This window comes from Oryctolagus cuniculus, chromosome 4 (genome assembly GCF_051225735.1).
Source record: "Oryctolagus cuniculus isolate XC-2025 breed Fujian yellow rabbit chromosome 4, ASM5122573v1, whole genome shotgun sequence".
NCBI lineage: Eukaryota > Metazoa > Chordata > Mammalia > Lagomorpha > Leporidae > Oryctolagus > Oryctolagus cuniculus.
The window spans coordinates 10,593,455-10,734,535 of NC_142870.1; the positions used below are offsets into that span (position 1 = coordinate 10,593,455).

At 52.2% G+C, this 141,081-nt stretch overlaps 4 protein-coding genes and 2 long non-coding RNA genes across 13 annotated transcripts; 3 read left to right on the plus strand and 3 right to left on the minus strand.

The window, feature by feature from the left end:
• The first annotated feature begins 9,121 nt into the window (after positions 1-9,121).
• Positions 9,122-20,295, plus strand: KCNE1 (potassium voltage-gated channel subfamily E regulatory subunit 1). Of its 4 annotated transcripts, none has more exons than XM_008274922.5 (3): positions 9,122-9,258; positions 10,009-10,055; positions 18,343-20,295. In XM_008274922.5, exon 3 carries the CDS (start codon positions 18,391-18,393, stop codon positions 18,781-18,783), a length of 393 nt encoding a protein of 130 aa, XP_008273144.4. In that variant the 5' UTR covers positions 9,122-9,258; positions 10,009-10,055; positions 18,343-18,390; the 3' UTR covers positions 18,784-20,295.
• Positions 20,296-24,324: 4,029 nt separating this feature from the next.
• Positions 24,325-36,144, minus strand: LOC149126901 (uncharacterized). The gene is made up of 3 exons (XR_016232278.1): positions 35,635-36,144; positions 24,713-24,819; positions 24,325-24,557 (listed from the first exon to the last, which is right to left on the minus strand). It is a non-coding gene; the product is annotated as an uncharacterized LOC149126901 (long non-coding RNA).
• A 10,774-nt stretch (positions 36,145-46,918) lies between these two features.
• C4H21orf140 (chromosome 4 C21orf140 homolog) lies at positions 46,919-62,274 on the plus strand. The gene has a single exon (XM_089330583.1). It carries the CDS (start codon positions 50,778-50,780, stop codon positions 51,537-51,539), a length of 762 nt encoding a protein of 253 aa, XP_089186709.1. The 5' UTR covers positions 46,919-50,777; the 3' UTR covers positions 51,540-62,274.
• SMIM11 (small integral membrane protein 11) lies at positions 61,154-72,642 on the minus strand. Of its 3 annotated transcripts, none has more exons than XM_008274943.5 (5): positions 72,580-72,642; positions 69,001-69,066; positions 68,307-68,386; positions 63,827-64,021; positions 61,154-61,328 (listed from the first exon to the last, which is right to left on the minus strand). In XM_008274943.5, exons 3-4 carry the CDS (start codon positions 68,316-68,318, stop codon positions 63,857-63,859), a joined length of 177 nt encoding a protein of 58 aa, XP_008273165.1. In that variant the 5' UTR covers positions 68,319-68,386; positions 69,001-69,066; positions 72,580-72,642; the 3' UTR covers positions 61,154-61,328; positions 63,827-63,856. The 3 variants fall into 3 exon arrangements, with proteins under 3 accessions (XP_008273165.1, XP_089186710.1, XP_002721334.1); XM_089330584.1 differs by having other exon boundaries at positions 61,154-63,635; XM_002721288.6 differs by lacking the exon at positions 69,001-69,066.
• Positions 72,643-76,542: 3,900 nt separating this feature from the next.
• KCNE2 (potassium voltage-gated channel subfamily E regulatory subunit 2) lies at positions 76,543-83,643 on the minus strand. The gene is given in 2 exon segments (NM_001198937.3): positions 76,543-77,755; positions 83,361-83,643. A coding segment is annotated over 1 exon segment (372 nt). The 5' UTR covers positions 77,744-77,755; positions 83,361-83,643; the 3' UTR covers positions 76,543-77,371.
• On the plus strand, positions 81,611-86,661 carry LOC149126902 (uncharacterized). 3 transcript variants are annotated; one of them, XR_016232281.1, is made up of 3 exons: positions 81,611-81,828; positions 85,585-85,803; positions 86,460-86,661. It is a non-coding gene; the product is annotated as an uncharacterized LOC149126902 (long non-coding RNA). The 3 variants fall into 3 exon arrangements; XR_016232279.1 differs by lacking the exon at positions 81,611-81,828 and adding an exon at positions 82,242-82,401; XR_016232280.1 differs by lacking the exon at positions 81,611-81,828 and adding an exon at positions 83,448-83,584.
• Positions 86,662-141,081: the final 54,420 nt, after the last annotated feature.

Sequence of the window (141,081 nt, forward strand, 5' to 3'; positions counted from 1 at the left end):
GGCCAAACACCTACTGCGTGGGGTTCTGTTAGAACAGCTGGATTTCGTTTGCCAACATTTTATCTAAGTTTTTTGCATCTGTGTCCAGGAAGGTGGTTTTTCCTTTTTGGTCTTCTCTCTGTGAGGTTTGGTGCTAGGGCAGGCTTACTTCAAAAACGGACACATCAGCCAGCCTTAATGTTGAATGTCTTCACTTGTTATAGAGTTTTTGTTTGCGGACTCATTTCAAGTCAATTATTTTGTTTCTTATCATTATTTCTTCCCAACTTTCTCCTGCCCCAGCCAGCCAGCCAGCCTCACCCTGACCGGCACGTGGCCATAGCTTCCACCTGGATTCTGGAATTCCACCCTGGACCAGATTTTGAAGTCTGGAGTTTCTGCCCCATGATGATCCTGGGGACATCCGTCCCAGCATGAGGCTAATGCGTGAGTCATTTCAGTTCTTGGTGGGGATTGGCTCCAGCCCCTCTTTTCTAGACCCTCATTCTTCTAAAATCTTGGGCCCTGTCTGATGTTGGGAGGAAAACCTGGGGTTTTCCCAGCAGGGTCCAAAACCTCCCTCCTGGTTTTAGACAAAAGAGCCCAGTGGGTTAGAGGCTGCAGGCAGTTTCTCCTGTGTTTCTGTTGAGCCCGACGTCCCTTTTTAGCATTCTATTTTTATACCTTATCTGTCACAGCCTTGTGTTCAGAGCAGGGAGATGGATCAAAGCATTTAGTCACCGAGCTGTCTGGTCCAACTACTCTTTCCTATCTTTCTTATTTGCAGTTCACTGCCTCGCTGCACAGGGATTTAAAGGAGCAATTTTCACTCCATCATACAGTGTCTTTTTGGTGTGCAGGTCAAACAGAGCAGGTAGCCTTATCACCCCAAGTGACAAGTGACCAAAACAAGATACAGCAAGTTCAAGAGCTTCCTCTCAGGGCTGGTACACAGTTAGCTATCTTCAGAGCCTCGGATCTGCACCAGGCTCCAGACCCCTTCTCACTTTGGTCTCTGGGTCACCCCTGCCATCAAGAGAAACAGAACAATGAGCAACAGTGGCATTTGTTAAAGACAACTCGCTTGCCCAGTTGCTCAACACTTATGATCCTTGGGCTTTCTGTGTTTTCCAGGAGAACAACAGCAGAGGAGACAGGACTGATCGGCTGTCATGGGAACGGATTTTAATTTAGATGCTGTAATTCACATCTATTCCTCCTACTGACCTTTCTAGTCCAAATTTCCATGCTCCAACATCCCATGGAATTCGACTCAGATGTTCGCTGAGGCTCTGTTTTGTTCAGGCACCACCAGTAGGTACCACGTGGTCCATGATTGGTACAGGTAAGAGTATCCCCCAAATCATGGATAGATCGGTTAACAGTCATCCTGTTGAGAAGTAATTGTGAGGTTCTTCCTACGTGCAGGCAGGGCACTGAAGACAAACCAGTGGGTGGAATGTATGCTTCAGGGGCTTACAGCTTAGGCAGAGAGCTGGTGTGGTGATCAATGACTGATTACGGATGGCTGAAGTTTACCCTTCATCACTCTCCCGGCGAAGGGGAATCCTCACTACCTTTGCATTTCTGCACATCTCGTCAGTTTGCCTATCTCATCAGCTTGCCTTACCTCTTTCCTCTCAAAGACAGAGAGGGCCAGGAGATTAGCCTGAAGACTTGTCAGATTCCTGGCCACAGCTGTTTTAGGCTGACCTTGGATGGCAGCTTCAGCAATGGAAAGAGAAAAATAGGGGCAGGCATTTGATGCACTGGTTACAATGCCTCTTGGGACACGCACATCCCCACAATGGGAGCACCTGGATTTCCTTCTCAGCTCCAGCTCCCAGTTCCTGTCTGCTGACAATGTAGACCCTGGGTGGCAGCAGGAGATGGCTCAAGTAGTTGGTCCTTATCACCCTCGTGGGAGACCTGGCTTGAGTCCCTGGCTCCTCACTTCACCCTAGCCTAACCCTAACTATTGCAGGCATTTGATGAGTGAAGCAGTGGATGGAGGCTCTTTCTCTCTGTCTCTCTCTCTCTTTGTATGCCTCTTCCTCCTAAGTAGATGGGGTGGTGGGGGGAGAATAGCTTTGAGGGCCCTGGGGGACAGAGGTGGCTGTCAAAGGGTGTACTACCATGGGGTAGTACCTGCTCCTAGCAGGGTGAGAAGCTCACTTCTGCCAGTCTGTGTGGGTGTTGGTGAGGGGAAGAGGGTGAGCATTTTAGCTCCACCCTGCAAGCTGGGCAAATCTGGACATGAATTTGATTTGGTACCCTGTTCCCTAACCTTGTAAAGACACAGCCAATACTGAACCGAACTGATTGCTCCTCAAAGGAGATCTATTGATTGAGAAAACTGTTAACACGTCAGGCATTGTGTCACAGCAAGCTAAACCACCACTTGAGATCCTGGCATCCCAGATCTCCACGAGTACCGGTTCGAATCCCGGCTGCTCCATTTCTGATCCAGCTCCCTGCTAATGCTCCTGGAAAGGGTGCAGAAGATGGCCCAATATGGAAAGCCAAGACACTGTGGTAAAAAAATGTCCTACATGAAGGATCTCTGTGAGTGAGACCCCAGTGGAAAGAAATGGCCATCAAAGAAGGATGTACTAGCTGGCGCCGCGGCTCACTAGGCTAATCCTCCGCCTTGCGGTGCCGGCACACCGGATTCTAGTCCCGGTCAGGGCACCGGATTCTGTCCCAGTTGCCCCTCTTCCAGGCCAGCTCTCTGCTGTGGCCAGGGAGTGCAGTGGAGGATGGCCCAAGTGCTTGGGCCCTGCACCCCATGGGAGACCAGGAAAAGCACCTGGCTCCTGGCTCCTGCCATCGGATCAGCGTGGTGCACCGGCCGCAGCGCGCCAGCCACGGCGGCCATTGGAGGGTGAACCAACAGCAAAGGAAGACCTTTCTCTCTGTCTCTCTCTCTCACTGTCCACTCTGCCTGTCCAAAAAAAAAAAAAAAAGGATGTACTTTTCTCTGAAGGGAGGAGAGAACTTGCACTTTGCTTATAGCCCTGTCTAAATACTGATGGAGTTTGTGGACTCAGAAGGCTTCCATAGCTGTGTCAGCTCATGTCAAAGCCTCGGGTGATCACTGACATCATACATAAGAGTGTCAATTGTTAAATTAACAATAGGAGTCACTGTGCACTTATTCGCATGCAGGACTTCTGTCCTCAATGAGCTGTATTATGAGAATTAACTGTAAAACTTGTTCTCAGTTTGTGTGTGTGTGTGTGTGTGTATGCAAATTGTTGAACTCTTTACTTAGTATAGAGTTGGTCTTCTGTGTATAAAGTTAACTGAAAATGAATCTTAATGGAGGATGGGACTGGGAATAGGAGAGGGAGGAAGAGGTGGGTTGGGATTGGGGGTGGAAGGACGGGTGTGGTGGGATGAATCACTATATTCCTAAAGTTGTACTTATGAAATTTGTACCCATTAAATAAAAGATTTCTTTGGGGAGAAAAAAAGAAGATGGCCCAAGTGCCTGGACCCCTGCCACCCACTTGGAGATTTGGGGTCCTGGCTTTGGCTTGGCACAGCCCTAAGTATTGTAGCCATTTGGGGAGTGAACCAGCGTATGAAAAAGCGCTCTCTATCTATCTCCTTCTGTTTCTCCCTCTCTCTTTTGTTCTGCCTTCCAAATAAATACACATAGCTTTAAAAAAAAAAAAGAAAGAAAACCAACAAAGAAAATGTTCTCAGTTCAGAGTTAGTTATTCTTAGTATAAGGATCTAGCTTGAAGATCATGGTCATGATCAGAATCCTTTCATTGCTTACAGATTTTAATTTTAAGTTTCTTTTAAAATTTGTTTTTCCAGAGATTTTATTTGAGAATTTTTCTACTAGTCCCCTTTGAGTCATGCCAGGTATCACCTCAGTCTTGCTCACGTATTCATTCCACACCCACCCACATCCATACAGATCGCTTTCCATGCTGTCGGTCTTGGCTGAATAGCCCGGAAACCATACTGTGGCTGTGGACAGTCCCTCATCTAAAAAGTCACCCTCACACACATTGCCAGAAGGCCTCTCTGCCCTTGTTTTCAATTCAGGGTTGCCAATGTCCTTGTCTTCCGGAACCTCGGCTGCAACAGTGCTTCAGTGTTATCAGGAACTGGAGGGACACCAAAATCGCATCACACACACAAGGAGCTGCCAAGATGCTAATCTCGTTCCCACCTCTCCTTGTTCTGTGCCTGGGGAAAACATCCATCATGCCGTCACCCGTGCGGTTTAAGATCCACAGCCTTTAAAAGGAATGTACGTATGGTTTCGTGAACTGGGCGGATCGAGGGTTTGAAAGACAACATAAAGGCAATGTTTGTACTCAAATGTCAAACATTGTGTGAGCAGATTTAGTGTTCTTTCCCTCCCATGAATAACATTCCACGCTGTAACAAATTTATCCATGTTCCTATCAGCACTGCCTTATTCTGGGACAAAACGGGGATGGGCAGACGCAGAGGGGGTAGGAACGTGAGTATTTATTTTGGAAAATCACTCTTAATGGGATTTGTGTTCTTTTCATAACACGATGAAGGCTGTGGTTATTTGTCAAATACAAGGGCAGCAGTGATGCCTGAATCAAAGGCCTGCAGCCAGCTCCCTCGTCTTCCTTGGGTGACTTAAAGGGACAATAACTTGGTGCAGATACCCCCAAGCCCTGGGCAGGGGCAGCTTAAATGCCAGTTATAATGGACAGCCTTGGTGGACAGCTGTCCACCAACAGGCAGCTTTCAGCGGCACTTGCTGACACAGTGCACAGTGGCGACCCATAGAATCAACACTACACCATTGAGTTTGTGCGATGGAAAAGATGACCCTTGCCCTAAATCAATAGGTTCTAACGTGGCCGCCATGAATCACCCAGCATCTCAGGTGTCAATACATCTCTTATATTATGCGTAAAATTTTGTACCCGCTTTGTGCATTCTGAGAAAGGGGAAGGAGAGCCATGGTTTCTCTGAGATTTTCAAGAGGAACCTGAAAAGATTAATAACCATCGCTCTAAAATGATAAGCAGAGCATGCGTATCCAACACAGCCAAAAACAGCTGCAACACAGCAAGTGAGCAAGGTCAAAGCACGCTGGTGAGGAAGCGAACCATTAGACGTGCAAAGGGAAGGAAGAGCCAGGCAGGGGGCTGCACAGAGCCCTGGAGGGGAAGGGCCTAGAACAGAGGGGCAGACGAGTCCCTGCAGAACCAGGATGCTGGGCGGTGAAGTCGGCTAAGGACCCTTGTTGGGGCAAACCTGGCTGGTGGTGTCACTTAAGCTCTCTGGTTTACATTCTTGTTGCTCTGTGATTCCGGATCCTTCGAGTTTTATGATAAAAAAAAAAAAAAAAAAAACAGAAATCTACATTCTTAATTGACAGCTCTTAACTTTTTACTCTTAAAAGTGAACTCAAAATTAAATGAAGCAGCGCCAGATGTTGTGGCATGGTGGATTAAAACACCAGTTGCAATGCCAGCATCCCATACGAGCACCAGTCTGAGTCCTGGCTGCTCCACTTCAGCTCCAGCTCCCTGCTAATGCGGCTGGGAGAGCAGTGGAAGACGGCCCAAGTCCTTAGGCTCCTGCCACACATGGGAGACTCAGATGGAGTTCCTGGCTCCCGGCTTCCACCTGGCCCAGCCCCAGCTGTTGTAGCGACTTGGGGAGTAAGTGAGCCACTAGATGGAAGATCTGTCTCTCTCCTTCTATCTCTCCCTCTCTCTCTGTAATGCTGCCTTTCAAATCAATAAAGAGCTTTTTAAAGCAAAAACAAAGAGAACAAGTTAAGTAAACAGATCCTGTGCCTAGAGGCTCAGTGCTAGCCAGCAGCCCCCAGTCTCAGGCTTTGCTGGAGAGCTGAGGTCTGGAAGAGTCCAGAGGCCAGTTTGGAGGAGCGGCAGCAGGCTGTGGTTTGTAATCCTGGAAGCAAGGTGGCCCCCACAGAGAAAGGGTCTACAGAGGGGCCAGGTGGGCAATGCAGAGAATGCAGGAACCTCCTGTGTGGGCTGAGAAGCTGTGCTTGGGATGCACCTCGTGAGGTTCAGGAGCTCAGCCAGCTGGCAGGGCCCTGAGCAGGTGGGAGGTGGGGACCCCCCTTCTAGGGGGTCTTGGGATCATGCCAGGGAGCTATGGTGTTTGAGAAAGATGCCTCCTATATGTAGGATTCCAGGGGAGGGAGGAGTCCTGGGAAGAAACTGAGGCAGGCCCCTTGCGACTGAGTTGGACGGGAAGATCTCCGCCCAGGAAGGGGAACAGAAGGGACACGAGCGTGCCAGTGGCCACTGGAGAGGACACAGGGTGTGCCAAGCCACCCAGCGGGGATGGTGGTGGTCGGCCTGGCCCCCGGTGGCAGGATGGGTGCTCAGACCCTCGCTGCTCTGTGCCTCTCCTGAGGAGGAAGCCCCATGACTGCAGGTGCCTTTGGCGCCGCACGCAGAAAGGCTAAGCCGCAGTGTCCCATTGAAGATCCAGGAGCCCCAGGGCGACGGAGCTGCTTTGGGGAACAGGAGACCAAAGCAATAAGGGAGAGGCTTGACGCAGAGGCGTCTGGACCCCTGCTGTGGGCATCCAGGAGGAAGTGCCAGGAATGGACTGGCAGCAACAGGAGTGTGAACAAGATACCCAAGCCGCAGTGCAATTTGAGTTTCTCCTAAGAATGAAGGAGAAGTGGCTGAGCTGCGCCTTTGGCTGTCACGTGCACGAGGCTGACGCTCCCAGAAATGAAGCTAAAACCATGGAAAGGTGGGGGGAGGGGGCGGGACGAGGGGCCGGTGATGTGGCCCAGGGGGTTAAGCCACAGCCTGTGTCGCCAGCATCCCATATGGAAGCACTAGTTCGAGTCCCAGCTGCTCCACTTCCCATCCAGCTCCCTGCTACTGGCCTGGGAAGGTAGCAGAAGATGGTCCAGGTACTTGGGCCCCTGCCACCCACTTAGGAGACCAGATGGAGTTCTGCCGCCTGGCTCCAGCCTGGCCCAGCCCTGGCTGTTGTGGCCACTGGGGAGTGAACCAGAGGATGCAAGGTCTCTCCCCACCTCCCCCACCACTCTGCCTTAAATCTTTAAGAGAAGAAGCAGAAGAAGGGGTCACAGTGCCACATTTCTAGTCAAAGGACCACAAAGAGTGGAGGGGGTGGTGGGAGAGAGAGAGAGAGAGAGAGAGAGAGAACCCAAGGGCTTTGTGGGCTGTGCAGATTCTGTTAGTTTGATCATTTTAAGGTCAGCCCTACCTGAAAGATGGGAAGAGTCGAGAATCAAAGTGCAAAAGAGGAAAAGAAAAGAAGGCACCAGCTCAGGTTCCCCGAGAGGACCACGTGCACCTGCTGCCATCTGGAATCACCTCTCATCTTCCCGCAGACAGGCCAGAGGCTCGGGACACAAAGACAACCGCTCACGCGTGGGATAGAGAGGCAGTGTCACGGGTCACGGTGTGTGGGGGGCGGGGGGGGCAGTGGCCAGAGCCAGTCTCGTGGGTTCTTTTCCTCAGCTTAGTATAGACATAAAAAGCCAGGAAATGACTTAAAAAGAAGCCAAAACTTTTATTTGAGTGGCAAGCCACAGAGAAAGAGTCTGGTGCGAGAGGAGAGCAGGCGGAGTGTCCGAGCGGGGTGCTGGTTCTGAGGAAGGGTCCTGGGTTTCTAAGGCTGCTGCTTTGTTTCATTGGATCATCCTATTGGGGGTGCCCACTGGACAGGAGGGTTCACATACAGTACCTTGATTGGCTTAGGGCTCATGGAGACAGCGGGGGGTCCCCTCCTCTGCCAGCTCTGGGTGAAAGGTTGCACCCACCCTGGAGGTGCGATTTAAAGCCTCAGGGTCACACAGGCAGCACAAGAAACTACTCGTGGGGGCGAGGCCGTCGGTCTGGAGACAGCTTTCCAGCCACAGCCGGCAGCCTGCTTGTAAAGGACGTTCTGCCTACGTCCGAGGGGCCCACAGACCCCCAGCCCCGCTGGGCGGCCTCAAATCCCCCCTTCTTTAATCCACACCCTACAGCTGTAGGGACCTGGGGCGTCAGTGTCGCTCTGGCTACTTCCTGCTGATGGGGGGGGGGGCTGGTCCTAGGGGTCCTCAGGGTGTGGGAGGTGGGGGTGGGGGTGCTCGCGTCCAGGTTGCTGTGGTAGAATGCAATCTCCATGTGGGGTTCCAGCTGAAGGACCACCTGCACCTTGATGGGGTCTAACTTTTGAGAGACAGATTTGACAGGGCCGTTAGAGATACACCAGCTGGGGGGCCGGCCCTGTGGCGCAGCGGGTTAAAAACCCAGCCTGCAGTGTCAGCATCCCGTGTGGACACCAGTTCGAATCCTAGCTGCTCCACTTCCAATCCAGCTCCCTGCTGTGGCCTGGGAAAGCAGTGGAAGATGGCCCAAGTGCTTGGGCCCCTGCACCCGCATGGGAGACCAGGAAGAAGCTCCTGGCTTCAGATCGGCTCAGCTCTGGCCATTGCGGCCATCTGGGTAGTGAACCAGTGGATGGAAGACCTCTCTCTTTCTCTGCCTCTCCTCTCTCTTTGTAACTCTGATTTTGAAATAAATAAATAAATCTCTAAAAAAAATGCATGGGCCAAACATTAGAGTAAGAAGGTGCATACAGAATGGGCCCAGCAGAGAAAGTATCTGAGCCCTGCGTGGTAACCCGGATTTATTGGTTCCCGAAGCTGACCTGTCAGGTGGGTTTTAAGCGACAGGCTTTTTAACCACACTGCCCTTTGTGGGCTATGAGCTGTGTTTGCGTCTGCAGCTCCTGCGGCGTTGGTAGGGACGCAACAAGAGGTGTTTTTTCTGCACATAAGTGTTCAATAACCGGCTGCAGAACCGGTGCCCGGCCAGAGCTGGGGGTCCGGGGGAAGCTAGAGGGAGTCCAGAGGGTCTCGGAGGAGGGCGCGACTCCCTAGATCCTTCTCTTGCTACCAGGGCGCCTTCCCCACCAACCCCAAAGTCCTATATGGAGGTGCCCGAATGTCTGTCGGTGGTCGATGGCGGCGGGGGGTGTCTCAGATTCTAGCGCAGATTTTCTGCTAGTCCCGAGTCCACCCGGCCTGACCCGAAGCGCAGGGTGCGGAGGCGCGCCGGGGTCGCCCCGGGGACCCTGGGCTGGCCCCGGGCTCGCGGGCGGAGCGGGGCGGGACGCCCGCCGGCTCCTGCAGGCCCCGCCCGCCCGGCGCGGCGCCGGCCGGCAGTCGGTGCCGCCTCCGGGCTCGTCTGTCCGCGTCCCCAGCGCTCGGCCGGCGCGGACTCCGCTCCACACCTGGTTCTCTCTGCGGCCCAGACCCGGGTAAGTCACAGCTGCTGCCGCCGGGGCCCTGAGCTCTGCGCCCTGCGAGGACGCCCTAGTCCTGGAAGCCGATCTCAGTCTCCGGGGGCGCAGCGGGCGCGTCCCGGGCGGGAATCGCGGCACGCGATTCACCTGTCGCCTACTTCTCCCGGCTCCTCCTTCAAGCCCTCACCTCACAAAGGCATGGGAGAACCTCTCACCCCCATGGAACGATGAAAACACTTTGCCAATTCTTTATGAGTTATGGGCATTCTCCTGGAAAATTTGGAAAATTCCAAAAAGCATCAAAAGAAAGTTAAGACCATCTCATCCCTTCCCCACTTTTTTTTTTTTTTTCAGACCAGGTGCAATACAGGAATAGGCAGAGGGAGCCTTTGGAGTGGAGGTGGGGGGTGAACCAGGAACGTTCTGGGGCCTTGGCATGGCTCAGTGGAAAGAGCATGGGACACGAAGGGGACTGATGAGATCTGATCTTGATGGTGGCAGTGGGAAAATGGGGACCTTTAGGAAGCCGAGTCTATTGCCCAAAGCATGGCCCCTTTGGAGTGCTGCTGGTGGCCAGGTGGATGTCTCCCATGAGTCCACGTGTAGATTAGGAAGTCCCAGCTCCCTTGAGGGGGGCCCTTGGCCCTAACCAGAGATAGCGGAGCCATTGCTGGTCTGGTGGTTCCTTTAATTCATTTGCAACAAGTGACCTTCCAGGCTTCCCAAGGGGCTGCGGTAAACCTTCTGCCTTCACGCTACCACCAGGTGAGCTGAGGACACTGCCCAGGCACAGAGAGGCGTGAGGACACCAGGTAGGTCATGCCTGGGGCAAGGTACTGGGGAGCAAGTGGGCTGGGAGAAAAGACACACGCAAGAGCATCCAGGGGCTCACTGGTGTCCTCGCCGGCTCCGAGGGCGAGAGGGTTCCCAGGTTGGTTTCGGGTCTGCCCTTCCGGCGGGCGGGTGGAACACTTACTCATGCATTCATGCATGCATTCATGCATTCCATGAATGTTCCCTGTGCTCCCACCAGATGCCCAATGCCTCTCTGGTCTCTTGGGAACAACAGTCGCGGGGACCCCGTCCCCCAGAGCTCGCATGTTGGCGCTAAGCGAGGAGCACAGCAAGTAAGGAAAGTGTACAGGTGATGAGTACAATGGGAAAGAGAGAAAGGGGCGAGTTTCTGGGAGTGAAGGGGAGGGATGGAAATTCTGGTCTCCTCCTAACCGTGGCTGGCTGCCTCCTGGCCTTCCAGGAATGAGGTAGGGTGCAGGTGCACCCACCGCTCTAGGAAACATAAACTTCAATATATAAAGAAAATAATATGGTTTTAATATATGAAAACAAAGTATGTTGCCAGAGGCTTTCATTTGATTACCCAACAATCTTTCCACAATGTAATATATTTTCTCAATTATTTACTCTCATTGCTCCATGGATATGATGTTGAGCAATCACTTATTGAAATATTGGACAGTCTCTGAAATATTCTGGTGCTGGAGGAGAGGCAAAACCAGAGAGTTGGTAACCTTTGGAAGCTTCTAGAAGGAGATGGGCAGACCTGTGCAAGTTACTATAATACAAGTGATAGGAGAGCTAGACACAGCCCTACGAGGGACCAGTATGGCTTCTGAAGAACCAACATGATTTTTCTGAAGATTGGTTGATTTGCTTATTTGAAAGGCAGAGTTACAGAGAGGGGGAAGGAAAGAAAGAGAGAGATGCTCCATCTGCTGGTTTATCCCCCAGATGGCTGCAACAGCCAGGGCTGGGCCAGACTGAAGCCAGGATCTAGGAGCTTCTTCTGGGTCTCCCATGTGGGTGCAGGGGCCCCAGGATTTCTGCTGCCTTCCCAGGCAGGGAGCTGCATGGGAGCAAATGGCTGGGCCATGAACCAGAACCCATATGGGAAGCCGTAGTCATAGGCAGAGGCTTTACCTGCTACACCACAATGCCGATCCCCAGCATAATTGCTTTTTTTTTTTTTTTTTTTTTTTGACTGGCAGAGTGGACAGTGAGAGAGAGAGACAGAGAGAAAGGTCTTCCTTTTTGCCATTGGTTCACCCTCCAATGGCCGCCACGGCCGGCGCACCATGCTGATCCGATGCCAGGAGCCAGGTGCTTCTTCTGGTCTCCCATGCAGGTGCAGGGCCCAAGGACTTGGGCCATCCTCCACTGCACTCCCTGGCCACAGCAGAGAGCTGGCCTGGAAGAGGGGCAACCGGGACAGAATCTGGCGCCCCGACTGGGACTAGAACCCAGTGTGCCGGCGCCGCAAGGTGGAGGATTAGCCTAGTGAGCCATTGTGCCGGACACTTTTTTTTTTTTTTTTAATTCTAGGGGGCAGTGCTGTGGCATAGTGGGTAAAGCCATCACCTGCAGCACCAGCAACAGATCAGCCCAGCTCCAGCCATTGCAGCTATTTGAGGAGTGAGCTAGTGGATGCAAAGTCTCTCTGCCTCTGCCTCTCTGTAACTCTACCTTTCAAATAAATAAATCTTTTTAAAAATTTTCAAAATTTGTTTGAGAGGTAGAGAAACAAAGAGAATTTGCATCCACTGGTTCACCCCCCAAATTGCTCAATGGCTGAAGTTGGTCCAGGCTGAAGCCAGGAGCTGGGAACTTCATCCGGGTCTCCCAGGTGGGTGGCAGGAGCCCAAGTACTTGAGGCATCACTACTGCCTCTCAGGGTGTACATTAGCAGGAAGCTGGGGTCAGGAGTTGGAGCCAGAGATTGAACCTGGCATGCTGGTACTTGACCAACAGCCTCAATGCCTGTTCCCAAGGAGCAGCAGAGTTTTGGCAAACAGGTGTGGCAGGTGCCTCTCTTACAGAAAGCAGCAAAAACCGAAGACGCAGGAAAGTGGGGGGCTTACTGCATGCCACATAGACCCTGTGGTTAGCCATCAGGGGGACCCCGTTTGCCCCAGTTTTCAGAGAAGGAACAAGGTGCCCTGGATGTGTGTCCTGTGCTGACGGTAAGATTCTTCTGCCCTCTTTGTATGTGGCTTCAGCTGTCATCCATTCTCCCTTCCAAAATGCTTGCCCCTCTGGCCACACGGACCGGGTCCCTCTTTCCAGCACACTGGCTCGATTCCCTGAGCACTGAGTATTTAAATTTCCACTCTTCACACCCTAAGCTCCCCATCCGTCCCTAAGTGACAGGAGTGAGAAGCCCCGGGTAAGAGTGTCAGAGTCAAGGGCCCTACCCAGCATGCACTAGCAGCTAACAGAAGTCTTCTTCCCATCTGGGGGGAGTACCTGGCTCTGCACAGGTACATCCTGGTTCCCTGGAAGACCCTGGCCCTGCTCAGGGCACTGATGACTCCAAGGAGAGGGGAAGGATAGGAGACCAAGACAAAGCCGGTTCATTGCCCGGGGGATCTGTGATGCCTCCTGGGCTTCCTTTCTGTTCTGTGTCTAAGATTTGGCTATAGAGTTGCAATAAACATGAAAATAATGTATGATTGCTTCCTGGGAAAACTGACTCAGAATTCACAACTCCGTAAGATCATGTTTCCCCAAATCAGCCTTATCCATAGTTGCTTTCACCCTAATTCTGCTTCTTAAAGGAGATAGGACCAATAACTATTTCTCTTCTTTCTTTCTCTCATTCTCTCTCTCTCTCTCTTCCTTCCTTCCTCCCTCCCTCCCTTCCTTCCTCCCTCCCTGCCTCCCTTCTTTCCTTCCTTCCTTCCTTCCTTCCTTCCAAAGGTAGCATTATAGACAGAAGAGAGAAAGAGACAGAATGATATCTTCCACACACTGGTTCACTCCCCAAATAGCTGAAATGACTGGGGGCTGGGCCAGACTAAACCCAAGAGCCTAGAACTCCATTCGTGTCTCCCACATGGGTTGGAAGGGCCCAGGTTCTGCTGCTTTCCCAGGTATACTAGCAGGGAGCTGGGTCAGAAGTGGAGCAGCCAGGACTGGAACCAGCACTCATTATGGGATGCCGGTGTCCCAGGTGGTGGTTTATGTATCACCATCCTGGCCCCCGAAGTGACTCTTTCAAGCCTGGATCTTTTGCATCTTGGTGAAAGAAAGCTCTTTGGAAGAAATACTGCAGGAATGCTGTAAATAATGATGATTGTTAGTCCCGTTCCACCTGAGCTAAGGCCCGGGAGGCTGTGAGATTTACTTGGGACTGATTAAGGGCTGCAGGTTAGATCCCTGAGCCCTGACGCAGGCATCCTGCAGAGTCCAGCCCCCTCAGAAGGAAGCCAGCAGCCAGCCACAAAGCTGCGAAATCGTGTTTTATACTCTTGTAAAAATTGTAGGGGTAGAGGGGTAGAGGTAGGGGTAGGGGTAGACATAGGAGTAGGAGTAGGGGTAGAGGTGGAGGTGAGAGAGATAGATAGAAGTAGAGATGGAGACAGGTAAGGGGATAGAAATACATGAGAGAGAGACAGGTAGAGAGACAGAGAGATGATAGATGACGGATAGATAATACGTAGATGCCAAACATCTTTTGATGAGGCACTCACTCTCAAGGTTACGACTCTAATTCAATCATGAGGGCGGCTCCCTCATCCCGTGATCACTCCTTGAAGCCCCACTCCGGACACCATCGCACTGAGGATTAAGTTTCTTTTTTTTTTTTTTTTTTTTTTTTGACAGGCAGAGTGGACAGTGAGAGAGAGAGACAGAGAGAAAGGTCTTCCTTTGCCGTTGGTTCACCCTCCAATGGCCGCCGCGGCCGGCGCGCTGCGGCCGGCGCGCTGCGGCCGGCGCACCGCGCTGATCCGATGGCAGGAGCCAGGAGCCAGGTGCTTTTCCTGGTCTCCCATGGGGTGCAGGGCCCAAGCACCTGGGCCATCCTCCACTGCACTCCCTGGCCACAGCAGAGGGCTGGCCTGGAAGAGGGGCAACCGGGACAGAATCCGGCGCCCCGACCGGGACTAGAACCCGGTGTGCCGGCGCCGCAAGGCGGAGGATTAGCCTAGTGAGCCGCGGCGCCGGCAGGATTAAGTTTCTAACGCATGAACACTGGGAGGCACATTCAAACCACAGCAGGAGGCTTCTTAGAAGTGCCAGTGCCAGGCCGCAGCCCAAGTCTCTGCAGGAATGGGGCCAGGGTGGAGGTTCAGCAGGTTAAGGCTCCACTTGGGAGACCAGCATCCCCTATCTAAGCACAGGCTGGAGTTTGGGCTGCTCCCCTTCCGACCCGCCTCCCTGATAATGCCCCTGGGAAAGCAGCAGCAGATGGCCCGAATGCCTGGGCCTCTGCCACCCACGTGGGAGACCCAGATGGATCCTGGCTTCGGCCTCGGCCAGCCTCAGCTGTTGCAGCCATTTGGAGAGTGAGCCAGTCTATGGAATTAACCTCTCTCCCTCCCTCTTTCTCTCCCTCTCCCACATACACTGTCTCTCCCTCTCTCTGTGTCACTGTGCTCTTCAGAGAAATCAAATATTAAAAAAAAAAACAAAACTCTGAAGGCAGGATCCAGCCACTGTACATCAACATCAGTAGCACCACGAAGGTGTCAGAACTGTCAATCTTTAGGCCCCACCCCAGACCTGTTGAGTCAGAATCTGTGGCGATGGAGCCCAACCACCCTCATTTTATTTTATGAGTCTCCCACGTGGGTGCAGGGGCCCAAGCACTTGGGCCATCCTCTACTGCTTTCCCAGGTCAAAGCAGAGAGCTGGATAGGAAGTGGAGCAGCCGGGACTCAAACCGGCGGCCACATGGGATGCCAGCACTGCAGGCGGCAGCTTTATCCGCTACACCACAGCACCAGCCCCAGGCCACCCTCATTTTAACCAAGTGACTCTAAGCCCACTGGAGCATGGGTCCCACTGCCTTATGACAAGGCCTGGGAGGTTTCAAAGCAGATGTTCGAGGGAGTGGCTTCCTCTATCCATAGTCCAGTCCATCGGGTTTTAAGTGACAGTGAACCAACCAGCGTGAACTAATTGCAAAAGTGACTTTTTATGGAGTTACTGTTTCTAAACCAATTACCGTTTGGAACTCCAGAGGTTGCCTGCCATCATTTTAGTCTCACGTGGTTATTACACTGTGAGAACTCCTCCCAGTTGTGGGATTATTTGCCAATTGTGGTCACTCTGGGTTTTGGGAAATAAAATTATATTATCAGTTCAAGCCTTACCTGTTTTCCCAGGCAGGGTTCTATGCACTCATGAGTGGTTTCAAGTCAGTTTTAAAAAATTGTTGTGGCCGGCGCCGTGCCTCACCAGGCTAATCTTCCGCCTTGCGGCGCCGGCACACCAGGTTCTAGTCCTGGTCGGGGCACCGGATTCTGTCCCAGTTGCCCCTCTTCCAGGCCAGCTCTCTGCTGTAGCCAGGGAGTGCAGTGGAGGATGGCCCAAGTGCTTGGGCCCTGTACCCCATGGGAGACCAGGAGAAGCACCTGGCTCCTGCCTTTGGATCAGCGAGGTGCACCAGCCACAGCGCGCCAGCCATGGCAGCCATTGGAGGGTGAACCAATGGCAAAAGGAAGACCTTTCTCTCTGTCTCTCTCTCTCTCTCACTATCCACTCTGCCTGTTAAAAAAAAAAAAAATTGTTGCGCATCAAGTTTGGAACTGTTACCAAAGGATTCCTGCCTACCCCCGTGGTTAAAATTGGGCTGTGTGTTGGTTTTATCTAAGGATCAGTATCTGGGAATCTCTTGAACCCGTGCCACGTAACCCCTAACTAGTCTTCTCTGCACAGACCCAAATGCCTGTGAATCAGGAAAACCCGCACACAAATGTGCTTCTCATCCCTGACAGATCCCTCCACACAGTAAAGCAGAGAGCCCTGGAAGTCAGCCAGGGGGAGCCAGACCTAAAACCCCAGAGCCCCAGAGCCACAGGCTGCCATTTCCTAACAAGGCGGAAGACCCAGTAAACTCCCACCTGGAACCCCTAATGACCCCCTGCCCGCTGTGTCGGCCACCCTGTGCACTGAGTGGGGAGGTAGCTCCCCGTTTGACAAAGAGGAAAAAGACACAATGGAGCAGGGCTAAGCAACCTCTCTCTCCAGGATCCCGTGGCAGGAGGTAGCAGGGCCAGAGTGCAGAACTGGGGGTGCAGGCAGCCTTTTGAATTCCAAACTCTTTTTTTTTTATTATTTGACAATTAGAGATAGACAGTGAGAGAGAGAGAGACTTAGAGAAGGTCTTCCTTCCGTTGGTTCACCCTCCAAATGGCCGCTACGGCCGTCACTGAGCCAATCCAAAGCCAGGAGCCAGGCGCTTCCTCCTGGTCTCCCATGCGGGTGCAGGCACCCAAGCACTTGGGCCATCCTCCACTGCCTTCCCGGGCCACAGCAGAGAGCTGGACTGGAAGAGGGGCAACCGGGACTAGAACCTGGTGCCTATATGGGATGCCGGCGCCACAGGCGGAGGATTAACCAAGTGAGCCATGGCGCCGGCCCTTGAATTCCAAACTCTTTCTGCTTCTTCGTCATGCTGAGGCCAGCGTTGTGCCCAGACCATGAAAAAGGGATGAAACCCATTTTAGTTTGCCAGTGACGTCAAGGCCACCGGGATGGGGTTTTCAGGGCACCTGAGACCCCGACAGGATTCCCCAGCTACCTGGAGGCAGCTTTATTATCCTCAGACCTATCATGGGTATTCACCAGTAGTGACATCGAGGTGAGGGTGGTGGGGAAAATTCGACTTTCCACATGGCCACGCTTGCTGTTGAATGGGGCAGAGGACTGAGAGGGACAAACGCACAAGCCGAGATACGAAGTCGGCCTCGGGACAGGCTGGTTCTCTCCATTCAAACGAACACAGAGCCACTCGAGAGCTAGTCCACGGTGAAACACATGGAGCGTGGCCGTCGTCTGGTTTCTGTCGCCCGTCTGGTTACCTTTCAAGAGCAGGGATTTGTTCGGCAGATGATTCCATGGTTCCTGGGAAGACCATGACCGTGGGACTGGCCTCCACCCCGCTTCTGGTGAGAGCCCTTCTTGCTGGAACACAATACAGCAGAGGGCGTCCCTGAGAGACAGGGCAAGCGTGCCACAGAGAGCTGCTGGGATAAGAAAGCCCCTCCCAAGCCGGCGCCGTGGCTCAATAGGCTAATCCTCCACCTTGCGGCGCTGGCACACCGGGTTCTAGTCCTGGTCGGGGCGCCGGATTCTGTCCCGGTTGCCCCTCTTCCAGGCCAGCTCTCTGCTGTGGCCAGGGAGTGCAGTGGAGGATGGCCCAAGTCCTTGGGCCCTGCACCCCATGGGAGACCAGGAGAAACACATGGCTCCTGGGTTCGGATCAGCGCGGTGCGCCTGCTGCAGCGCGCCGGCCATTGGAGGGTGAACCAACGGCAAAAAGGAAGACCTTTCTCTCTGTCTCTCTCTCTCACTGTCCACTCTGCCTGTCAAAAAAAAAAAAAAAAAAAAAAAAGCAAGCCCCTCCCGGGACAGCTCACTAGTCCATTCACCGGGGCAGGGCCGTCTTCCCAAGGCCCCACCTTTTTAACACTGCTGCCCTGGGGACCAAGTTTCCACCACGTGGACGCTGGAGGATGCATTCAACCCCCTCGCACAGGCCCTCCAGGGACACACAGACAGCGCCCCCTTCTGACTCGTCGTGGAAACCAGCAGGAACTAGCTGGAGGAAGTGTATGATTTTTGTCATGCCCGTAGGACGGTACTGGTGAGGATGTGTGTCTTCTATTGTTGGTGGAGTTAGTGGCCACAGCAAGGTCTGTGTCTGGGGGAGTGGCCAGGTGCTAGCCCTGGGTCCCACACCACAGTGCAAAGTGAGGGAGCACTCATGAGCAGACCACACATGGACCATTGAAGCCCAGAGGTGAGCAGGAAAGAGACTGAGTGTGATGCGAGACCTGAAACCATTGGCGACGACTGAAATTCACACGCGCACCACAGTAGGCTACACCTCCCACTCGAGGAAGGTGTTCCTGTGGTCCTTGGAGGGTGGAGGTGAAAGCAGGGAGTGGAAAGAAGGGGAATCAGTTTATCAGCTGAGCAGGGAAGAGGAGGGCTGTGCACATGCTGTGGCCTGGGGACCACGGAGGCCCACTCTTGCCCCCCGAGGTTTCCAGACACTCTGTGGGTGTGTGCTCACTCTCATGGGTGTGGACCAATGCACCCTTTGCAGTGTCAGCTTGCATTTCTTTCTTTCAGCCCGCTTGGGACGTTCACTCTCCAGCAGTGGAACCCCAAAAGCTCAGGATGATCCCGCCCAATGCCACGGCCGTGATGCCCTTTCTGACCACGCTGGGGGAGGAGACGGCCCACCCACAGGGCAGCAGTGCGACCAGCCTGGCCCGCAGGGGCCCCCTCGGCGACGACGGGCAGATGGAAGCGCTCTACATCCTCATGGTGCTCGGCTTCTTCGGCTTCTTCACCCTGGGCATCATGCTGAGCTACATCCGCTCCCAGAAACTGGAGCACTCGCATGACCCCTTCAACGTGTACATTGAGGCCAACGACTGGCAGGAGAAAGACAGGGCGTACTTCCAGGCCCGGGTTCTGGAGAGCTGCAGAGGGTGCTACGTCCTTGAAAACCAGCTGGCCGTGGAGCACCCCGACACTCACCTCCCCGAGCTGAAGCCTTCACTGTGAACCCCACGGAGCCCGGCTGCACCCGGGCAAGCCCCACGCAACCGTCGGATCTTTTTAATCAGCACCTCTCGTATCGGATTCCTCCTGCTGCTTTAAGGGACTGGGGTGAACTCACGACACCACTTTCCTAAAACCCCATCCCTGCTGTTGGACGCTTTCTCCAGTATCCGTCCCTTCCTGGTTCCGTGGAGCAGAGCGCCTGAGAGTGTGGGCTGCGGGAACACGAGTTGCGTTTGCCACAGTCTGTGACGGTGACAGCCAGCGAGGCCGAGGGACAAGGTTCCCACAGGCAGAAGTAGAAGTGATGAAGGCGATGCCCCAGTCCCCTCCACTTCCCCTGTCCCCCTTCCCAGCCACTGGGACTTGCGAGCAGCTCTGACTCGGGAAAAGACCCCTGTGCCCCCAGATGGCCAGAGTCTAGGGCCGGTGTCATTGCTGTGGCCACGACAGAGAAATTAACTCCCCGCTGCCTGAAGCCCCTGTTACTTTTGCCTGTATTAAAGGAGCAGAATCACCCTCATAGACCTGTCTCGTAGGACTTGGCCCAAAGGCGGGCTATTGGCGTGTTTCTAACAAGCACAGTAGCACTTCTGCCCTTGTCACCGCTATGCGCACTACTGTGGCCCTGCCCGCCGCACCTCCCCTCCCCCCAACCCCGACACACAAACACAGCCACGTCCCACTCACGCAGCTCAGTCTGGAAGAGCCTGCTTCCTGCAGGGCCGGGCTGGAGGAGCAAACTATCCCTTTCAGAATAAACCAGGGAGCAGGTGCTCATCACCGTGGGAGGAGGGGGAGGGGCCCTCAGTGCCTCAACATCCCGGGGTTGGGGGAAGTGGGTGTGGGAATTGGCACAATGTGGCACTAACACGGCTGACCTCTTGGGTGAGGGGTCTGTTTTGGGGGTTTCAGTTGGGCTCCCCCCAAAATATGTTGGCACCCTAACTCCCGAAACCTGGGCCTGTGACCCATTATGGCTGCTGGTGTCTCACAGGCCTGCTGTGGCCTTTTAGACACTTGTGGTACAACTGGGAAGAAGGGCAGGTTAGGGAGGGTCTCCGAGTGCATGGTGTCTGGGATGTGACCCTTGGTCTCACATTGAACTTGAAGTTCTAGACATGCAGAGGGCTCTCATCACCAGGCCCCGCTCCCCCGACCCACACGGCCGTGCCTCTGAGATCCCGGGAGCTGCAGGCCTTCCTGTCCTTGCGGGGCAGGCCTGGGGCCAGCCGCAGTCCTCGCCTCTCCTCCTCCCTCCCCACTGGCTCTAGAAGGGGCTGAGGGAAAGTGGGGGGCAGGGGGATTGAGCCGCAGACTTTCAGCCACTGCGGCCATCTTTGAAAATCTGATCTCCCGTAGGTGGAGTGCGTGCCATGTGCCAGGCACTATTCTGAGCGGCTTAAAAATAGAAATGCAATTACTATTTTGCCTGCAGTATTTGATGTGCTCACTTGATAGGCCAGCAATGCTTTCTGCAGCGTTAATAAGATTTTTTAAATTAAATCTCTTCATCATGATCTATCGTGTGTGTCTGTTAATATCATCGTAACACATTAGTTCTCTTAATTTCTAAAAATTGTTTTATCTGGGGTCAGTGTTGTAGCATAGTGGGTGAAGCCACCACCCATGATGTCGGCATCCCATAGGGGCACCTGGTCATGTCCCGGCTGCTCTACTTCCAATCCAGATCCCTGCTAATGTGCCTGGGAAAGCAGCGGGAGATGTCTCAAGTGCCTAGGACCCTACCACCCCCATGGGAGACCTGGGAGAAGCTCCTGACTCCTAGCACTGGCCTGGCCCAGCCCTGGCAGTTGCAACCATCTGGAGAATGAACCAGCAGATGGAATATCTCTCTCTCTGTGTCTCTCCTTCTCTCTGTAACTCTGCCTTTCAAATAAATAAATAAATCTTTAAGAAATCATTTATCTGAGAAACAGAGACAGAGAGCCTCCCTGTGCTAATTCTCTCCCCAATGCCTGTGAGTCCAGGCTGGAGCCAGGATCCAGGAACTCCTTGCGGGTCTCCCACGTGGGTGACAGGAACCCAACTACTCAAGTCATCACCACTGCCTTCCAGGGTCTGCATTAGCAGGAGCCGGGCCTCAAATGCAGGTGCTGTGGCATGGAACACAGGCATCTTAACCACTAGACTAAACACACGACCCACTAGACACTTAGAAGACTGATATCAGTGCTGGGGGAGGGGTTCTCATGAGGCAGCCCCAGAGAGAGAGAGAAAGATCTTCCACTCCCCCAAGTGGTCCCAAGGGCCAGGGCCGTGCCAGGCTGAAGCCAGGAGCCAGGAGCTTCTTCCGGGTCTCCCATGTGCGTACAGGGGCACAAGCTTTTAGGCCATCTCCCACGGCTTTCCCAGGAGCGTTAGCAGAGAGCTGGGTTGGAAGTGGAGCATCCGGGACTCAAACCAGCACCCATATTGGATGCCGGCACTGCTTAACCCACTGCGCCACCGCACCTGCCCCAGACCCTTCTGTTTTTGAGACCAGCTACTGAGAGTCTGCCCTGGGACAGAGGTTCCACCCTGCAATGGGCAACTTAGGCTTTGGAGCCTCCCACAGCTGTGGGGCGTCCCAGCGACTCAGTGAAGTTCAAGGTCACACCCAAGGTTGTTTGAAAGGGAAGCCCGTAGGCTGCCAGCTCCCTTCAGTTGCAGCCCTCACCCCCCTCCTGCTGCCTCATCGTGCTAAGGGCTCCAGGAGGTGGGGATGGATGGACGGCATAGCACTTGGAAAGGCCAGACGAGCACAGACTTGGTGAACACTGGGGGAGGTGGAGACCATGGCCTTGATGATTGTATTTTATTTTTGTGTACACTAGCTCAAGTCCGTAATTTTTTTTTTTTTTTTGACAGGCAGAGTGGAAAGTGAGAGAGAGAGACAGAGAGAAAGGTCTTCCTTTGCCATTGGTTCACCCTCCAATGGCCGCCGCGGCCGGCACGCTGTGGCCAGTGCATCACGCTGATCCGAAGCCAGGAGCCAGGTGCTTCTCCTGGTCTCCCATGGGGTGCAGGGCCCAAGCACTTGGGCCATCCTCCACTGCACTCCCTGGCCACAGCAGAGAGCTGGCCTGGAAGAGGGGCAACTGGGACAGAATCCGGCGCCCCGACCGGGACTAGAACCAGGTGTGCCGGCGCCGCAAGGCGGAGGATTAGCCTAGTGAGCCGTGGCGCCAGCCTCAAGTCCGTAATTTTTAAAAATGAGGAACCATTTAGGAATACCAGAAAACTTAGAGTTAAAAATGATCCTAAAATCATCTACCCGGGACATCCAGATGTTCGCTTAAAGAGACTTAGAGTCCAACATATGAACCAAGCCGTTACCAAACCAAGTAGATTGAGGCAAGGCAGAAAGCAGCTACACTGCAAGGGGTGACAGAACAGTGCCCGTCCTCGCACCTGCCGGCGCATGTGGACTCCCCTCGGGACGGGCCCTCACCCTGTAGAAGCCACACAAGGGACAGAAATCAGCTGGCAGGCTGAGAGGAAGCCACGGGCCGCACAGTCTCCAAACCCAAAGTGAGGCTGTGAGTGCGGAACAATGCACGTGGCTGTCTCCAGACCGTGCCCTGTCTTAAATCCACATCCGGAGCGACTTCCCTATGGGCAGAGGAGAGACATACACGTGAAATCAGGCAAAGGGAGACCAGCAAGGGCCGTGAAGGCTGGAGGACCAAAGAAATGTGCACGGAGCTGTGAGTGGACGGAGCAAGAATGGTAAATGCTTTAAGTATGTAATCACTGAACACACACACACACACACACACACACAATCTCATTCCCCACCAAAAACATCAGCGGATGTAGATCCAGGGGCCCCTCCAGTGCACTGGTCCATCTGTCTACCCGAGGTTAGCCAGGCAGTAGCCAAGGATCACAGATATTTCCAGAATTATGCCCCCTCTGTACCTGTGTCGGGGAAAGAACTCTGGGTGCTGCTGCCCCCTGGTGGTTCTCAATGCCCAGGATCCCCGAGCCTGTGTGGCCGGGCAGGATGACAGCCTGGGGCTGAGGCCGGTGGGGTGTATTCAAGTAGCTAAAAATTCCCTTGGGAGGCTGAAAGTCTATTCAGCTGTCAAGTTCAAGGACAGAGGACCACAGGCACTGCTGTGGAGTGAGAGGATGAACGCTTAGAGAGAGGAAGCCATCGGCAGGTGCACTGTGCAGCACCGGCTCTGAGCCGTAGTTCAGAATCCTTGCAGAGTCTGAAGGAGCTGCTGGCCTCCCTCCCCTGTTCCAGGAATAACTCTCCATCCCCCTTCCTGCCCTTGGGGAAGAGTCCCTCACTCAGATCTGATCTCTACAGTCGGTGGGTGGCCCAAAGTGTGGCACCCGACACTGGACAGGTAAGAGGCATAGCCCAGGAGAGGGGACCATGCACACGGTGCAAGGTCACACACGGGGTGCACCGAGGAGCGTGGTGGGCGAGGGGGGCTGTGGGAGCAGTCTTTGTGGGGGGTATACGAGGGAAGATGTTGGAATAATGCCACCTGGACTGGCAGGAAACTGCGGGCCACTGTGCAGCCCCGGGAGTGGGGAGAGCAGCTTTGCCGAGGGACCTGGTCTGCAGGAGGGAGGGGATGTGCTGTGAGGCCACAGGAGACCCCCCTCCCCCACCCCGAGCTGCACCAGATGTCAAGGTGTGAGGTGTCAAGTGGGTCGTGCCTTGGGTCCAGCCTCAGGGTGTGGGGAAGCAAATCCAGAGTCCGTCCCCTGGCCCAGCCCTCAGTCCCCTGGGCCTGCAGTGGGGCTGGGTGGCCCAGCAGAAGGGGTGCTTCTCTCCAGGTTGCACTAAGACCCCTGCTGGGCTTGCAGGCCGCAGCCCTGGCACCCACCTGCCCCTGGTGTGGAGTAAGGCTGCTGCCCACACAACAGACAGCCCTGCAAGGAGCATGGTTGCCACTAGGGGTCCCCAGAGCACAAGAGGCGCCATGATAGGTGACAAGGGGGAGCCGTGCACAGGTGGGAGCAGGTCTTGACAGCTTTGCTATTCCCGGACATCATGTCCTCGGAATCACATAGACTGTAGCCTTTGCTGGGTGCGCTCCCTTCACGTAGTGAGATGAGTTTACTGCTTCTCTCTGTCTATTCGAGGCTTGATGCATCTGCTCCTTTTTCACTGCTGAATAATCTGATGTCCGTGTGTACTGTTGTTTGTGTATCAGCTCACCTTCTTGGAAGAACATCTTGATTGCTTCCACGTTTTGGCAACTATGCATAAAGCCTTCATCAATACACATGTGCAGGTTTTCACAGGGACATAACATGTTCAAGGCCTTTGGATGAAGGCCGAGGAACATGACTGCAAATATTACTATAAGACTAGGTTGAGTTTCATAAGAGACTGTAAATCTGCCATGCCATGTGGTTGCAGTGTTGTGCATTTCCACCCCAATGAATGACACCCTTGCCCGTCAACATTCTGGGTTCTGGCCATCCTAATAAGTGCCTGGTCTGCTACATGTTTTTGTTTTATTGGCCCACTGATGCACTCATTCATTTACATCCTGTGTTCATGCTAGAGGCACATTTGAGTTCTTTAAATTTATTTATTTATTTATTTATTTATTTGAAAGCGAGCGAGAGAGAGAGAGAGAGAGAGAGGGAGATCTTCCATCCACTGGTCCACTCCCCAGATATCTGTAATGGTCAGAGCTGGGCCAGGCTGAAGCTGGGAGTTTCATCCAAGTCTTCTACATGGGTACAGGGGTGCAAGCATTTGGGCCATCTTCTGTTGCATTCCCAGGCGCATTAGCAGGTGGCTGGATTGGAAGTGGAGCAGCTGGGACTTGAACCGGCGCCCATATGGAATGTTGGTGTCACTGGCAGCAGCTTTACCCACCATGCTATGATGCCAGCCCCCACATTTGTGTTCTTAAGACGAGACCCTATGGACCACAAATCCAAAAATACTTACTATCTGGCCTTTTGCAGGATGAAAAGTGAGAACTTCTCTTCTAGAACCATTCTGATTTTCTGACGTTGTGTCCAGACTTTGCAATGTTGACTCTGTGGAAACACAACCTGGAACATGAAACCACAGAAGCCCAGGTGAGACAGGACCTGGCTAAATATACCCCAAGTTCTTTGCAGGAATTTTGTCCCTTTCATATAGAATACCAGGATTCAGGATTTAAAAAAAAAAAAAAGGATAATAACTACAATAAGTCCACAAGTATGCACCTTAAGTGTTTTTGATTGCTTTTGTATTTGCTTCTGTACAAATCCACATCTTAGCATCTTCAGCTAGAAAAACACGGCAGCTCCCACAGGGCTGTTTCATCAGCGCCCTCTATTGAAAATTCTTGGGCACAACACCCAGGGAACACCACTGGGGTAGCTCCACAGAGGGGGCCTGGTTGTTATATCAGCCTCTTGCCACAGGGGGCGCACGAGAATTCCGTGGGTCCTGACACAGCCTAGTGGTGCTAGCACCCAGCAGTCCATACCAGTACCAGCCGTGCTGAATCAGAGAGAGAATGAATTCCTGGACTTTGGGATAAGGGCAACCTGCACGTGCAGTTTGCTTTGCTGTGTTGCTTCTGTCTCTCGTGAGGCAGGGGATGTCTCCTGCACAGGGGAGCGCTCCTACACTGTGTGCAGAGATGGAAGCTTGGGAATAGGATTTAAGTCAGACTCAAGTGACATAGAAGCAGCTGGTTTCCTGCAAAGAATGAGCGTTTTCACTGTAAATTCCTGACTCTTGAGAAAGGGCATTTACCCTTCCATGGGGAATAGACACTTGACCCAAATAAGCAAATAAACCACTGACGAGGCTACAGCCAGAGTGATGAGGGGATTCCTGTGTCTCTGATCAGATACTCAATGCTTATTCAAGAACGCCCAGCTCTTCACACAAGCAGTGCTACAGCACAGGGGTCTGCTCCGTGCGTATCTTTCCCTCTACTGAGCAGCATGCTGAAGGCTGTTCTTCATCAGCCTACGGACCTCTGCCTCTTTCTCTTGATGCCTGTCTGGGAGCCCATTGTGTGCGCTTCCATACTGCCTGCGACCAGCACTTTCTTTGTTCAGAATTGTTTATGGACATGCTTACCTGAGAGGCAGAGACACAGACAGAGGGCTCCATTCCCGGGCTCACTCCCCTAACGCCCACCATGGCTAGGACTGGGCCAGGCCCAAGTAGGGAGCTGAGAACTCCATACAGGTCTCCCATGTGGGTGGCAGGAACCCAATTATTTGAGCCACCACCGCTGTCTTCTGGGGTCTGCATTAGCAAAAAGCTAGAGTTAGGAGCCAGAGCTGGGTATTGAACCCAGGGACTTTGATAGGGGAAGCAGGTGTCTTAATCCCCAGGCTAAATGCCCTCTGCTAAGCAGTCCTTCCTAGGTACACATGTATGTGGCTCCCAATCTTTTGCCTTACAAGCATTGGCAATGACTAACTCCGTACCCACGTCTTGTACACACACTCACAACTAAGTCCCATATTCCTAGAAGATGAATAACTGGTCAGGAGGTATGGGTGCTATAAATCCCAATACTGCAATTATCCTTACTAAGGATAATGATAGTAACTGGGTTCCACGAGTGGTGACCATGTGATCTGACCACTGTTTGGACACTGTTCTGAGTGCTTTGGACCTGTTAACTGAGCCATGGGGAAGGTCCAGTGAATGGACCCATTTGACAGACTCTCCCTACTTGTCTGTTAGGGACACGCTGAAATCTCTCTCCTTCTAATCTTCATTTGTTTTCCTTTTCTGTGACTCCTTGTTCAGTGCTTTGACTGTCTTTCCTTCGAGTTGTTGATCTATTTTCATTGCTTAAGAAGTTTTTCTGCTTAAGACACCCACAGCCCCGAGCAGAGTGCCTGGGTTCAAGGCCCACCTCCGAATCCCGACCCCAGCTTCCTGCCAATGCAGACCCTGGGAGGTGGCGTTGGTGATGCAAGTCACTGGGTCCCTGCCCCTGTGTGTGGGAGACCGGGATCAGCCCATCCCAGCCCTGGCCTCTGTGGGCATTAGGGCGACAAACTAGCAGATGTCGCAGCCTCTCTCTCTCTCTCTCTCCCCTTTCCTTCTCTTGCTCTCAAATTTTTTTTTTAAAAGAAATTTTGAGTTTATCATTGGAAAGGCAAACAGAAGAGCAAGATCATTCAGTTTAGTTCTGGAAATCAAAACAAGAATGAACAAAAAGCAAATAAACCCTCTGTTGGTGTTTTCATTGAAATTATACTAAATTTGTAGATTAATTCAGGGAGGAACGTAAATGGCTCTTTCTATCCAAGATGAAGAAATGTATGTTCACTGATTCAAGTCTTTCTTTGTGCCCTTGGGTTTTCTAAATTTTCTTCGTATGGATTTTGTGTTTATTATAGTCTTGGGTGTCTCATCTTTTTGAGTTCCACTGTAAATAGAATCTTTCCCTGGGTCAGACTTACGGGGTTGCTGTATCCATGCTGTTCTTGGAGGTTGACTTTTCAATGATTTTTGTGCCCACTCAGCACCGTGAATCGTCCCACTGTTGCCCACAGCTTTGCAATCATCTTCGGTGATGATGTTTCCGGTTTTGCAGTCGGCCTCCATGCCTGTGCAGTCGCACAGCTCATTCCTCGGTGTGATACTAAACAGCAGGGGTGGTAATGGGTGAGTGTGTCTTACTCCACATCATATGGAGAGACGCTGAATGTTTCTCCAATGAACACAGGGTCTGGTTTCTAATTTAGCACCTTACAGAAGTGCTTCTCTTCATGTTGTCCAAATTTCAAAAATCAGAATGGAATTGTATTTTCACCAGTAGCTGTCTATCGTCTATGAAGATGAACTATTTCTGTAATAATGAACTTCCTAATGTTGCAGAACTCTTCCTTTTTTTAAACAACTTCATTTTTTTAAACTCTGGCCCAGCTCTTGTTAATTTCTTTTTCCTTTCATTTTAACTTTTAATTAGTTTTTAACAGATACAATGTGATTTGTGGATACAATCATATTTTTTAAGATTTATTTGTTTCAAGGGCAGAGTTACAGACAGGCAGAGGCAGAGAGAAAGAGAGGTCTTCCATCCACTGGTTCACTCCCCAGATGGCCACAATGGTCGGAGCTGTGCCGACCTGAAGCCAGGAGCCAGGAGCTTCTTCCGTGTCTCCCATGTGGATGGAGGGGCCCAAGGACTTGGGGCATCTTCTACTGCTTTCCCAGGCCACAGCAGAGAGCTGGATCGGAAGTGGAGGAGCCACGACTTGAACCGGCGCCCATAAGGGATGCCAGCACTGCAGGCCGTGGCTTTACCTGCTATGCCACAGTGCTGGCCCCTGTGGTTTGCAGGTATTATGTGTCGGGGTGGTGATCACTGAGCTACTAACACCAGCAGACTAACCTGAAGGTTCTCTTCTTTCTCTAGAGCAGTTGGCACACAGTAGCTCTCTTCTCCAGCCGACAGAGGTTTACCAGTAGGATCCACTTGTGAAACCACTGGGATTGGATGTCTCTGGCTGAATGATGTTTTACCAAGTTTTTCACCGTTTTCCATGGTAACCGAAAGTCTCTGATCTTTGAGTCTCTCGTGGGCCCAGTCCTGCTCATTTCTGTTTTCCTAGAAAGTCATCCACCGGGTCGTGGTTTCCAAATCCATTTGCCCAGCACAGAGCAGAGAAATGGAGGCACGCTTACTCGAGTTCCCCCACATCTCGGGTTATTGTGTCCACAGTTCTTGTGTCAGACATTTATTCTGTCCCCTTATTTCTTTATCAGGGCAACTGATGGTTTGTCCAGTTTCTTCTCTTTCCCCAGGAACCAGATCTTGGGTGGATTGTTACTGTATTACTTTTCTGTTTCTGAATTCTGCCCTTACCCTTACCCATTTGTTTGTTTCTTTCCTTAGGATTAGTTTGTTCTTTTCCTAAACCTGTGGAATTAGGTGTTTAATTTTTAAAAATTTTAAAGCGGCTCTATTGAGATATACTTTACGTCTGATAAAATCCATACATTCTGGGGGTATAGCAGATGATTTTTAATAAATTTATACAATTGTGAGCCACGGCCACAATTCAGTTTTAGGAACTTTCCGGAGCCTCCCACAGTTCCCTTGGGCCTCCTTTGTGTCCCTGGTCAGGCTCCCAGCTCCTGGAAACCCCTGCTGGAAATGCAGTCACACCACCCGGGGCCTCTTGTGCCTGGGCTCTTTTGCTCGGCGTAATATTTTCTTTTTTAACTGTGTTAGTAGGGATATAGGCAAGAGTGATATTTGCTATACTCAGGCAGGTTTACTACTGAAGCGTATTCCTTATAACAGGTATTCCACGTGCTACCCGCTGCGCCACTGGGCTGGCTAGTATCCCTTTGCAAGGATACACCACAGTTTGGTTTGCCTTGATAGTTGATAGACATTTAGATGATTTCTGATTTGGGGCTGTTATGGAGAGTATTTACATGAACACTATGTACCAGCCTTTGTGTGGACATCTATTTTCATTTTTCTTGCATAGATTCCTAGCAGTGAATTGCTGGTTCTCACGGTAAGAGTATGTTGGACTTCCTAAGAAGTCGCCTGTTTTCCTGAGTAGCTATTACCATTTAGCGTTCCACCAGCAATGAATGGATAGAGTTCCTGTGTTCTCCACATCCTGGCCACCGCGCACTGGTGTCATTTTCCACACGATCGCTGTGTGAGTGAGTAGGCAGAGATGTGTCGCTGCGATTTCGATTTCTATTCCCTTAATGACTCATGACATTGAGCCACTTTTCAAGTGCTTATTAGCCACTTGGTGGGGCATCGATTTGAATCCTTTTCCTACCTCTCCTCGGGCTGTTTGTCCTCTTACTATTGAGTCGTAAGGCTGTTTCATACATTCTGGATGTAAGCCCTTAATCAGCCATACATGACTTGCAAACGTTGTCACCCAGTCTGTGCAAAGTGTCTTCAATTTCTTGACAACACACAATTCAGCAGCATTCAGGGGATCTGCAACGCTGTGCAACCGTCATCTCTCTCCAGTTTCAAAACATTTTTGTCCCAACAAAAGGAAACTCCACACCTATAAAGCAGTTACATCCTAGTCCTCCTTCCCCTAGCCCCTGGCAACCACTCATTTGCTTTCTGTCTCTGTGGACTCGCTTATTCTGGGTATTTCTATAAATGGAATCATGTAACACACCACCTTCCGGATCTGGCTTATTTCACTTAGTGTACCGTTTCCAGCGTTCATCCATCTCCTAGCCCTTCTCGGCACTTAGCAGTCTATGGGATGAATGCCTCTTGTTTTGTTTATCCATTCATCCACGGATGGACATTTCCGTTGTTTGCATCTCCGGGCTGTGGCTAAGAACAGCCACGTACAAGAATTTGTTTCCCCTGGACACACACCGAGGTGTGAGCTGGTGGACAGTAGGGTGGCTCCGTGATGAACTTTTCTGAGAAATTACCAGACTCTTTCCGTAGCAGGCGCACCATTCTGTGGGCCAGTGGTAGGTGAGGGTTCCAGTTGCCCCACACCTGCTGGTCTCCTTTTCCGCTTGCTCGTTTGTTACATGGTATCTAACTGTGGTTGGATTAGTTTCTCATCCATTACTAACCACGTGCTTGTCCCTGTTGGTTGGAGAGGTTGTCTCCAATGGCAGCTTTGCATGGTGCAGTTGGTTCCCTGCGTCTCAGACACTGTGTACAGACTACCTTATGGTGAGGATGACATCAGAGCAACGCTAACTCTCTGCCTCCCCTGATCACCCTTCCTGAGGACGGATTCTCAAGAGGCGTCTCCTCTCCTGCTCCCATGTCCCCTGTGTTACCATCTTACTTCTTTCCTTTAGGATGCAAACCCAAGTTCTTTGACTTTTAATTGTTCGCTTACTTGAGTTTTGTCTCCTCCTTTGGACGTGAGTCCCACAAGGGCAGGGAATCTGTCTTGCTCTCATTTGTGTCCCCTGCACTGTCCCAGTGCAGTGTCTATAGGCTTATAGCAGACACTTAATAGTTTATGAGCAACTATTTGAGTGAATAAACTAAAATTAGTGGGGCTGGTCTTGTGTCATAGTAGGTTAAGCCTCCACCTGTGGCACCAGCATCCCATACGGGTGCTGATTCCTGTCCTGGCTGCCCGACCCAGCTCTCTGCTGTGGCCTGGGAAAGCAGCAGAGGATGGCCCAAGTCCTTGGGCCCCTGCACCCATGCGGGAGACCTGGAGAAAGCTCCTGGCTCCAGGCTTCAGATCAGCTCATCTCCAGAAGTTGTAGCCATTTGGGGAGTGAACCAATGGAGGGAAGACCTTTTTCTGTGTCTCTCCCTCTCTGTCTATAACTCTGCCTCTCAAATAAATAAATAAATCTAAAAAAAAAAAAAAACCTAAGTCTAATTTTACTCAAAATGACTTCCTTCTAGGATCCTTGTGATAGTGATAGATATAAGGTCCTATATTTACAAACAGCCATATCTTTTCAGGGGCTACTGTCCCAGAGTACCACAAATGAGATGGCTCAAAACAACAGAAATGCATTCTCTCACAGTACAGGGACCCACTCGTAGGTGTCGGCAGGCCGCACCCATTCCAGAGCCCCAGAGGAGACTCTCCCCCACCCCCTCCAGGTCTCTCCCAGCTGCTGGTCCACTTGGAACCTCAGAACCTCTGAGCGTCCCTGGGCTTGTGGCCACACGGCTCCGATCTCCACCTCCGTCTTCACTTGGCTTCTTCCCTGCACCTCCGGACGTCTTCTGCTTTCCTGTCTCTTCCGTGGACACGTGCCATTGCGTTGAGGTCCCGTCCAGTCCAGGATAACTCCTAGTGAGATCCCTGTCTCACTTCGGCAGAAGCCCTATTCCAAATGAGGGAGGCCACATTCTGAGGATCCAGCTGACCTATCTTTTGGGGCGACACCACTCAACCCACCGCACCCCTCCAGGAGAGCCCTGCATATTGGAGAGGCCCCCAGTGACCACTGGCTGCCTCCCGCCCTGTTTCAGACCTCATTATCTCCAGCTGTGGCTATGCCCACAGCTGCCTAGCTGGCTGCTCTTCAACCCATGCCCCACAGGGCAGCCTCAGTGGCCTGGAACCAGGCAGCTTTTGCCTTTGGCTGAGCTTATGCTATAGACCCACCCCACCCCTGGCCCCCACCCCGATGCTGCTGTTAGTGCCACCATGGGTTCTGACCCAGCCAAGCCCCTCAGAGCCTGCCTCTGCAATCAGGAAATACCCCTGCTCACCTGCCCCAGGGACAGCGGAACTGTCAAGGCTTGAGTCTGTGTGGCACCTGCCGCACCTGGGGTGCAGGAGGAAGTGATGTGGACCCACAAGGAGAGGCCAGGATACCAGTGGAAAGATCCGAGGTGTCCTCTGGAGCCAACCCTTTGGGCCAGCTCTGCGCTGCCTCACTCTAAAAAACTCGAACCAGGGAACTCTCCTTGGGGTTTCTGGTTGAAATGCGGCTCTGCAGCCCAGAGCACCCTGGTCGGAACCACACCCATACAGTCAGGGCGCACAGGGTGTGATGACAACATAGCTTGCTGCTTGCTCCCTCCCCGTCCCTTTAAAACTGTTCTGTGGGCTCCCCCCAGCCAGGGGTTGCATGTTCTCCTGCTCCATAGTCGGGCAAGGTTGGCAAACAGGGTCTCAGCTCAGGAACTCAGCTGTACGGCCTCCTCTTGCCATAACCACGACTCAGGGCTTTAAGGTGCAGCTCCTCCCCCTCCCAGCCCAGGCCTGCACTAGGATGAGGGTGGGGCTTGTGGGTGGGGAGTAAATGGCATGTTCTCCTGGTTGCAGCTCTTCCACCCCTGCCCTTGGACTTGTAATCGGTGGGTTCAGCTCTCCCCAGGACAGAAGCTGGGAGAAGGGAGCACAATGGGACTGACTAAGCCTCACTTGCTTGCCTTGCAGAATGGACGCCTGGCAAGCAGGTGCCTCAAGCTAATGGCTTCTGTTGGGGGCATGATCTTTCTTTCTACCTTTTCCTTCCATTCTTCCTCCCTCCCTCCCTCCCTTATTTGCTTCTTTTTTTTTCCAGAGTCAGATAGAGATCCCACCCACTGATTCTCTTCTCGAATGCTCCCAACCACGCTGACTAGACCAGGCTAAGTCAGGAATCTGGGTCTCCCACATGAGTGGCAGGACCCAAGCCCTTGAACCACCATCGGCTGTTTTCTAGGGTGAGCGTTCGCAGGGAGCTGGAGTCAGGAGCCCCGCAGTCTGATATGGGAGGTGGGCGTCCTAACTGCTGGCTCAGACACCTGCCCCTCCTCAGTACCAGCCAGCCGCCTGCACAGGCTGGGGGTCAACAGTGGCCAGTTGGGGGCAGCAGCAGCAGGGGCCTGGCTGGGGAAGCAAGGCTGCCCAATCCACCCACCCTGGGCAGAAGCACCCTGGGGTGCTGGTCTACCCAGGAGGCCTTAAGAGGGAGATAAAGGTACAAGGTCCTGTTCGATGGGCGATTAACTGGGAGAAGAAGTGAGGTGCGACCATGGCCGCCCCCTTGGGCTTGCAGCGCTCATGCCCTCACGAATAGTTCCCCTGTTTTTACATCACAGGGATGCAGCGACTTGGCATAGCCGCCCAGGAGAGGTGATCAGCCCCCGGCTGGCAGGGCAGTGAGCTCTCCTCCCCCCAGTGGAGATGAGCAGCCGCGCCACTGAAAGTCCCTAAGTGCCAGAGGAGAAGCCAATGAAGCCCAAATGGAAAAAGTGACATGAAGTCAAGATGTGTGAAACTCACAGAGCTGCTTTCTAAATGTCCCCTGGAAGGTTGTCCCCACCCCCACCCCCACCCCGCCACTCCCCAGCAGAGGGGGAAGCGTCTGGAAGCTGTGTCCCTGGCCAGGAGAGGCAGTGGGTGCTCCCCCCACCCCCACCAGGGCTCCTTGGCCTCCTCCGTGGCTCCTCCGGCACTGCAGGGGGTCGGAGCTGGCCCGAGCTTGCCTCGCCCGCCCGGAAGGTTCTCCCGAGAATGTCAAGTGCGGACGTGGGTGTTTACTGTCTGACGTTTTTTCAAACGCAAGCACTTTGTTCTGACTTTTCATGGAGACTCAGGTGCACAGCGTCACTGCCTGGGCGCCTGGTTTAGACGTGTCCTGAGCTCACGGGCTGCTCGGCGGACCCCCAGTCGCCAAGGCCCCTCTGGGAGAATCAGGTCGCCAACGTCAAAGGCTCCAGAGGAGGCGCGAGTTCTTCCTCCCTAGGGCATTGCTCAGACGAGTCTTTCCGGGCCGAGCGGCTCTGCTTGATTGCGTTTAGGTCAGGCTCTGTCTAGATTGAGCCAGCGGCCTAAGGAGTCGTAACACGAGTCGGGCGGTTCCTGGCCCTCGTGGTCGGGCAGGTTGTTCCATTTCACTGTGGTGTAAACATTGCGGAATGGCTGGTAGTTACTGTCACCCGTGCTGCATTGGAGGGGAGGCCGCTGCACAGCCTCTGCAGTGACCATGAACTTGACCCCTCCCCCTAAACCCCTGGGAAAGAGAGCACTCTTCATTAAATGGTACCATGGGGCCACGGCCATGCCAGATATACAGAATCCTTTTCAAAAATGGTGTTTTGTGTTTTTCCACGTAAACCTGAATCTTTGTTTCTCTCTGCAGACCAGAGCTTTTGGTGTTAAAGAAACAAGAGGAAGAGGTGGATAAGAAAGTCCAACTCACACACCAAGTGCACACAACACAAATACACAGCCCTGTGGGTCGCCCCAGGCTGATTAACACAAACAGCACCAGAATCAATCCCACCCCACCCACCCACCCACACACACACACACATCTGGCTTCAGCCTCACAGGACGGGCACCTGTATCCCGATGGCTCACATGGGGCTGAGCGTGGGCAGCAGGGACAGTGAAGCTGCCAGTCTTCCTGTTTCCACGGGCACTTCTCCCCAGCCAAGACCCCCACCCCAGCCCTTCCAGCTAACTCTACCTCAATCCCAATGTGGTTTGTGACTCGGCTATGGAAAGGGAAGAGCCACTCCTCACAGCCTGGCCCAGGAGCCCACTGCTCCCCAAACCCTGAGGGGAGCCCCACACCCATCAGCTGCATCCCCCGACCTCCTCTCTTCCTGCCAGGGTCCTAACCCAGGAGCCTGTCCCAAGGGAAGCTGGTGGCTCTTGACCATGGAGTCTATTGATCCTGTGACAATGGTGCTCTGGCACTCCTGGCCACTGGCCACACCTGCAACAGGTGCACAGTGAAGGACTCAGGAACCATGCAGGCTCTGACCCAGGGAGCCAGTCTCAGGGACAGCTTCCTGCCACGGCAGGCCTCAGCGGGACCTGGAGGAGCTTAGGCTCCCTAGCAGCAGTGCGCTCTGCGAAAACTTCCTTTGACTGAGATCCTAACAAAGCCAAAGGCCGGAGAGTGCATCGCCTTTTCTGCTGAGCCAACCCAAGACAGCTCAACGCGGATCCTCTGATGACCCGAATGAGAGGAAATTCGCCCACTTGCTTGCCGTCTGCTGAGTTTCTGCCTGGCACTGTCCTAAAGCTCTTGGGCTGTGACATTACGCCCCGCTGACGGGGCTCCGGGCAGTCCAGCTGCAGAGAGAGGGGCAGTGGTCACTCACAAGGAAGAGCCGTCTTTTCATCATCTTTCCTTTCCGTGCAGCCGCTTGAACCTGCCTCCCCCTGGTTCAAGAACAGGACCCCCTCCCAGAGTGTGAGTATCCCCCAACAGAGCAAGGATGGACAGTTCTAGACGCGCCTTATGCATTCACATTATCATTCACATCATCGGGTGACAAACGCAAAAGAATGTGGTCAATGGACTGTTTTTCAAATGATTGGATCTTCTCTAGTTCTTAGGTGGGTGTAATTTACATGCATTGGAATGTATCTCATCATGCTCTAGGAATTTCCAGAACGTTCTATGAATGTATGCATGTGTTGTGAATTTAAATAAGTTCTCTTACTTACCTTAATGGTGCCCTTGTTGGGTTGATTTGCTGTTTCCTCTTTTAATAATTACAGAATTTCCCTACTTCTTTGCTAGAGGGTCTCAAACCACTCCATCAACAGTGGTACAAAATTCCTGATGGTCGCGCTGCTGCTTATGAGTGACTAATTATATGTCATTTAATCCGTTCGTCCTGGGCTCTATCACGTGCGGTTTGTACAGTTATTTTTAGGTCTTTTCTTCCTGCATCTAAAAGTAATTAAGTCGTTCACTGATTCTTGAAATTATAATAATTTTTTAAAAAGCCACTGGTTTCCCTGTGTCCCGCGTTAGCAAAATGAATTAGCCACAAACAAACAATATCCCATGGGAGGCATTTATGGAGCACCGTTGGTCTACGCAGGGGCTGAGGTTTGTCCTGTGACGTGTCCACACACCAGTGCCCTCCCATGGGGTGGGGAGCGGGGCTCTGAACCTGGAAAGCGCCCCTGGGCTGTGTCTGGTTGCTGTCGTCTTGTTTTCTTCCTGAGCTGCCCAAAGAGAGAACACAGATTTGGAACAAACAGCAGTTGAGATCCTAATCTTCTGGCTGTACAAGGGCACACGGCGTCTTTTCCTAGGGGCATGTCACCAAGGAGACCAAAAGAGTGCAGCTTGTACTCTTTCCTTTATAAAGTCATTTCTTCTTGAAAACATGTGCACACAGAACAAAATGTGCAGCGGGCGTGCAGAGAACGGGGCACCTCCTTTCCTCGGTTACCTTCCCTGAAGGCCGCGGCAGGTGCCATCGCCCGTGTGCTTTGCCCGAGATGTCCCTTACATAAACCATAAGCGAATAACAGATGAGGGGACTTCACAAAGCTTGTGGGAAATGGAATCAAAAGTTAAGCTTACTTGGGGGCCTAAGAATCAAGGTTTAGGGGCCGCTGCCATGGCATAACGGGTAAAGCCGCTGTCTGCAGTGCCGGCATCCCATATGGGTGCTGGTTCAAGTCTTGGCTACTCCAGTTCCCATCCAGCTCTCTGCTATGGCCTGGGAAAGCAGCAGAAGATGGCCTAAGTGCTTGGGCCCCTGCACCCACATGGGAGACCCAGAAGAAGCTCCCGGCTCCTGGCTTCGGCACAGCTCCCGCCCTTGTGGCACACAGCGGCCCCTGCTGGGCTGGGAACATCAAAAGCATTCATTCTATTTTTAAAAAATGTGAATTAATTTTTCTGGCTGACTAGTCTTACATTTCTGGCTAAGCCTATTTGCTCATTACTTTTTTTATTTTTAGATTTTTCCTAATTAGTTCTTTTTAAATATTTAGCCATTTTTATGTATTTGCAAGAGAGAGAGAGCCACTTGTTCACTCCCCAATTGCCAGCCAAGGCTGGGCCAGGCCAAATCCAAGAGCCAGGAACTCCATCCAGGTCCTGCATGTGGGTGGTAGGGACTCAAGGACTCGAGCCCTCTCCTGCAGCCCCTGTTCCAGATGATTGGCAGGAAGCTGGAATAGAAGTGGAACTGGGACTTGGTCCCAGGCAGTGTGATAGGGAATGCGGGTGTCCTGAGCAGTGACTTAACCACTGCACCACAATGCCCAGTCCTCCTACATGGTCTTGACATTTGCTTTTCGATACAAATAGCTTGTCTATTTCACACACACACACACACGAAAATACTACTGATATTTTTATTGCAATTATGTTGGTTGTGTGGGTCATTTTAGGGACAATTGACATCTTAATGATGTTGTGTCTCCTATTCAAGAACTTGGTGTTTTGAACTCTTTTGATATTTAAAAATAAATATCTATGAAGAAATGGCTCCAGACTCTCAGTGCTATCAACATTCAGGGATGTTCAAGGCTCTTCTATAAAATGGCATAGTATTTGCATATATATTATAAATATATGGCCTTCCATATTCTTTATTTTTACTTGGAGATTTCTTTATTTACTTACATACTTATTTGCAAGGCAGAGCATCAGAGAGAGAGGGAGGGAGGGAGAGAGAGGGAGGGAGGGAGAGAGAGAGAGAGAGAGAGAGAGAGAGAGAGAGAGAGAGAGATCTTCCATCCATGGCTTACTCCCCAAATGGCCCCAACAGCTAGGTCTGAGCCAGGCTGAAGCCATAGGCCTGGAATTCCAACCAGGACCCAAGTACTCAGGCCATATCATTTGCTGCCTTCCCAGGTGCATTAGCAGGGAGCTGGGTCAGAAGCAAAGCAGCCAGGACCAGCATTCTGCTTTGGGATGCCGGCCTCACAAGCAGAACCCAGACCCCAACCCACATTGTACTTAAGTCATGCCCAGATTATTTACAAGAACTAGCACAAGGCAATACTAAGGAACAGTTGCTATACTGCATAGTTTAGGGACTAGTGACAAGGAAAGAAATCTGTCCATGTTCATGGTGTTTTCTTCCCAGACCGTTTTCCGTTTGCTGTGAGTTAGATGCAATGGTGCAGAACCCGTGGGCACAAAGAGCCAAGTGCACACCCTGCTGGGCTCCAGCCCAGTCCACAAGGAAGCCGCACTTAGCAGCTGCTGGTTCCCACTGGAGTGAACTCAGCCGGCAGCCCGGGACGCCGGATTGTGTGCTGATCTCTCTGTTTCGCAGCGCGATCTCGTGGCCCACCGCCCTCAGCCAGGCCAGCAGGCTCCTGAGTGACAGCTCGGAGGAGTGGAACGTGACCATCTCCACCAGAGCCTGGTGGCTGCCGGATGGAGCCCTCACCATCATCCACATCTCCCTGAGGGCTTCCTCTTCCGGTTGGCCAGCAACACCCTCCGGAAGAATGGCAGATCCTTCAGAGATTTTATTATGCAAATGTGACCTCTGAACTACAAAAGAAAGGGTTCCTCATTGATGGTGAGTGGCAGAGTGGTCCCACAGCGCAGCCTGGAGCCCAGCTGTGTGAGCAGCCGGCCCCACGCTGGAAGCCAGGGGCTCCCTTGCCAGTCAAAGCCAGCAGCCCTCCACTGGGAGTCCCCGAGCTTTTTGTGGGGGGAGCGTTAGGTGCAAGCAGGTGGCCTCTTGCCATGGGAAGAAGGCAGAATTTGCAGTCCTAAGCTGTGGAGTCGATTTCAACTTCCGGGGGTCGCACAACTTGGAGCAGGGAGTTGCTCTCCAGGATCTGGGATAGATGCCCCTCCCCTCCAAGAGCTCTTTAGTTTTAATGACTCTAATGTAGACAGTTACTGAGCTTGGAGGCCTCATCAAATGGAGCCCTAACTGACAACTGGAATCTTCAGCTGCAAAGCCAAGGAATTCCCAGTAGTAAATCCATTGGAGCTAGGCTTTCTGTCCCTCACAATCCAACATATCCTAAATGATAGCACGGCATAAATAACTTCCTGAAAGAAGCTGTCCTTGGTGTAGAATGTGAAAAGAGAGGGAAGTTGGGTTCATTTCTTCCATGGAGACTTACATGTATAGGGCAAATATGTTTAGCTTCTTTCTTGTTTCAGCTAATTGTCATTTCTAAGACTTGTCTAATGCCTGTCAAAGGGCATTCATTGAGATCCTGTTCCTGTTCACCCTCAACCCCTGCCTCCATCAACACACTGCCATGGAAATGCCAAGGAAAGCACTCAAGCGCTCGGGGATGGCTCCAGTGGTCTTTCCCAGGAAGCAGAAGCCGCCATCTTCCCGCTGGCAATGGACACAGCTGCACAGGCCCCGGCTTGATCCTAACCCTCCTACTTTCTGGGGAGCTCATCTGAGAGCCTGCCTTGGACATGCACGCTTGGGTGAGAACCAGCCCTGTAGAGGCTCCGGCTCCATTTTCAGCCACGCCGGTGAGAAAAACCTGAAAGTACTACAGATATTTGCTGCAACACCCCTTCCGTCTACATAAGGTACTCAGAGTGAGGGTCATGTGCCGCTGCCTTTACAGACCCTGTGTCCGTGGACTGATGGAGAAGGTGTCAACAACACAGCACAGGTCTTCAGTTCAGGGAGAGCTTTGAACCTGCACAGCCCTGGCAGAGATGGGAACAGGGCACCTGGCTTCCCAACATTCCGGGCACCTTCTCTTTCCCTGTCGCCAGAGGAAGTTTCCCTCCAAGACCTAGTCAATCAATTCAGATGCAAAGCTTTCCACTGAAGTGGAGATGATTTAAAATCAATGCAGGGGGCTGGCGCTGTGACATAGTGGGTAAAGCCGCCACCTGCAGTGCCAGCATCCTATATGGGCACCAGTTTGAGACCCAGCTGCTCCACTTCCGATCCAGCTCTCTGCTGTGGCCTGGGAAAGCAGTAGAAGATGGCACGAGTCCTTGGGCCCCTGCACCCACGTGGGAGACCTGGAAGAAGCTCCTGGCTCCTGGCTTCGGATGGGCACAGTTCCAGATGTTGTGGCCAATTGCAAAGTGAACCAGTGGATGGAAGACCTCTCTCTCTCTCTCTCTCTCTCTCTCTGCCTCTGCTTCTCTCTCAGTGTAACTCTGAATTTCAAATAAATAAAATAAATCTTTAAAAAAAAAGTCAATGCAGAACGGATCCAAGAATGGCTGGCTCTGAGGCTCTGTGGCTGATGGCACCAAGGGTTTGTACCAAACCCACTCAAGGTTATAGAGCTTCCCCAGGTGGTTGAAACTCATCTATTATGAATAAAATTCTAGTCTACTCGGTTGCAACATGATTTGATTTTTATGGAGTGCTGTAGTAATTATCACAAGAGAGTATTTGGAGTGTAGACATCTGCTAGTATTTACACAACCTGGAGTAACAGACACGCTCTGATTCTCATAATTGATCCTGGCTGTCTAGGCGCCTACCAGAGCAGAATGCCAACACACTCTTCACATAAAGAGGGTTCTTCGGTTGGCAACAATGAAAGACAATTCTCCCTAACACATGCAAATATATACGGGCATTTGGCCAAGCCATTAGACGCCTGTGTCCCACATCAGCGTGCCTGGCTCCAGCTCCTGATCCCAATTTCCTGCTAATGCAGGAAGCAGCGGGTGAGAGCTCATGTAACTGGGTCCCTGCCACCCATGTGCGAGACCTGGATTGAGTTCCTGGCTCCTGGCTTTGGCCCAGCACAACCGCTGCAGGCATTTGGTGAGTGAATTAGTGGATGGCAGCGCTCTCTCTCTCTCTCTCTCTCTCTCTCTCTGCGGGTGTTTCTCTGCCTCTCATATAAATCAGAGCAAACAAGCACACACATGCACGCACTTAAAAAGTTCATAGAAAAAATGGTTGAAAGGACGTTGGAAACCCATGCCTATTTTTTCCATCATAGGCATTTTCCATGAAATTTTGGAAGAGCTCTTGCATGCATGGATTCAAAAGTTTTTACGCCAAAGTGAATTCCTTGTTTAGTTCTGTCTTTCCATGCAGTGTTTTGGTGCCCTCAGTTACATGACTTGGGGAAGGCAGCTGAGGTAGCTCAGGGGGTCCAGAGGACGGCAGCTCATCCCCGCCTCACAAGGGAGAGGGGCTGGTTCGCTCTGAAGCCCTCCCTCGGTGGCCCCCACTGGGGAACCTTCTCTTTAGGATCCTCCCAGAAGGTGGCTCAGTCCCCAGGACCATCTCTCTGCAGCTCTGCTCAGGGCCAGAGCACTACACTGGATCAGGGTGCAGCAGGAGCTGGGGGTAGACCCAGGGAGCAGAGATCTCTGATTGGTTGAGGCTGAGTCATGTGCTCCCTCATGTGACCAGAGGACACTGAATACTTTGAAGAAAATGATAGGAAAAAGTGCTAGTGGGGCTGGCGCTACCACATAATGGGTTAAGCCTCCACCTGCGACACTGGCATCCCACATAGGTGCCAGTTCTTGTCCCCGCTGCTCCACTTCCAATCCAGCTCCCTGCTAATGCACCTGGGAAAGCAGTGGAAGATGGCCCAAGTGCTTGGGCCTGGCAACCCATGTGGGAGACCTGGAAGAAGCTTCTAGCTTCAGGCCGGCGCCGCGGCTCACTAGGCTATTCCTCCGCCTTGCGGAGCCGGCACACCAGGTTCTAGTCCCGGTCGGGGCGCTGGATTCTGTCCCAGTTGCCCCTCTTCCAGGCCAGCTCTCTGCTATGGCCTGGGAGTACAGTGGAGGATGGCCCAAGTGCTTGGGCCCTGCACCCCATGGGAGACCAGGAGAAGTACCTGGCTCCTGCCATCGGATCAGCGCGGTGCGCCGGTGCAGCACGCTGGCCGCGGCAGCCATTGGAGTGTGAACCTTCGGCAAAGGAAGACCTTTCTCTCTGTCTCTCTCTCTCACTGTCCACTCTGCCTGTCAAAAAAAAAAAAAAAGAAAAAAAAGAAAAAGAAAAAGAAAGAAAGAAAGAAAGAAGCTTCTAGCTTCAGCCTGGCCCAGCCCTGGCTGTTGCGGCCATCTAGGGAGTGAACCAGCGAATGGAAGATCTCTCTCTCTCTCTCTCTCTCTTTTCCTCTAACTCTGCCTTTCAAATAAATAAATAAAAATTGTAAAAAAAAAAAAAAGTGCTAGAAATCAGTCCTCTGTGTGGAACTGTATGATCCCTATGGCAGAAGGGGCTGATCCCTGCAGGCCACTGTAACCTTTTGTAAACAACAGGGTAGGGGCCAGCGCTGTGGCATAGCAGGTAAAGCTGCTGTCTGTAGCACCAGCATCCCACATGGGTTCGAGTCCCAGCTGCTTCTCTTCCAATCCAGCTCTCTGCTATTGCACCTGGGAAAGCAGTGGAAGGTGGCCCAAGTGCTTGGGCCCCTGCACCCATGTGGGAGACCTGGAAGAAGCTCCTGGCTCCTGGCTTTGGATCAGCCCAGCTCCAGCCATCTGGAGAGTGAACCAGAGAATGGAAGACTCTGTCTCTCTCTCTCTCTCTCTCTCTCTGTGTGTGTGTGTGTGTGTGTGTGTGTGTGTGTAGAACAGGAGAGCTGATTTCTCTGAGGATGGAGGAGGGGGTGAGAAGAGGAGGAGGAGCCCGTTAGGGACCAGAGGGTGGCACTGCGCTCCCTACCACCTCCACTGGCCCTGCCCTGCTACAGCGTCACGAAGCTCCTGGACTACATGCTGGAAGCAAGCAGCTTGGGAACCAGGGAAGGCAGGCAGCGGGCTGTCCACGTGGATTCGGGCCAAGTAGCAGCAGCAGCACCCGCGGGATGTTAGAGACAGCACTGCCGGCGGCCTAGGGTAAACCACTGTGGTTTAGTTGAAGCCAAACTATCAGGAAGTAGCAAAAGTCCCAGGGAGTCTGTGAAACCGAGGCCAGGACCAGATTTCACAGACCCTGTGTAGAACAGGGGCACGGCACGTGGAGCTGGGTACTCGCAGGCAGCACCTGAAAGCGAGGTGCACCTGTTACCAAGATCACTGGAAACACTGAATGGGAACCACATTTTAAGAATAAGGACACCAGGCCGGCGCTGCGGCTCACCAGGCTAATCCTCCGCCTTGAGGCGCTGGCACACCGGGTTCTAGTCCCGGTCGGGGCGCCGGATTCTGTCCCGGTTGCCCCTCTTCCAGGCCAGCTCTCTGCTGTGGCCAGGGAGTGCAGTGGAGGATGGCCCAGGTGCTTGGGCCCTGCACCCCATGGGAGACCAGGAGAAGTACCTGGCTCCTGCCATCGGATCGGTGCGCCGGCCGCAGCGGTCGTGAGGAAGAGGAGCCCGCAGAGGGGTCCAGGAAGGTGAGGGAGCCGCATGGGGGTCCTGCCCAGCTCCCCAGAGTTGCAGAAACTGCACTCATTCCTCTTTGAAAAGATTTTTAAATAAATTTATTTTAGTGTGTGTGTGTGTGAGAGAGAGAGAGAGAGAAAGAGAGAGAGAGAGAGAGAGAACCCCACCCACTGGCTCACTCCCTGGTTGTCTGGGAGCCAGAAACTCAATCCAGGCCAGAACCCAGTCACTTGAGCCGGCACTGCTGCCTCTCGGAGTTTGCGCTACAGGAAGCTGGAGTTGGGCGCCAGAGCCGGGATTCAAACCCGGGCACCCCCAAGTGGGAAGCAGGCATCCTAACCCTAGGTTCAGTGAAGACCAGCGTTGGCTGGTTCATTTGTTTCTTCCAGAGAATCTCTTGTAGACAAAGAGGCACCTGGGGGGAGGGACTGGGGGGGGGGGGCTTGGGTCAGGAAGAAGAGAGGAGGGGCCCGCAGCCCCCCTTCCTAAGCAGCTTGTCTCACAAACTGGGTGAGGGTCCTTGTTCCAACTCCCAGGGTCACAAAGACACAGGACATAAGGGCCACAAAAAGCCTTGTGCAACGTCCCCAGGTGCTCCCAGGCCCGGCATGTCGTTTCCCGGGATTTGTCCACAGCGTTTCCCCTCCCACTCTGCCTTCCATGGAGGGCGCCAGGTGTCAGGGGCTCGTTGCCTTGGAGGAGGTTCCAGAAGCCAGCCCAGAAAGCTGAGGGCATGCCTGTCTCTGTGTATGCTGAGGAGGGAGACAGAGGGGAGAGGCCAGGGCCACCACGCTGTCCCCAAACCAGGGTCAGACAGGTCAGCCCTGCGGCTGGCGGAAGCAGGGGTCTCTGGCTCACCACTCCTGGTCCCCCTAAAGGTAACTCCTCCGGGGCATGGCTCAGGGGCACCCGGGTGTGGTAGGACTGAACTGGGGGGTTTTCAGCCCCAGTAGAGACCCCAAGTGTGCGAGTGACAAGGCCAGATGCCCTTGGAGCTGTCCCCTCTCCAGATGCCCGCAGGGGGCAGCAGGCGTCCTGCTGTGCTCTGATTCAAACAATTGCGATGCCTCCTGCACGACTGAGCGTGTGCACCCGCCACGTGCACGCACACGGCTGTTTGTGGGGGCACGTGCTCTGGCTTGTTGAATGTTCTGGGGCTTTGTGTCGTTTTTGTTCCTGTTTGTTTTGGGCAAACTCGTTTCTAAATGCTCCCTTGGCCTTGGAGGAATGGCAGGATCTGGGAAAGGAGGGGATAGCTGCGCCCTAGAACAGCAGCCACAGGCCCCGCCCCCGGCCCCTGCCCTGGGCGTCTAGGTGGGGACTCCCCATCTTTGCGCCAAACTTGACCTCCCAGTTACAGGAAATGGACTCAAGTGATGAAACTTATGACAATGTCCCACTTTAGAGTCTCGGGTACCTGGGCAGGGGGAGAGAAAGAAAGGTTTTCTAGAAGACAGGGGTGACTCTTGGGGTAGGCCTGGGGGTCTCCTGGGGGCGGCAAGCTTCTGCCTCCCGCACGAGGGTCGGCCTTGCGCGAGGTCATGGAGACATGCCCATGCTGCCCCCTGGTGGTGCCTCCGTCAACCTCCGCAACCTGCTAAACCACAGGCGATCCTCGAAGCTCTGCGCGGTCTCCCCCTGGCAGTTGGAGAGGCCAAGCTTAAGGAGTCCTCGGCCTTGCAACAGGGGACCAGCAGGGCAGCTGCAGGGGGCGTGAGAGCCGGCGTCAGCCGCCACAGGGCAGCGCTCCGAGTCTCTCTGGTCGGCCTGGATGCACTGATCTGCTTGAGCCCAGGCCCCCACGCGGCCTCCCGGGCAGGCAGCTCCTGATGCAGAGCTGTGCACACCCTGGCCGGGCCTGGCTCTGCGCCAGGGAGGGTGAGGTTCAGAGGAGCCCCGCCGCACCCTCTCTCAGTTTCTTTCAGGCTTTGGCCCCACCCCCAGCCACTGTGTCCTGCCGGTTTTCCCAGGATCCCATGAGTCACCCTCTGTCTGCTTCCTGCACACACCTCCCACCCCCCACCCCTGTGCCTGCTCTGCCATGATCCTCAATGGCATCACGCATGGGTGCATTTTAGGTCAAATTCCTCTTGTCGTTGTCTCTGTAACATCTGATGCACCTGTCATTAAAGAAGACAATAGAAGGCCATTTTGCCTGTCAAATGAATTAACAAAAATCACCACGATCAAGTGGTGGGAAAGACTTAAGAAACCCACATCGACAACTTGTTGCAGGCAAATAGTAGCCTCGGGTGTGGCTTTCCACACCTCTATTTCCCTGCGCGTGTATATAAGGGCATATTGACACACACGTCCCATGTCTTTACACACATGTCCCATGTCTGTCCACATGTCCCATATCTGTACACACATGTCCCATGTGTGTGAGGTGTGTGTCACAGCCCTGCCTGTAATAACAAAGGCCTTGAAATATCTGAATCGGAGATCCGTCAAATGACTTGTGCCATCCCCACGCAATGGAATACAAGTTAACTTCTCCAAAGAATGAGGTCATTCAGCATTGGTGACCTTGGAAAAATGTCCCTGAGCTATCATTAGGTTCACAAAGCAAGCTGCAGAACAAAACACAGAGTGGGACGGCTTTGGTTTGGTGTTCAAAGCCAGCGTCTGTTTCTGGATGTGTATCTGCACTTGTGTGTCCAGGCTGAAACCCGGTTAAAGGAACAAGTGCCAGCAGCGGCCCTGCCTGGGCTGCCTGGGCCCTGTTGACCACACACACGCCCTGCGGTTCTAACTGCAGAGCGAGTGGAAAGGGCTGTTTGAATTCAGCCCTGACAAACCCCTCCCTTCCCCATGGCCCACCCGCTGCGGCCCTCCTGGCGCTGGAGATGGAGGGGTTTAGTGAGGTTATTAAGGCGTTCATGGGAGCGGGAGCTGAGCAGGAGCAGAGGGCCGGGGCTCCGTGCTCCCCCGAGGGGCCACGAGGGGGAGCTTTTAGAAGGCGTTCTAGGAAGCACAAATGCTCCTTCGACTGACCGACTGACCGTGCAAATGTCACAGGCGGGCGTGCCCTGAACACCCTGGCGCTGTCCCGCGTCACAGCTGAGCAGCACAGCACACAGTAGGGCTTCAGTGCCAACCCCTCTGGACTGTGGGGCTCCCTGGAGCGGTGCTCACTGCCACGGTCCAGCATGGGGAGAGAGGCTCAGACCACCTAATCGCTGGCCAGGGAAGAGACCCAAATTCCAATACAACCCCAAGGGTGGTTCCGGTGAAGCGCCCATCACTCCTGCCCCATCACCAACAGAGAATCCTAGTGGAATCGTCGAAAGTCAGGGCCAAGTAGTGGATGGGTTCAAGTGGACAGTTAGGGGTCAGTTTGGTGTTTTCTTATTGGTTAAGCTCGAGTTTTCTTTTACCGTCTACACTGAGGGTCAATTTCTTTACGTAGAAGCCCAAGGCACTGGAGCTCCTAACACTAAACTAAAATACCAGGAAGTCGCCTCACCCCACACAGGTCTCAAGAGGCTTAACGAGCAGAGCGTGTAGCAGACCGGAAGTGTGTGACCTCATGTAAGCACAGAGGCTGCCCAGTGCCTCCCTCTCAAATGCCCTTCCTCTCTCACAGCCACTGCAGCCACATCTTTGTATCTGAGCTCAGCCCGTGCACCCCCTCCACGGAGAACGAAGCCTTCTGGTTTGCCGACGGTGAGCACTTCTGAAAAGACCCTCAGCTGTGTTCTCACACTAGCGCAAGGTCACTCAAGGGCACTTGGAAAGCACCGGAAGGAAGGCTTTATGCAAAGGGAGCATAGAGGGGTAGGCATGGGGCCTCTGAGTGGGCTCTGTGCAGTGCAGACACGGAATGGAACTCTGAATACAGCGTGGGCAAGGGGGATGCATAGCAAGCATCAGGGGAGGGCACCTGTGGATGGGAAATTTCTGCGAGGAACATCATGGGTAGGAAGGTAAGTGTCCCAGTGGGTTCTTCCTGAGACAGCCTGGGGCCATCAGGCATCCCCTGGGGGACCAAGGAGGAACCCAATCACCCAGTGGACTTGTCAGCGTTCTTTGCTCAACCTGAATTTTTACCAGGAAGTGCCCGGGCAGGCCAGGAGAATCTTCGAGAATCTCACTATGAGTTTGTTCTGGCCAGACTCCTGGCCAGCAGCTCACCCTTCCTGTGCCAGGCCTTGAAGGGTGAGCAGGGGAACCACCCTGGAGGATTTGTCTCAGCTGAGAAACCGGCGGCTCTTCACCGCTCTCCCAGCTCCAGGCATTTCCTCCAGGGCCCACACGGCCTCCATCCCATGGTTTGCTCTGGTTTCTTGCTCTTCTGTCCTACGACTTTTCTATTTCTCTCCCAAGTCACTTGCTTGTTAGCAATGACAGCAGCCCTTTGAGCCCCATGCAGGCAGCTCGGGCACGCCACCTCGGTCATCCTCACCCTGGGACTTCACGTATACTATTCCTAGTATTCGACGGAACGCGAGCTGCAGAGGCCTGGGCATGAGATTCGGCCCTGCCTTGGTCTGTGCCAGGGCCTCTGCACACGGCCCCACTGCCCCGACCTCCTCTGCTCCACTCCATGGCCCAGCGGGTCACCTGCATGTCCCCCACCTTGACCTGCCATTGGCTTGGACGCTCCATTCTGGCATTTTCTGCTCTGACATCGAATCCACGAGAAGAAAGGCAAATAAGCGTTTGCTCCTCCTATTTCTTAATTGGTAAAGCGACAGTGTCTTCCAAAGGCAATTAGTGATTGCTTCTTTGATACAGTTTGTTTAGATCATGATGGACCCACAGACTTTTGTACATTGGTTCTGCATGGGTGATTACGGTCACTATGTATTTATTTGTTGCCCCTCAAACGCTTCCATCTCTGGCCAACAGGGGTCCCTTCTCATTGGCTCGTGGGGCCTCTGGTGGGATCAGGGGTCTTTGCCTTGAGCTCCTCTCCTCTCCTCCCCTTCCCAGATCCAGAACCAAAGGAGCCCCAGCTCCCTTAGTGGGAAATGCCAGTCCAACAGCGTGGTCTGGGGGAGGAGTCTGCATCACCCTTGGGTTGTGGGTGTTTCTAGATGTTTTCAGCAGTCCAAGGTATGAAATAGGTCATTTTTAAAAAGAGAAAACTAAACCATTTATGCACACGGATATCTTCAAATCCTTTATATTTGCATTTTACACTGAAAATCTTGGCTACTAGCAATATTAACATACTTGTCGTAAGTAATTTCCTTTATCATAAAATGGACATGAGTTTCAAAATAATGATACCAATATTATTGGTAACAGTAAGGGTTCCTGTGTTTTTCTTTGTCCTCAGAGTCTCTAGGGAATATACATGTGAAAGCCTGAGTTGTAGGTTGTTTGAAATAAATTCACGTCTCTGCAATTTTGTTACTGACACAATAACCAGCTGTGCTCGTTGGTTCCTGCCTTGTTTGTACTTTTTAAAAAAGATGTATTGACTTGAAATGCACAGTGTCAGAGAGAGAGAGAGAGGCTCTTCCATCTGCTGGCTCACTCCCCAGATGACCACAATGGCCAGGTTTGGGCAAAGAGGAAACCAGGAGCCGGGAACGCCATCCGGGTCTCCCACGTGGGTAGCAGGGGCCCAAGCTCTTGGACTGTTGTCCACTGCCTCCCCAGGCTCATTATCAGGAAGCTGGATTGGAAGCAGAGCACCAAGGACTCAAACTGGCGCTCCAGTATAGGGTGCCCGTGTCACAAACGGTGCCTCCACCTGCTGTGGCCAGCCCTTGCTTGTATTTTTGAGAGATCATTTTATTTTTCTGCTAATTTTCTTTTTCACATGAAAAATGTCTACATTTTTCTGAGTTCAAACTCTAAAACAAACTACATTCAGAGAAGTCTAGAGTTCTTGGTTCTTGCCTCTCGCACCCATACTACCCCAGCCCCCCCCCCCCATTCTCTCTCTTCTTACAAGGAAGCTTTTTTTTTTTTTTTTATTTTTTGACAGGCAGAGTGGACAGTGAGAGAGAGAGACAGAGAGAAAGGTCTTCCTTTTGCTGTTGGTTCACCCTCCCATGGCCGCCACGGCCGGCGCGCTGCAGCCAGTGCTGATCCGAAGCCAGGAGCCAGGTGCTTCTCCTGGTCTCCCATGCAGGTGCAGGGTCCAAGCACTCAGGCCATCCTCCACTGCACTCCCTGGCCACAGCAGAGAGCTGACCTGGAAGAGGGGCAACCGGGACAGAATCCGGTGCCCCGACCGGGACTAGAACCCGGTGTGCCGGCGCCACAGGCGGAGGATTAGCCTAGTGAGCCGCGGCGCCGGCCTATAAGGAAGCTTTTAAAATTAGTGTTTGGCTTATTTTATTTAATCTAAATGAAACTGTAAGCAAATACACGTACACATCATATTTACGCATGCGTGTATAGAGGCTTCCTTTGCATGTTCCTCTACACTGCTGGGCACGTTTCTCATGCCTGCACTGGAACACTGGATGAGAAAGGCAAGGATAGGGGTTCAGGACACGGCACTGCCCACTGGCACGCCAGGCCATGGGGGAGGGAGGGAGTGGGTGAGCAGGGGATGCTAGGACCACCACCCCACTGCACTACAGTGGCCATTCTTCCGTTCTATGTGCCCGGCATCCACATCTAACTCGGTCTGAAAAATGGTTTCTACCACTAAAAAAAAAAAAAAAAAAAAAAAAAAAATCTAAGAGAAAGTGACCAGGAGCCAATCATCCCCCAGAGCTGGGCCCTGGCCTTTGGTGAGGCCTGCGTGGTGACCCGGTGACACACGCTGACTTTTCTACGATGGCTGTCTGTCTGAAGTCGAGCTCCAAGGAGACCCCGGGATGGGGGATGGGGACCCACATCTTTTCTCAACAGTAGAGCAAAGCAACGGAGCACTCTGTCCGTGTCTTCGTATGCACATTTCTAAAACATCTGTAGCTCTGATTAAGGGGCTCTAAGAATTTTAAGATGGGCCAGCACTGTGGCATAGTAGGTAGAGCCACTGCCTGCAGTGCCGGCATCCCATATGGGTGCCGGTTCAAGTCCTGGCTGCTCCACTTCCAATCCAGCTCCCTGCTATGGCCTGGGAAAGCAGTAGAAGATGGCCAAAGTCCTTGGGTCCCCGCACCTGCATGGGAGACCAGGAGGAGGCTCCTGGCTCCTGCCTTCAGATCAGCCGTTGCGGCCAACTGGGGAGTGAACCATCAGATGGAAGACTCTCTCTCCCTCTCTCTCTCTCTCTCTGCATCTCCTTCTCCCTGTGTATCTCTGACTTTCAAATAAATTAATAAATAAATCTTTTTAAAAAAAGAATTTTAAGAAAATACAGACGAAGGAAGTCGCAGAGGCTGCCGGAGACGGAAGGAAAGTGTCATTGTTCCCGGATCTATAAAATTGGAAGCACTTTCCTGATGGGCTGGTGCATCCGCTCCAGAGCTGGCCACCCCCAGATTCCCCACATCGGCCGCAGGGAGCTGTCCCGAGCTTGCATTGCATGGTGCTTTGAAATCTGAGGGTATCTATGGCACTGGCTCACTGCAAGAAAGCCCTTTATGAGGTCATCATCCCACACCCGCCATCTCTCCCCAGAAGGAGACATGTGAGCCTTCAAACACGCTGGAGACGCCACCATGCGCCACTTTGCAAACCCTCTTTTAAAAACCATCATCGCCAGGAGCCCGTTTGATAGCATCAGGAGGAAGCAGTGTCTCCAGTATCTGAAAGCCCTGCGGCTGCTGCAGTGCGATGGATTTAGGACTGTGTACTTTGGGGAGACTGATATTCCGGAAAGCCTGGTCACTGGCGAAGACTTCAGCGACGGTTACTTCATGCAAACTCCGACTTGGTGCATTGTGCATGCCGGTGGCGGTCAAGGCTGGGTGCCCTGGAGGTACCGGATGTTCCTGAGAGACGAGCTGTGTGTCAAACAGGAAGACAGCGTCTTCTTTGAGTTCTGTGACATGCTGAAGAAGGCCTATGGGAAGTGTGCCATCGTGGTCAAAGAGAGAAGGCAGCAGGATGAGCTGAGGCCACAGGGCAGCAGAGACGCCGAGGTTCAGACTCACGTGCCCAAAGCCAGCCACCTAACGAGCATCGCTTGTTGCCCCAACGTGGCCAAGTCCTGTGGCCATGAGCTGCTCTCTCTGCCCTCTCCTTACAATTACCTGAACCCTCTGGACTCAGCCTGGTCTTCTCTGAAATGGTTCATCATCAATAACAGGAAAGAGTTTTGTCTGGAGTCCAATGACCATGTCTATTCTTACCAGTATATACTGTTCAGTGACTTAATCAGCAAAGGGATCGAAAGGATGAGCCCAAGCAAATGGAAAACACTAACTACCAAAGTACGGAGGTGGGAAAACTACTACCTGGGGAAATATTCCCAAGGGTGATTCCCCCAGCAAGCAGCGAGACCCTGCTCCACGCATGGTCCTTACCGCTAACCTTGTCGGGCTCCGTTCTGAGCCACTGCCACCAAAGGTACCGCAATAGGGACCTCGCAGGGATGCTGTGAGGACGGGGAGGGGCCTCAGGATGTCAACAAGGTACTTGGAATCTACCTGAGGTTTCATTAAAGCTTCTTGGTAAAATAGGGGTCTTGGATCTCATTAAGGCCGTGCTGAAGACTGGGTGGGCTATGTCAACAAGAGGAGCAGGGCTAACCCAGTCTACACGAGGATGGTGAGGAGCAAGGGTGAGCAGACTGAATGGCTGTGTGGGCAAACCTAGGTCCCGGGCAGGCGTCATGGTGCAGCAGGTTAAGCTGCTCTTGTCACGCCACCATCCCATATGGAAGTGATGGCTCAAGTCCTTTCTGCTCCGCTTCCAATCCAGCTCCCTGCTAATGCACCCGGGAAAGCAGCGGAGGATGGCCCAAGCACCCAGCACCCATGTGGGAGACCTGGAAGAAGCTCCTGGCTCCTGGCTTTGGAGTAGCCCAGCTCCAGCCGTTGTGGCCATTTGAGGAGCGAACCAGCATATGGAAGGCGCGCGCTCTCTCTCTCGCTCGCTCTCTCTCTCTCTCTCTCTGCCTCTCTGTAACTCTGCCTTTCAAATAAATAAATAAATAAATCTTTAAAAAAATAAAAGACTAGGTCTGAGAAGAAAAACGAAATTTTAGTGCCCACACAGAAAAAGTTAAAATTCAGCGGTGTGTCCATGAGTTTCAGCCCGCCAGACTGACCCCAAGGGAGCCACTGCCGTCAAGAAGAGACAGCGCCTGGTCACAGGCCAAGCCCGACGCTCTCCTACTCATTCTCCTGCACTTGGCGTCAGTGACGAGGTGGCGAGAGAGCACCAGGCATCCAGACAAACCCTCCAAGACAAGCTGGCGCTCCTATAAGGGGCCCAGGGAGCTGTCAGTGACGGGTTCAAGGGCAACTTGGGACAGCAGATGGCAGGAAGGGGACCTGCAGAGCCCCGCCTTCCAAGAACCCCAAGCAGAGGCCAGGGAGCCCCTTGTGCCGCCTGCCGCCGCTCCACGCCCTATGCAAGCTAGGGCCGCTGCTGGCATCGGCTGCAGGGATTTGTGTTGGACCTTTGCACTCTCAGAGCAAAAGGGCTGGTGCCTGTTAAGCGTGTCACACACTGGCTCTGGCTTCTGTATGTTAGGCATGGCTTTGCAATTACAAGTCATCATTCGGAGGTGTGGAAAAAATAACTTAAGATATTGGCAGTGAGGGAGGCTGGTGGGGAGGGGATGTGTGGGAACGCTGTAGTTTTTGATCAGCTTTGCTGTGACCCTGTGGCTCAGCGGGCTAAGCTGCCACGTGCCACCCTGGCCCCCCATATCAGAGCCGCCGGTCCCAGCCCTGGCTACTCTGCTACCCAGCGTCCTGGGAAAACAACAGCAGGTGATCCAAGGACCTGGGTTCCCGACACCCACACGGGAGAGCTCAATGGGCTCTGGGACCCTGACTTCAGGCTCAACCAGCCCCAACACTTGTCTCTCCTTCTTGCTCTCTGCCTTTCAAATCAATCAATCAATGGATATTTATTTTAAAAATAAAGCTTCTTTAAATAACATAATCCTCACAACACCCAAATTTCTACCCAACTCTTTTTTTTTTTTGGACAGGCAGAGTTAGGCAGTGAGAGACAGAGAGAAAGGTCTTCCTTCCGTTGGTTCACCCCCCAAATGGCCACTAAGGCTGGCGCGCTGCGCCGATCCGAAGCCAGGAGCCAGGTGCTTCTCCTGGTCTCCCAAGCGGGTGCAGGGCCCAAGCACTTGGGCCATCCTCCACTGCACTCCTGGGCCACAGCAGAGAGCTGGCCTGGAAGAGGAGCGACCAGGACAGAACCCGGCGCCCCGACCGGGACTAGAACCCAGTGTGCCGGCGCCACAGGCGGAGGATTAGCCTAGTGAGCCGCAGTGCAGGCTCTACCCAACTCTTGACAGACTGGACTGTGCAGACAGGGTCCTAACAGCCAAAGGCAGACACCAGCATCATCATCTGGACTTTCCTTCCAGAACTTTCTATTCAGACAGACTCGGTCGGGGGAGACTGGGTGCTCTGTGCTCCTCAGTGAGTAGGATGCAGCATGCTGTCATTGCTGCAGGATTCCTGGTGTGCATCTCACCTGGGCGTGAACCGCCCGCTCAGCACCAGGAGTACCGGCTGCTGTAGATGGCCCTGGCTCTGCCTTCCCTTCCTGTGGCTGCTGCGGCAGATTACCAGAGACTTCGCGGCTTGGAGCAGCAGGTCCTCGTTCTGGAGTTCTTGTTTCTTGGAGGCTGAAGCCAGTCCTCAGTTCCCAGGGGCAAGATCGGGGGTTGGCTGTGGTGCTCCCCCTGGAGGCGCTGGGGGGAACTGCTCTCTGACTCTCCCAGCAAGCTCTTTGGTTTGGGGCGGCATCACTTCCTCCCCTCTTCCTCCCTCTTATAACGACGCTTGCGACCACCAGGGTGATCAAGAATCCCATCACATTTCAAAATACTCAACTTGATCGTGTCCGAAATGATTCTTCTTTTCCCATATAAAATCACATTCACCCAGGTCCCAGGGGGTGGGACCTGGGTACCTCTGGGGACCGTTATTCAGTCAACCACGGGTGCCACGTAAGCTGGCTCAGCCGACTGAAACATGGCGCTTTCCAGTGAACCCGGCGAGACAACTCAGACTGTAGTAAACACCCTGGGGTGCTCTTCTGCCCTATCTCACGTGTTTTAGGATCTCAGTTCCTTGAGAGTAAGCACGGAGCTTCAAGCATCCTTGGTCACTTCAATGTGTTGTCACAGTGCGGGCACAGGTGCACAGGAGTCTTGGGATGTGAGCGGGTTTTGCCCGCACATCACACTTACTACACACCCACTTGGGGTTCAGGAGGAACAAGCACTTATAGCCACAGAGGCGTAACTCAGTTAGTCCTCATAACACCCAGTGCTGTAGGACCTGTGGTCTCCATTTTACAGATGGGAAAGACTGAGGCAGATCATGTGAGTCGCTCTTATTTGGAAGAGCGAAGACTCCAATCCAGGGACCCATTTCATGCCCTGTATTCGCAGCCGCCTCTCGACCAGCCAGAGCGTGTGCAATCTTCAAGCAGCCATATCAGGAAAGTGCAGAGAGTTGGGACATCACTAGGGCATCAGACTCTTTTTTTGCTTGTTTTTTTTAAAAAAAAACTTTATTTTATTGATCTGAGAGGCAGAGTGGCAGGGAGGAGGACAAAGAGAGAAAGAGATCTTTCATCCACTGGTTCACTCCTCAAAAGGCCTCAACAGCCAGGGCTGGGCCAGGCTAAAGTCAGGAGCCAGGAACTCCATCCAGGTCTCCCACATGGATGGCAGGGATGAAATACACCATGTGTGTGGCAGGTGGCGGGGCACAGCAGGTTAAGCCACTGCCTGCGCGAGGCTGGCATCCCGTATGTGAGCACTGGTTCTAGTCCCAGCTGCTCTACTTCCAATCTGGCTCCCTGCTAATGAGCCGGGGAAAGCAGCAGAGGAAGGCCCAAATACTGGGGCCCTGCCACCAGCGGACGAGACCTGGATGGAATTCTAGGTTCCTGGCTTCAACCTGGCTGTTGTGGCCATTTGGGGAATGATGGAAGCTCGCTCTCTCTCTCTCACTGCCTTTCAAGTAAACAGGAAGGAAGGAAGGAAGGAAGGAAGGAAGGAAGGAAGGAAGGAAGGAAGGAAGGAAGGAAGGAAGGAAGGGAGAGAGGGAAGGAGGGAGGGAGGCCCTCTTTCTTCCGGTGGCCCAGGGAGGTGACGTGCTAGAGAATGGCACTGCCCCCAGACTGAGCCACGAGGGGAAGACACAGATGGAGCTCAAGCCCATGGGAGGGGTGGCATGCCCCACCTGCGCCAGCCGGGGGCGTGGCCCACCCATGGGTCACAGTCCTTCCACTCGTGATTGCTCTGCGTTGTGCGTGCCATTCTTCCATTGACCTCACTGGGTGCAGAGAGCCAATTGCCTGGGAGCAGGGCAGCGGTCAGCAAGCTCGGCTTACAATGGAAATTGAGATGAGGCCGGTGACTAACTCACCAGACACACGCACTACTAGTGATGGCAGGGCTGGGACCAGAACCCAGGTCTGCCTACTGGGAAGCCCCGAGGCCGTCTCCAGGCAGCTCCACAGAAATGGCCACAAATAGAAGGCTCACCACACCCACCCCCTAAAATGCCAGGTGTGCCAGGGCAGCAGGTTGGGGGTGACAGGATGCACTCCTGGACAGCAGGAGCCCAGGGCCCTGTCTGTTTAGCTCCATTATCCTAGACTTGGTTCAGGCTTCACAGTGCCTTCCTGGTCCAAAAGGGCTGCTGAACAAGCCATTACATGAACATCCCAGATAGCAAAGATGGAGAGAGGGAGGAAAGGAGCTGGTGTTGTGGCACCATGGGTTAAGCCATGGCCTGCAGTGCTGGCAGCCCATATGGCTGCTGGTTTGTGTCCTGGCTGCTCCACTTCCCATCCAGCCTCTTGCTAATGCGCCTGGGAAAGCAGCAGAAGACGGCCCAAGTGCCTGGGCCCCTGCAGCCACATGGGAAACTCAGGTGAAGCTCCTGGCTCCTGGCTTTAGCCTGGCCCAGCTGCAGCTGTTTCGGCCATTTGGGGAGTGAACCAGCAGATGGAAGATTCTCTCTCTCTGTCTCTCTGTAACTCTACCTTTCAAATAAATAAATAAACAAATCTTTAAAAATAGAGAATGAGAGAGAGAGAGAGAGAGAGAATGTTTCATCCCCTCCCTTTGAAGGAGACTTCCATGGAGTTCCAGCATAACTCTTCCCTTAAATCTGGTTAGCTGACTTGGTCTGGGAACTGTGGTCTTTGATTCTGGGTGGCAACAGGGCCAGATTGAAGAGAGGATTCTACCAGTATGGAGACGCAGACCACTCACGGTCTCGGCTGCTGGCTCCCCTTCCTGTGCAGTTACCAGCCACACCCTCACCAAGCATCGCAGACCCCCCACGCAGCCGGCAGTGTGTGCCAGTGAGCCTGCACACCGAGGTGTGGACGGGGCCTCTGGGCAGCGAGGGCTCAGGGGCGGTGCTGCTGTGTTATGGACAGAGGAGGAGTGGGGGATTCATCGTAGGACAGAGGGGGACAGAGAGGAAAGCCAGCCCCAGGCAGAATGCCATGTGTACCATGCCCACGGCCGACCCCGTGTGAAACAAAAGCCAAGCAAGGCTGCTGTTTAGACCGCGCTCTTGCACGAGGCCCCAACAGAGCAGACTGAACCAAAATGGAGTCACTCATGCTAAACACCCCCTCCCCAAATTGGAACTTTTGGGAAGCAGGTGGAGCCCTGCATCAGGCACCTGCTTGTTACTTTTAAATCCCCCAGAGGCGCTTCTAGGGAGGGACACCACCCCTTTGTGGTTTGCAGTCTGGAGTTCACAGTTCAGGACAGGACAGCCCCATTAGTCTGGCGTCTGGTGGAAGCTGGCCGTGGCTGAGCAGGTGCAGAGGAACCGTCACGTGGCGAGCCAGGAGGCAGCAAGAGGGAGGCCGGCCGAAGCTGGCTGTGAATAGCCCACGTTCTCCAAAGAACCACCTTCTGCAGGCAGCCCCCTTCCCCCCACCTCTGGGCCTACCTCCCGGCCACCGCAATCAGATCCGGTCTCCACCCCAACCCTCAAGCAATAAACAAGACTTTGAGGTTTAAGCCTCTGCATGGGGTTTCCTGTCCAATGCATACACAGCAAGCTCCAAACCAACCAGTTTTTCCTGCAAACAGAAGGAAAGAAGTCCCTCTGTCTGACCCGCTCAGAAAGTAGCCCGGCCCTCACCAGTCGGCTGTTCCCTGTTGTTCTGCTTCCTTGTCCCCAGGTGGCGCCCCCACCCTACTATTCAGGAATTGCACCTGCACTCACAAGCCAATGTGACTGGAACGAAACTAAACAGCTTATCTTTGTTTCAACACTGGACATAGGGTATGTGAGTGGGGTGTGTGTGCGTGTGTGTGTGTGTGTGTGTGTGAGAGAGAGAGAGAGAGAGAGAGAGAGAGAGAGAGAGAGAGAGAAGAGAGAGAAAGGGAGGTTGTAGGAGCTAGGGCTGTGGTGTAGCAGGTTAAGCCTCCACCTGTGGCGCTGGCATCCCATATGGGCTGGATTAGAACTAGTGGGATTGGATCAGTACTAGTTGTGGGACTGGATTAGAACCAGTTGTGGGATTGGATTAATCCAAGTTGTGGGACTAAGTTAGTACTAGTTGTAGGACTGGATTACTAGTTGCAGGACCGGATTAGTACCAGTAGAACTGAACTAGTACTAGTTGTGGGGCTGGATTAGTGCCAGTAAGAGTAGGATGCTATATGCCAGCACCTCCCCTTGACGCCCCTCCCGCTACATGACATCTGCCATTGTCGCAGCACAAGGCCCCTGATCTTGGACTTTTGGCTTCCACAGCTGTAAGCTAAATTAAACTCCTCTTTTGATAAAGCCAGTCTCCAGTGTTTTGCTATTGCCACAGAAGACAAACAGCTGGTGCCGGCGCTGTAGTGTAGCAGGCAAAGCTGCCCCCTTTGATGCTGGCATCCCAAATGGGCACTGGTTTGTGTCCCAGCTGCTGTTTTCAGTCCAGCTCCCTGCTAATGGCCTGGGAAAGCAGTGGAAGATGGTCCAGGTGTTTGGGCCCCTGTACCCACGTGGGAGACCTAGAGGAGGCTCCAGGCTCCTGGCTCCTGGCTTTGGCCTCGCCCAGCCATGGCCAGTGTGGCCATCTGGGGAGTGATCCAGTGGAGAAAGGCCTCTCTCTCTCTGTCTATCCCTCTCTATGTATCACTTTGACTTTAAAATGAATAAATAAAACTTTTTAAAAAAGACACGTGGCTGAGAACTTTGTCTCCTGCCTCTGTAGATGCCTCTCTCTCCCTCTCCCTCTCCCTCTCTCTCTCACATACACACACACACCCCACATATGGGCCCCCTTTAGTAACTCGGACCCCACAGCACAGCAGGGAACATGCAGACCCCTGAGGTGGACCACGGGGGGTCTAACTCCTGTCTCTCCTTCCCTCTAGCTGGGGAGCCTTAGAAAAGGAGACTTACCTCTCTGTGCCCCACTTTGCTGATCTGTGCAATGGGCACGATGCAAAGCTCGCCCTCCAGGGGCTGTTGTAACAGAAAGTGCTTGGAAACGGAGGGCTCAATCCCCTGCTGCTCACCCTCCCTCTGCTGCTGGCCCATCCCCCTCCACCCAGGGTTTCAAGCAAAGAAGGGCCCAGGCCTGCCTGGCGAGACTCCCCTGGGGACATTCAAATCCCAAACTCCCCGGCTCTCTCCCACACGTCTGTGCAGTGGATCTGGAACGCAGCCCAGGAGTGGGGGTGCCCAGAGCAGTGGGTGTGCTGGCTGGTGCACTGGGAGCAGTGCCTGATCCTAAGAGCAGCGGCAGGCAGACCCAGCCCCTAGCGTGGGCTCAGACATCAGAGCACGCAGGAGGCCCAGCAGCCCATGGAATGCAAGGGTCTTGCACCTCTGCTCTGCTCATCTGTTCATGCTCCAGCAGGACCCCAGGCCACAGTGGGGCTCCCAGGCAAAGGTGGGGTGGGGGTGGGTGGGAGGCCCAGCCCTCTCCAGGGACTGAGGTAAGAACTGAACTATTTTGAAATCTGTAGCTGGTAGGGGCCGGTCTGTCTTGGTTCTGTTCCTATAACCGAATACTTGAGGCTGGGTAACATACAAAGAAAAGAGGTGTATTGAGCTCACAGTTTGGGGGTGAAGTCCCTGGACATGACAGCTGCACTGGGGAGGGCCTCGTGGTGGACAGCATCACAGTGGGGAGGGAGCGCCCATGACAGACAGGAAGAGGAGGCAGGCTTCAGGTGGCTCCTCCCACTCCTCTGGATCCTTTGAAGGGCGGCACTCCCACTTCCCCACTTCCTGTGCACTAAGCTCCGCCTCTTACAGGCTCCACCACCTCCCTCACATCACCACACTGGGGACCCAGCTTCTAGTACCTGAAACCTTGGGGGGCAAATCACATCCATCCCAGAGCAGGGTCTACTCTGTGCTTTGACTTTGGTCCTATATTCCTTCCTCTTCCTAGATCGTGATTCACAGCATCCCGCAGACACAGAAATATTTAATCCTTTACTCCTCACATGGAAACCGCAAGGACCTACCAGCCTGGGCCAGTGTAGGCCAGACATCTGTTAGAAACTTGCCGTGTGGCCATCGGCAATGAGACCAAGCACTCCCCCATATTTAAAGCCCTGGTTACTACTTCCTGACTCCCCACCCACTCTGGTAACTTGAGAAAAGTGACAGGACAGAACTGCTTCCTTATATTTATTTTTATTTGAGAGACAGAGACAGAGAAAGAGGACGTGCTTCCATCTGCTGGCTCAACTCCCGAATGCCTGCAACCCGGACGGGCTGAGGTGGGCACAAGAACACAACCCCAGTCTCCCACGTGGGTGGCAGGGACCCAAGTACTCGAGTCATCATCTGCTGCCCCCACCCCACCCCCAACCCCCATGTGCACATCAGCAGGAAGCTGGAATCTGGAACAGAGTCAAACTCAAATCCAGGCAACCCAACACGGACCTGGGGCTCCCAAGCAGCAGCCTCTACACGGCCAGATCGCGTGCCTGCCCTACCAATCTTATTTTAACAGAGAACCCAAACTGCCAGGTTCTGAGACTCTCCCCGCTGCCCTCACACACCTGACAGTCTCCCGGCATGCCCCGCCGCATCCCAGACCAGTGAACTCAGCAAGCAGACTGTTCAGAAAAGCACAACGTATGCCTCCCCGTGTTCTCTCGGGGCGGGAGTCCACGGAGCGAGCTCTGCCCAGACTTGGTGCGCATGCGGTCAACGGCTCTCATCCTGCAATTCCTCCCTCTGAGGGCCCTCCCGGCTGAGCTGGGAAGCCAGCTCTCATGCACAGCCCCTGGCTGAGCGTACAGCCTCTCTCTTCCCCAACAATGAAAACACACACACACTTGTAGGAAAGTGGGGGAGGGCTGCAGGGGTGGGGGAGGGGAGTGGCTCTGGCTTCCACTGCTTAGGATCCCATGTGTCCCGCAGATGCTACGTGTGTGGACCAACTTCAGTGGACATGGACCTACTACCTGGGCCCCACAGCTAGGAAGGGCTGGGTGAGGAGAAGGGTGAGGAGAGACGTTACGTTATTGCTTGAATATGATTGGTCTACTCCAAAACTCACGTTGAAAGTGGGTTCCCAGGGATCGGCAGTGGGAGTGGGTGGGCCCTTTCAAAGGTGATTAAGGTCAAGAGGGCTCAGTGCCCTTCTCCTGGGAGTGGGTACGTCTCGTGACAGCAGTTGTGACAGAGCAAGGCCGCCCTCTTGTTTCACTCTGCACACGCCCACCTCTCCTTCCCTTTCCCCGCCACGAGTGGAAGCAGCACGTGGCCCTCACCAGACCCAGATGCCTAGTCTTGCACTTTCCCACTTCCACCACTGTGAGCCAAACTACACCACCTTTCTTTGTAAGTCACCGGGTCACGCGTGCTGTTACAGCAGTAAGCAGTAAGCAGACCATGGCAGGGCAAGACACACTCGCTTAGATCCGTCCAAAGACCAGAGACGCCCCTGTTACGAAGGTACTTTATTTAGTAAACAAAATACTAGCTCCTTTTTAAGAGCGTATAAAAGTCCGCATTATTTAAAGCTGCAGGTGTGGGCTGGCAGCCATCCTCTGACACGTGATTGAACGTCCTTCTTCTGCTTCTCGGCTGGAATCCGTTCAAGCTGAGCGACACAGCACGCTAGAAAGGAAGACCAAAGGGGTAAGAAGGAAACTTTGATGAAACAGGAGCCAGGCTTTCACCTGCTCAGCGTTAACCTTCGCGTCCAGTCACTCAGACTTAAAGCGGAAACCACCGAACTTTTTCTATTAGTGATGGTATTCTTGGCCTCACAATTTCCCTTCTGTCTGAAAACTGCTTCTGTTTAAAACAAGGCTCCCATCCCTGATCAGCCGCCACCACACACAAGAAGATGGATCCGCGCAGTCAAGCCTCCATCCCTTAATTATGACACGTGTCTGCGGTTGCCTGTGGCAGGGAACAAGCACTTACGGCCCACATCCAGTCTTCCCTTCTTCTCAGCTTAAAACACAAAACACTGACTCTGCCTGGGATATATACATGCAGCCAACAGCACTTCAATTAAAATGGCCTCCGTCACCCTCTGTAATTTCTAAGTGCCCCCTCTCCCATCCTAATTCCTACCCTGAGTGTTTGTTAGTCAATAATATAGCTTAAAAGAAAAAACGACACAGCTTTGATGCAGGAACTCTGCGGGCAAAAGGCTACAGCCCACGGATGACCAGCTAGTGGTGGGCGGATGCCAGGGGGTGCAGCAGAGAGAGAAGTGCGCGCTTCTGCGAGCTCACTCACACACTGGGGAAGCGGCACAGCCCAGGGCTGGGCACAGTGGCCGCATGTGTCTGGCCTGGGTGCGGATCCTGGTTCTGATTTGCACCACACGCAGCGTGAGCCACTCGTCCACTGGAACATACCTCAGAGAGCTGGCAGAGGACTGAGTAAGACAGTGTGTATGCAAAGCTTAGCAAAATGCCTGGCATGGAGGAAGCACTCAGTAAGCATCGCTGCATGTCTCCAACACCAACAAGGCTGGCATCGCTGGGAGGGAGTCCCTACTGACCGAAGCACGCAGTGCCAGACGGGCGGGCTTTGGAAGTCACCCAGCCCTGGGGGTCCCACAGTGACCTGCTGTGAGGACCACAGAACAATCACTTCTGGGATTTTTGTTCTTAAATTTTCATTTTATTTGAAAGGCAGAGGGGCTGGTGTTGTGGTGCAGCAGGAGAAACCACCCCCTGTGACACTGGCATCCTGTAAGAGTGATGGTTTGAGTCCCAGCTGCTCCAATTCTGATCCAGCTTCCTGCTAATGCGGGGGGGGGGGGGGGAGGGAGAAAATGGAAGAGAGAGAGAGAGAGAGGGAGGGAAGGAGGGAAGGAGGGAGGGAAGGAAGGTGAGAGGAAGGGAGGGAGGGAGGAAGGGAGGGAGGAAGGGAGGGGGAGAGAGACAGAGAGAGAGGTTTCCACTCACTGGATTCCTCCCCAAATGCTCACAAGAGCTGAGGCTGGGGCAGGGTGAAGCCCAGAGCCTGGATCTCCATCCAAGTCTCCCACGTGGGTGGCAGACACTCCAGTACTTGGGCCATCACGTGCTGCCTCCTGTGCGTTAGCAGGAAGCTAGAATCGGGAGCGGAGCTGGGACTTGGACCCAGGCGGTCTGATAGGTGACTTGGGCATCCTAAGCAGCATCTTAACTACTGTGCCAAATGCCCACCCTCGCCTCCGGAACTTTCAGAAGAGCAGATGCCCAGACCCAACCACAGCCTAACAGACTGCCCACGGCTGGGCCTGGAAGGCTGTGTTGTCAACCAGCACCCCTGACAACTATGGTCCTTTGCCAGGTTTTGGAACCACAGACCCAGACTCTCCTGCCACCATATTGGAATCTGCTGTGTTTCAGAGAAGCACACAGTCAACAAGATAAATGGAAACACTGGACCGACACACCAGAATCAAGGAGGCTGCTCATCATCCTGTGTTCAATCTGTGACAGGCTTAACACCAGCTCCCTGCACAGAACCCCACGCCATCTCCTGGACCCGGGCTGCTCCTCGTCATATGTTATCTGTGACAGGCTTAGTGCCAGCTTCCTGCATGGAACCCCACACCATCTCCTGGACCCTCCTATGTGCACAGTGATGGTGACAGGGGCACGGAGCACCAAGAGTGAGGGGTGTGAGTCTACTGTCACCCAGAAGGGCCTGCAGGAGCACCGGCAGTGTGCAGGGGACTGAGCGGGTTCGGGACAGACTGGGACAGGACTGACACACCATGTCAGGGAGCCACACTCTCGAAGATAACAGGGTCTCTTCTTAACCTCGAGGTTTCAGATGACACGGACTCCTCACTTCCTCCTCACTTCCTCCTTCCCCTCCCAGGTCTCCGAGCTGAGACACAACTGCAGGTGCTCCTCCGGGGAGAAAGGCCACAGCTGTGGTTACACCCTCTAGAGTCCTGGGACCCGACACCTGCGAGGAGCCACGGCGGGGTCAGGGCAGGCAGGACCGAGGACCAGGAGCTGCACACTCTGCCCCACACAGGGCTGCTCTGCGAAGGCCGGGTGGGGCCGTGTGCCCTCATGCAGCCCTTCAGACGGAGGGACGCGGAATTCCCAGCACTCCCACGGTCAGGCCGCCCCCGCGCGTCCAACCCGGTGCACCTGCAAAGCCTGAGTCCCTGCGGCCTCCCTTCAGTCATCCTTCTTCTCTGATGGCTTCCTCTTCTCAGCCTCCAGCCTCTGCTGCTTTGCTTCCAGCCTCTTCCTCTGGTATACTTTCACCCCAGCAAACGCCAGGCAGAGAATCAACGTTTTGGCTGCCAAGATATACAGCAGGAGGGGCACGTGCTCGAGAACCTTAGAGAGAACAGAAACCGCTCCAGTCGCTCCGTCGGTGATACGGCATGCCTCTTTAATGTTCCCTCGCCTGGCAAATATTTACTGAGCGCCTACTGTATAGCAGGCACGAGGCTGGGTTCTGGGGTTGCACAGGAGACCAAGCAGACAAGGTCCCTGGGCCGGGTCACCCGTCACCAGCAGTGCTGTTACAGCTCCGTCCTTCTTCAGTCCCTTGCTACTGGCCTCACAGAGAGGAGAGGAACCCCGGTCAGCTACAGATGTAGTACCCAGGGGACTGGCTGCTCACCCAAGCCCCCTGCTGCTTTTTATTCCATTATTTATTTATTTGAGAGGCAGAGACAGACAGAGGAGGTTTCCATTTGTTGGTTCCCTCCCCAAATGTCCACAATATTTGGGGCCAGGCTGAAGCCACAGCCAGGAGCCAAGAACTCAATCCTGGTCTTCCACATCGTCAGCAGTTACGTGCTAGTCCACCAGCGCTGTTGCATTCTCAAGGGCCCTGTGACCCGCTGCCTGCTATGTTCCGGGCAGGGGGAACTTTCCGTCCGCTGCCTCCCTGAGTCTGCACTGTCAGCATGCAGAGTCAAGAGCTGCCACCAGGAAAGGAGCCCAGCTGCTCCGACGCGGGCTGCCAGGGCCCACTCTCTCCCCTGCTCCTGACGAAGCGTCACGGGCCAGCGCGAGGGAGGAGCTGGGCCGGGAAGCCTGGGTTCCGCCTCTGTACTGCCACTCGCGTGACCTGGACATTCCTGAGCTTCTGCCTCCCTAGTGATTTCATGGGGCACACGTCACAGAGCGTGCTTCCGCGTGGTTACAACATCCCTGGCGACAGCGCCTCTGGGGCCCGCCACCGACTGTGTGATCCCCCAGTGCATAACTGCACGATACACACGAGGCTCACACAACCCTCCTCCGTTTCACCGTTAAGTTACGCAAACACACGACAGCTGGGCGGTTGACTGAACTGACCAAAGGCACCCGGACTCCGTGCCTCTGAAATGCGGCTGGCGACATACAGCTACATGGGGAGACAACGGTGCCCCGGGACCAGCGGGACTCCACTCTGTTTTAATTTAAATAAAACAGCAAGAACACATGACTGCTTGGTAACTGGGTTAAGTTTGGTAATCACGAAGTCATTTTAACAATAAAAAATAAGTAAAACACAATATCACTTTATGGAAAGTATAGAAGACTAAAAAAGCTATACAGTAAAGCTGTAACTTTTCAGGCTGATAAACAAGCAGCTTAGACTACTGATTTCCTGGCTCTCCCTCCCTGGGATGATGGCTACCCCCCCCCCCCATAACGATCCTCTACTTGGACTACCCTGCAGGCTCACATCCCAGGCAGGGGAAGGTCTGACTCCCTGCCCCGCACCCCGCCTGGCCGAGCCCCGGCTCCCGCGATGACCGGGCCTGTGTGACGGCCCATGGTTCTCCGTGACCTCACACACTTCGCCACAGTGGCGCAGGCACATGTATCTCAAGCAGCAGGCAGACACCCCGTTGAAACGGAAGCCATCACGGGACAAACCCAGCCGAGTGGTTTCGGAAGCCGCTCTCCCGTCACAGGTGGCAGAGGGAGGAGGCAGTTTCAGGACTGAGAGGCAGGTGCAGGGAGGGAACCAGGGCTCAAGGACACTCGTGGGCTGACCTGAAGAGCTCGGGGCCCCTTGGCTGGCGCTCTGCAGGGTACTGAGATCCCACTGTGCTAACTCTCTTCCTCTAATTTCTTCCTAACAAACCCTTCCTCTCTCTCAACTGGACTGTCTCTACCCTGATTTTTAAAAATAAAATCCCAATCCCTGTGAAATGGCAGTGGCTAATTTTTTAAATGACGAGGCCGTACTTGTTCCTAACCACAGGGTGGCGCTGACTGTGGTCCCTGCCAGCCAGGGGGGCTGGGTGGGGTGCTCTATAACTCCTGCAATCTCCCGGGGCTCTCCCAGCCGGCCGGAGGAGCGAACGTTCCTTTCCGATGCCACGTGGAAGGGGCCCGTGCTAAATGTGAGGCTGCCCCCGGGAGCCAGGGCGCTGTGGCTGCCTGGAGCCAGGAAGGCCTGGGCAGAATTTGCCCCCGACATAGAAACCGACTCCCTTCCTCGCAAGCAGGCCTGGTGTGCCAGGCCCACCGCACGATGAGGCAGCAACAGCCGCCCACGCCTCCGCTAGGGCAGCAGCAGCAGCAGCGGTGAACCTGTTAGAAACGCTCACTCGGGCCCCCTGCCAGACCAACACCACCAGAACTGGGGGCGAGGCGGGCAGTCCACGCTGGAACTGGTCCTCAAGGTGACTGTGCCACCGCCTTGGAGCGCTGAACGCAACGCCTAGAGCTTGTTGACAAGGCCTCTGGTGCCAGTCACCGCCTCTCGCCCCACCGACTTAGCCACTGCGGCAGGTAAAGTCCTTCCCAGCCCCCACCCACTCCGCCTGGCATCTCCACCCCCTCTCTCCTCCTCAGCTCTCCACTGTGAGCTCCGGCCCCCACGCACACTAAACAAACCCTCCTGCCTCTTCAGCCCTTCCCAGAGTCCTCATTCCACTTCCTCCACTTCAGCCAGCGCTTCTGGAGAGGAGAACCCTGGCCTCCTGCAGGGCCCCCGGGCTCAGGACCCACAGAGCTGGGGAGGCAGAGGCCAGCCTGTGCGCTCCCCTCCTGCTCCCACAGCCTTCCAAGCCCTGGAGGTCGCAAACAAGCCAATGCTTCCAGCAACTGAACGAATCCCAGGATCCTACGTTTGAAAATAAACACACTGGCCGGCGCCGCGGCTCACTAGGCTAATCCTCCGCCTTGCGGCGCCGGCACACCGGGTTCTAGTCCCTGTCGGGGCGCCGGATTCTGTCCCGGTTGCCCCTCTTCCAGGCCAGCTCTCTGCTGTGGCCGGGGAGTGCAGTGGAGGATGGCCCAAGTGCTTGGGCCCTGCACCCCATGGGAGACCAGGATAAGTACCTGGCTCCTGCCATCGGATCAGCGCGGTGCGCCGCCTGCAGCACGCCGGCCGCGGCAGCCATTGGAGGGTGAACCAACGGCAAAAGGAAGACCTTTCTCTCTGTCTCTCTCTCTCTCTCACTGTCCACTCTGCCTGTCAAAAAAATAAAACTTATCTCTCTCTCTCTCTCTGCCTCTGGCTCTCTGTAACTCTGCCTTTCAAAATAAATAAATAAATCTTTTAAAAAAATAAAATGACATTTAAGAAACATGATGTGTAAAGAAAAAGTTTAGGTTATTCCCACACAAACTAAGTGAATGCTTTTTCAAAGACTCAAGTTTGATTTAGAAAAAGCAAAGCTGTTGACAACTGTGAAAGGTGAGAGAAGGGGCGCGTATCTGGAGTAAGGGTTAAAGTGCCGCAGCCCATCTCCAGGTGGCTGAGTTCAAGTCCTGGCTCCCCTGCTAACTCCAGCTCCCGGCTCCTGCAGACCCCAGGAAGCAGCAGCTGACGGCTCAAGCAGCTGGGTCCCTGCCACCCACTTGGGAGACCCCAAGAGGGTCCTGGGCTCCTGGCTTCGGCCTGGCCCACCCCCAGCTATGTGGGCATCTGGCGAGTGAACAAGAGGATGGCAGTAAATGCTCCTTGCTCTCTCCCTCTGCTTTTTAAGTCCATTTTTAAAATTAAACAAAAAAACAGAGAAGAAAAGCACAGAAACCTGGGAAGATTTTCTGCGTAGCCTGCTCCACAAGATCTCAGTTTATCACAAGGCACCATGCACAGGGCCACTTAGCTACAACAGGCGTGCGTTCTCACTGCAGTCCAAGATCAGAGTGAGCACAGCTCGGTTCTGGCAGGGGCTCTCCTCCAGGTTCCAGCCACTGACTCAGTGGATCCTCAGAAAGCAGAAAGCAGGTGAGAGCCCTCCGGGGTCCCCTCTGCTCGGGCACTAATCCCATTCACAGGGCTCGGCCTTCGTGACCTCACCTCCCACAAGTTCCACCCCCATCCAGGGTTGCACCGTATGGACGTGAGCAGGGTACAGACATTCAGTCCACTACATCGACCTTCAAAAAAACAAATGCACAACCGTAGGACAAGCTTTAAAGGCCTGTGTTTTTCAAGTGGGGCAAATCTGAGTTAGTGGACGCATACTCAAAGTAAAGGCCTGGCCTTCTTCCAGAAGTCGAGAATAAATGCACATTTATGTTTTAACATGAATGTTAATGCATGAAATGTCATTCTGCTGTCATTTCACTTTTTTTTCTTGTAGTCAGCCTATGTATGTCCCATTTTTACAATCAGAAGAAAAGCAAAACCCAAGTGGTAACCGTTTATAACTCTCCTCACCTTCCAGTTCATGGTGGGCCAACAGTGAACGCACTCCTGACCAAGGCAGGGCCCCCACACAAGCACATGAGGTAAGGGAGCTGGAATGAAAAAAAAAAAAAAAAACAAAACAAAACAGGGTCAGTTCGTGGCTTCCAGGGCAGCGCTGGGAGCAGACGTGTGAGCAGAGACAGCAAGCTCTTCAGAGGCGGGCGAACTTCCTGAATGAGGCAACCTTGGGCCTGGGGGGAGCAGACGGCCGGGGGTGGCTGGGACTCGCCTGGCTTTGTGGAGTGGAAAGCACCCCTCAGCACACCCCGCAGCCCCCAGCACAGGTGGCCTTGCCACTCCAAGGGGCCACGGGCTCCCATTCACTCCATCTGTGGACCCAAGAGCCTGAGACCAAAAGCTGTCCCTCCAGCCCCCTCGTGCCCTGGAACGGGCTGGTTTAGGGAGGGGCGTTGTTTGGTTTCCCAGGTCTCCTGAGTAGCAACTGAGTTAATCTTGGTTTTTAAACGTTTTCTGGAGGGAAAGGAGTAAATGACAGGGGGGTACAACTGTCCAAAGAAAGCAACGGATAGGTGGAATCCCCTCTTGGACCCAAGGGAGAGCCAGTGGGAGGTGGGGCGCGGAGTGACAAGGCAGGGACCCCGTGGGGGCACAGACCTTGCCCCAGAGCCCCCCCGCCTCACTACTGTTAGACTACGACACATACCCCAGGGGCAGCAGACGGAGCTCTGGCTGAAGGACTGCGACTTCCCTCTCAGGGCCTTGGTCCCATCTGTGAGTGAAGAAAGGCCGTGTCAACCCCAAGGTCTTGTTCTGAAGGTCAGTGCCTCACGGCACAGCAACCGTAGCTGAACCCTACTGTGCCGGCCCGCGCTCCGGAGCCTGGGTGCACGGACTCAGCCCTCGCAACTGTCCCAGCAGGTGTGGTTTCTTATGTCCACTTCAGAGGTGGAGAAGCTAAGTTTAAGTCAAGCACCCGGGCTCTCAGGCAGGACTGCGATGCAAACCCACGAAGTCTGCCTCGGAGCCTGACCTTTAGGGGCCTTCGAAAAGTTCATGGAAAATGTGTCTGAAGAAAAAAAAGATTATGCAGAGATTCCAAAAATTTTTGGATCCAAATATGACTTCCAATTCCATCTCCCACATACTTTTTGAAGTACCATTGTATGCTAAGAGTGCCTCTCTAGCTTTGCAGTAAAAAAAAATCACAGGAAAAGTTTTCTTTTAATGAATTTAGAATCAAGAAAAGCAGCAGAAAATGTCGCGGGCCCTTACCATGGGGATAAGATGAACTTCAGGAGGATGTTTTCGAGAACTTTTCAACTATAAAAGCATCTAGATTGAAAAAGTTCACGCTTCTCTATCCAAGACCATAACAGCTTGCAAACAAGCTGGCAGTTGGCACAAGATAGGCCGCTTTTCCCCACGATAAAAGGCAGATAAGCTAATGCTAACAACTTCAGCAGCAAATCTGTTTAAATGGGTAGCGGTGACTGAAGGTGCTCACTACCCTTGGGTAGAAATGACTCGCTTCTCTTAAGTAGCAGCGGATTCTGATCCGCAGTGGAGAAATCCGACCCTACCTGTTACAACCTGTCTCTAGGATTTCCACTCCCAAGTCATCTCCAGTAATCGGAGGGATTAGCCATGTTGCATATTTTAGAAATGTTTCAGGCTTTTTGAGATGATTGTATTCAACCTTTGTCTATAGTCTTGAGGAACAGCGGTTTTTCTACTTACTACTTGTTGAATTCTATATTTGTGGAGGGTTAAGCTTGTGATCATAAGATAAATTGAGAGTATATCACTGTACAAATTAGAAGAAAAAATAGGAAAGGAAGGAGGCGGGGGGATGGACCGTGGGTGGGAGGGAGGATAGGGCGGGGAGTATCATTATGCTCTTAAAACCTGTATAGATGAAATACAGAAATTTGTTCACATTATGTCAATTTTAAAGTCCATGATTTAAAAAAATGTAAATTTTACTTTCACAATCCCTGCTTTAACTGAGTCACGTACAAATACAGCAGAGGAGTTTGATTCCGTACAAATTTTCTAAGACCTGATGACATACCCACTGGTATAAAAAATATTGATTCCGGCCAGCGCCGCGGCTCACTAGGCTAATCCTTGGCCTGTGGCACCGGCATCCCAGGTTCTAGTCCCAGTCAGGGCACTGGATTCTGTCCCAGTTGCTCCTCTTCCAGGCCAGCTCTCTGCTGTGGCCCGGGAGTGCAGTGGAGGATGGCCCAAGTGCTTGGGCCCTGCACCTGCATGGGAGACCAGGAGGAAGCACCTGGCTCCTGGCTTCGGATCGGCGCAATGTGATGGTCGCAGTGCGCCAGCCGTAGCGGCCATTTTGGGGGTGAACCAACGGAAGGAAGACCTTTCTCTCTCTCTCTCTCTCTCTCACTGTCTAACTCTGCCTGTCAAAAATATATATATATTGATTCCCAAACTTAAGGACAACAAACAGATGCAAAAAGCCTGCAGCTGGAAACAAATGAAAACGTGCATTGCTATTCTGCCCTCTGGCAGTCACACTGCGGCCGCGAGCAGAGTGACCCTGGACAGGCACTTGGCCTCCCTAAGCCTCAACTCCCATCTGTCCATTCTCCTCCAGAGGGTGCACTGTAAAACACTATGCCCTACATGAGCACACAGAAAGCAGAGATAAAAGGCAACCGCTACTGTAACAATAAACCTCTCTCCTTCGGCTGGTGGCCGTGTCAAGTTGAAAGTCATAAACAACGGCAGCCAAGACAAGAGCAGTCATTGCCGGAGAGCAATGCGTGGAACAGAGAACCCCAACCTGGAGGCCACGCTCTACTCCTGGTGGCACCCACGGCCGAGCACAGGGCCCCGGGGTACATCATCAACCCTCTGAACCCAAGCGCTCTCCTTTTTCAAATCAGAACCCCAAGACAATTCTACAGCTCTGGAACCCCCAACCTTCCACCCGATCTGCCACAACACCAGGAGGGGTGGGGTGAGGGTGGGAGACAGGAGGGAGAGCAGCTCCGTCATTCCCACCCAAGGCCTCTGAGTTACAACTTTCCCACCTCCCTCCAATCCCGGGACCCAAGTCAGCCATTTGCAAGCACTCTGCAGGCCTGTGGCAAAGGAGAACTCAGACAGCTAAAAATACCAGCAAGCCATTTGCAACTCTATCAAATGCACCTCTGATGCAACATTGAAACAAGCGGCAGCCGGGGGCCCTGAGGGCTGACCTGCAGAAGCCACGGAGACAGAAACAACTTTGAGGGGCGCAAAACCCAGGGGCAGCTGGGAATTCTAACCCCCTCTGGAACTACCCGCAGTCTCTGCGCTTTGGCCTCAGAAGCAGCAAACGGCTTAGATGCAGCTGCAAATACTGGTATTTTCTCCTTTGCCAGTTTTTCCTGGAAACAAAAACCCTACGCGTTTGCATTGGTTTTGCCAATGAAAGCAGTAGGGACGACGCACTGTCCACAGCGACGCTTCCTTTTGGGCGCATCTAGCCAGCTCAGCCTATCTCTCTCATTCCAGCCACTAAACAGCCCATGTCCTTTGTCCGAACTTCCCAAAGGAAGCTAATCCAGGTCTGGTCTCTTCCTTTACTGCTCCCGGCCATTTGTGGCGGGGGGAGGTCCGGGCAGGGGGCTCCCGGGGGAACCCTGGGCATCACGTGGCCCTCCCTCTTCCTCCTGGACTCAGACTTTAAACAAAACCAGCCCACGCCACCCCGGTGGGGCCGGCTCCCACCCCCACCGCTGATGGGCGGTCGAGGAGCGACGGCGGGGGCTTTGGGTGCCCCCATCTCGGTGGCTTCTGCAGTTCAGCCCCCTGTACCCGCTGGAACCCCACGCCCTGAGGGGCAAAGCTGGGGCCAAGGCGAGCGCGGGACCCCCCGCCTCTGGGCCTCAGCGCCTTGGGCACAGGGGGCCAGACCCTGTTCCCCTCCACAAGTGTTCGGCCCCCGACACCTGCTCACTCAGACCCGAGGACCAGGGCCAGGGACTGTCACAGCTTCCCCCGCTCGCCCATCTGTCCCGAACCAGCCCTGGGCACCCCCTCCCCCGGGAGCGCGCGCCACCCTGGACGCGCGGGTCCGCGAGCTTCGCAGCGCCTGGGCGGCCAGACCAGAGGTGGACGTGCGCGGGTGGGGACCGGAGGCCGGACACCCGCTGGCGCTCATCCCGGAAGGGAAACGCGAACACAGGGCCGGCAGCCAGATCTCCCTGTGCCCCAGGGCTTTCGGCTTTCGAGTCAGGCTTCCGTCACCGACCCGGTGGCCCACACTTACACCTCCGTGCCGCGGAGCCCCGGGTCTGGGGGTCGGTGCACAAACCACGACTCTCACAGTCCCGCCGGAAAACTACGCGTCCCGAAATGCACCGCTCAGCGCGCAGGCGCAGTCGGCCCCGGGGCCAGTCCATGCGCAGGCGCAATAGCCCCTCGCCGAGGCGAGCCATGTTCTATCTCTGAGCGTGCAGGAGCTGAATTGGGAGTGAGGAGGGACCAGATGTGGCGAAGCTTCCTCGCTCTCAGATTCTTGATTTTTAGTGTGATTGACAACCCTATCTTGGTTAAACCTGACTCAGCGCATGCACTCTCTCTGTAAGAAAAGTATGAACCCTGTAACCAGGCGGGAGCTGGGGGAGGCAGCCAATTCATTCTCCCTCTGTCCGGGCTTAAATCCTCCATCTACAGGCTCCGAACTCCCAACGGTGATTCTCCAGCCAGACTGGGATTATCTCAGTGGAGGGTTGTCCTCTGGGTGACAGAGGATGGCCGGTACTGGGTTCCCGGATTCCTCCAGAGTTGTTGGGCCCTTTTAGGGACAGAGTTGGGCCACGTGGGGAGGCACAAACTGAACACTCATAGGAGCGGGCCTGCAGAAGTTCGTGGAAAATGGGATTAAAGGTTAATTAGAAGAAAAGTCTATTGCTTGTTATAGCTAATCTCTTCATGCCATTGTTTTTATGGACTTTTTGAAGTCCCCTGGTATAAGGATAAGGAGATGGAATGTCCATAGCGTTTTCTTTTTCTTTTTTTTAAAGATTTATTTACTTGAAAGAGAGAAAGGTCTTCCACCCGCTGGTTCACTCCCCAGATGGCCACACGGCCGGAGCTGCGCTGATCCAAAGCCAGGAGCTTCTTCCAGGTCTCCCACATGGGTGCAGGGGCCCAAGGTCTCGGGCCACCCTCTACTGCTTTCCCAGGCCACAGCAGAGAGCTGGATCGGAAGTGGAGCAGCTGGGACTCAAACCGGCGGCCATATGGGATGCTGGTGCTTCAAGCCAGGGCTTCAACCTGCTGCGCTACGCCACGGCGCCGGCCCCCTATAGCGTTTTCCCCATGTACTCAGCTCACCCTCCTGGGGACAAGGAAATAGAGGCCGGGGGAGATGGAGTGGCTGGTGCTAGACCATGAGCAAATGGCCATGCAGAATGGAGATTTGCATCCAGGTAATCTAACTGCAAACCCCATTTCGACTCTGGCAGTGAAGTATAAAATATTAGGGAAGGCAGAGAGAACAGACTTAGGGGTATGGGGGGTTGTTTTGTTAACAAAGGAAGGCAAGTAATTAAAGTGCCTTTGTTCTAAGTACTTTGAGGCTGTTTTAAGTACCATAACAAGCCAATAAAGGACATACTATAATTATAATCATTGCACTAATGCAATGGTAACACAAAGAGATTAATTTGTTTTTCTTTAAGCCTTAAAGACGTTCATAAATTTTCTCAGCGATTTATAAAATTCATTTTATAATGCTCTGGTTTAATCCTAAATGCCTGCAAGAGCTGAGATTGGGCCAAGCCAGAGCTGGGAGCTGGGAGCTGAGAACTCAACCCAGGTCTCCCATGTGGGTGGTAGGGGTTCGATTATTTGAGCCATCACCACTGACTCCCAGAGTCTGCGTTAGCAAGAAGCTAGCGTTAGGGACCAGAGCAGGGTATTGAACTCCAGCATGATACACAGGAGTCTAAATGCCTGCCCCTGCTTAGAGCTTTAAATCCAGCAAGTGTCAGAGCTGGGACGTGGCCCTGGGTAATGTGGATCAACGTGGCTCCCTTCTTAATTAACTTCCGAGCTACACGATAACAAGTGGGGGGCCAGCACTGTGGCCTAGTAGGTTAGGCATCGCCTACAGCACCAGCAGCCCATATGGGTGCCCGTTTGAATCCTGGCTGTTCCACTTCCAATCCAGTCCTTTGCTGATGACCTGGGAAAGCAGTGGAAGATGGCCCAAGTCCTTGGGCCCCTGCACCCACGTGGGAGACCTGGAAGAAGCTCCTGGCTCCTGGCTTGGGATCAACCCAGCTGCGGCCTTTGCAGCCATTTGGAGAGTGAACTAGGGGATGGAAGACTTCTCTGTCTCTCCCTCTCTCTGTCTCTAACTCTGCCTCTTAAGTAAATAAATCTTAAAAAAAAAAAAAAAAAAAGGAAAGAAAAAAAGAAACAAGTGGTACTCAGGCCATGTGGAACCAGGAGACACAGCAGAGGGAACTTGAAAAGCCTGTTTGAATTGGCATTTTCAGTTGTGGGAGTGGAAGTGGAAAGCCCGGGTCTCGTGGGTGGTGATACTGAAATGGCAAATTAGGGTGAATGATTTTGGCAGCTGTGTATCGAACATGGGTATAAAGAGGTGGCGTTCCTCCAGTGCCCCAAGGGGAAGCTGACCGGGTGAGGTGAGGCCTCACCCTGCCCCACACTTGACAAAGCAGCGAGCAGCAAAGGAGAGTGTAACGGAAGAGAGGAGGGGGCAGTGAAGGCCAGAGGGAGACTTCACCCATGCCCGAGGGAGCTCACCTCTTGAGAAAGACACCAAACCCTCTTCGTGGCACCACCCTTCTGCCCTGTTGCATTGCAACCAAATTCCACCATACATTCGGCAGGAGCCAACCACGTGCAAACCACAGCAGTCCTGGCCCCTTCATGCAAGCTGTTTTTAACATTTTACTTAAACTGATGTTTTGGAATATATAGCGTGGAATGGCTAAATCTACCCAGTCAGCTTGTGGATTCCCTTGGTCATCATTTTGAGGGGGAGAAGACTTCACATCCACTGTCTTAGCATTTTTTCAAGAATATGTATAATATATGGTTATTAACAAAGTTACCTTATGGTACAATAGATCTCTTGAGTTTATTTCTGTTATCTGAAATTTTGCATCTATTACCAATATTTCCCCAAAGTATAAAATATTAACCAGTTACTGTCTAGTTTTTCTCTTTCTCTCTCTCTCTCTCTTAAGAATTATTTGTTTATTTGGAAGGCGGAATCATGAAGAAAGAGTGGGAGAAAGGGAGATCTTCCACCTGCTGGTTCACTCCCCAAATGGCTGCAATGGCTGAGGCTGGGCCAGGCTGAAGCCAAGAGGCAGGAACTCCATCTGGGTCTCCCACATGGGTGCAGGGGCCCAAGCACTTGGGCCATCTTCTGCTGCCTTCCCAGATGCATTAGCAGGGAGCTGGATTAGAAGCAGAGCAGCTAGGACTCAATCCAGCACTCATATGAGATGCCGGGTTCTTAAGCGGTGACTTAATCCACTGTGTCAAAATTCCAGCCCTGTTGTGTAGCTTTTCAACATACAGCATCATTTTGAACGCTTTCTGTACCTTTGATCTTTTCTTTTTTGTTAAAGATTTATTTATTTATTTGAAAGGCAGAGTTACAGAGTGGCAGACACACATACACACACACACAGAGGGAGAGAGAGAGAGAGAGAAGAGCTATTCCATCTGCTGGTTCACTCCCCAAATGAACACAATGGCTGGAGCTGCAGCAATCCAAAGCCAGGAGCCAGGAGCCTCTTCCAGGTCTCCCACACGGGTGCAGGGGCCCAAGGACTTGGGCCATCTTCTACTGCTTTCCCAGGCCACAGCAGAGCTGGATCGGAAGTGGAGCAGCTGAGACTGGAGCTGGTGCCCATGTGGGATGCCGGCGCTGCAGGCAGCAGCTTTACCCACTATGCCACAGTGCCAGCCCCTCTGTAGTCTTTTCAAACAAGAAAATCAGTAATTAGAACGAGAAGAAAATAAATTTGAGTGAAAGAAAGTAAGATGTTTGCAAAGCAATGTTTTTTTTCTTTTTCTTAAAGCAAACAGATCTTTTAAAGGTTATTTTTCTGTGTAACTTAAACTATCAGCTAAAAAATATGGAAGTTGCAGCAGACAGTTCTAAAATATTCTACTTATCTAGTATGATTATTTTGAAATATTCTTCTTAAACTCTTTTTTAAAAGATTTATTTATTATTTTTATGTACATGAAAGGCAGATTTACTGAGAGAGGAGAGACAAAGAGAGAGAGAGAGAGAGAGAGAGAGAGAGAGAGAGAGAGGTCTTCCATCTGCTGATTCACTCCCAAAATGGCCACAACAGCTGGGGCTGGGCAAGACCAAAACTGGGATTCCAGAGCTTCTTCCTGAACTGCCAGGTGGATTCAGGGACCCAAGGGCTTGGACCACCCTCCACTGCTTTCCCAGGCGCATTAGCAAGGAAACGGATTGGAAGCGGAGCAGCCGGGCCTTGAACTGGCACCCATACAGGGTGCCAGCTTTGCAAGCGGAGTCTTAACCAGCTATGCTACGATGCCAGCCCCTGTTCTTCAGGCTTTCCAAGAAGCGAACTGCACGACAGTGCCATGGCTTTGCTCTTCGTCACTTCAGACTCCGCACACGTGAATTAATAAATAAACACTCCTATCTCAATGGGTGCACAAGGGGTAGGTTTTGAACCTCGGCTGGTCCATAACATTCGGACTATTTACACATTGAGCCAGTCACGTGCAAATGATGTTCTGTGAGAGAGAAGATTCAGTCATTCATAAATCTCTCCCTTTTTCCACTGCCACTGCCCAGGCACTATATGTTCAATTTGGCGTTCATTTGCGGTTGACATGGACTAACATGGCATTTCCACTGGACAGAAAGTAAGAGATCTTTGGCACAAAACACTGCTCTGATAGGCAAACACAAGTCACTTAGATTGAAATGTCGTCTGTCTCGGTTGTCGAACCAACCGAGACTTGCTGGACGGCACTGGTCTGTCTTCACGTCTGCATGCCAGGCCCTGTGCCTTTCTCCCCGGTCAGGCGGACGCTTTGAACCCCTCCGCGCCCGTATTCTCGTGGATGGTGGCCTTGGCTTCTTCGAAATGCAAAATCTGGCTTTTGTACTTTTCCTGCCAGTCCTCCACGATGTACTGGTGGTAGGGGTCGTTGGAGTGTTCCCGCCTCTTGGACTTCACCGTGCTCACCAGGATGGCCACGATGATGAAGGAGAACATGCCAATCATCACCATGAGGTAGAGGATGACGTAGTAGAAGTTCTCGGCGTCCACCTCGGCCTGCAGCGCCTCTTCCTCGGCCGTCGTGTTCCTGCGCCAGTTGTCCATGTAGGTGACAAAAATCCTTTTGAAGACATTTTCCAGTGTCTCTGTCCAGTTGGATAGAGCAGACATGTTTCCCTCCTTCTGTAATATAAATTATGATGTCCGTGAACAAAGCTCCGTCATTACAAGGGAGGGCTGGGGGAAGGGTAGCAGTACATTCCTTCTTAACCTGCCTAGTGATTGAGTAAATGCATATTTTGTAAGTCTTTGAGTTGAGCACACACATTTCATTCATTTCTTGCATGCATAATTATTTTATAATAAAATTTTGATGGCAGACATAAAATTATACTTGTATTATATGTGCATTTTATGTACATATATGTGGGCTTCTAAAAGTTCAAAGAACATGCATATTATGGGAAAGCTATGCATAGATTTCAAAAATTTTGCATCAAAGTAGACATCTTTTTGTTAAAAAAGATTTCTTTATTTATGTGAAAGGCGGAGTTGCAGAGGCAGAGAGAGAGAGAGAGAGAGAGGTCTTCCAACAGCTGGTTCTCTTCCCAAATGGCCGAAACAGCCAGAGCTGGGCTGATCTGAAGCCAAGAGCCAGGAGCTTCTTCCAGGTCTCCCATGTAGATGCAGGGGCCCAAGGTCTTGGGCCATCTTCTACTGCTTTCCCAGCCCATAGCAGGGAGCTGGATCAGAAACAGAGCAGCCGGACTTGAACCAGCACCCTTATGGGATGCTGGTACTGCAGGCAGCGGCTTTACTCACTATGCCACAGCGCTGGCCCCTAAACTTATCTTTTAATTCCATTTCCCACAAACTTATTGAAGTACCCTCATATGTTTGATATGTACATATATATAAATAAATATTTACATATTTAAGAAAATGAGAAAGACTGGAAGTAAATAGATCAAAGTGCTAATGGTAGGTAGTGTACTTAAAAGTATATCTTTTCTTCTGGGGCCAGAGCTGTGGTATAGAGGTAAAGCCACTGCCTATGACACCAGTATTCCATGTGGGCGACGGTTCGAGTCCCGGCTGCTCCACTTACAATCCAGCTCTCTGCTAATGCACCTGGGAAAGCAGTGGAGGGTGGCACAAGTGCTTCGGCCCCTGCACCCATGTGGGAAACCTGGAAGAAACTCCTGGCTCCTGACCAGCCCAGTCCAGGACATTGCAGTCACCTGGGGAGTGCACCAGCAAATGGAAGATCTCTCTCTTTCTCTCTGTCACTTCCTCTCTCTCTGTAGCTCTGACTTTCAAAAAATAAAAAAAAAAAAATTAAAGTCAGAAAGCAACTTCCATTTTGGACAAGGTTTTTTCCTCCTCTAAGAATAACAAGTAATTACGCATAAATTATATGCCAAAAACAAGGCATCTTAAACAGTACATGGTAGTAGGAGTAAGCAGACTATTTTAATAATAGTATTATCTGTTTGTACAACAAGGAAAAAAGCCCTCAGATCATGTTTCATTTTTAAAGAACAACAGGACTTTTTTCATAATTATTACCATGTATTTGAAGGTTAAATACTGGAAGTTGATATTTTGATATAACATGGTGTGAAAATTATCCATCTCTCTCTCAAACGTTGATTTATTTTAAATCCATCTCTGGAAGTTGTTCATCATCCCAGACTAAAATTCTGCACCCATTAAACACTAACTCCCTCACTGAGAATTCCTGTAACCAGTACACTTTGCTTGCTCTGCTGTTTTAAGATCTATTTTTCTAAAGGCCCTGAGATCGTTCCCTCCCTCTCATTGCCACACAGAGCTTAGGAGTTGGAAAGAAACTCAACAGAGAAGTTTGCACTGGATGCACGTTGCCCAATCACACGCCCATCTGCCTCTTCTCCCTTGCAATAGCGCAGGTCACAGCAGAAGAGAGCAGAGGAGTCAGCTTTCAGCCCTCAAGACCTCCCCCTGGCTCTTCCACCCCCGAAAAAGACAAGGTCTCTTCGTGGCTGAGTCCACACTTCCGCCAAGTGTCGCGTGGCAGCCCATCCCCACGCGCGCCCCCGCCCTCTGTACTGTCAGGGTTCATCTTGGAAACGCGACGGGGCAGGAGTTCTACCCCACGAGCCTTTCACCCTGTGTTTCTGCCAACCCCACCCCACCCCACCCACAGCTTTGGGGGAAGAAATGTCCAAGGGCTGGGCGTAGGGAAGCTTTGTGCGAGGATCCTTAGAGGAGAAAGCCTGGGGCAGAAGGGCGGCGGCTCGCGGGCTCTGAAGGAACCCCACGTGTGTCCTGGGCCACGTGAGGCCCTCCCTCGTACGTGGGGTCCCTTTGCAGGAGCAACATGACAAGCAGCTGAGGGGTTTGAGCTCCTCTGTCCTGCCCCGCTTCCCCACTCCCAGCTGAGCAGCCCTAATCTGAAAATCCAAAATCCGAAATGCTCTCAAATCTGACTTTTTGCATCCTGCTCTGACGCCACGGGTAGGAAATTCCACACCTGACCTCATGTGACAGGTTGTGGGTCACGGTCAAAATGCAGTTGAAACTGGCAGGCTGTGTAAAGTGTCCATGAAACATGAATGAATCTTATGGCTAGACCTGGGTCCCATCCCCACGATCAATGTCTCATATAGACATGAGCCTATTCCGAATTTTTTTTTTTTTCACAGGCAGAGTGGACAGTGAGAGAGAGAGAGACAGAGAGAAAGGTCTTCCTTTGCCGTTGGTTCACCCTCCAATGGCCGCTGCGGCCGGCGCGCTGAGGCCGGTGGACCGCGCTGATCTGAAGCCAGGAGTCAGGTGCTTTTCCTGGTCTCCCATGGGGTGCAGGGCCCAAGCACTTGGGCCATCCTCCACTGCACTCCCTGGCCACAGCAGAGAGCTGGCCTGGCTATTCCGAAATTTGAAGAGATCCCAAGTGCCAAACACTTCTGGACCCCAGCACTGTAAGTAAGCAATGCTCAACCTGTGTGGCCCTGACGCGTGGTCCCGCCGTGGGCTGTGAGTTCCACCAGTGACTCCTGCCAGTGAAAGAAGCAGAAGTCCCAGTATTCTACAGGGGGGGGTGGCGAGAAGGGCCGCGCCCTCCCAGTGCCCTTCTGTAAATGTTTTCGCCAAAGTCACTCATTAGCTTCGCACCACGTGAAACACCCAGGCAAGTACTTGAGTTGTCTGAGGGACCAGGGCGTGGCAGAGGGAGGTTTGGATGTGGACTTGGGCCACCTGGAACCTGGCTGCCTCAAGCGGAACCCCCAGATTGCAGAGCTAGGCTAGGAATGGGTCACTTGAAGTAGTTGTGGAGGGGGCAGCTGGCGTGGATGGGAAGAGGAAGGACCAGTGCGGGGATCGGGGTTTTCCATGTGATTTTTTCCTGCCTTGTCCTGTGTTGAACACCATGAGAGGCCATTGTTTTGGCTAAAAATCAAAATGGAGTCACTCGTGCTAAGGTTCTATCTATGTCACCAAATCAAAACTACTTGCTCATCTGACCTTCCTGAGAAGTCAAGAGAGAGAGATGTAATAATTGATCCTCCCTCCCCCAACAGGTTTCAACTAGCGTAAGGAAGTTCCCTTTGTTTTAACTCCACGGTCACCAATAAGCTGTTTTCCCACCTTCCAAGCCAAGTAACTTTGCCATGACCACTCCACTTTCCCTGGTTGGGGCTTTCTTCGGCTCTTCTGCGTCTCGTCTATAACACTGACTTTCTGCTGAGCCCGTTGGAACACTCACTGTGTCTTACAGAATGAAATGTGCCTGATTCTAGAATTGGAAGTAAAGCCAATTAAGATCTTGGAACCGGATTGCGATGATTTGTCCTTCAACATCGCAGAAGAAAGAAACACCATGTGTGCTTTCTGTTTCTCCTGTAGTTAGGAGCCCAGGGGTTGCCTGATCTCCCCCCCGCCCCCCAGTCTGCTCCTCCTGCAAACTGCCATACTGGTTTTATCTCTTTTTTAAATTACCTCTTTACTGCTCACAACTACTCCATGAAACTGGTATTTCTTATCCTGATTGTACAAAGGAAGGCACAGAGAGATGACGTCACTGGAAGCACCCGGCTGAGGGTCAGAGCCCTGGATTACAGGAAGTGTTCTATCCGTGTTGAACCCACACAGCATTGGCACAAAGCGGATCTCACTAACTGTTTGCAGAAGAACGAATGATCGAATGAATGATTTTCTTTCTCTGTGGAATTCTCTGGAAACTACCAGAGCAGTGAGTCTTAACATATTTACAGGTGGGTGAATGCTGTAGATCTTCAGAAAAATTAAACTGTTTGGTTTTAATTTCCCCAGAAATGCACACATAGGCACATTGGAAACTCTCTGTTTGGTTTCAGGGGACCCCCGGGCCCCCTTTAGCTGCTCTAAGGATTTCTGTGACGAAATCTTTGAGAGGAGTGACCCAGGGCTGAATTCCACTGGGGTCATCTGGGTTCCTTGCAGGTGCGGGCGGGCAGCCCCCACCGCCCTTGAGAGCTAGCGGCCATCGGTGCTGATTGTTTATTCAGCTCTTTGATCAGCACTGAGGCCCAGTGTTAAGCAGATCAGAAGGTGCGTTTGATAAGACCTAATCACGCAGCCTGTGGGGATTAAATAGCTAAAGTGCTGACCCCTGGCCAGGCTGAAAAAGTCGAGTCGGGGGGAGAAGGTGGCGGGGGTGGTGGGGGTCACATTTTTACTGCTGAGGCGTGGCTAGAGAGGAGATATTCAAGTCATTGTCTATGTCACGACCGACTGCAGGAAAAACACTGAGTCCCAGCGTCTGAAAGCAATCTCACTGAGGGACTTCATAGTAGGACATGCAAACTGTGAGTTGATTTTAATGGTTGATTCTCACAACGACATTTAATTCATAATCACCTGGTATATTTCGTATATAGACTTATCTCTGCCGTAGAGCACCGTGAGGCATTTACTTTACTAATGCCAAGACAACTATTACTTATGGTCTTTTGAAGCCTATGCACTAACTACTTATGTAAGTTAAGAAAGGTCAGATATTGGCAATTTCTTAGGATTTAGCCCAACAGGATCTACATCTCCAATAAATGGTTCTTGCTGAGTAATAGAACAGGGTGGTCCCCTAGAGATGGAGAAGACTGGTTTACTCCTTGGACGGTGGAACAGCTACAGCCCAGAGAGCTTAGATCATCTGTCCAAGGTCACCTGGCACTCAGGTTGGCCACCACGCCTGGATTCGAACCCAAGTCACCCAGGCCAGTGGTCAGCGCACCCTCCATCCCAGCCAAGGTCCGCTTTGCAACATCAGTCAGTGTGTCCTGTCTCCAGGCTACAGGCTGAGCCCCTGAGTCCAGTGGTCCCTGGTACAAATGTGTGGTTTGTGGCACGGGCAACCTGGACGCACAAGGCAAGTACCAGCCATTTCACCCCAAAGGCCACAGTTCTCATTTCTGAAAGATAATAAGTTACAGGCATCGCCTGGACCCTCCAAAGGCAGCAGACCTACTTGTTCATATCAACAACAGAGAAGACATGATTATGTCTTCATCACAAAGCCCCGCAAAAAAAATAAACTTCACATTTTTCATCCAAAAGAAATCCCTGGAAAGATAAGTAAGGAAATCACAAGGAAATAAGCAAGGAAGGAAAGGAAGGAAGAAGGGAGGGAGGGAGGAAAGGGGGAGGGAGGACAAGCCAGGCCACATGCTAGGAAAGCCATTGCTTTGAGTTTCCTGGAAAAGCAAGACCGACGATTTTGTGGCATAACTCCACAAGAAATAAAGACTGTGTAGTAAAAGTTACCCACCTGTGCAGTGTGTGAGCGGCAGGAAATGGCTTCACAGAGCCCGGCTGGCCTGAACCTGCCTGTTGGTGTTAGCGAGCCCTACAGGCTCGCACCTAATTCTCCGCCCGCTGAGTACCTGCAGCTTGGAGCCAGCTAAGTCCTCGCCAACTGTGCTGCAACCCGAGGCTTTTGTGGACCCGAATGTTTAATCTAATCTTCTGTGGAAAGTTAAATACTGACTGCCGGTGGGTGTTAACCTTGGTGCCTCATGGGATGTGCCCTCGGGGAGTCTGGCCGTGGGCAGAGGAGCCCAGGTGCCCGCTTTGCGCTCTGCGATGCTAGCTCCAGCCCGGGTAACAGCTGGGCACAGGGGGCGTCTCTCTCCAGCAAGGAAGCTGTGCACCACTGCTGGCCAAATGTATGCAGAACGGTGGGTCCTGGGAGAGGAGTAAACATAGCCATCTCCTGATGGCTGGTGATGGGGGGGGGGGGGCAGTATGATTGCAGTCAACTGCCCCGTGCTAGACCTCTGCGTGAGGAAGTTCTGATTAAATGCACCTCTGTAGGTCAATTTCTAAAGGACTCTATTATGGCACTGTTGTTTGGTGGAATAGCAGCCGGCCACAGAGATGCTAGGCAGAGGACATGGTAGCACGTCCAGCAAACAACCACAAAGAGCTAAAGAAACTCCACTTATCAAAATGCCCTTTTCTAACAGGGAAGGGGTCCTTGAGATGGGGTGCAGTGGGGCTTCCTTAGAGCTGCCACTCATGAGTACGTACAGCACTCTGGACTCCAGGTGTTTATTGTGTTCCTCTCATGTAATCATTTTGGCCACAACCCAACGTGGAAGGTTCTGTGAATTTGCAATCAAGGAGTCCAGGTCGAGAGAGGTCAAAACATCAGGACGACACAGAGGTGTAGCCAGGATTTGAATCCAACCCAAATGGTGGCCCTTCACCCCAAATCGCTTGAAGGTTATGATACGGTTGGTCACTACTAGTATTCTACGTGTGTAAGGGAAGGTCAACTTGGCTTTGCAGTAGGTCTTCTCACTTAATGGTAGTCTGAGCCACTCGTGTGCCCCCACAGGCACACTGTGGGGCACAAGGAAGATGCCCAGGATCTAACATTCACTGTACAGGACAGGTGTTTGACAGAAGATACTGCTCACGATGCCGGCATCCCAAGTCAGAGTGCTTGGGTTTCAGTCCTGGCTCGACTTTCAGTTCCAGCTTCCTCCTAGTGTGCAATCCCAGAGTGCACTCGGGTGACAGCCCAGCACCTGAGTCCCGGCCATGCATGTGGAGACCTGGATTGAGTTCCCGGCTCCTGGCTTTGGTCTGGCCTTGCCCCTGCCGTTGCAGTCATTTGGAGAGTGAACCAACGACTGGAAACTCTGTGTGTGTGTGTCTGTCTGTCTCTTTTCTCTGTCTTTCAAATAGTCAATAAATTCATTAAACTTTTAAAAAGAAAATAACCTACAAGTTACTGTAAGTGAACGCATTACGGGTGAACACAAAGATCTCTATGGTATCAGCTTCTCATGACAAATGAGAAGTCCACCTGGTGACTGTGCCACCTGGTGGTGGAAACAGGGAATAGCGGCCAGTCTTACCCTCGGAGCAGCTCGGGCTGGTGAACTTCACTCTTGAATTCTATTGCTAAGATAAGGGGGATGAGAGCAGTGTGCAAATCTACATTTTGGTAATTAAAGGCATCGCGGCTCACTAGGCTAATCCTCCGCCTTGCGGCGCCGGCACAGCGGGTTCTAGTCCCGGTCGGGGCGCCGGATTCTGTCCCGGTTGCCCCTCTTCCAGTCCAGCTCTCTGCTGTGGCCAGGGAGTGCAGTGGAGGATGGCCCAAGTGCTTGGGCCCTGCACCCGCATGGGAGACCAGGAGGAAGCACCTGGCTCCTGCCTTCAGATCAGCGCAGTATGATGGCTGCAGCGCGCTGGCCACAGCGGCCATTGGAGGGTGAACCAATGGCAAAGGAAGACCCACTAAGTTAGGCTAAAGTTAAGTGATATCACTGACATACAAAGCACTTAGAACAGAACCTGCCATGTGGCAGAATAATAAGTGACTGTTCTTAGCGCTTAGCTTTTTTTTTCTTTTTACGAGAAATAAGCTAAGACACACCAGTGAAGAATAGACAGGACCAGACCTCCCCAGGGAAGGAATGTCCCAGCATGGAGCGGAGAGTGGCTCCTTAGTGTTTGTCTGTGCCTGGTTCTCCCCACAGCTCACTGCTCCATTCACAAAACTGAGATGGAACCCTGGAAGGAATGCGAGAGGAGCAGAGCTGGAGCCTGCGCCAAGGGTGGGCTGCAGGTGGAGGCAGGACCTGGAGGAGGTGGTGCTGTTCCATGCTTCTCCCCGATGGCTGGACGCCTGCAGCGGCTCTCAGGAGATCAGCAGCGTCCCGTCAGGAGAGCCCAGTGGTCTCTGCGCAGAAAACCAGGTACGTGAAAGCAAACGCGCTCTCTGAAAATCAGCTTGCAGCCTCCACCTTTGCCGAACTGCTTTGCCTACACAAGGCACGTGTTTTTTGTTTTGTTTTTGTTTGTTTTTGTTTTTGTTTGTTTTTGTTTTTGTTTTTGTTTTTTTTTGACAGGCAGAGTGGACAGTGAGAGAAAGAGACAGAGAGAAAGGTCTTCCTTTTGCTGTTGGTTCACCCTCCAATGGCCGCCGCGGCCAGCGCGCTGCGGCCGGCGCACCACACTGATCTGATGGCAGGAGCCAGGTGCTTCTCCTGGTCTCCCACGGGGTGCAGGGCCCAAGCACTTGGGCCATCCTCCACTGCACTCCCTGGCCACAGCAGAGAGCTGGACTGGAAGAGGGGCAACCGGGACAGAATCCGGCGCCCCGACAGGGACTAGAACCCGCTGTGCCGGCGCCGCAAGGCGGAGGATTAGCCTAGTGAGCCGCGATGCCTTTAATTACCAAAATGTAGATTTGCACACTGCTCTCATCCCCCTTACCTTAGCAATAGAATTCAAGAGTGAAGTTCACCAGCACGGCACATGTTTTTAAAACCCAGGGAGTTGGGGTTGACACTGTGGCATACTGCCAGTTCAAGTGCCAGTTCAAGTCAAGGCTGCTCTTCTTCCAATCCAGCTCTCTGCTATGGCCTGGGAAAGCAGTAGAAGATGACCCAAGTCCTTGGGCCCCTGCACCCTCAAGGGAGACCTGAAAGAATCTCCTGGCTCCTGGCTCCTGGCTCCTGGCTTCGGATCAGCTCAGCTCCCCTTATTGTGGCCATTTAGGGAGTGAGCCAGCAGATGGAAGACCTTTCTTTGTCTCTCTAACTCTACCTCTCAAATAAATAAAAATAAAATAAAATAAAAACACCAGGGAGTTGAGTCTGCTTTTGGATTTACAATGGAACATCTGGCAATAACTAAAACCAAAATTCCCTCTAAAGAGAACTGTCAGGGGACTTGTTCCTCATGGAACCCTGGTTCAAGCTGCCAGCCCCGGGCCCAGGGCACCACCGCGTGCAGACCGACAGGTGCTGGCTGGTCTCTAAACAGACCTGACTGCAACCCTCTGTAACAGGGACCGCAGCCAGGTGGGTGATCCTCTGGGAACCTTTCAAAGTGAGCGCCTGATCCTCCTGTGGCTCTATTCACGATCCCCACAGTGATGAACTATAATTGTATGGATTTACAATGTGCAACATGGAGTAAACTAAGCTAATTAGCCATTCACCACAAATAGTTGACATTTTTTTGTGATGAGTATATTTGAGATTTACTCTCCAAGAAATGAAAATGTACAGAGCTCATCATAGCTGTTTTCGCAGTACTCTGCCATAGATGTGTGTATGTGTATACATATATATATATTAAAGATTTACCCATTTTTTACTTGAGAGTCAGAGTTACACAGAGAGAGGAGAGGCAGAGAGAGAGAGAGAGAGACAGAGAGAGACAGAGAGAGAGAAAGAGGTCTTCCATCCGCTGGTTCACTCCCCAATTGGCCGCAATGGCCAGAACTGCACCAATCTGAAGCCAGGAGCCAGGAGCTTCTTCCAGATCTCCCACGTGGGTGCAGGGACCCAAGGACTTGGGCCATCCTCTACTGCTTTCTCAGGCCATGGTATAGAGCTGAATCGGAAGTGGAGCAGCTGGGACTCTAACTGGTGCCATATGGGATGCCAGCACTTCAGGCCAGGGCATTAACCCACTGCACCACAACACTGGCCCCGGGTGTGTATATTTTTTAAATCACTGGTTCCTCCCGCCTCCCTGGGGCTTTGTGTCCCGAGTAGCATCTCCTGTTCCCCCTCACTCCTCGGGAAACCACCAGTCTGCTCTCCGCTTCTGTGAGTTCTGTTCTGTTGACTTCCTGTTCTGCCAGGGGAGGGTGTTGCCTCACCGCCATGCCCCTTTCCCTCCAAGACTCCCAGCATCGTCACACCACAGACTAGGGTTAAATTCAGCATTAGAGTCTGCATTGCTATGATATGACTATTATTATTTGATGAACCAAATAAAATAATGAACTCTAATTTCCTCTCTCCTGGACAAGTTTATTTTTTTCTTTGAGTTAATAAATATTTACTTTTTAAAAGCATAACTTTAATTTATTATTTTACTTATTGGAAAAGCAGAGAGAAAGAGAGATCTCCCATCTGCTGGTTCACTCTCCAAATGCCCGCAGCTCAGGAGCCCACAACTCAGTCCAGGTCTCACACACGGGTGCCAGCACCCACATGCTTCAGCCATCACCTGCTGCCTCCAAGGGTGCACATTAGCAGGAAGCTAGAATCAGACGCAGAGCCAGGACTCAAACCCAAGCACTCTGATACGGGCTGTGGGCTCCCCACGTGGTATCTAAATCGCTGCCCCAAATGTCCACCAAATAAGTTTTTCACTTTTATTTGGCTGTCTTTGCATTTCTTCCTATAGCTCTCAGTGGCTGGGTAACATGCTTTCAATGGAGCTTTCTATGTAGTGCAACCTGCAGGTAACCCATCGGGGCCATCTTGTCCCTAGAGACATCCCAGAGGCACCTCCCGTCTGCTCCACCCTGGAGTCAGTGCCTCTATCCTGAGAATTTGGCACCCCTCATTCTCTTCCTCTGTCTTGAGGAGCAGGGCCCCCCGATATCCGCCACGGGGAAACCAGATGTTGAGCAGTCCTAGAAGAAGTTTTTCAGGATTGCCTGACAGGGCAAAGCTGCCCAGTAGAAGCCGTTTACAGCGCGGGTCCCTCAAGTCCGACATAATCCAAACACCGAGAATACAGTACAGCAGCACTGCCCATCACGTTCAGGGGGAGGCTGATGCATGATCCTGGAAACAAGGGCTCCAGAATCAAATGAACTCGAGTGACTTTGGTTCAACGAGATTAGAGATTTCACCAGGAGTTCCCGGAGTCCTTACATGATCCAAGCATTGCAAATCCCCAGGAGGAGTGCGTCCCAGGCGGCATTTCCCAAACGTATCTGCCAACGATGGGAGCTCTTTTTGGTTCCCAAAGCCTCTTTCCCAGCAGGTGTGCGGGGCCCCAGTGCTACCCAGACACAGCTCTGAACCAGCGATTCTGCACCATGGTGACGGTGTGAATTCTGAGAACCAGACGCTTGTTCGCCAACATAGCATCCATGCAATTCTCTACTCAGTTTCACTTCATTACATGCTTCCTATGTTTATCTTACAGAAGTATAACATAAAATAATCTTGGTGTGTTCATACAGTAAGGAAAAGAGGTGCAGATTGGTGCCTCCTCACACGTGGGACCAAATGGAAAGAAAAGAGACACAGAATAGAGGAAGACGAACTCACAGCCAGACCGAATTTATACGGAGGAAATAAACTCACAGAGGTCGACCAATGCCATCATGACCAAGAATGAACATGTGGCAGAGGCCTGGACCCCAGCAGGCTGGGCCCTCTTGTGTCTTAGGTGGGCTAGGGGTGGGGTGGGGGGGTAGTAGGCAGAGAGGAGCATCTCCATATCGTTCTTCAAGTTTGGCCCTCTGGCTTCCAAACCCGGGGAAGCATGAGGAATGGGGGGTGGGGAACAGGAACTGGTCTCTTGGAAGAAGGCAGGGGTGGGGCTGGCGCTGTGGTGTAGTGGGTAAGGCTGCCACCTGCAGTGCTGGCATCCCATAGGGGTGCCAGTTGGAGTCCTGGCTGCTCCCCTTCCGATCCAACTCTCTGCTATGGCCTGGGAAAGCAGTAGAAGATGGCCCACGTCCTTGGGCCCCTGCACCCATGTGGGAGACCCAGAGAAGCTCCTGGCTCCTGGCTTCGGATCATTGCACCTCCAGCTGTTAGGGTCATCTGGGGAGTGAACCAGCAGGTGGAAGACCTCTCTGTCTCCCTGCCTCTATTTCTCTGTAACTCTGCCTTTCAGATAAATATTAAATCTTGAAAAAGAAAGAAAGAAAGAAAGAAAGAAAGAAAGAAAGAAAGAAAGAAAGAAAGAAAGAAAGAAAGAAAGAAAGAGGGAAGGAAGGAAGGAAGGAAGGAAGGAAGGAAGGAAGGAAGGAGAGAGAGAGAGAGAGAGAGAGAGAGAGGGAAGGAGGGAGGGAGGGAAGAAGGAAAAGGAAAGAAAAAAGCAAAGCAAAGCAAAGCAAACAGGGGTAACAAGAACCTAAAATGGTTGAGGCTTTTGTCCTTGTTCCATCACGTGCAAAATGTAATGTTCCCTTAAAATGAGTTAGAGAAATAAAATTGTGCAAATAGTACAAGTAAACTTTCTTTGCCCAAAACTCAGTTTCAGAGACACCTCTGTCCTTTTGCTTGAACAGGCCATTCTGACACAGTGTCTAACTAACAGTTACACATGTGCAGCTAACAATGAAAGAAAATAACACCTGTCAATTGGAATGCAGCAAAATTAATTCTCTAAATTAAGTAAAGGTAGACGTAGAATGTTTTATCAAACCGATGGAGAACATGGTGGAAAAACGACTTTGAGGAAAATAAAAAAAAACACAACTATTTAGAAAAAGCTTGGCAGTTTCTTAAAAAGCAGCAGCCATTGGGGGATGAACCAACAGAAAAGGAAGACCTTTCTCTCTGTCTCTCTCTCCCTGTCCACTCTGCCTGTAAAAAAAAAAAAGTTACCATATGACCCCAACAATCCCACTTCTAGATATTTACCCAAAAGAAGTTTAAAAAAATTACGACCACGCAGGACTTAACATGAGTGTTCATAGCAGCTTTATTTGTAAGAGCTAAAAAGTAGGACTAACGGGCCGGCGCCGTGGCTCAATAGGCTAATCCTCTGCCTAGCGGCGCCGGCACACCAGGTTCTAGTCCCGGTCAGGGCGCCAGATTCTGTCCCGGTTGCCCCTCTTCCAGGCCAGCCCTCTGCTGTGGCCAGGGAGTGCAGTGGAGGATGGCCCAGGTGCTTGGGTCCTGCACCCCATAGGAGACCAGGAAAAGCACCTGGCTCCTGGCTCCTGCCATCGGATCAGCGCGGTGCGCCGGCCACAGCGCGCCGGCCGCGGCGGCCATTGGAGGGTGAACCAACGGCAAAGGAAGACCTTTCTCTCTGTCTCTCTCTCTCACTGTCCACTCTGCCTGTCAAAAAAAAAAAAAAAAAAAAAAAAAGTAGGACTAACGAAAACATCCCTCAACAGATAACAGGGTGAACAAATTTGTGGTACATCTATTCAGTTAAATATTTCTCAACAACACAATAGAACAAGCTCAGAAACAAGAGTGGACATGTGGTGCATTGGGCCACCACTTGGGATGCCTGCGTCCTGTGGAGTCCTAGCTCCACTGCTGAGCCATATTCCTGCTAAGGTGCACCCTAGGAGGCAGCAGATAACCACTCGAGTACATAGGACCTTGCCCCCTGCAGAAGCAATGGGCCCACTTTGCAACGCAAAGCCAACATCCACCTCAACTTCGCTGTGTCTACTGCCTCGACATTATTCAACTCCAGCAAGGGCCATGGCAAGCACAGACAGGTGTCCTGGCCTTAATGGCAGGGCATGGTTCTGAATTTCTTTCTTTTTTTTTTTTTAAAGATTTATTTATTTTACTTGAAAGAGTTACACAGAGAGAGGAGAGGCAGAGACAGAGTGGTCTTCCATCCAATGTTTCACTCCCCAGTTGGCCACAATGGCCGGAACTGCACCGATCCAAAGCCAGGAGCCAGGAGCTTCTTCCGGGTCTCCCACATGGGTGCAGAGGCCCAAGCACGTGGGCCATCTTCCATTGCTATCCCAGGCCATAGCAGAGAGCGGGATCGGAAGTGGAGCAGCTGGGACTCGAACCAGTGCCCATAAGGAATGCCGGCGCTTCAGGCCGGGGTGTTAACCCGCTGTGCCACAGCGCCGGCCCCTGGTTCTGAATTTCTGTAGTGGACATTTTGTCTCTCCCTGTGATCTGAAGTGAAATTATACTTTACCTTTCTATGGCCGTCCCCTCCTGTCCACGGCCATGTGTCCTGAGATCCCCAGTGGACACCTAAAACTGGTGATAGCTGCAAACCCGATGTGTTTCACACAAAAGAAGCACTTTACAGCTTTTCTTCAGCTTTTAGCATCTCTGAATTGCCAACATCACTACTCTTGGGGAGATTAAGTGAAATTTTTGAGATTATTTGAAACCTAGGCACTGAGGTCCTCACCAGGATGCTTACTAAAGGAGTGTTGGGCGGGCAGCATGTATGGCACAGACACGCTGGAAAAAGGACTTCATGTTCCAAGTGGGACACAAAGTGGGATGGCCTGAGACCCCACGTGACTCAGAAAGGCGTGACTTAAAGCTTAAGGCTGTGGCCTGGTGGATTAGATACTTGGATCCCATATCAAAGTGTCTGTGCCTGACACCCGCCTTCAGCTCCTGGCTCTGGCTTCCTGCTAAGGCCGACCCCAGGAGGCACCCATGATGGCTCAAGTGACTGGGTCCCTGCCACCCATGTGGGAGGCTTGGCTTCAGCCTGACCCAGCCCCGGCTGTTGTGGGCATTTGGGGAGTGAACCAGCAGATGGCAGTATGCTCGCTCTCACGCTCTCACTCTATTTTTCTGGCTCTCTGCTTCTCAAATAAATAAGTTAAAATAAAATAAAAACTGGGAATTACTGATTTCTGAAATTTTCCTTAACTGCTCAACAGGAAACCATGGATAAAGGAGATCTACTGGATTAGACTTATTATATAAAGATGAATTTTTCAAAGAGGAAAAAAATCAAAACAGAAAGAATCTCAGGTGTGCAGGCCACAGGTACATAAGGTTCATAAGATTGAAACTGGATGGAAAGGTGAGGGGAGAGGCTAGGACCGGAGGGACAGCGGGGAGCTACGAGAAGGCAGCGGACTGTCGTATGAAAAAGTGGGTCAGCACAGACAGGGAGCAGAGGAAGGACACGGAAGCAAACTTTGCCAGCTTCCCAGTTTGGCCAAGAATCAGGCCTGTGATTTTTCTGATCTCCAGCAAAACCCTTTGCAGTTGAGTTTTTTGTTTGATTAAGAAAAAATTTGGTATACTGAAAATGTGCTAAAAGAGTATATTTTAAATGCTCTTACCACACCCCCATCTCTCTCTCTCTCTCTCTCTCTCTCTCTCTCTCTCTCTCTCTCTCTGCTGTTGGACAGAGCATCCCCTAGGCCTGGCTTCCCCAGATCAGCAGCAATGGGGTCATCTGGGAGTTGGCCAGACATGCAGGATTCTCATGCTTCTCCTCCTACCTATTGAATCCTACTCTAAATTTTAGTAGGACTCCCCAGGAGACTTGTGTGCATGCCGGAGCTTGAGACGCGCGTCTTCTAGAGCAGGTGTCCTCAGCTTGTGAGCCTTAGGTCAGGAACAGCAGCAGCTGCGTCACTTGGCAAGTTCTTGAGCTTCACCACGGACATACTGAACAGGAACTCCAGGACCAGACACTGAGGTTCTCACAGGCCGTCCAGCTGGTTCTGAAGCAGGTTCAAGTTTGTGAACCCCTGTTCCACACCCTCTTTCTCTAGCAGGTGTATCATTGAAGTTTTTGCCCATGGACTTAGTATTTAACAGATTTTCTTCTCTAACAGATTCCATTTCTTAAGTAGCCAGGACGGTTTCTCACTATTGTTTCTCAGGAAACAATATATCTTCATTGATAGCACAGGAAGGGGATTGGAACTCTATGTATTATCTGATTAAGTCTATATTGAAACATACATATATTTACTGAGATATCTTTAAATAAGAACTTCTGATCAATATGCAGTAAAAACAGTAGTTTGCTAATGTCCTCACGTCTTTAGGCTCTATACTGAATATTTCACACATGCTTCTTCTGAACCACTTCTCATTTTTCAAAGATTTATTTATTTATTTGAAAGGGATAGGCCAGCGCCATGGCTCACTAGGCTAATCCTCTGCCTGCGGCGCCGGCACCCGGGGTTCTAGTCCCGGTTGGGGCGCCGGATTCTGTCCTGGTTGCCCCTCTTCCAGCCCAGCTCTCTGCTGTGGCCCGGGAAGGCAGTGGAGGATGGCCCATGTGCTTGGGCCCTGTACCCGCATGGGAGACCAGGATAAGTACCTGGCTCCTGCCTTCGGATTGGTGCAGCGCGCCGGCCATGGCGGCTATTTGGGGTTGAACCAACAGAAAAAGGAAGACCTTTCTCTCTGTCTCTCTCTCACTGTCTAACTCTGCCTGTCAAAAAAAAGGGGCAGGGGGAGTGACAGAGCAAGATACAGAGAATAAGAGTGAGAACAAGAATGAGAGATCTTCTGTTTGCTGGCTCACTCGCAAGAGCCAGGCCTAGGCGAGGCTGAAGCCAGGAGCCAAGAGTTCTATCCAGGTCTCCCACATGGGTGGCAGGAACCCAGGTCCTTGAGCCATCATCTACTGCCTTCCAGGCACACTAGCAGCAGGAAGCTGGATCAGAAGTGGAGTACCTGGATCTTGAATGAGCACTTTGATATCAGGAAGAGGTATCTCAAGTAGCATCTTAACCCACTGGGCCATAAGCCCCGCCAACCTCCCTTGAATTCTTTACAAGGTAATCAAGAACATCCATATTGCAAAGTTGTGTGCTCTCATCTCCCAGGACCTGCATCTGCTTACCCAACTCAGGTCAGATGGCCGAAGTTTCTATACACATGACTCATCCTAAGTTTAAATAATTTACGCTAAAAGCAGAAGCATTTGTGATTATAGTCAGTGTGCACTGAATGTATGATGGTATTTGCAACACTAAAATTAGCTCTCAGGTTAACTATGAACTGTTCTCTTTCTGTCTGTTTCTCTCTCCATACATAGCACGCACACACACACAAACACACACACAGGGATAGCTTAGCAGAATGATGGCACCATGAGCACATCCATCAAGACCTCAGCGCTATGCTGGGGCTGTGTCTGAGTGTGTTCCCGGGGCTTCCCAGGTTCAAACTGAACCCCCAACCTGATGATCTGTGTTTAGAGCTGGAGGCTTTGGGAAGTGACCAGGATCAGGGAGGGTCCCTGGGATGGAGCCTCCTGGGCTGAGTCCCGGTTGATCTACAAGAGGGAGAGACAGGAAGGAGAAGCAGGTGCATGTGTGCATGCCCCATCTCTCTCCATGCGGTGCTGCTCCTTGCTGCCTGGCGCTCTGCCAGCAAGACCTGCACCACACCTAGCCTTGGACAGAGCCATGAGCCAAAACACGCCCCCATCTGGGCAGTGTGCTAGTGATAACTGAGAAGGGACTAATACAATCCCATTCTATACCTCAACTATAGACACATTAGCAAATCAAAAGAGAAAGGTTGAGGAACCATGGAAGCCTATGCATTATAGAAATTATTTCAGTTTAATGTAGAGATAAACTATCTTATTGGTTTGGAAATGCAAATGTTTAGTGTTTTGATTCGACGTCTATCGTATCTGATTTTAGGCAGACGTGCGTCCTGGAACGCCTCTCTCCTCTTTCCCAGAGCCCTCAGTTTGGGCTGAGCTCTGAGTGGGTTTTCTTGAACTTCTGAATCTGGTTCAAAGCTTGAGTCTGGCCCAGGGTGGAGAAGGCCCGGGATAGGTAACGTGTTCTCAGCTGCCCCCGGGACACACCTGTCCTGTGGATTCCTGTCCACCCACTTTCCTGGTGCACTCAGGTTTGTGCTCCGTGAGGACATCCGGCAACCACAGCGAAGCACCTGCTTCCGTAAGAAATCTGAGCGCTTGCTCCCGACACCCAGCCTTCAGGCGACAGCATGGCTTCTCTGGGTGTCTGGAAAGGGGACAGCCCATCTAGAGGATTCCTGGTGGCCACAGCCTCCTTCATTGTCTTCCAAGCCAGAGGAGGGAGGTGTTTCTCTTGGGTTCGCCTCTACTAGCGCTCAAGAGAAAGAAAATCCAAACGCAGAGGCTGTAGAGCTCAAAACGACCACACTGTGTCCCCACAGGGCTGTCAAGTGCGCACAGCTCCCAAGACCACAAAGCCCAGAGGGTTCTGCCTCGGCACGGCACAGTGCTCCCTTCTGCTGACAGCCCGCAGCAAGCCTCCCGGGCTGGACTTCCTTTCTCCATTTTTGTTTTTAATGTTAGAGAGAGCGATGGATAGAACCATCTATATGTTTCTTTAAAAATGTTTTTTGGGGTGCCCGTGCTGTGGTGTAGTAGGTCAAGCCTCCACCTGCAGCACCAGCATCCTATTTGGGCACCAGTTTGAGATCCGGCTACTCCAAATCCAACCCAGTCCCCTGTTAATGGCCTGGGAAAGCAGCGGAATATGGCTCAGGTGGGAGACCCAGAGGAAGCTCCTGGCTCCTGGCTTCGGATTGGCCCAGCTCTGATCTTGTAGCTTTGGGGAGTGAACCAGCAGGTGGAAGCTCTTTCTCTCTCTCTCTCTCTCTCTCTCTCTGCCTCTCCATCTCTCTGTCTGTAACTCTGCCTCTCAAATAATCTTTTTTAAAACCCACATTTTATTTAAGTCATCCTAGACTTACAGGAACTTGCAAAACTGCTGAGTCGCATGTGGCCTTCACTCAGCTTTCCCCAACAGTAGACAACAAGACAAAACTAACATAAAAGATCAAAAGTAGGAAACCCACATTGATACAGGACTGTCAGCTAGACCACAGACCATATTCACTCCTGTTTTCATATGTGCTCTCTGTATGTGTGTAATTCCATGCAATTTTTTTAAAGATTTATTTTTATTTATTTGAAAGACAGAGTTACAGAGAGAGGTAGAGACAGAGAGGTCTTCCAGCTGCTGGTTCACTACCCAGATGTCCACAACAGCTGGAGCTGAGCTGATCCGAAGCCAGGAGCCAGGAACTTCTTTCGGGTCTCTCACATAGGTACAGGGGCCCAAGGACCTGGGCCATCCTCTACTGCTTTCCCAGGCCATGGCAGAGAGCTGGATGGGAAGAGGAGCAACCAGGACTAGAACCAGTGCCCACATGGGATGCCAGTGCTTCAGACAAGGGCTTTAACCTGCTGCACCACAGCACCGGCCCCAATCCATGCAGTTTTATTTGATGCATGGATTTGGGGAACCACCACTACAATCACCTTTAAGAAGCTCCCTGTGCCACCCCCTTCAAGTTGACTCCTCTCCCATGCTGTTGCCCTGCTAACCAGACACCAGGTATCTCTATACACACGCTTCACTTTGAGAATGTTATAGAAATAAGAACACTCTCCATGTACCTTTTAGAGGTTGGCTTTTTCCCCCACTCATAATACCCTTAAGCTCCATCCCGCTTGTGGTGTGCATGGATAGCCAGATTCTTTTTATTGCTGAATTGTATTCCATCCCACAGAAATGTAACCATTCACCCTTGAAGGTCAGGGCTGAGTCACTCCCAGCATTTTTGCTGTTGCAGATAGAGCTGCTGTGAACGGTCTCGTACAGGTGTTGGTGTGAACACAAATGCTCACTTCTCTGGGATGAATGCTCAAGAGTATAATTGCCGGGTTACCCAGCAGGTGCGCACTGAAAGGTCAAATTCATTTCCAGCGTCACTTTGCAATTTGTTCTTTGCCATGAAAATGCTGGCGCCCCCGAATGCTTACCGGCAAGGCTGTATTTTTTGTGCCCCTTGATCATGAACCTGCAGGATTCTGGGAGGTTAGGAGTCCATGAAGCTTTGAAGGTGATCTTGCCCCCAGCCCATGGTGTTTTCCCACATGCCCAGTCTCCAGCAGAGCTGCCTCCTCTTCCTCACATCCCTGGAAACGTGTCGTCACCTAGGCAGAACCTGTGAGCCTGTTCAAGCCGCTGGGAAAAGTCTTACCCGGGAACTCTGACCTTGGGTGTTGCTGTCGTTAGACACCCGGCTCCAGTGCACCTTTGGATTCTTGGGCAGCTTTAAGCACCACTGCGTTCTCTGCTCAGGTCACCACTAACAGCACCAAAGTTCAAATGCAATCTCTACTTACAGCCCACAGCTGGCTGTCTCAGGTTCACGGCGCCCCACCTGTCCATAACAGCAGCAGCCATTGCCCTCGCTCAGCCACTCCCATTTATTGAGCCTCTCCTGAGTGCCAGGCAAGGTGTGAGGCTCTTGACAACAGCCCTGGTCTCTGTGTCAACTCTGCAAGATGGTTACACGGAGCTCCATCTGACATGGGGGGGAAGTAGCTACAACACGTCAGGAGCTCTGACTCCAGAGTTTTGAAGTAAAGGAACCAGGATTAGATCCTTTTTTGCACCACTCTTCACAGTACAAAAGGCAGGAAATGTTGTCTTTGGTGATCCGAGTGGCTTTTTCTGTCACTTCTCTGAGCTTCAGTGTGCACCTCTGCCCGGACTTTATTCCTGAAACCTGCGTAGCTGCCACTAGGTGGTGCCAAAGCAGAGCTCTGTGCGTCTGTGGACCAGCGAGATTTTCCAGGAGCCTTCAACTGGCTCCGTCAGAGCAGGCTTCCCACCCAACTCCCGCATTTATAGCTCATTAAGCCCCTTATCAAAGCAGCCTACCCCTACTTCCTTAGCAATCGCTGTTAGCATCTGCACATCCTTCTAAAAGGGATACGCTTGACAGCACACAGACACAGAACTGTGATCCGGAAACTTCCACCAGCTGTTTGAAACTGCTTAGTCTAACTTCAGCTTTTCTGAACGCAGGTTTGCTCCTGCAAAAGAGATAAGTGTTCCAAGCTCTTATGCATTTTGAGGGATTAAGAGGCCTGCATTTCTATGTGCAGAGGAAGTAGAGACATATCAGTAGCTTTGTTTAATATTGAGTTTGTTTGAAGAACTGAGACCCTCTTGTTTTTGCTTGTCGGTGCCCACTTTCTCATAACCTATTCGTGCCCCGTTTCTTTCCTCATGGGCAGACGCCTTTCTGCTTCTTCAGTCTCTGATGCTAAAATACGGCAGGAGAAGCACACAAGCTTCATGTGTGCTGTGTGCCCAACATCCTCTCTCTTTTCCCAACTTGGATATTTTCTATACAGGAACTTCGCTGCGTCTTATTTCTACTTTCTTTGCATTTCAAGTAGGGTGACCAAGTCGTTCTGGTTTGTGTGGGAACTTTTCTGTGCTGTGTCCTGGGAACTCCCTTAGTCCCAGGCAAAGGGCGGCGGGGGGGGGGGGGGTGACCTGTAATCTTGGCTCGACGTTTCAGAAAACTTCAGTGAACCTGCACTAAATTTAAGGTTGAGATTCAGCTGCAGCCGCTACAACAGGCTCCACACTCAGTCACAAACCATCCAGTCGTCCATTTGGTGAGCATATAGAAGGAACTCCATCAAGTTCACAGGAAAAGCATATCATGGAAGAAGTATGTGTGGATTTATGAACTTTCTTTGCACCAACATAAACTTATCTCTGGATTTCATTTTTCCATGAACCTATTGAAGTCCCTGTGCTCAGTGAAGCAGCTCCCTCTGCCATCCTGAAGCCGCTGAAGTGACTCTCACCATTTCCCCCTTTCAGTGCAGCTTCTGACACCAGCGATTTGTGTCTTACAACCTCTAAGGCCTTCGGAGCTGAACACAGACCCCAATTCAAATAGTTGCTTCATTCATGGCTATTAAAGGAAAGGGGACTAGAAATGAATGCCCCTGTTCTCCTCGGAGCTGCCCCAGTCATCGCTCTCGGGAGCTTGTGGGCCCCTGCTTGGAGCTCGGGGAGGCTCCTGGGAGGGAGGAGACAGGAGACGCCACATGACGTCGTGACGTCACAGACAGGCTCGGCTCGGAGAGGGTCAGCAGTGGCCGAGGGTGGTTGGAATCTGCCTCCAGCTTCAGAACTGCTTGGTACCTTTCTGGGAGTCCAGCTCCGCCCACGGCTGTTAGCCTTGAGGTTGACATTCGTGTTTATGAGAAAGTGGAAGTGAGGAGGGATCCACCACTCAGGGGCCATCTCAGCTTGGCCCAGACCTTGAACTCGAGGGTGAGGAGGTGGAAGCGACTGGGGTCAGGGAGAGGAATGTGCCTGGGAGATGGCCCTTCATTCCCTAATAAGTTCTCTCTCTCGGTCCCAGGCAGACTCCCTATAAAAGGGAAAACTGGACAACTGGCAGGGGGCAGGGAGCCTGTCCTGGCAGCTCTCTGTGAAACACGTACACCACGCTGTTTACGAATTCCTGCAGCCAGCCCCGGAATCCAAATGTAGACAACTCTGTTTATGTAACGAAAATAGATGCTTGCCCCATGTGATTAAGGTGGCTACTGGAGACATTTGTTGCAGCTGAGGCCGGAGAGGAGAGAGCAGGGCATGGCGCCCTCTGGGACCCTGGGCAGGTAGCGAAAGCTCTCAAGACCGGTTTTCTGCTCAGAAATCTCCCAGGATGGGCACATCCAGGGGGCGCGGGAGAGCTGAAAGAAGTCACATCTCCGCCTCCTGCCTCTGCTGTCCAGCGAGCAGCTGCCCCGCCCCCGTCCACCTGGGGGCAGTAGGGAGTCCCAACCGGCCTGCTCCGTTCTCAGCTGCGTTTGGAACAAGGCCTCCTACTGCACCCCTTGAAGAAGCCTCGTTCCAACAGATGGTTCCCATCAGCCACCCACTGTCTGGGTCAATAAGGAGGCTCGGATGCTGTAGGGTCGGGAGATGTGCCGCCCAGGGAAACCTTCCCTCTGAACCCTGGTCCCCAGCTCACCATGGCCTTGACACCTCCACCCCCCTGGCCTCATGACTGTCGTGGCCTTTCTCCAAGAAAACTCATGCGGAAGATGCAGCTCCAACGGCATTTCCTCGCCAGACAGTCTCCCACTGGTCTCCATCTGGAGGAAGTCGTAACTCCCTCATCTGGGCAGCACGGCTGCTCATCTGTCGTCCCGTCCACTCCGCTCTTGGTCACCTACGACCCGGGTGTCAGGGACTGGCCCTGGCACCTTCTTCTGTGGCTCAGCCTTCTGAGTCACTGCAACACCGCTTCCAGGGACCAGGAACAGGAGCTGGGGTGCTGGGCTCCAAACTGGGGACGCCTGCATTAGTCCACTTTCCGTCACTATACAAACACCCGAGACGGGGGAACTTGTGTGAAGGAAAGAGGTTTATTTAACGCACAGTTCTGGCTCCTGGACGGCCTGGCACCAGCACCGTCTGGGCTCTGTGAGGGCTTCGTGGCTGGTGGCACCACAGGGCTGGGAGCGCACGGGAGAGGGGCAGATCACACCTCCAGGCAGGAAGCCAGGGAGGGACCCGTAATGACCGCCTGCTAGGCCCTGCCAATGAGGCTCCCTCCACCTCTCCGTGGCCACACTTGGGACCAGGCTTCCAACACACGAACCCTCGGGGGAACAGATCATACCCACACCCTATCAATGCCCGAGTCACTCCGTCATCTCCCTGCATCCTTAGGAAGCAAGCAACGTTCTTAGGACTTCCGCCTTGCACCTGCTGCAGCTCAAATCCTGCTGGACCTCCCCCAGCTCTCTGTGCTGCTCCTGGCTCCTGGGGCTGCTCAGCTGTTGGAAGGACCCACGGTGCCTTGAGGGTCTTAGCTGTTTCCCCTCCTGCCCCGGCTGTGCTACTGCCCCATCTGCATGCCCTGCCTCACCCTATTCACCGTTCACGCTTCCACTTCCTGGAGGCCGACTCCTCCCAGTCTGCATGAAGCACCCTTCTTATGGGTTGGCACCACAGGCTGGGTGCTGTGCTGAGTCCTCGTGCCCTGCATTGAGGGGCAGCACTTTTGCTGGGGTTGGTCCCTGGGCACCCCTCCCAGCACTCGGCTGTTTGCTACTATCTGCTTTGCCGCCTGATTCCTGCACGGCAGGATGTCCTCCTCCACTGTCTTCCCAGTGCCCAGGAGTGAATGAATTAATGAATGAACTAATGACTCAACCACAGGGAGCCTGGAAGAACACAAGAGAGAAAGCCTCCAGCGACCAGAGTGAATGTCACCTCGCAGCAAGGCCATGCATGAGCTCGGGCCACTGCCAAAGGGGCCTCCAGGGACACAGGGGTGACAGGTCTCCACGTACATCCCTGGGATTTCACAAAGCAGTCGGGTCCCAGGAGAAGAGGCCAGGAAAAAGCCCAGCGCTGTGAGCTGTTCTCTTCCCTGTGAAACAAGACAAGTGGCGATGGCCGCGGCACGGGGCAGGAGGACGGAAAGTTCCCAACGGTGAAAATCTCTGATCGCAGACGAGCAAGGAGCCCCCACGAAAGTCACCCTGGGAAGCCAGACTCCCGGTGTGAGGGAGGGCACCGCGGCTGCCAGGGCCAGCCCAGGCACACACAGAGGCATTCACAGCCCTGTGGCCGCAGCCCCCGCCTGCCCGCCCGCCCCAAGCACCCCCAGCAGCAAACAGAACTCTCTGTCTCGGTTCCCGAGTCAAGTCTGCACAGAATTAACTGTAATAATTGGCAGGTGTGCCGCTGGCTTCTGGCTTTCAATTCACCAGGGGCCCATGAAAAAAAACTGCATGTTCCATAGCAGCCGGTGTTTAGCTTGGGCTCTGAGCAGCTTCGGCTTTCCACGACCAGAAACAAACTGTGTCTGCAGCTGCCCAAGAAGAGCTGCAGAACAGCCCAGCTCATGAGCACGTCGCTCCTTGGGGAGAGAGGAGGAAAGAGCCCTTGACCTTCCGCCCTTCTGGGGAGCACAGATAATGGACAGGAGAGGAGCTCTTCCGGAAGCATTTGTGTATTTTTTTCTGGATGGAAGGGACTGGTCATCGCCTCCAGGGATTTTCCAGGCCACAAATGACCTTGTCATCCAGCAGCACCTGTGATAACAGGGATGCTTAGCCCAAGCCCTAAGCAAGTCTCTGTGTTAATCTACTTTCCCTGCTAGGGGAATTAGCCACGCCCACCGCGGGTCTCCTGACACTGGCCTGTTGCAGGCATCACCAATCAAGAGGAGTTATTTTGAGTTATTTGGCGCTGTGGCATAGAAGGTTAAGCCTCTGCCTACAGTGCTGGCATCTCATAGGGGCACCGGTTCCTGTCCCGGCTGCTTCACTTCCAATCCAGATCCTTGCTAATGTGCCTGGGAAAGCAGTGGAAGATGGCCCAGGTCCCTGGGTCCCTGCACCCATGTGGGAGACCTGGAAGAAGCTCCTGGTTCCTGGCTTCTGTTTGGGAAGCGACCAGCAGATGGAAGATATCTTTCTCTCTCTCTCTCTCTCTCTCTCTCTCTCTGTGTATATATATATATATATATACACACACACACACATATATGTATATATTTCTGCATTTCAAATAAATCTTTTTGAAAAATGGAGTTATCTTTTCTACCAAGCCTTAGACATGGACTCTGCACCCGAGGAAGCTATACCACATGGCTGGGAGTCGGCAGGAGAATGAAACAGGTTTGCAGTTTTAATGGAGTGCCATTCACTGGTGCCACTCGTGCCCTTCGCGTAGTCACCTCTGCCCTCCCGAGAGTGCGTCTCCTGGAGACCCAGGCACAGAAGTTGACGGCCAAAGCCAGGGACACTTCCTTTCTGCCCACTCACCCCTGCACTTGACACTTGTCCTTCCAGTGGGGTTTTCACCATTGGGACCAAGCCAGCATCTGGAAATCAGTTCTGCGAGGCGGCTGTACCCTCCACAACTTGCTTAGCCAGGCAGCTTCCCGCCACTTCACTGGCAGGCCCACGTTTGGGCTCTGTATCGCTGGTCGCCAACGTGAAGGGCTGATGTGGGTGGACTCCAGCATCCAGTCCTGGGGTCAGGTTCCCGTCCTCCATGAGGACAAAGCTCTAAGGTCAAGCTCCAACCAGCACCAGCTGTTCCTCCCTGGACGAGTGTCCTTGTGAACTTGGGCTTCTGATGCGCTTGCGATTCCCTTTCCCGCCGGAAGTGGAGGCCATCGCAAGCGTCCCTCCACCTTTGCCGCGCAGTGCTGGAGAGAAACACCCTGTGCCACTCCAAGCTGGGTACAGCGTCCTGAGCTCCCACCTACTGCCCTGGGTGTGAGGCCCTCGTGTCTGTCCTGCGTGGTGTGACGGTCAGGTGTTGGGGTTCTGGAGTCAGACTCCCCAAGATGCGGGCTGTGTCCCTTTGACTCTCGGCGTTCCAACCTGAGAAATGAAGGTCACGGCGTCACCTCCTAGGATTGCTGCGAGCATCAGCAGAGATAAGCCACAAGATGCTCGGATACGGAGCGCCCCCTGTGAGTGCGGCTTGATTAACAGAAGGCAGAGATTTCTACTCTGTTGCCCCCCCTGTGGGTTCTTTCAACATTGTAGTAACACACACACAACACACATTCGCCATTGGAGCTGCACATTTCAGTAGCACCAAGTGTCTACCCAACCTTAGGCAACCACTCCACTATCTAGTCCTAAAACTTCTTCATCACCCCAAATAGAAACCCCATATCCACCAAGCACTCACTCACCATTTCTTCCCTTCCTCCTAGCCCTCTCCCCCTCCAGCCCCCGGCCACTGCTGGTCCACTTCCTGTGCCTACGATTTTACCTCTCAAGATATTTCACACCAACAGAATCGTACATTATGTGTGCTTCGGTGTCTGGTTTCTTTCATTTAAGTGAAATGAGTCCAAGATTCATCTGTGTTGCAATGCATTATCAGCACTTTGTTCCTTTTCGTGGCTAAATAATAACCCACCGTATAGATTGGACATATGACATTTTAACTGTTCACCTGTTGGTGAACATTGGAGTTCTTTCCACCTTTTAGCCATTGTGAGTAGAGATGACCATTTGTGTACAAGGTTTTGTTTGAAGCTCTCTTTTCAATGTGGGGAGACTGGGGTTAATAGTTACCCTAGGTGTGACTTACTGAGAAATCATCATGCCTTCCCAGGGTGGCTCCACTCCTCCGTATTCCCAACTGCAAAGTATCAGGGTTATGATTTTTCCACATCCTTGCCAATGCTGGCTATTTTTCTTATTAAAAAGAATCGTGGTTGTCCTGTGGTACCTCACTGTGATTTTGATTTGCATTGCCCTAATGACGATTGACACTGAGTATCTTGTCACGTGCTTGGTGACCTTGTGTGCAACTTCTTCAGAGAAACATCTGTTCAAGTCTTTTGCTCTCTTTAAAAATTGGATCATTTGCCTCTTTGTGTTTTCTGCTTTGGATTTTAGGTCATTTGCTAGCTATCGGGTCAGGAAAAAGCCATAAAGACCTAAAGCAAGTATCTCAGTGTGTGTTGGTGTGTATATACACTTACATGTGTGTGCATACCTGTGTGTACTTGTGTGATGTGTGCATATTATGTGTTTGGCATATGCATGTGCATGGTGTGTGCACACTCACGTGTGTGTACACGTGCATGTTCATATGTGTGTGTTTGATGTATGTATGTGTGTGGTATATGTGTGTCTGTGTGTACATGTGTGTGATGTGTGTATAGTGTATGTTTGGTGTGTGCATGTTCATATGTGTGCACACACCTGTATGTGCACATGTGTGTGTTTGATGTATGCATGTGTGTGGTATATGTGTGTCTGTGTGTACATGTGTGTGATGTGTGTTTGGTGTGTGCATGCTCACATGTGTGTGCACACCTGTATGTGTGCGTGTGTATATGTTTGGTGTATGCGTGTGTGTGGTGTGTGCACAGTTGTGTGTATGCATATGTCTCTGTGTGTGCAAGGCGGGATGTCAGGGTGGAAACTTTAACCTCATAATACAACCCGGGTGTGCAGGGGAAAGTGCCTTCATTTTGTTTACAATATATTTGTCTTTCTTCTGGATCTTTATCTTTGGTTTATAGGGAAAAGATCAATGTGTGGTCCAGTCTGCTTTATGACTTAGATCTAAAATTTCAACAGCCTTCCCAGTTGTGCTCAATCATTTAAGGAAAAGCAGAGCAAATGTAAATTTTGAGTCTCTAAGGTTTCTTTTCCCAGGCCCCAAGGTGGTCACGGCCTCTGGAGTTCTGGAGCGGTGGTGGCTTATGACCCTGGGCAGAGGGGACATCAGCCTCCTTGGTGCGGTCATCTCTGTCGCCTCTGCACCCTGAGCCGTGCTCCTGGCTGGCGGAGCTTCACCGTGCTGGAGTCATGGCCAAAGGTGGCGATGGCCCACTCAGCCTTCTCCTGCTCCTAGGGTCATGGCCTCTTCCTAGAGGTCTGACTGTGACTTCCCTGGGCCGTCCTCACAGAGATCCCACGGCTATAGCCGTGGCTCCTCTGAGTCTCAATGTCATCCCAGATACACCAAGGGCAGCTCAGGCAGCCAAGTGTGGGGGCCCTCCTGCCGAGCCCCCACGTTGGATGGGTAAAGCAGCTGCCACAGCCTTCCAGAGCCCAAAGTGGAAACAAGTGGAGCACTGGCATCCCACAAGGAAGTGGTAACTGAGTCAGTCCCGGAAGGGCAGGGGGAGCCTGGCGGCTGGTCTCTGACTCTCCTCAGCTCCCCACCACACCTGACGCGGGGCTAGACAAAGAGGAGATGCAGCCTTGTGGCCTGAACCTCTGTCTTCCAGCAATTCTCCAAGATGACGAACACAAGAAGAGGAGAGGTACTGATGCACACTCTTTGGGCCTTGTAGAAAACATGGAGTTGTCCCTTTGGCCACATACAAGCACATCTACAAGAAAGGTGACAATGTAGACATCCAGGGAATGGGCGCTGTTCAAGAAGAAATGCCCCACCCACGTTACCACGGCAACACTGGAAGAGTCTACTCCGTTACCCAGCATGCTGTTGACATTGCTCTAAACCAACAAGTTGGGGACAAGATTGTTGACAAGAGAATTAATGTGCACATTGAGCATCTTAAGCCCTCTAAGAGCCAAGACAGCTTCCCGGAACGTGTGAAGGAAAGCCGTTGGAAAAAGAAGGACGCTAAAGAGAAAGGTACCCGGGTTCAGCTGAAGCTCCGTCCAGAGACGCCTGTGCTGTCAGAACCCCGGGAAAGGAGCCTCAGCTGATGGAACCCAGGCCCTGTGAAGCCATGGCGTAAGCGTGAAAAACCAGCCGGAGTTGTGGCACAGCGGGGAAGGCTGCGGCCTGAGACGCTGGCATTCACATGGTTGCTGGTTTGCATCTTGGTGCTCCACTTCCAATCCAGCCTGCTGCTCACGGCCCAGGGGAGCAGTGGGAGATGGCCAAGTGTTTGGGCCCCTGCCATCCACGTGGAAGACCTGGATGAAATCCTAGTTCTTGGCTTTGGCCTGGCCATCTGGGGAGTGAACCACAGATGGAAGACCTCTCTCTCTTTCTCTCTCTCCTTCCCCAACTCTGTATTTCAATTAAACAAATAAATCTTTAAAGAAATAAAAATTAAAAAGACCTCTGGATTATTAATTTTTTTAATTAAAAAAGAGATGCTCAAGCAGCCCATGGCTTGAGACAAAAGTCTTGGGAGGTCAAAGGTAACAGCTCAGTGGCTGTTTCTCTTTAAATCGGAGGAAATATTCACATGGTAACTCCATGTGATCTTGATCATTGACCATGAACTTGCCCAACCTGCTGCCCACTAATGAGAACGGTATCGGGATTGGATTTGAACCTCACCTTCCAGTCCTGCAGGCTCAGAAGAAAGTGCGTTCCACTCCTCTTTGAAGCTATTTCTCCCACCTTGGCTCTGAATTGCCCCCCTTCTGTCTTCTTCGCCATCTAGACCTTGATCCCAGGAAGAGCTCAAAGCAGAGAGGAGGTTCCACTCAGATCTTCAGAGACGTGGCTGAGCAGTTGGTTGATTTGCTGGCTGCAAAGAGCAGAGACGTCCGTGCCTTCCACTGCCTGCTGGTTTTGCCGCTGTTTGATGAACGCTCACCTCCCCATTCACCTGCCAGAGGACGGCAGCCTTGCGTGCACTCAAAGGTCTCCATACGAGGGGCAGAAGGACCAGGCTCGCAGCCCGGGCAGCCCCCACTGGAGCAGAACTTGATGAAAGAGACTGGAACAAACAAGTGATGAGAAAACTCAAAACACAAGCAGAATCTGAGAAAAAAGACCTCCTAGAACTAGAAGAAAATTGTTCATTAAATTTTAAATTCTCAGGACCTCATCTGGAAAGAGGGTGATGAGTGTTGAGCAGTGGATTAACAGTCTAGAAGATCAAGTGAATAGTTCCAAAAATGAAAACACAAAGAGTTGGAAACAGAGGGGAATCGTAAGACAGAGGGCAAAACCGGAGACAAGGACATCCTGATAATAAAGGTCCCAAGAGAGATACATGGATGAGAAGGCAGTAGAAACAAACAATAGAAAAATGTCCCCATGACCTGGCACAGGTTTAAGACTGTAGATTGAAAGGCTCGAATCCCTTGGAGCCAGCGATTTAGTGTAGCGGGTAAAGCCACCACCAGCAGTGCCGGCATCCCATATGGTCGCTGGTTTGAGTCCTGGCTGCTCCACTTCTGATACAGTTCTCTGCTATGGCCTGGGAGAGCACTAGAAGATGACCCAAGTACTTGGGCCCCTGCACCCATGTGAGAGACCTGGAAGAAGCTCCTGGCTTCAGATCGGTGCAGCTCCAGCCGTTGCAGCCAATTGAGGAGTGACCCAGCGGATGGAAGACCTCTCTCTCTCTCTCTCTCTCTCTCTCTCTCTTTCTCTCTGTCTCTCTCTCTCTGCCTCTCCTTCTCTCTCTGTGTAACTCTGCCTTTCAAATAAATAAGTAAATCCTAAAAGAAATAAAGGCTCAAATCCCACATAAGATCGTTTCTTAAAGACACACACCTAGGGGCTGGCGTCGTGGCACAATATGTTAAGCCACTACCTGTGACATCAGAATCTGATATGAGCACTGATCTGAGTTCTACTTCCTATCCAGCTCCCTGCTAATGCACTTGGGAAAGCAGCAGAAGATGGTCCAAGTAGTTGGGCCCCTGCCATCCACATGGGAGACCCAAGAATTCAGGCTCCTGGCTTCTTAAGGCCATTTGGAGAGTGAACCAGCAGATGGGATAGCTGTCTCTCCTTCTTTCTCCATAGCTCTGCCTTTCCAATAAATAAGTAAATCTTTAAAAAAAAGGTGCACTTAGACATAGAGAATTCTTCAAATTCTTTTTGCTTTTAAAGATTTATTTATTTATTTGAAAATGAGAGTTGCAGAGAGAGAGAGAGAGAGAGGGAGGGAGAGAGAAGTCTTCCATCTGCTGGTTCACTCCCCAAATGGCTGCAGCAGGCAGAGCTGGGCTGGTCGCAAGCCAGGAGCCAGGAGCCTTATCTGGGTCTCCCATCTGGGTATAGGGGACCAAGCACTAGGACCATCTCCCACTGCTGTCTCAGGCCATTAGCAGGGAGCTGGATTGGAAGTAGAGCAGCCGGGTCTCAAACTGGCGCCCATAGGAGATGCCAGAATTGTAGGTGGCAGCCATAACACTGGCCCCGAAATCTTAGCATTCTAAGGATCCAGAAAATTGTTTACCAGGATAATAGGGAAAAGAAGGGAGGTATTGTTCTGATGAGTACTGTGAAAATGCGTGCTCATTATTTTATAATTAACAGAGAAGCATTTTAATGCCTTTTCACAATTCTCATTTATCTACGGCTGTCTCAGTGCAGTGCCTAAAGACACGTGTGACCCTGGCCCCCATGCCTGCTGCCCCGTCCTGCTCCGCTGGTACCATCCCTCAGCCTGGTCCTCCAGCCCGGCGAGCACCACCTGTGCTGCTCTGTGAAGCTGGAGCCACGCCTGACGCTGAAATGCAGGCACGAACAGGGCAGGTGTCTGGGCTCAGGGGGCTCGCGGGGCCCTCTGCCAGGTCCCACCCTGGGCCTTTCATCTGTTTGCTCCCTGCTGACTCTCAGGGTTAGGAGTGATGAGATAGGAAAAGATCATGCCCATTCCTCCACCAGCCCACACAGGCCTCCACTCAACGAGAGATGGCCTGGCTCTGCTGGCCACGGCTTCCGCAACAGCACCAGGCTGGCACTTCCTGCGACCTAGCTGTGCCTTCTGAGACAGGGGGCCTGGCTTCGCCTCCACCCACCAGAACCCAGACTCCTCCTCGGCTCCTAGGGCCACCCTCCCCCCCCCCACCAGTTCCCATCTCACCGCCAGGCACACTAGGTAGGGATCCCCTGGTTCTCTGGAACATTCTATAGATGATGCTCACCTTACCTCTTGAGCTGACTTTCCAAACAGAATGAAAAACAGGCCCCAAATGGAGGCCACCTTGAAACGGTATCACCCCGTGTCCCCCAGGTGTGACAAGGGACCCCTGAAGTTAAGAACCAAAGGGAAAATTAAACGAGAGAATTCCCTTACTTGTGGCGTGGTGGGGGGAGGGGTTGGGGAGAGCTCCTTGTTTTCTGATGCCTTTCTGGAAAGGGGAGACAGCAGGCATTGACACCCGCGGGAGAGCGTGAGGCAGGAAGAGGGAGGCAGACCCTGACACCGCCCCGCAGTGCCAGATCTGCCAGGGGCCAGCTCAGGAGGGTTGCATGTATGGGAGAGGCTGGCATGCCACCTTACTGGACACGAGAGGGCTTCTTTAGTATGTGGCTGGAGCTAATGCATTTGCCCATCTGCAGGCACCTGGCCGGGCACCAGGATTCAATTTCCCAAGGACCCATAGCCAACAAGGGGACAACCACGTGATCCCTGCTAACTGGCTGTCTCCCCTCCTTTCCTCACCATTCCCAAACCCGCCTTCCCGACACACCCTTCCAGTCTGGGCAGAAACTGGCCTGTGCCTGAGCTTCTCCTTAACTCCGGAGCTTCTCCCCGACTCCGGGGGCCCAAGAAATGAGACCAGAGGTTACTTCTGCTTCCTGCCTCTGGAGATACACAGCTGAGCTGGTACAATGCCCCCCACGCCCCAGGCCCAAATGAGGAAATGTCAGGGCACCCTGCAGCAGCTCCAAGCCACACACGTCACCAGCCCCAGCGAAAGGACCCAAGGAGAGCAGCCTTCCGGGGACAGCATCCTCAGGGATGTGCACCCCTGCCCAGTTGACAAAGCCCCAATGTTTAGTCTGGTGCTGACCTCCCAGGACCAGCCAACGGCCCAGTGTGGATTTCAATGCCCACAAGTGCCTGTGTTTATCTTTAGGCTCAGTTCCAGGAGCAAAATAACCATTACAACAATCGTCCATCTTGGGTAAGATGCCCACTCCGGAATCCATGTCAAAGTACAGTAGAACAAAATACTCCGAGAGAGGATGGTTTTGCCAAGTGCACGCTGGTGCTTACAGAATGCAATTTTTTTCCCCCAAGAATCTGCAGACCGCATGTGGGCCCCAGCCGCCCCGCTGAGAATAGGATGTGAAGACGCCCCGGTTGGGAGGAGTAATCAGGGAAATGCCTGGAGCATAATGCTTTCACAATTGGGTGCCTCAGCTGCTTCTGGTCATCGCAGAGCACAAGGCCCAAGAGCGTTGGGCCATTCAATCACCTCCTGACACTGGGGGGACTGGCTGGATGGATTTGGTTCCGGAAATGTCCCTAGGAAGCAAGAGAAAAATGGGACAGAGGCTTTGGCAGAGGCCAAGTGATTCTCACAGCTGCAGGACTGAAAGACGAGTCCCAGAGCAGCCCCCAGATGCATCATGGGAATACACGAAGCAGCGCTTAGCAACAGCCTGGCTGGGGTGGGGGAGGCTTGAGGCATCCACAGCCCCCCAGGGAGACCCCTTCCCTCTGTTAGCGAAGGCCACCCCAGCAACACAGCTTCCCTGTCTCTCTAAGCCTCAAAATCCTGAAACACCAAGCACCCAGACTCCCACCTATCTGTGTCCCTGGCTCCCAGTAGGAAAAGGCCAGCTTCCCAACCACACACTGACATTCCTGGCAGAGGCAGCCTTTATTATTCCACCTGAACCAACGAGAAACAAAGCCAGTCGAGAAATTTGCCTACTGGGATTGCAAAGCTTTGAATGCCATCAGTCATGTGGAAAATGTTGAGCCGGGCCTGGCAGAGTTGTCCAAGGCCTTCACGCAGACAACAAAAGGCTGCTGGGGCTTTTGGGGCCCACGTGGAGGAGGCCTGGCTAATCACAAAGCCAGACACTGGCCCCCTCGGATGGCCCTAATGAGGACCAGGTGAGCCCGGATGAATGCGACCACACTGCGTTTGTCGAGCCCGAGATGACTGCCAGCCTGGAGCACACGAGCCCGCAAACAAGCAAATCTGTCTGTCCAGGAGCTGGAAAGAACAGGACACAGAGAAGGCGGGGGGTGCCATCAATTACTTGAAGTTCTCGGAGAGCCAAGGATTGTGCTTGGAAGTACAACTTCGGACCATCTGGAGAAGTCTTTGGTCAGCATCCTGAGTCTTCTGGATAATATCAGAGTCACTGGGACCAGCGAAGCCAGGCCAGTGGAGGCAACACTGGGCAGTGTGCAAACTTGCCCTGGGCTCCTCTCAGCTCTTTCCCCGCCTTTGCCAGCCTTCCTGCTGGCCCAGCACACACACACACACACACACACACACACACACACAAAGACACACACACCACCACCAAACAGCTTTGATTCTTCCCTTCTCCCCGTCCCAAATCTGTTCCCAGCAAAGGATCAGATACAACAACCCCCGACTGGTGCCAGATCAAATCCTAGTGTATTGATGGTATAACGGGAGGAGAGGCCTCCAGATAAAAGGTTACAGATGACTGTGGCAACTGAGGATAAGCTGGACGTCAAAGGAAGCAAGAGCCACAGCTATGTCTCCACCAACATGGAGGGGCAAGGAGTCCACAGACCTGCCCCACTCTGCTTCTTACTCCTCGTGGGCGCTCGGACATTGGCCTCCGTGTCTTGCTCCCAGGTTGCTCGTGTGTACAAGGGGGGACGGGACTCAGTGGGTTCTAATGTTCTTTCCGTCTCGGTCAGTCCATAAGCAGTAGGCGAGCGGAGCTTCCCATGAGTCCCTGAGAAGTAACGGGCCTGACCGTGGAGGTGGAGAATCCATAGCTACTGGCTTGCTGGCTCTTAAGTGACCTTGCACCCAGGGAGGCTGGCCTTGGCCTTGGGAGTCCGCTGGGCCCTGGGGGACAGGGTGTTGCTCACAGACTGCTGCTGCCATGCTGAGCATTTTAGGGTCACTTGATACGGCGGTGGCACACATGCCGGGGCTGCTCCCAGGTCCCTAGGGAGGCCACTGGGACCCTTGAACCCCTCTCTCCCCCACAGGGCATCCGAGGTCTCCTCCATGCTTCCAGGACTTGACATTCACGAACCCATTGACTGGCCCAGACTAGAACGCGGGACCACCAGGAACCATTCCTGGTTATTCTCAAGTTTTATGGATTTGGGTTCTTTTTTTTTTTCCCCGCCTAATGAGAGGTATTTGGGTGTCTGGGAAAGAGTTTTTGAAACAACCTTTTACAGCAAATGAAGAATTTTAAAATATCCCCTAGAACAAAAGGCCTCTTTGAAGCCGAGTCCACAGAACACTGCCACAATGGCCACCCTGTTGACACGCTACAAATTGTTTACTTTGCTCCAAATTGAATGCAGAGGGAGGGTTCTCCGGGCTTCGGGTTGCAGCGATCCCAGCCTCCAAAAGAATTCAAGTAACCTCAGCCCCTGCCACAGGCCCCTCCTCAGCTATGCGCTGTGGAATGCTGTTGTGTTTGGAGCAGCCCTGCCTTGGCTCTGCTCTGCGCTGGGCCTGGGGTGGGGCGCCTGGGGCTGACTCTCTCTGTGTTTCAGGTTCTAGAATGGAGGAAAGCAGTGGGACAACTCAATACTCTTGACCCATAGCAAAGATTCGTGATTTCACGAGGGGATGGAGGCACGGAGTGTGGGCGGAGGAGGGCCCTGCTCCTTCTCCTGGGAGCCTGGTGGGAACGGGCTCACTCTTCCATCTGAGCCTGGCAACACGAAAATGCCCCACCCCTGCCACGGGGAAGGGTCTACGTAGAATAACAGCTCCTCACCGCTCTTAGGGGCTGCATCTCCTCCAAGTTCTAAGCCAATGCCCTAACCCCCAGGCCCTCCGCATGTGGCTATGTTTGGAGATGCGCCCTTTTGAGGGGTGGTTAGGTTTCCAATGGAGGCCACTGGGGCGCCGCTGGCACCCAAATGAAGGAGATGAGGACACACAGAGAGCAGGACATGGGTGCAGAGAGGAGCAGCCACAGAGGAGTGGTGAGATGCCGGCACCGACCAGCCACGGGGAAAGACCTCAGGAGGAACCAGCCCCGCTCACACCTGGTCCTCAGCCTCGGGGCCCCAGGACTGTGGGACAGCCAACGTGTATGCTTGAAGCTGCTCATGTGGTGGCCACCAAAGCGGAACAAGAGGCCAGGGTGAGGCCAGAGATTCTGGAGCCGACTCCAGGCTCGCACTGCCTCGTCCATGGAAGAGGGGTGTCTGTCTCTAACTGCAGGGTTCTGGGAAGGGTTAGGACTACCACAGACCAGGCGCCTGGCATGGGCCCGACACGGAGCAGGCACCGGCTAAATCACTGTGAGTGTTAAAATGGCTGTGACTGCCATTAAAGACCAATCAATGTTTATAGGTTGCCCGTGAGTCTTTGCCAAATATCATTCCGAGAAATTCTCTCATTGACTTGATGATTAAAATGCCAAGGAAGTTAGTGTTTTTGGCAGCTCTGGATATTTCCTGTCTCTAGGCCACCACGCTGCACATCTCTGGGTTGGGGAGGGGGGCACATTCATGGGCTTTGTGGCCTCCACACCAATTGCTTCTTCATGATCTTACATTCTCACTGTTTTCACCAAAAGCCAATATTTCGCACCAGCCATTGACAAGACAGAGCTTTGTTGAAAGTCTATGTCTAAATTATCTCCATTGGAGAACTCCCCAAAACTGGTTGGAGGAATAGAACCCCCAAAACTGGATCCTAATGCCCAAAAAGCAGCCAACCACCAGGGTGAAAAAAGTAGGAGAGTTGGCATTTTGGCGTAGTGGGAGAGCTACCACCGCCTGAATGCCGGCATCCCATGAAGTCCTGGTTCCTGTCCCAGGTGCTCTGTTTCTGATCCAGCTCCCTGTGATGGCCTGGGAAAAGCAGCAGAAGATGGCCCAAGTGTTTGAGCTCCTGCCACCCATGTAGGAGACCCAGATGAAGCTCCTGATTTCAGCCTGGCTCAGCCCTGGGCCATTGCAGCCATCTGGGGAGTGAACCAGCAGATGGAAGACCTCTCTCTTTCTCTCTCTCTCTCTCTCTGTCTTTCCCTCTCCCTCTGTAACTCTGAGTTTCAAATAAACAAGTAAGTCTTTTTTAGAGAAGAAAGAGTGTAGGAGAGAATTTGCAGTGCACAGAGCAAGGAGCCAGGCAGCTGTCGCCCAGTTCCTGGACTCCATGGGGGTTAAAGGCAGCAAGTCTTGCAGTTTAAGGGGCGGTGCGGTGAGGAACGTGTGATCAGCTGGGGGCGTGGGCCCTTGGTTCACAGCACACGTGGCCTTTCTTTGATTGCTCAGGGATAGTTGGGGCCAATGTGTTTCTTTTGGAATGGCAAAAGCGGGCTCAGGACTGTCTGAGTTGTAGGGTAGATGGAGTATTTGATGGGAGCCTGTGGTCTACAAAGCTCTCACAATAGGGACCAGCATTGAGACGCCCGCTACGTTAACACAAGGCCACTTGAGTCTTTGTGATTGAGGGTCTTGAGCTCTGGTTTTACCCTTGTGTCACTCCACTAATTTAATGAGTTAGTCTTTACAGAGAAACCACAAGTTGAGGGAGACCTGCTGGGCCCTGATAAAGTCGACATTAGGCATTAGGGTTCGGGACTTGCTTAGGGGCTAGGTTAGGGGCTTCATATCCACATGGCTACCCATCTTGTGTCAACCTCTAACAAGAAGGTTCCCAATACTTCATGGAAAAAAATAGAATGAAAACATCAGTTTCTTTTGGGTGCAAACAATTGGAAATCTATGCCTATTTTTTCATGATATGCATTTTCAAATTTTTTTTTTGACAGGCAGAGTGAACAGTGAGAGAGAGAGACAGAGAGAAAGGTCTTCCTTTGCCATTGGTTCACCCTCCAATGGCTGCTGCAGCTGGCACATCGTGCTGATCCAAAGCCAGGAGCCAGGTGCTTCTCCTGGTCTCCTATGGGGTGCAGGGCCCAAGCACTTGGGCCATCCTCCACTGCACTCCCTGGCCACAGCAGAGAGCTGGCCTGGAAGAGGGGCAACTGGGACAGAATCCAGTGCCCCGACTGGGACTAGAACCCGGTGTGCTGGCACCGCTAGGCAGAGGATTAGCCTGTTGAGCTGCGGCGCCAGCCGATACGCATTTTCAGGACCTCTCATATCATCTGTATTCTTTCCCCCAAAGGACTCATTTTTGTTTCAGAGTTTGTTACTCGGTCCTGTCTTGTACCTATGCCAGGTGACGGGCTGGAGCAGCGGGACTCACACCCACACTGAAACCCCTCTTGTGTGGCAGGGTTTCCAGGGACACCGTGACCACAGGTTGATGATGGGTTGGCTGCACCCTTCTCCAACAGTGCTGGCCATTAATCTACATTTAGTCTGCTTATGCTAGAAAATACTGGACGCTAACCACCTCTGAATTTAAACCTCCCGTCTGATAAATTAGAATCTCCTACAAGTTCTCCCAACCCACAATGGCTTGGATACTGACCAGATTCCATTTTGGGAGCCTTTATATCGCTAAGGGAGAGGAGCCCTTCCTTGCCTCTGTATTTCATGACCTCTGCCTGGGTTTCTCTTTTTGGACCAAACTAAACTCTTGGGCCCTGCAGAGGTGCTTCAGATTCCTCCTCTCTGTTTAAATGAGACCAGGTACAAAAACACGCAGTAAAGAGGGACGCCAGAGCTTATGCATGCTATTCTGTTCTGTTCAATCGCCATTTTTCATGTCAGTATATCCTCTCTTTCCTGGCTGATCACTCTGCCCGCAGGACTGTAGGGACGGCTATGGCTGGGAAGACTGAGCTGTCTTCACTCACACCCACCGTCACCATTGGCCACTGGAAACACCTTCCCGCCAGATCTGGTGCCTCTTCCTTCCACTGGGCGGTAGCAAAGTCCTGCCCCTGCCCCTCCCCGGGGCCAGATCTCTACCTGACCTCTTGCCCAGGTCCGCCCTCACCTCGGAGTGCCTTCCTCCCCTTTCCCACACGTGGACTCCTTTCCAGCCCCACAAAGCCCTCCTCGATGGCATCCACGGTTCTTCCGTGTGTGTGTGTGTGTGTGTGTGTGTGTGCAGGTGTTGCCACCTCTCCCTCTCTGTCGCTCAGGCCTTGTGCCACCCCGTACCACCCTGCCTCAGAGGTGTCAGCCTGCCCCGCCCATCTCCAGTCTCCCCCAAGAAGCCCAGGCTAAGTGAGTCCCTCTTCCCGCCTCCACCCGAGACCCTGCAGCTGGCTCTGTGCTCCGGTCAGTTCTGTCCAGCTGATGAGCACCCCCGCCCTCACAACAGCAAGCAGGACTGGGACTGCGCCGTCCTTGTACCCATCTCACAGGTGAGGACACTGAGCCCAGAAAGAAGCTCTTCCGGTCCCGGGTTGCCCTTTGCAAAAGCCACTGGGGGCTAAGTAAGGTGCCACTTGGGGCGCTCGCATTCCCATCCCTCTCCCCACCCCAGCTTCCTGCTCATGCGTGTGCATTCCGGAGGCAGCAGGTAACGGCTCAAGCAGTTGGGTGCCCGCCACCCACGTGGGAGACCCAGATGGAGTTTGTGGCTCCTGGTTTCAGCCTGGCCCAGCTCTGGCTGTTGTGCACATTCGAAGAGTAAACCGAAGATTCTCTCTCTCTCTCTCTCTCTCTCTCTCTCCCCCCCCCCCCCCCACCTTTCAAATAAAATAACACAACAGGGACAGAACCTGATGGCAGGGAGTCCAGCTCCTGCAGGCCTGCTCTGCCTCCCTTCTGTGTCTGCCTCACTGCAGGGTCCTTGGGCAAGCATAGGGGGTCCCCCTGCCTAGGGCGACCCTGGACCCCAGGGCCCTGTCCTCCACCACACCGTCTTGCACTGGGCTGAAGAAGACCTGGACACGCACAGCTAACGTCAGCCGCTGTGCTGAGTCATCACCAGGAGAGACAGACTGGTGTTGTCTCCAAGCAGCAGTGATGCGGACTCCTGGCTGGATCCTGGCCCCTCCACTTCCTCGCTGTGTGGTTTGGGGCAAATTACTGAAGCTCTCTGTGCCTCAGAGCCCACATCTGCCCACGGCGATGACAGCAATCCCTTCCCTTCTGTAGGGGCTGTGAGAAGGGAGGGGGACTTAGCCCGGCCTGGCTGAGCATTGCTCTCCATACTTGCATGCCTGTGGCTCCCCAGAAACAGCCCTTCTGTTAGATGCCACCAGCAGTTTTGTAGGAAGCTCTTAACACTGGAAAACACTCTAAGAGCCAAAGACATGCAGCTCTAATATTAGAATTCCAGACCCTCTGCTTCGTGTCCCCAAGCAGCTGCCCCCGCACCCTGGACTTGTGCCGCTTTGCACCAAGTGGCCCAGCGCTCTCCCCAGCCCGGAACCTGAGGTTTTACCTCATCAGATGTGTGCCGTGAGGGTTCGTGGGCTGCTTCAATTAGCTTTCATTAACAATTTACCTCTGCAGTGGTAACGGCTATCTCAGAAATGCAACCCGGAGGGGTAGGGTCCTTGGCCCCAGGCCGGCAGGGTGACGAGGGACTGTGTGCAGCGGGAGCAGGTGGCACTGGGGGTTTGCTGGGACCATTGGTGCCACCAGTAGCCCGGGTTGCGATGCCTCGCTTATTGATTTCCTGGAGCGGAACATGATAAATCTCCCTCTTCCACAGCCAGGGAAGCGAAGCCGTCATCCAGAGAACAAATTGTTTTTGTCTGAATGTGCCGTTGGCGACTCTGGCAAAGGCGGGCTTCCTGGGCGACTGGGGACCTCGGCAAGCCGAGGCTGTCGTGTGAGTTATCCGCCTAATTGCCTGAGTTCTACAGTTTGCCTGCGAGACCGCGACCTCAGCGCATTGCCGGCTCACCTAAGCGAGCTCATCGAGAGTCAGGCAGCAACAGGAGTAGTGATGCCAGCTTAACAAAGGAAGCACCAGGCTCTCTGAGCCACAGGCTATGGCGCCTCCCTGGTGTTGAAGAACGGCAATGGGTCCAAGAGTGTTTTCACAGCTCGTTGTCTACAGCACTCCTGGGGGTGACGGTCCCTCAGTGAGGATCATCTGGGTCCCTGGACCAAACCTGTCATCTTGGATGACTTCCCTTGACCTGCTCTCTTCCGGGTGAGTCCGTAGCAGGGTGGTTCCCAAGGTCAGTCCTCCAGGCCGTGTAGACCAAACTGCACAACACCCTTGCTCTGAGATGTCCCTCCTGGTCCTGCCTTTTTGTTGACCAGAGCATCTGCGCACTTCTCTGCCTCCAGCAAAGCCCAGGCCACAGTCAGGATCCCATACACAGTGCGGCGAGTATGCAGGTGGAATCATCACAGACGTGGATGGGGGCGGCAGCCCCTCAGCGAGGTGTGCGGGCATCTGGGGCAAGCAGCATCGGTGCTGTGATGGGCTCTCAGCCACCCAATGCGACCAGAGATGAGAGGTCCCCAGGACACAGAACATGAAGTTCCTGGGGCAGAGGCCACCTTGGCAGGAGCTGTGAGGGACACAGCCGGCCAAGAGCGCTCTACAGGGAGGCAGACCATGGCTCCACCCCGCCGGCTGCCTCTGATCCCAGGGTGGGCATCCCACGAGCCGAACCCAGCAGAAGGCAGAGTCCTCACAATCCCACCCATGAGCCCAGGCAGATTAGGCTCCCTGGACAGAGGGCAGGGTGGACACAGGGAGTGAAGAGAAACACCAGGGAGGCCCACAGGTCATGGGTAATGAACATTAGGAAACCATACGTGGGGATGACACTTTTTTATATACAAAAATAAACTTTATCTTGTAATTCTATTTTCCATGAACTTTTTGATGATTTGTCATGCACAGAAGTCAATAGTTACAAGGTGGCCGGTGGCAGAGTTCGGAACTGGGCTTCTTTGGGTGTTGTAACCACACCTGACATCCTAACAAGAGTAGGTTGCTACAGAATCCAGAACTTGCTGCCTTGCCTAGGCTGAACTCAGACTTCTTGGGGTCTGATGAGTTTTCATTACCCTAGGGAGGCATAGAAATTGCTATGGTATATAGTCACTACAACTTCAGGAACAGGTAAGGATAGAAATATTAAAAGATATAATAAAGAAAAACTAAACGTGATGTATGGTGCTGGTATTTGATAATTGTGGTTTCTTTTTTTCCTTTTTATTATTTGAAAGGGAGAGGAGGGGTGGGAAGGAGAGAGAAAGAGAGAGAGAGAGAGAGAGAGGGAGAGAGCGAGAACACTCTTCCTCATTCACTTGCCACATAGCTGCTGAAGTCTGGACTGGGCCAGGCTAAACCTGGGTCTCCCATGTGGGTGACAGGGATCCAAGTACTTGAAGCATCACCTGCTGCCTCCCAGGGTGTGCATTAGCAGGGAGTTGTCTCCGAAGCAGAGCTGAGATTCCAATATGGACCTCAAGCTTCCTAAGCCTCATCTTAACCATTGCACCAAATGCCTGTCTTGTATAATTGTCTTTAATTACAATCATAATAAAGTTTTACTATCATTGTGACAACACTCAAATAGCTTGAAGCATGTCAAATAATCTAGCATGTGACATTTGTGAGTTGAATTGGATAATTGGGAAAATTTGATTAAAGACGCTTATAAACAAGGTTCAAATGTGAGGGAGTCTTTACATTCGTCAATTCATAAGTTTTATGAGTTGGGTAAATGGTGCTGTTGTTTTCACAAGGACAATACCCCATAGGCTTATGAGGGTGATGAGTTGGGTCTTAAATTAAGTACATGCGCCATTGAGTGTTGCTGTCTGTGCCCAGTCCTTGGGCATTCCCCAGAGTGTGCTCATGTTACCATGGACCTGGTTGCAGGTCCAACCCTCATTAGGTCCGTGAAGAGTTCCTTGCTCCCTCCGGGGATGTCTCCTCTCTCTGTTCTTTGACTGTAAGACACCCTGCTGTATGCCTTTGTTTTCGCCCTCTGCTTATTTGGGGTGTACGTGCCTTGACCCCCTGCTAGGCTATAAAATCTTTGGTGACAACCACTTTTCTTTAAATAATTTTCACTTCTTTCCATTTTCATTTCCTCAGCCCAACGTTCAACACATATTAAGGGCTCAGGAGAGGCCAGTTATTCAGTTGGTTGGCTCTAGACATGGGTAGCATGACTGTCTCACGGCAGACACCCTAGTCAATGAAACCAAAGCTTTTGTTAAGGGAGAAATTATTACAGGGGACCCACGGAGGGCTCACCCGAGCAAGTCCTAATGGGAAGGTTTCAACAGGTCTCTCGTGACTTCAAACACGCTGTCAACTCCAGGATGACCCCTCCATCCTTGCCACACTGCACTGTCACCATGGTACACATGGCCTTTCTGCATCACAGATGTTTATGCTCTGGGGTCCTCCAGGGGTTTCAGACAGAACTGTGCCTTTGAGGGAGCCTCAAACCTTGTTTGCGGGATTCGTCAGTGAACAGAACTTCTGATGAGCCCCCGCCCTGTGTTCAGCACTGTGATTGTCCTGGGGACACAGTGGGGAAGGCGCAGAAGCTCCAGCTCCTAAGAAGGCCTTGATTCAGTCAACATCTCACAACAGGCCACGCAGCACGTGCTAGGCAGGGCCCAAGGGAGGAAGCCACCACGGAGGGACACCGTGGCCGGGGAGCCTTCTGGGGAGAGATGACAAGGTGGCAGGGTAGACCTTAGGCAGCCAAGGGTAGGGAGGTTGGACTGTGTTTCTAGAGCAGTGGACAATGTAGTAAGAGAGGCAGGGGCTGGTATTGTGGTGCAAACTGCCACACTGTACGAGCACCACTTTCAGTCTCGGCTGCTCCACTCCCAGTCCAGTTCCCTGGACTGGAAAAGCAGCAGAGGATGGTCCAAGCACCTGGGCCCCTGCCGCCTGTGTGAGAGCCCTGCAGGGAGTTCCAGTCCCCTGACTTCATCCTGGCCCAACCCTGGCCACGGTGGCCATTTGGGAAAGGAACCAGCAGATGGAAGCTCTCTCTCCCTTTCCCTCTTCCTCTCTCTCTGTAACTCTGCCTTTCAAATAAATAAGTAATTGTTTTTAAATAAGAGAAATAGAATTATTCCAAGTCTGTCCACAAGATATGCGAGGCACCATCACACTCGGGGTCACTGTTGAGAACAGATTTGTGCAGAGAAGACAAGTGGACCAGAACCGAATGCGGACAATCTCAGGAAGAACTGCAGGGTGTCGCCAGCTGAGGGGCCCAATAGTGATGTGGTGAATTGAGAGCAGTGCTTTTCGCCGCAGACATTGCTCCCTGCTCATCAGCTACTGCTCCTCTGCTCTACACTGAAGCCCTGTGAGTCAGGACTGTCAGATCCGAACTGGCCCCGGTGGGGGTGATGTGGAGATGTGTGATGGAGGAGGGTGTGGGCAGCCGGGAGGCAGGTGAATCACAGTTGTCCCTGGGCATCTGCAGGGCCTGGTTCCAGGACCCCCGAGGAGGCAGAAGCCAGAGCTGGGTACCAAACCCAGGCGCTCAGATATGGGAGGCAGTGTCTTACCCACCAGGCCAAATGCCGGCACCCCATCTTGTATACGTTAAATCATCTCTGGATTACTTACTATGTCTAATACAATGCACTTGCTATAGAAATAGTTGTTATACTGTATTACTTAGGGAATAATGATGAGAAAACAACGCATATGTTCAGTAGACACAGTTATTTATTTATTGAAAAGGCAGAGTAACAGAGAGAGAAGACAGAAAGAGGATGGGGAAGAGGAAAGAGAGAGAGAGAGAGGAGAGAGAGAGAAAGAGGGAGGGAGGGAGAATTGTCTGTCCACTGGTTCACTCCCCAAATGCCTCCAACAAGCTAGGGCTGGTTCAGGCCAAAGCCTGGAGCCTGGAACTCCATCTGAGTCTCCCACATGGGTGGTGGGGCCCAAATATTTGGGCCATATTCCCCTGCTTTCCCAGGGACATTAGTAGGGGGCTGGATCAGAAGTGGAGCAGCAGGGACTTGAACTAGCATTCCAGTGTGGGATGTCAGCAGTACAAATGGAGGCTTCCCCTGTTGCTCCACAATGTCAGCCCCAGACACATTTTTTTCAAATATTATTCATCTATGATTGGTTGACTCCTCGGCTGGGGAACCCAGGGACACGCGTGGGGGCAGGGTGCCAGTGCACTTCTCATGGAGATGAGCGGGACCAGCCCAGGAGGGTGCCCCCATGTCAGGCAGGTGTTGGGTAACAGATCACAAGACCCTGGTACCCACGTCGGTCTGGAAGTGCCGGATAGTTCTGAGGACCCCGGTGTGGTGCAGACATTGCAGAAAGCCCAGCCCAGCAAGAGCTTAGGGTCCCTAGGATGCTGCATGACTCAGACGACACATGACCACATGACCACAGATGAATGGCGGCCAGATGCCAGCCTCCTGTCCCCTGAGGGTACCAGATCTCAGGAGAAGGAAAGACAGGACTGTGGGGGAAGGACCCAGGTCACTGACATTTCAGTCTTCACCATCAGGGCAAAGAGGAGCTTGAAAGATGTCAAGTTTGGAGCCAGTGCTGTGGCGTAATGCCGGCATCCCATATGGGGGCTGGTTCGAGTCCCGGCTGCTCCACTTCCCATCCAGCTCTCTGCTATGGCCTGGAAAAGCAATGGAGGATGCCCCAAGTCCTCAGGCCCCTGTACCAGTGTGGGAGACCCAGAAGAAGCTCCTGGCTCCTGGCTTCGGATCGGTGCAACTCCAGAGTGAACCAGAGGATGGAAGCCCTCTCTCTCTTCTCTCTTCTCTTTCTCTCTCTTTCTCTCTGCTCTCTCTCTTTCTCTGCCTCTCTGTAACTGCCTTTCAAATAACTAAAAAAAAAAATCTTAAAAAAAAGAAAGATGTTAGCTATTTAACAATGGAAACTGAACATTTCTGACATTTGTGCCACATATTTAAGGCTAAAAGTGGGGGAAGTGGAGACACCAAGATACACACAAGGAGGTAGGAGGAAAACCTGGAGAGAGATACGGCTGTCACAGAGGTCAGGGAGGAAAGAAACCACAGAGCCATGGTGGTGGGAGGGTCGGGGGTGGGTGGGGGACACCAAACGCCTACGATCCAGGGAGGGGGCACTGGGGCTGCTGCTGTGAGAACTGTGGCAGAGCCCACACACAACAGCCACGCGCCCCTCGGTTTACCGCGGCCCGTGTCTGCCGGCCACCGTGTGTCGTGACTGCTGCACACCCTGCTCTTCAGGGAGGCCACTGCTCTTGGCCCCGGACCAGCCCTTCCCTGAGCCTCATACAAGGTTCACTGTCAGAGAGTCCGGGCACACCCAGAATTCACACTTAAAAGCCAACGTGGAGAAGACTTGGCCCGGTTTTACAGGCAGAACCTCCGGTCAGCACAAGCCGTCAAGACCGGTGTAGGGAGTTGCTCGAATGTGATACTTTAAGATCAGAGGCATCAGAGATACCGGGTAAGCCCAGGATGGTCATCAACTACTGACCCCACACCCTGCCCGGAAGTGGCCACTGTGTTGACCAGGCCAAGGTCAGACAGACACCCACTGACTACCTGTGCCACATCGAGGAAACTGTTTACTTCTCTGGTCCTCCTCCTCTCGTGAAGGGAGCCACTCAACTTCTCAGAGACTCCCCCGCCCCGGCCAGCCGTCAGGATGCAGGGAGTCCTCTACTGGTGTGCTATGGCGGGATACGACAGCCTTGACTGCCAAACCAGCCATGAACTTGGTGAAACCATCCTCCTATCAACTGCGGGTCCGAGCGTGATGCAGCAGCACCCAGGCAGTGAGGATCCGAAGCTTTGACAATATCGCACCTTCGGCTCAGCAGTCCTGTTCCAGCTACCCAGGAAATTGCCATGGACACGCATAAAGATAAGGCAAGGATGCGTGCTGATTGCTTTGCTGTGGACAATAAGAAAAAACTGGAAATGACAATAGGAGATGATTACATAAATTATGGCATATTCACACAGCAGAATAAGATTTTACTGTAGATGAATATTTAATGACATGGCGGGAATGTGTATACTATGGTGCTGCAGGACAGGGGTTACAATAAGATGCGCTCTTTGGAACATCATTCATCCCAGGTATGTGAGCAAAAACACAGCAGAAAAGTGTGTCTCAGCTGCTAACAATGCCATTTTCTAGGTGTTGGGGTTAGAGGTCAATCCAATTTTCTTCTTTGTTCGTCTCTATGGTCACTGCAAGGAACGTGAACTGCATTTGTAATCAAGGCTCTGCAGCTATTTTATGGAAGGTGTTTCCTACGCAGCCCCCTCTTCGCAATTGTGATGCGAATTATTCATTCAGAAACACGCCACGAACACCTCACCAACCCAAGGGCTTTGTCTGCCTGGCTCCGAATCTTTGGCGTGTGGTTTTAACGGATGTTGAGGAATTTTAGGTGGCCTTTGCCCGGATGGTTGGGGTGTTTTTGGTGGGGAAAGGTGAGTTGCTGTAGGCAATTGCACGCGGTAGAGGCCAGTAAGGACAGAGTTCAAGGGCGGCTCATTCTCTTCCGGGCTCCACTGTGGAACAAACGCCAACAACCACGTCGGCAGGAAAACATCCACCTACACACACAGGGCCCAGAGCGAGTGGCTGTCCCAGATGGTCGGTAGCTGGTGCTGTCTTTGTAAGCAATATTTCAAAGCCTTATTTCTACGAAATGGTTCTCCTCTCCAACGGACTGCCAGGTTTTCACATGTTAGAATGTAGTGTTAAAAGGTGAGTGTTCTACAAGAAGGAACAATAAGAGAGGTGAACTTTTCAAGTGTGTTCTACCCTCTAAGATCCACTTAATTAAAAATAATGTACAACCACTCTGCCAGTGACCCTGCGCTAAATGTTCTGGGGAACAGAAAGACATTCTTTTGCTATGTAGCAAAAAAGAAAAAGACCTCAAAACCCAACCATCTAAACAATTTTAATATGCTCTGGATTCTGTGGGCCAAAAATGTGGACAGGGCTCAGCACTGGTGTTGTGTCTGATCTGAGATGGGGTTGAGTTTCCGCTGAATCTCCACCAGGGGGCATCTTGTAGACTCCATGCATGAGCTCAGCTGAGCTTGGCAACCAGAGCACCTGCATGTGGCCCTTCGGCGTGGCCTGGGCTTCCTCCCAGCATGGTGGCTGGGCTCTGAGAGAGCACCTGGCTTCTGTTCTCAGCCTCTGCTAATGTGGACCCTGGGACAGCAGCGCGGATGGCACTCAGATGCCTGCATCCCACACCGGAGCACCTGGCTCGAGTCCTGGCTCCACTTAGGCTCCAGCTGCCTGCTAGTGAGCACTAGAGGAGGCAGCAGATGATGGCTGGACTCAGGTTGTGTTCCTGCCACCCATGTGGAAGACCCGAACCATCCTCCTGCCTCCTAGCTTTGGGTCTGGCCCAGATCTGGCTACTGTGGGTATCTGGGTAGCAAACCAGTGGGTGGGAGCCCTCTCTCAAACTAATTAACTAGAAAGCAAATGGGCACTCTAAGAGAGCCGGCAGAAGTCACAAGCGCTTCTTCTCTTGCATTCTGCAGCCAATGGGCTATGTTCAAGGGGCGGAGGCCTGCGCGCTGTCTGTTGATGGAGAGGGCTGCGGTCACACTGCCGAGGAGGCGCAGGGTGTGAGATGTGCGGCGTGAGCCCATGGAGCAAGGCCTCCTTGGCAGGGCCTCTGCAGCGTCTCAGGGCAGCCTTTGACCTTTCAGGAGAAATCTACAAAAATCTTGATTTTTATCTGAAATCTATTTTTTAAAGATTTATTTATTTATTTGAAAGGCAGAGTTACAGAGAGGCAGAGGCAAACAGAAAGGTCTTCCTTCCACTGGCTCACTCCCCACATGGCTGCAACGGGGCCTCCGAAGCCAGGAGCCAGGAGCTTCTTCTGGGTCTCCCAGGCAGGTGCAGGGGCCCAAAGACTTGGGCCATTTTCTACTGCTTTCCCAAGCCACAGCAGAGAGCTGGATCAGAAGTGGAGCAGCCAGGACTTGGACCAGCGCCATATGAGATGCAGGTGCCACAGATGGAGGCTTAACCTACTACACCACGGTGCCAGCCCCAGGAATCTCTCTTTTTTTCTAATGTTAACAACTCCAAACATTTTAAAAACACTTCCAAGGCATTGTCATTTCTTCTATAACATTGTCATTTCTGCTATAACATTCCTTATTAAAGTACCTGATCCTTTTTAAGTGGTAGCACTTTTTTTTTTCGTTGTCTTTTTTTCTTTTAAGGATTGAAACACTGGGAGATGGAAGTAGGTTAGGAGGGATTTTATTTTATTTTATTTTTATTTTATTTAAAGTCAGAATGAGAGAGAGAGAGAGAGAGAGAGAGAGAGAGAGAGAGAGAGAGAGAGAGAGTTGGCTGGTGCTGGGCCAGGCTGAAGCCAGGATCCAGGATCTGCCTCCAGGTCTCCCACGTGGATGCAGGGCCCAAGCACTTGAGCCATCCTCAGCTGCTTTCCCAAGCATATTAGCAGGGAGCTGGGCTGGACGTTCAGCAGCCAGGACTCGAATCAGCACCCACGGAGGGTGCCGGTGCTGCAGACAGTGCTAAACCAACTGCATCACAACACTGGCCCTGGTCACACTTTTCTTTACCCTGATAAAAGCAGCTTTTCAACTCTGTTATGGAACATGAGGGAAAGAGATAAGAAATGTAGTGTTGCTGAGACAGAGACAACGCTGAAGACGAGAGCAAGATGATGTGGATGGCTCTAGGAAGGAAACCAGGGGAGTCCCAGGGAAGGGGGGATCATCCCAGAGAAAGGAGGCCTTGTGTTTTCTTTCCTGAAGGAAGGAAGGGAGGGAGGAGAAGGAGCGCTCAGGAGAGTTAGTCCGATTGGAACATCACCTTGTTGAACACACAGCAGACGATGGTTGGAACACTTGAGTTCCTGCTGCCTACGTGAGAGCCCAGATTGAGCTCTGGGCTCCTGGCTTCATCCTGACCTAGCCCTGGCTGTTGCAAGCATCTGGGGAGTAACCAGGAGGTGGAAGATCTCTCTCTCTCTCTCTCTCTCTCTCTCTCTCTCTGTCCCTCTAGCTCTCTATCACATAAAAGAAAAACAAATGATTAGAAGAATATGGTAGGAAAGCAATGATGCTAACCAACTCTTCATTTACATGGAGAAATAAAATATTCATTTGGCTCTTGAATGTGCTCTGGCTATGAAGGCCATTAAAGAACACTGACAGCTGTAGCTTCCGGACCAAGTGTGTGCTTTAATACTCCACGACCATGCAAGAACAACTTCTCCCCCAAGGGCAGTGTTGAAAATCTCAAGAGACGAGCAGGTCGATCCAGACCGAAAGGGGCTTGCAGAGACTCACAGGGGGGAAATATTAGAACACATCAGTAAATGAAGAAAACAAAGGCTAAGCATACACGAAAACCCCAACGCAAGACAAAATGTTTATCTGAGCCTACAGCTCCTGGATCCTCCAGTCAGACCCATGTCTGCGGGATGCCTTACGTAAGAGCGTTCAGAAAGTTGTTTAGTTTCTGTGCAACGAGGCATACCTTCCCACACTTCATTTCCAAACTTAAATTTGAACCTGGAATCCAGTTCAACTCCTCCCTCACCATGCTGTGCATCTGTTGGAAGCAAACTCGAGACAAATTTTCTATTGGGCAGCAAAACCAGTGCCAATTCAGCCTGATGTTTCTAATCAACATGCCTTATTTTCTTCTTTGTTCCCATAACTTACAATTATCTGTGGTCCTCTCCAAGCAAACCCTTCTGTTCTGCCCCTTCTTGTCTCCTCTGGCTTAGGATTCATAGATGTGGAATCATTTGGGGCTGGGGACCACCGATCAATTGCTAAGCAATGCTTTGGGTCTTGAGAACACTTGTAAGATACAGAGCCCTGTTTCCTGGGCTCCTGGGGTTCAGGCAGACTCTTAAAAAATGGTGAAGTCCTTAATTAGAAGGAAAACATCCCGCCAACATGATTTCTGACTTTGGACTTTGAGAAAACAAATCATTGTCTGTAGTGCCACACTGAGTCCCTGCTAAAATAATTTGCCCAAATGCTGGAGGCCGAAAATACTTGATTCTTGCTCAGAAACTCCATCCAATCATTTGACATTGGCACACTCCACTTCGGGTCCTTGGTTCCAGGCTGCCTGTCGTCCAGTCCAGTCATTTCTCATTCTTGATCCCTTTGGGGTTGTTTAAAATATATGGGCATATTTTCAGGTTCAAAACTATGTAGAACACTTCCAGTACGTTTTTATAATTGCTGAGGTTGGAGTTGCCGAGAGCAAACTTCTTAAGTACTGGAGAAAGCAGGCCATCGTCATGCACCTGAAATGCTAGGGGCAGAGTTGGGGCTGACACTCAGCCATCCCAATCTAGAAGCTTCTTCTTGGCTTCATCGCTCCCTTCATGGAAGGATGCAGGTTCAAAGCGTAGTAACCCGAGAGCTAAGGAGCCGGGTAATCACCACTGCTTAGTTTAGGCAGTTACGTGGTGGAAGCAAGAGACAGCAGAAAGACAAAGCAAAACTCCGGCAGTGAGTTAGCTCGTATATCCCAGCAGTGTGGCTGAAACCTCGTCTCCTCTCTGGCTGTAGTGGGTCCAGGTGATACACTTGGAGTTGGTCTCATCCTTTCCCTTTGCAACTTCCCGCAGTGCTGAGTGGAGAAATGTGATTCTGCAGTTTCTTGAACCCTCCCACACTGCTGCTTTTTGGCAAACAGAAAAACTCTTCCCTGCAGCCCTCGCGTCTGGATCCCACCAGACCGTGTTTGCACAACTGGGCAGAAAAGCCCCACAGACACGGGCAGGGCTGCTACAGGTCCCCCGGTTCCATCCCACCTGCAATCTTTCTCCATCGGATCTCCAAAAATGTCAAGGAGTGCTGTGAAATCCTCTAAACGAAACTGATTTTTATGCACCCCCTAGTCAAAAACAAATAAATACACAGCCCTGGGCCGAGAGGGCAGTAGGGGAAGGTTGTGAAATGATTGTTTTCCAGCATAGGTGATCACACACACACACACACACACACACCCAGTGTAGGGATGCTGCCTGGGAATTTCCATCTGGAGATGGCTGTGCCCACTTGGGAGCTGTCGGGAGTCGGAAATGGATCCACCACTGCGAGGAGGAGCGTGAAGCCTGCAAGGACACCAGGAGAGCTGTGCTGCAGAAGCCACCCCGGAAGTGGCCTGTGGAAAAGGTGGCAGCAGGTGGGGGCGGAAGACAGCGTCTGAACGAGGGAACATTCCCCAAAGACGGGGCCGTGGAGGAGGGACCACGAGGACAGGGGGAAAGGATGCTGGTACCCCCTCTGTTGACTCAGAATGCCTGAGCCTCTTTAAGAAGGGGCAACTTTTTCAAGGAACCCCAAAATGCAGAAAAACTAAGCCCTCCCTTCCCCCATAGCCTTTCTCCTTTTCTCTCTTCTGTGTCCAAAGTCATAAAAGCAAAGGCAAAGTGCATACAATACCATTTCAGAGCAAACAAAGGCATTTTGTCAAGGAGGACCAGGGGCACCCCGCAGCTTCCTGGGGTACAGCACCCCGGGCCACGTTGGCTACCACTGTGGGAAGGACGGCTGCTCCACTAGGCACACCTGCAAGGCAGCCAGAGTCCATTCTGAAAGGCTGATGCCAGGCGTGCAATATTTTTCATGTGGCTTTTGAAGCTCATGTAGTCACTGTGAGAGCAGCGAGGCTTAAAACAAAGGAAAGCAAACAGAAGGACACTGGAGCCCCGGGAAGCTGAGTTTGAATCCCTGTCCCACTACCAACAGCGGGAACGTGAGCTCGCTGTCTTCTCTTCCCCTTGCCTTTTCCCCACAAAGACAGCTTGCCTCTCGGGGAACACAGGCAGCGTGGACCAGTACGTCCCCCAGGACTGAGTGCTGGCAGCCTTTCCTGCCCATTGGTTACTTCTCAAGCAGGTGGGAGGTAGCCAGCCAATGAGCACCAGCCCAGTGGGCAGGTGTCTCTAAAGACCCACCTTCACATCCAGCTCAGTTGTGTCATCTTGACGATCCCATTGTTTGCCCACCTTGGTGCTGAAATTGGCAAGGCATCGCAAGTCCTTTATGAAATATGCAAGGCCATTAATAGGGAGGTAATGGACTCCCTCCGATGTCTACTGAGCGCTCAGGTTTCCGTCTGGCTTCAGGTTTCCATTCGCATCTTGGCCTTTTCTAGGCTGATGAGGATTGGTCATCATTTATGTACTTCTCCCTCCCAGGAAGGGCTCCATCCTTTGCCTCCCAGCCCAGAGAAAAAGTCACCACCCGACAGGAGCCTGTCTGTGTTCTCGGGTTAGTTCCCTCCACCTCATCAAAGCGGATCTTCCAAGTTGAATTTCCCAGCCATTTTGATCTTTCACGGTGCCGTCCCCATGTGAGGCTCCCACGCCCGAGTTGACACAGAAAGCCCTCTCTACCCTTAGACAGAAACACGTATGAACGGAGGGGAGCCACCTTAACAGCTTGACGGACAGTCCTGCCACGGAGCACTGGATTTAGTCTCTGTGTTGCTCCAGAAAGAAACCGAACCAAGGCATGGAGCCTCCTCAAAGGAACAGAATGCCTTGGCCAGAAAGAGGCGTCTTCTCTAAAATAAGGAAGAATTTTCCGACCACATTTGAGCTGCTTGGGGACAGTGGGGCTGAAACGAGAGGCCCCCAGGAGAGTTTCCAGGGGACCAGGGGCCACGACACTGAGTGTTTGCTGTGTTTCCTTCTGGCTCTAAAGCCAGTGCGAGCTTCCAGCTCCGAGGAGCTACAGAAATCGGCCCCCTCCCTGGAACACAGCATATGCAAAGATAATCTTTTCGAGATTATTTTTGTCCAAGTCTTCCTTTAGTAGAACTTTAAAGTTTATGATTTTACTTGTATCAACACCAGGATTTTTGTTTGACTTCTGCTTTCCGGAATTTAAAAGTTACAATAAGATAAAAGGGGTAACTGAAACTCGTTTTAGAATGAACACATGTTAATTTTTCAAAGTTAATTATTTGTGTATTTTATTTGAAAGAATGAGTGAGAGACAGACAGACAGCTCCCATCTGCTGGTTCGCTGCCCAACTGTCCACAGTGGACAGGGCTGGGCCAAGCCAAAGCCAGAACCAAGAATTCAGTCTGGATTTCCCATGTGAGTGGCAGGGACCCAAGCTGGTTGAGCCATCAGTGGATGCCACCCAGGGTTAGCAGGAAGCTGGACTCAAGAGCAGAGCCGGGGCTCACACTCAGGCACCCCAAAATGGGATGTGGGATCCTCCCAGCCAGCTCCTTAACCTCTGTGCCAATGCCTGCTCCACATATCAGCTTCTTGTCAACTTTTGAGAAGAAAACAAAAGGAATAAGGAAAGAAGAGAGGGAGTCTCTAGGGGGGAGGGAGGACTAACGGGCGGTAAAGTCAGCACAGGTATCAGAAATGTCCCTGAACTACGAAGTCCCCTTCACGCCTACTCTCCTCTGCCTCTGCCCCAGGGACTGCAATGCTCATGGACCTTTCACTCCTTTACAACATCGTTATTTTCTAGAGACACAGGCATCCACTAAAACACAGCTACACACAGTGTTCTGTGTTGTTTTCACAAGGACACTGTCTATATATGTCCTGTTCATCAGTACCTTGCTTGCTACACTCCAATTTATCCTTTTGGTTTTTTTTTTTTTTAAAGATTTATTTATTTGAGAATCAGAGTTACAAAGACACAGAGGAAGAAACAGAGAAGGAAAGAGAGATCTCTCATCCACTGGTTACTCCCCAAATGGCCGCAACAGCCAGGGCTGGGGCAGGCTGAAGCCAGGAGCCAGGAGCTTCATCTGGATCTCCCACAGGGGTAGCAGGGGCCCAGGTACTTGAGCCATCTTGCACTGCTTTCTCAGGCACATTAACAGGAATCTGGATTGGAAATGGAGCAGCCGGGATTTGAACCAACACTCACATGGGATGCCGGCATCACAGGCAGCGGCATTACCAGCTACACCACAATGCTGGTCCCATCCACCTTTTTTTCTAAGATCTGTTAGTACGGGTTGGGTATTGTTGTGCAAAAGGGGTGGAGTGAGTGGTGTGAAGATATCCACGTCCAATATCAGAGTGCCAGGGTTCAAGTTCTGCTTCTACTTCCAATCCAGCTTCCTGCTAATGTGCACGCTGGGAGGCGGCAGGTGACCGCTGCTTGGGTCCTTGCCACCCATGTCGGAGAGGCAGATGGAGCTCCTGGCTTCTGGCCCAGTTCCGGCTAGTGTGGGTGTTGGGGGAAGTGAACCAGTAGACAGAAGAGCTCTGTCTGTCTCTAGCTCTGCCTTTCAAATACAATGAAAAGAAATAGATAAATAAATCTTTTTTAAAAAAAATCTATCAGTGCTGATATATATCAATTTTGTTTATACTTTTAACTGTTGCGTGGTATTTCGTCATGGGGGAAAACACATTTTATTTATTTATTCCTAGATTAAGGGATGGTTCAGTAATCTTTTTTTCTGCCATGATAAACGCTGCTTGTATGGGCCCTTGTGGACACAGGCAAATCATTCAGTGTGTTTCTCAAAGCAGAACTCCTAAGCCACAGGGCAGGCACAGTTTCCGTTTTCCTTGATACCAACCAGTGTCTTTCCAAGACACCTGCAGTGGCTTGCCCCCCACCAACAGTTTGTGAGAATGTCATTCCCCTGTCGCTGAGCTGAGCTGACGGCTGAGGTAGTCTGGCTGTCCCGGCTCACCCGCAGAGTGGGTGGGGAACGGCCTTCTGTTCCTTTCGTTTGCGCTGTGAGCTTGAACATCTTTTTTGTTTGTTTATTGGCATTCACATTTCCTCTTCTGGCAATTAACTCATTTTTTTCTACTTGTATTTTTCTTATTCTGTGTTCTCAATACTAATCCTTGGTCGACTTCATGTGTCTCCCAGTCTGCTTTTTAATCTTTTGCCAACAGAAGTTTTTATGCTTTTGGTACAGGATTTTAAATTTGTAAATACTTGAATATATCTATTTTTCTTTATTGTATGAACCATATCTTTTAAAATTCCTTTTTTCTCTATTCTAAGAGCATATAGCTATTGTCTTGGACATTCTTTAGTAGTTTTTGCCATGTATTTTTCCCATCTAGGTCTAATGGTGGACGTTTAAGGTGTATAGTGTGAGGTAGGGATCTAATCACATTTATATGCCCTTTCCTGCCACTTTTCCACTCTCTTATGACCATAAGACTTGTCTGACAGTGTTTCTGCCACCTAGGAGCTAACTTGTCCTCTTTTTAGTTTAATGATCTCTGGAACATATTTCCTGTGCACCAAAAGGTGACCAAGTGATATTATTCCAGTTAATCCACACTGTAGTACACTTGCGTGTAGGCACAGGGGTACAGAGAATGGCGCTGATGGGTTAAGCCACTGTCTGCAGCACTGGCATCTCATTGGGGTACCCTTTGAGTCCTGGCTGTTCCACTTCCAATCCAGCTCCTTGTTCGTGCACCTGGGAAAGCATCAGAGGTTGGCCCAAGTGTTTGGGCCCCTGCATCTGTGTAGGAAACCTGGAGGAGGCTCCTGGCTCCTCACTTCAGCCTGGCCCAGCCTTGGCTGTTGTGGCTGTTTTGGGAGTGAACCAGAGGATGGAAGATTCTCTCTCTCTTTCTCTCAGTTCTGACTTATAAATAAATAAATCTTTAATTAGAGAGAGAGAGAGAGAGAGAGAGAGAGAGAGAGAATGGCCCTGATGCTCCATGTAAGCAGTGCAGCCTATAAACTTGGCCTTCACAAACCTCTTCCACATGCAACATGGAGCTGTGATGGGCTGCAATGCATGCTCCAGAAGTCATATGTGGAAGCCCTCCTCCTCCATAGTACCCCAGAAAAATGGGTAGCGATTAGGCCTTCTAAAAATGATCAAGCTGAAATGAGGCTGTCAGAGGGACCCCTAATGCAATGTGACTGGTGTCCACATAAGAGGTGGCACTTTGGACACGCAGAGACACCGGGGATGTGTACTCAGAGGGAAGTCCACAGGAGAACATGGAGAGAAGGCAGCCACCTGCCAGCCAAGCAGAGAGGCCTCATGAGAAACCAACCCTTCCACTCCTTGATCTTGCACTTCAGCGTCCAGAACTGTGACAATGCATTTCTGATGGTTCAGCCACTCAGTCTGCGGCATCTTGCTTGGCAGTCCTACGAAGGGCTCCATGGCGGGATAGTCCCCAGCAAAGATGGACGAGGATGCTTGTCACTGGATACAGTTAGATTACAACACGGCAAAGGTATGAGCAACTCACAGCGTTCGCTCACCCGGGTGGAGGAAGGCGGGCGGAAAAGCTTAGCAAGGTCCACGGGAGCTCTGTAGGGTGTCCGTCACTTTTTTCAGGTTAGCAGGCAGTAGACGGTGTTGGTTTCCTGTGTCTTAGTGACTTAAGAGACCCTGAAATCAAGGTGTCGATGAGACTGTGTTCCTTCTCATGGCTCAAGATCCAGCTGTTCACCTGTTCCAGCTGCTTGACACTGAATGCCCACTGCCCTTCCGTCAGACTCAAAGGCCAAGGGAAACTCCTGACACCTGAGTTCCCCGTCTGGTTGCCACTTCTTCCTCTGTCTTCAACGGGAATCCCTCCGACCTCTGCCTCCCCATCCCCATCTCTGTCTTTAACTTCTCTGCCCCCACTTCCATGTCTCCTGGACTCTTGCGCTCACGTTGGGCCACCCCAGGAATCCAGAATTCCTTCCCTGTCCCGAGATCCTCCACTTCATCACAGCTGCAAAGTCCCGTTCACCACGTGAGGTCACACATCCACAAGTTCCAGGGACTGGGGCGCTCGCGTCCCTGTGTAGCCATTATCCCATCTACAACAGATGCACAATGGCTCCGTAAGATAATTTTAAAAGAGAATAATTCTATTGCATTCAAAGCAGAGAATTTGAAATGAATGGAAGTACTGAAAGCCTTCTTTGTAACTCAACAGCAGAGCCTTTAAATTAGTTTTTTAAAAGCTGTCTATGGGTACCAGAAGGTTTTCAACATAGTTTTTTACTTTATTTATTTATTTTTTTGACAGGCAGAGTGAACAGTGAGAGAGAGAGACAGAGAGAAAGGTCTTCCTTTTGCCGTTGGTTCACCCTCCAATGGCCGCCGCGGCTGGCACACTGCGGCCGGCGCACCGCGCTGATCCGATGGCAGGAGCCAGGTGCTTCTCCTGGTCTCCCTTGCGGGTGCAGGGCCCAAGTACTTGGGCCATCCTCCACTGCACTCTCTGGCCACAGCAGAGAGCTGGCCTGGAAGAGGGGCAACCGGGACAGAATCCGGTGCCCCGACCGGGACTAGAACCCGGTGTGCCGGTGCCGCAAGGCGGAGGATTAGCCTGGTGAGCTGCGGCGCCGGCCCTCAACATAGTTTTAAAGTCCTTGGTAAACTTGAAAGGTGTTGTTTTGGTTAATTTTCTGTGGGTTTCAGGCCCTCAGTTGAGCTTTTTTCCATGTTCAGCCCATGTGAACGCGGGCCTGTTTCCACTTAGGGGATCCTCCCGCTGCGCGGCCTCAGGGCAGAAGTGTCCCCAGCGCCTGAGAATGGCTTCCTTCCGCCAGTGCCCCCAGCAGCTTGGGTCACACTGAGAGAAAAGCTCCAAGTCAGGAGGGCAATGCTGTTGGGGACAGACACACAAGCGCTCCTGTGGCTGAGCGTGAGGCAATCCCTTCTCTGCTTCTGTCGTGGGCCCTCTCAGGCAGCCAAGGGCAGCGTGCTCTGGCCCCCAAAGACCTCCAGTGTCACGAGGGGGAAGTGGGTGTCGTAAAGTGACAGCCAGAACTAAATTACAGCCTGCCTTGGCCCAGGGAGAGGCGCAGGTGGAGAGCCACCTGCAGGCAGCCGGATGAACACACAGGTGCCTTTGCCAGAAACCATCCTGGGAGCTCCAGATCCAGACAGGGCTGCAGCTGAGAGATGGAGGGGCAGGGCCGGTTGTTCTGAAAGGCCTTTGCATTCCCGGGGGGCCGTGTTGGAACAATCAGCTCCCTGGGCTCTACAGAGAGTGTGTTTTTCAGTGGCTACTGCTTGCACTCAAGCTTCCTCCATCATCTGCTTGTGTATCTACAAGTTACGAAGTCCAAGTGTGCACACACACGGATCAGCACGTGTACGCGCTGGGTATGCATGTACCAATGTGTACCCTGTCCCCATGTGCACATCTGTGCATTTGCTCCTGTAAGAGCATACTTCAAAGAAGTCATGGAAATGGAATTTTAAAATAAGTTGCTTTGGGAGCAAAGTATTTTTGAAAGCCAAGAGCGTGAGGGAGAGTCAAAAAGCTCATAGAAAATGCATGTTATGAAAAAGCTACTTGTGGGGCCAGTGCAGTGGCTCACTTGGCTAATCCTCCACCTGCGGCACTGGCATCCCATATGGGCACCAGTTTCTAGTCCTGGTTGCTCCTCTTCCAGGCCAGCTCTCTGCTGTGGCCAGGGAGTGCAGTGGAGGATGGCCCAAGTGCTTGGGCCCTGCACCCGCATGGGAGACCAGGAGGAAGCACCTGGCTCCTGGCTTCAGATCAGTGCAGCGAGCCGGTCATGGCGGCCATTTAGGGGGTGAACCAACGGAAGGAAGACCTTTCTCTCTGTCTCTCTCTCTCACTGTCTAACTCTGTCTGTCTAATTAAAAAAAAAGCTACTTGTGAGTTTCAACATCACCTTTTAATTCCACTGACCAGTAACTTTGTGCAAGGCCCTTAAAGATGCTGCTGTGTGTATGGCGTCAGGCATATCCACTGAGATGGGTCAGGGTTTTTTTTTTTTTGTTTTGTTTTGTTTTTTTTTTTTTACAACAAATCAGGAGATGGCAGAGGTGAGATCTTGCAGCTGCCCTTGCGGTCTCTCCCAGCTCTCCCTGAGAACTCACAGAGGTGCAGGTTTCTGCCTGACACCAGCCTTCGCGGCCAGCATCCCCCACAACCTAGGAGAAGGCGGGAGATGCTTCCCTCCCCCGTCTCCACAGTAAGGTTGCTCCGGGAGGGCCTGGCCGCCCTGCACACCCACCAGGCCCCGACAGCCAGTGCTCCTGCCTCCGTCCGTGGGCTCCAGACCAGGCCCCCGGCGAGGCAGGGACACAGAGGGGAGCAGGCACCTGTGTGGGACTCAGAGCTGGCATTTTCCCAGCAGGTAACAGTGACTCCAAAGAAGCCACCGAGGTTTGTGTGACCTCATTATGTTTTTCAAGCCCTGTGTTTTTTTTTTTTTTAATATTTATATACACTTTATTTACACTTTACTTTTTTAGACTGGCTTTAGGTTCTCAGCAAAATTGAGTAGAAAGTACAAAGAGCTCCCACTGTCAACATCTCCCACCAGAGGGGTCATTTGTGACAACCGTGACCCTACACTGAGACATCATCATCATCCCAAATCCGTAGGTTCCTTCTTGGTGTTGAACGTTCTGTGGGTTTGGACAAACTTGTAATGACATGTAGCCACAATTACAGTGTCATATAGAGGAGTGTCACTCGTCCCCAGGTCCTCCAAGTTCAGCCTTTTCACCCCTCCCTCTGGCTAAACCCTTGGCCACCACTGATCTTCTTCCTGTCCTCGCCTTTTCCAGTGTGTCTTGTACCTGGAATTGTACAACATACACGCTTTCCATACGGGCACTTTTCATGGAATCACGTGCATTTAGGTTCCCGCCATGTCTTTTCATGGCTTGAGAGCTCACTTCTTTTTATCCACTGAGTAATAGTCCCCTGTCCGGAGGTGCCACAGTCCGTGGATTCGTTCACCTTGCGGTTGCTTCCAGGCTTCGGCAATGACGGACAAAGCTGCCGTAAACATGGGCGTGCAGGGTCATGTGTGGACGCGGGTTCTCCTCTCAGTACAGGCAATGGAGACCGAGGACTGGGTGGTGGGAGCAGACTATGTTTAGTTTTGTAAGAAACTGCCAAACTGCACAGACTCTTTTTAAATTTAGCATTGCTGCCTAACTTGATTTTTCACAAAGCTGTTTGTTCATATGCAGAAGGCACTTCCAACCCTCCTGGGATGGCACTCCTGATTCTTCCAGAATTCCCCAACTCAAGAATGTGGAAAATTTATACAGGCTCCTGGCGTCTTCCCAAAACACATTTCCACTGGGAGCAGAAGGCTTCCTGTGCATCTCACACACGGCAGTCTACCCATCGCGTCAGCTTTCACAAAGCGCCTAGTTCCACTTAGGAACCACGTTCCACACGCGTGAAAGTTACTTTCATGAGTTTTTGATGTGATGCTTCGTGATCTGAAAACCCTTCCTCTGTAGTGCTCCAGGAGCAACCAGGACACTGCCCTGGGTTGAGGGTGCTGGGGGCAGATCTGGCACAGGTTGGAAGCCAGATGATGCGTTCCCTAAACAAGCATTGTCCCACCTCGGTGCCTCAGCAAAAGGAGGGCTTCCGAGCATGCAGGAAAATTGCAGACTGCAAATGGTAGGCCTGCAAATTCTGTACGGGTCTTTTAAGGAAAATCTTGTATGTTTGATGTTTATCATTACCTCCATCAAGTCTGAAGAGCGTGTCCCAAGCCTGTTCCCCAAAGTGCTCAGTGACAGCTCAAGAGTATTTCAAGGACGTTCATGGGAAGTGGAATTAAAAGACAAATTTTAGGGGCTTGTGCTGTGGCGTAGTGGACAAAGCTGCTGCCTGCAGCGCCGGCATCCGTTATGGGTACTGGTTCAAGTCCCAGCTGCCCCACTTCTGAACCAGCTCCTTGCTGCCCCACTTCTGAACCAGCTCCTTGCTAATGCTCCTGGGAAAGCACTGGAAGATGGCCCAAGTCCTTGGGCCCCTGCACTCACGTGGGAGACCAGGAAGAAGCTCCTGGCTCCTGGCTTCAGATCGGCACAGCTCCGGCTGTTGTATCCATTTGAAGAGTGAACTGGTGGATGGAAGATAACTCTCTCTCTTTCTCTAACTTTGCCTTTCAAATAATTAAATAAATCTTTTTTTAAAAAAAAGACAAATTTTATTCTAGTGCACAAGCATGTTGGCATACATGTACATTTGATTCATTATGTGTTTTTCATCAATTTTTTGAAAATCCTCCACATGCATGAATTCCAAAATTTTCTGTACCAGAATAAATGAATCTAACTCCATTTTCCACAAACTTTTTGAACATAGAACAATATGAATTCTGAGAACAAAAGAAAAATCACTGATTCATTTATGCATAAACAAAGAGGGGGTGGCTATCTGTGTTCTGTTGTCCTCTCCACTCAGAGATGTGAAAGCAGAAGTGGGAAGTGGCTAACCACTGGGACCGCCGCAATGCAGTGACACCACTCCCACACAGGCCACCAAAACTGCTGGAGAGGGAAGTTCAAGAATATAATCTTTTTATTTTATTTTATTTTTTTTGACAGAGTGGACAGTGAGAGAGAGAAACAGAGAGGCAGGTCTTCCTTTGCCATTGATTCACCCTCCAATGGCCGCTGCGGCCGGCGCGCTGCGGCCAGCACACCGCACTGATCTGATGGCAGGAGCCAGGTGCTTCTCCTGGTCTCCCATGGGGTGCAGGGCTCAAGCACTTGGGCCATCCTCCACTGCACTCCTTGGCCACAGCAGAGAGCTGGCCTGGAGGAGGGGCAACCGGGACAGAATCCAGTGCCCCAACCGGGACTAGAACCCGGTGTGCTGGCGCCCCAAGGCGGAGGATTAGCCTAGTGAGCCGCGGCGCCAGCCCCATGAATATAATCTTTTTAAGCCTGGCTGACATGGAACCAGCACCAGAGCTTCCCAGGGGGTCAGCAACTTTGAGAAGGCGTGCATCTAAAGAAGCAAGCTAACGCGGAAGGCAAAGGTGGCCAAGGAGCACATGGGCTGTGTCTTAGTGGTCTTGCCCAGGCTTTAACTGGCCAAGCAGGCACCAGGGACAGCCAGGGCGAGGAGATGACTGGGGGCCAGCCCCACTGGAGAGCAGCACCTTGAAGAACTGAACCAGAGAAAAAGAACCTGCCCTCCAGAGGGACTCAGGAGGAGACTCACCTGTCACCATCTTGGCTCTGGGCGGAGCTGCAAAGAGAAGCATCCTATGAGGACTAACAGCAAGAAAAAATTCACACTATGTGGGTGTCTCCAAAGCCACTGATTTGTATAGAGCGACACCAGGTTGGGAGTGCCCCCAGTGCCCCCGGGCGCCCAACTGCACCTACAGTTCTAAGAAAGAAGAACTTAGGATCAAAATTCAGCAAGTCCTGAGGAAACAAACCCCCATGGATGAAAATCAAGAGAAATAATAAATTGCAGAATTAGACCTGTGAAGATCATAAATACTGGAAATAGCAACAACTAATGTGAAATAAGTCCTCATGAGAATAATTAAAGGAAAAAATAAGGTGATTATGTGCATATGATATAAGAAACTCTCACGTATGTCAGAAAGGGGTCTGCATGCCACATTGGAGTGCCTGGGCCCGATACCAAACTGGCTCCAGGCTACAGGTTCCTGCTAATGTAGACCCTGGAAGGCAGTAGTGATGGCTTGAGTCATTGGATCTCTGCTACCCCTGTGGGGTAAGACACCCGATTGTGTTTCCTGCTCCTGTTTCCAGCCCCGACCCACGCCCAGCCATTGTGGGCATTTGG

Coding starts and splice junctions, on each gene's coding strand:
- C4H21orf140 (XM_089330583.1), top strand. CDS start 50,778: ATGCGCCACTTTGCAAACCCTCTTTTAAAAACCATCATCGCCAGGAGC.
- KCNE1 (XM_008274922.5), top strand. CDS start 18,391: ATGATCCCGCCCAATGCCACGGCCGTGATGCCCTTTCTGACCACGCTG.